The 137120-nt window shown below is 41.0% G+C and overlaps 3 protein-coding genes and 1 pseudogene across 5 annotated transcripts; 2 read left to right on the top strand and 2 right to left on the bottom strand.

Moving 5' to 3' along the window:
• The first annotated feature begins 28270 nt into the window (after positions 1 to 28270).
• MYLK3 (myosin light chain kinase 3) lies at positions 28271 to 86216 on the top strand. Of its 3 annotated transcripts, XM_052655223.1 has the most exons (14): positions 28435 to 28458; positions 39276 to 40085; positions 45903 to 45993; positions 46716 to 47064; positions 54672 to 55117; positions 56548 to 56653; positions 57231 to 57324; positions 57971 to 58080; positions 59021 to 59162; positions 69497 to 69567; positions 79706 to 79834; positions 81117 to 81269; positions 82158 to 82290; positions 83431 to 86216. In XM_052655223.1, exons 2-14 carry the CDS (start codon positions 39609 to 39611, stop codon positions 83488 to 83490), a joined length of 2361 nt encoding a protein of 786 aa, XP_052511183.1. In that variant the 5' UTR covers positions 28435 to 28458; positions 39276 to 39608; the 3' UTR covers positions 83491 to 86216. The 3 variants fall into 3 exon arrangements, with proteins under 3 accessions (XP_052511184.1, XP_052511185.1, XP_052511183.1); XM_052655224.1 differs by lacking the exon at positions 39276 to 40085 and having other exon boundaries at positions 28271 to 28458; XM_052655225.1 differs by lacking the exon at positions 39276 to 40085 and having other exon boundaries at positions 28329 to 28462.
• Positions 86217 to 87105: 889 nt separating this feature from the next.
• Positions 87106 to 94911, bottom strand: LOC128064160 (histone-lysine N-methyltransferase SETMAR-like; annotated as a pseudogene).
• A 3426-nt stretch (positions 94912 to 98337) lies between these two features.
• On the bottom strand, positions 98338 to 107291 carry ORC6 (origin recognition complex subunit 6). The gene is made up of 7 exons (XM_052656464.1): positions 107195 to 107291; positions 105858 to 105987; positions 103815 to 103978; positions 103508 to 103597; positions 102186 to 102298; positions 101082 to 101150; positions 98338 to 98789 (listed from the first exon to the last, which is right to left on the bottom strand). Exons 1-7 carry the CDS (start codon positions 107257 to 107259, stop codon positions 98662 to 98664), a joined length of 759 nt encoding a protein of 252 aa, XP_052512424.1. The 5' UTR covers positions 107260 to 107291; the 3' UTR covers positions 98338 to 98661.
• A 472-nt stretch (positions 107292 to 107763) lies between these two features.
• On the top strand, positions 107764 to 136768 carry VPS35 (VPS35 retromer complex component). Its single transcript, XM_052655675.1, has 17 exons — positions 107764 to 107812; positions 116516 to 116614; positions 117922 to 118018; positions 118708 to 118831; positions 119457 to 119639; positions 121468 to 121681; positions 122656 to 122739; positions 123186 to 123295; positions 126190 to 126286; positions 126392 to 126540; positions 128130 to 128337; positions 128749 to 128904; positions 130864 to 130986; positions 132647 to 132826; positions 133541 to 133780; positions 134251 to 134394; positions 135827 to 136768. Exons 1-17 carry the CDS (start codon positions 107810 to 107812, stop codon positions 136004 to 136006), a joined length of 2391 nt encoding a protein of 796 aa, XP_052511635.1. The 5' UTR covers positions 107764 to 107809; the 3' UTR covers positions 136007 to 136768.
• The last annotated feature ends 352 nt before the right edge of the window (positions 136769 to 137120 follow it).

Here is a 137120-nt window from a genome sequence, read left to right as displayed (position 1 = left end):
TTTAAGAAAAAAAGATATTTAGGTATATTATCTTCTGATTGGAGAGTTTAATCCATTTATTTTTAAAGTAATTATTGAAAAATAAGAACTACATTGACTTTTCTTAATTGACATTTAAAAAATTGTTTTCTGGTTGCTTAATTAATTAATTGTTAAGATTAATTGTTCCTTGTTTTTTATCCTGCCCTCTTTTTTCATATTTTGATGTCTTTTGTATTAGTATATTTTGACTTCTTCATCATGTTCCTTTGTATAATTTCTATAGGTTTTTCTCCTTGTGGTTACCATGAGGTTTACATAAAATATCTTAAAATTATAACATCCTATTTTAAACTGATTACTTAACTTCAATATAATTTCTAAACTTTGCACTTTTTCTTCTCCTCCCCTTCACATTCTTGTTTATTGCTGTTAATTTACACATTCTATTGTGTAACTAATAACAATACCTAATTATTGTAGTTATGGTTCTTTTTAATATATTCAGTTTTTTAACCTCTAAACTTAAATTTTAAGTGAACTATGAACCATCATAACCAAATTACAGAACCTAAATTTGTACATTTACCATTCATTTTATGCTACCTTTGAATGATATTATTTAGTGTCCCTACTTCCACTCATAGAAGTCCCTTTAGCATATCTTGTAAGGCTGGTTTAGTGGTAACTCTCTCACTTGTGTTTGTCCAAGGAAGTCTTTATCCCTCCTTTATTTCTGAAGGACAGCTTCACTGGGTATAGTGTTCTTGGTTGACAGTTTTTTCTTTCAGTATTTTGAGTGTGTTGTCACATTCTCTCTTGGCTTGAAATGTTTCTGTTGAGAAATCCGCCTTTAGTCTTATGTGGGTTCCCCTGTATATACCTTTTCTCTTTTCACTTGTTGTTTTAAAAATTATTTCTTTATCTTTCACTTTTGACAGCTTTAGTTATAATATGTCTTGGTGTGGCCCTATTCAAGTTCAACCTGTCTTTTAGCCTCATGGAACTGGACATCCATGTATCTCCCTAGGTTTGAGAAATTTTCAGTCGTTTTGCTTTAAATATACTTTCTATCATTTTTCTCTTTCTCTTCTGGAATTCCCATAATGTGAATTTTTTTGTTTTCTTTTTTTTTTCCATTGTGTACCATAAGTCTGTAGACTTTCTTCACTCCATTTCATTCTTTTTCTTTCTTTGACTGGATAATTTCCAGGATCCTATCTTCCAGGTCACCAATTCTCTTTCCTGCATGGTTGAGTCTGCTTTTGAAACTCTCTAATGAACTCTTCATTTCTGTTATTGTAGTTTTCTTCTCTGGGATTTCTGTGTGATTCTTCATTTTGGTAGTTTTTGTTGCTTTGTCAAAATTTTTTATTTGTTTGTGCATTGTTTTCTTAATTTCTTTTAGGTGTTTGCCTTTTTTTTTTTTTTTTTTGGAGTTTACAGAATTTTAGGAGGATTATTCTGAATTCTTTGACAGTTTGTAGATCTCTCTTTGCATCAGTTATTTTTGGTGTTGTTTCTTCTGGTGGTGACATATTTAGTTTTTCAGGACCCTTGATTCCTTATGTTTGTGTCTGCACAGTTGAGTACTTGGATTTCTCTTACAGTCTTATCAGGTTGCTTTGGGAGAGACAGATTTTCCCCAGTCAACTCAGTTTAGGTTTCTGGGCATGTCTGCTGATAGTGTCCTTGGGCAAGTGGAGCCTATTATTATGATGTGTTTCTGAGAGGTAACTGTTTGAGTTCTGAGGTTGGGAATGGGAGGATGTGCCACTGGGTAAGAACAGTTGGGTAAAAGTGTTGGCTTGATTCCCTACCCTAAAGCTAGCCTATGGGAGGGGCGCTATAGTTGCCTGGATTCTCTGATCAGGCTTACTAGACGGTCAGGACTGGGTACTATATTCAGTGGTAGAGAGGACTATGAATTAGCTTCTCTGCCCTGGCAGGATAGGAGGATGGGACTCAGGCCTGTGTGGCTTGTTTGGGAACCTGAATCAGGTGAGAGGCCGCACTGAATTCTCTGGTCAGATGAGGCCACTGGTTTTGCTCTGCAGATGGAGAAATCTATAGGCTGTGCCTCTGTTCAAGTGTTACTGTAAGCAGGGCTATTGGATAGGCTATGAAGCTTCCCATCTGTTCAGATTCCCAGATCAGGCATGTTTGGACTGTATTCAGCTGTGAGCGGGGCTACGAATGTTTCTCTATCTAGGCACAGTGGCAGAAACAGCTCTGGTAAAGCTGGTAAAGCTCTTTATTGTCTTAACTCAAACTGACCTGCTCTGCCTGCCCTTCTATTGGCTTGAGCACCACTGGGCCACACAGCTTGCAGGTGTTTTTGCCAGTCCTTCTAATCACATGGGGCCAGGAGGGTAAGAGGTCTTTAATGTGGGATTTTATATAAATGTGAGTTGTATTAATGCATCACATTCCATAGTATGTGTAAAATATTCTTATGTAGCAAATACACAGTCACATAGAATCTCATTTTCTATAGGTATTTGAATGATATTTTGCATATCTCTTACCATATCATGTCATGAACTACTAGTGTCCTTTTTACTACTGAAGATAGAGTCACTGGTGCCATCAATAAGATTAGAGAACGAATTCCAGAAAATCCAGAATCAATTTCAAAAACTCATCCTTAAGATTCTGTTTCTCTAGAATCACTTCTGGTATCAAAATCTAGATCAGTCTAGGTTCAACTAGAGAAGCAGAAGCAGAAGTATATGTATATTAAGAGATTTATTGGAAATAATGGACTTACATGATTGAGGGGGCTGGCTAGACAAGTCTGAAATCCACAGGACAGGCAATCATGAAGGGTAGGTTGGAACTCTAAGGCATGGGGTAAAACTGCTGTCCATAAGTGGAATTTATTTGCGGAAGCAGGGTATATAGCATAGTACCGTGAAGGTGTTCAAAACTAACACTAGAAATTATTACATGAAAGAAGTTAGAGGAGCAAAAACAGGCTTTTAGAGTCATGGAATTGATCTTTTTACCAGTCTGCTTTCATTATATCTGGTCTTGATATATTCCTTTTTAAGCAGAGAAAATAACATCTAATGTATAAATATCCCAACCCCTGTCCTTATTGGGTTGCTCGAGGAAAGCTTGGTTTGTCACTGGGATTATCTTCTATGAGGTCTTTGGCACTGTACCTTGCTGAGTTCTTTGACAACTCAGTAATGTTTAGAATGGTGGAACTTGATAAAATGAGGGACTCAATTCTTGACTACAGATTTCAGGCACTGATATTAAAGCCCCAGGGATATAGGAGGTAGTTGAGGATTGACCTTTTTTCTTCCTTTCTCATCTCTCTAAGACAACAGTATGATGATTGGGACAGACTTGAATCCTAATGGGAAAAATCTGTCTTATCCTTAGAGAGATGATAATGTCCTTGCTTATATCTTCACTTTCATTGAGCCTTCCATCCTAGTGATAATCCAGTTTGGGCATTTTCAGTTTCAGTTCAGTTGTGTCTGACTCTTTGCGACCCCATGAACTGCAGCATTCCAGGCCTCCCTGTCCATCACCAACTTATGTTTAGGCATTATCTCTCAATTGACTGTACTCTTTATGTAATCCACATGTTTCTGGTGATGGTGGTGGTTTAGTTGCTAAGTTGTGTCTGACTCTTGCAATCCCATGGGCTATAACCCACCAGGCTCCTCTGTCCATGGGATTTCCCTGGCAAAAATACTGGAAGTGGGTCACCATTTCCTTCTCCAGGGGATCTTCCTGACCCAGAGATTGAAACTGCATCTCCTGCATTGCAGGTGGATTCTTTACTGCTGAGCCACCAGGGAAGCCCCTGCACTTTTCAAAGTCTTCTCTAAATCTTCAACTAGGGATATAATCTCTTGGTTTGTCCCTAACTCAACTCTCCACATTTTTTGTAGTTGACAGTTCAGTTCAGTTCAGTCGCTCAGTCGTGTCCGACTCTTTGCGGCCCCATGAATCGCAGCATGCCAGGCCTCCTTATCCATCACCAACTCCCAGAGTTCACTGAAACTTACGTCCATCGAGTCAGTGATGCCATCCAGCCATCTTATCCTCTATCGTCCCCTTCTCCTCCTGCCCCCAATCCCTCCCAGCATCAGAGTCTTTTCCAAGGAGTCAACTCTTCGCATGAGGTGGCCAAAGTATTGGAGTTTCAGCTTTAGCATCAGTCCCTCCAAAGAAATCCCAAAGCTGATCTCCTTTAGAAAGGACTAGTTGGATCTCCTTGCAGTCCAAGGGACTCTCAAGAGTCTTCTCCAACACCACACTTCAAAAGCATCAATTCTTTGGCACTCAGCTTTCTTCACAGTCCAACTCTCACATCCATACATGACCGCTGGAAAAACCATAGCCTTGACTAGACGGACCTTTGTTGGCAAAGTAATGTCTGCTTTTCAGTATGCTATCTAGGTTGGTCATAACTTTTCTTCCAAGGAGTAAGCGTCTTTTCATTTCATGGCTGCAATCACCATCTGCAGTGATTTTGGAGCCCAGAAAAATAAAGTCTGACACTGTTTCCACTGTTTCCCCATCTATTTCCCATGAAGTGATGGGACCAGATACCAAGATCTTCGTTTTCTGAATGTTGACAGTGAGTGTTCAGCTGATAGACCCTTCACTTGGCTGAAATATGCCCTCCATATATAACTTGGTCTGTAAATTTTCTAGACATCACTACTGCAAGGAACTGCCTAGGCAACTAACTTGCCCAAGGTCATTCTTACTGGTCATGTGAACTTGAACAAGTTACTTAGCCTTTCCAAACTTCTGAGGTGGACATAAAAACTGTACCTAATTCATAAAAAAGATCTTCACTACCCAGATAATCACAAAGGTGTGATACTCGCACTCACCTAGAGCCAGACATCCTGGAATGTGAAGTCAAGTGGGCCTTAGGAAGCATCACTACGAACAAAGCTAGTGGAGGTGATGGAATTCCAGTTGAGCTATTTCAAATCCTAAAAGATGATGCTATGAAAGTGCTGCACTCAATATGCCAGCAAATTTGGAAAACTCAGCAGTAGCCACAGGACTGGAAAAGGTCAGCTTTCATTCCAATCCCAAAGAAAGGTAATGCCAAAGAATGTTCAAACTACCGCACAATTGCACTCATCTCACACACTAGTAAAGTAATGCTCAAAATTCTCCAAGCCAGGCTTCAGCAATACATGAACCGTGAAATTCCAGATGTTCAAGCTGGTTTTAGAAAAGGCAGAGGAACCAGAGATCAAATTGCCAACATCTGCTGGATCATGGAAAAAGCAAGAGAGTTCCAGAAAAACATCTATTTCTGCTTTATTGACTATGCCAACGCCTTTGACTGTGTGGATCACAAGAAACTGTGGAAAATTCTGAAAGAGATGGGAACACCAGCCCACTTGATCTGCCTCTTGAGAAACCTGTATGCAGGTCTGGAAGCAACAGTTAGAACTGGACATGGAACAACAGACTGGTTCCAAATAGGAAAAGGAGTATGTCAAGGCTATATATTGTCACCCTGCTTATTTAACTTATATGCGGAGTACATCATGAGAAATGCTGGGCTGGAATAAGCACAAGCTGGAATGAAGATTGCCGGGAGAAATATCAATAATCTCACATATGCAGATGACACCACCCTTATGACAGAAAGTAAAGAAGAACTAAAGAGCCTCTTGATAAAAGTGAAAGAGGAGAGTGAAAAAGTCAGCTTAAAGCTCAACATTCAGGAAACTAAGATCATGGCATCCGGTCCCATCACTTCATGGGAAGTAGAAGGGGAAACAGTGGAAACAGTGGCTGACTTTATTTTTCTGGGCTCCAAAATCACTGCAGATAGTGATTGCAGTCATGAAATTAAAAGACGCTTACTCCTTGGAAGGAAAGTTATAACCAACCTAGACAGAATATTAAAAAGCAGAGATATTACTTCGCCAACAAAGGACTGTCTAGTCAAGGCTATGGTTTTTCCTTTGGTCATGTATGGATGTGAGAGTTGGACTGTGAAGAAAGATGAGCGCTGAAGAATTGATGCTTTTGAACTGTGGTGTTGGAGAAGACTCTCGAGAGTCCCTTGGACTGCAAGGAGATCCAACCAGTCCATCTTAAAGGAAATCAGTCCCGGGTGTTCATTGGAGGGACTGATGTTGAAGCTCAAACTCGAATACTTTGGCCACCTGATGCAGAGAGCTGACTCATTTGAAAAGACCCTGATGCTGAGAAAGATTGAGGGCCAAGGGGCAAGGGGACAACAGAGGATGAGATGGTTGGATGACATCACTGACACAATGGACATGGGTTTGGGTGGACTCTGGGAGTTGGTGATGGACAGGGAGGCCTGGCATGCTGCGGTTCATGGGGTCGCAAAGAGTCGGACACGACTGAGAGACTAAACTGAACTGAACATACAATTGTTAGAGGATTAAATGAGTTTATGTAAAGCGCTTGGTGCCTAACTGGTTTTAGGTGCTTAGAGGTAGTGTGATTATGCTGTTGCTAGTGCTCTTGACTGTTTCAGCTTTAAAACTTGCACTTGCTTATTTCTTCATTGACACTAAGCCTTTGACGACTAAGCCCTTTCTCTGTGTCATCATCTTTCTTTCTCAGGAGCCCTAATCCTTTGGCTGACTGAGTGTTAGGCTGAAGAATGGAAAGTTCCTATGATTTTATTGTGCCATGCCTTCGTTTTTGGGGGTGGGGGCCTGAAGGGATTAAGTGCCAAACTGTTTATGACCAAAAAGCCAATAAAAGTGTCTTCACAAATGAAATATTGAACTTCTTAAATCTAAGATATCAACTGTGAGGCACAGCCTTATTTTATGTAATGCTAAAGAAATAGACCAATTAACCTTTAGAATTTTTTATCTTATACTTGATTAAAAGTTATTTTGATGCAGGTCTTTGAGAGGACACAAGAGGCTGCCTGGTCCCTGGAAAGACCCCTCCACCAGGAGGACCCATGCAACTCATGGACCTTTCCAGACCTAGGTGCAGCCTCTGAGGGAAACTGGTCCTGTGGCATGGGCCCATGTTCAAGGGCTGGGAAAGTGTGCCATGACAGATGACCTGCTGCTCAGGGAGTCTTAATTAAGTGACACAGGAGCTACACTGTGTGGGTAGAAGCCATCAACAGGACCTAGAGAGCAACTGGCTGGCCTGAGATTCGAGAGTTGGAAATCCCAGGGATCTCAGTCAATACCATGGCTCCATGGCAGAGAACGTGGATTCTGTGGCTGCCATCTGCCACTCCAGTGCCACTGATGACAAATGGTACGTGAGTTACTCACAGGTATCCAACTATGACCCAGACAGCAAGGCTCTCATCATCCAAAGGGGAAGCATCTACAACACACCACTTCAATGTGGGATGGAAATTCTCCCACACATTACTGAGAGACGTGAAGTCGTCTTTCTGACAATTATCTATGGGCCCTCCAGTGTGCTGATCAGGAGTAAGCCTGGTAACCTAAGTGGTGAACTGACTGCTGAGATTGGTTCCAGTGGAGATGGAGTGTAGCTCCTATTCCAGATCAGAATCCAAGTGGATCCACAGTGGCTCCTTTCTGAACTCCTCAGAGAAAAAATTACCCTCCTGAATCTGACCTGGGACCAGATGGGCAGATACAGATATCAGGAAGTCCAGCTCCAGGTGCCCCGGCAAAGTTTTCGCCATATCAGGATCCTTGCTGGTATTTCCCATCATGGTGATAGTACTAGGTAGTATCCTCTTCTGTGCTTTCCTCATCCATACCCTGATCAGACATTACTGTGAAAGTCACTCAGTCATGTCCAGCTGTTTGCGGCCCCATAGACTATGCAGTCCATGGAATTCTCCAGGCCAGAATACTGGAGTTGGGTAGCCGTTCCCTTCTCCAGGGGATCTTCCCAACCCAGGGATCAAACCCAGGTCTCCTACATTGCAGGTGGATTCTTTACCAGCTGAGCTACCAGGGAAGCCCACCAGGGTAAATCCACCAGGGCAAATCAGCCTATATGACTATCCACCTCAAACGTGGAGGACGAGACCAGATCGGTAAGGAGGATTCCAACTCCTCCTCCACTTCCTTAATTTGACAGTGTGCAATCATTAGATATGCCCCATCTCAACATTGCCAGGGACAGAGAAATGGAACAATCCATACATGCCCAACAACTGGGAACTGCTTATATGGGATGCAGTATGTGTTGAGTGAATCTGTCTTTGTTAGATACCATGCTGGGGAAACCTGCTTACGGATGCAGAGAACGTTCACAACTTGATGCCAAGTTAGAAATGCATAATGCAAACCGGCATCTGATAGGATCATGCTGTGAAAAGTATAGATTAGTTAAATGATATAGACATAATATTATAGGGTAAATGTATGTATTTTCCAGTTTTATGTGTCCACACACACACACACATATATATAAATATATTTTTTTGCATATATATACACCTGTGCAAAAATTGTGGAAAATGTTAACTATCAACAGCGCTATCTCAGTTTTCTTTGCAATTTGTTGTATATACTGAAGTAGTTTTTTCTTCACAAACTATATGTTGCTCTTATAAAAAAAGTAAAGTTAAAACAGCATGAAGTTTAAAAAAAAAGTTATTTTGATAGAGATTAGTTGGTCACCAAGGACTGGGGGTGGGGACATTGCGAACATACTATTTAAGGGTACCAAATACAAATAGTAGATAAATAAGTTCTGGAAATCTGATGCACAACATAGGAATTATAGTCAACAATACTGTATTACAAACTTTAAAATTGCTAAGAGACTAAATCTTACCTATTCTCACTACAAAGAAGAAATTATAAATATGTGCCATTGTTAGCTAGCACTACTGTAGTTATTATATGGCAATATATAAATGAGTCAAACCAACACATTGTACAACTTAAACTGTATAGTATTATATGTCAATTATATCTCCATTTAAAAAGGAAAAATATGTCTTAACTTCTTTTTTAAGTTATTTTTGACTTATTTAGACAGAATCAATGACTATGAATGTCTATGGCTGAATTCACTCATGTGGACTGATCACCACATCACTAACTGCTGCCTGGATGATGGTCAAACACTACTGATTGTGAGATGCACATGAATTTCAGAGATACTAAAATGTGAAAAGTGAAAAAGTACATCTGAAAGTTAGTGAAAGCTATTCTGTTTCCCTTCAGCCAGTCCTCTAGAATGTAGAAACTTTATTTTCTTGGTATTCTATTGAAGTGGTGGTGGTGGTGGTGGTTTAATCACTAAGTCGTGTCCAACTCTTGAGATCCCATGGACTGAAGCCCACCAGGCTCCCCGTCCATGGGATTCTCCAGGCAAGAATACTGGAGTGGGTTGCCATTTCCTTCTCCAGGTCTATTGAAGACTTCAGGTATTTAAATCTTCCTAGTTTTAAGAGAAAATACCTTGGCTGAGACAAGTGTTGTTGACTCTCATCTCAATCATAGAGGTTCCATGAACATACATATTAAGGATTTGATCTTTTTTCATTTTATTAAATGGAAAGCAAACTCTAAGTTATATCCTTCCTCAAGAGATGTTTGCTGCTTGATAAAAGTGAAAAAGTGAAGTTGCTCAGTTGTGTCTGACTCTTTGCAACCCCGTGGACTGTAGCCTACCTCGCTCCTCCGTCCATGGGATTTTCCAGGCAAGAGTACTGGAGTGGCATGCCTGGGCCTGGGTCTCCCGCATTGTAAGCAGACACTTTACCATCTGAGCCACCAGAGAAGTCCTTGTTGCTTGATACTTAGTCACAATTTCTTGACACTTTAGTTTGATCTCAGGGTTATATAAAGAAGAACATTTTGTAGTCAGATAGATTTATATTCTGCCACTTACTAGCCATGTGACTAGGTGTATTACATTACCTTCCTAGGCCTCAGTTGCCTTATCTGTAACCTCATCATAGATTAAATAGGAAACATATATAAAGTGTAAAATATTTGCCTACAATTGCTGTACAGTAAACTGCTGTTTTGATGAAAATGGTGTTCTATGGAGAGCTGAGAATATGTTCTGTGGAAAGCTGGATGTCAAGCTTGGCAGTAGTGTTGCCGGAGTCTTGCTTGGGGTCAATCTGGCCTGGAAGCGTTGTTTTCTCATAGATCATTCCACAAGAAATGTTTAGGTAACTTCACTTTTAGACAACGACAGTTAATGCTAATAAATTCCATATTGTTCAATGGCAACATTAATCTTGGAGCAAAAGGAAATGTTCAGAATGCAGAAAGAATTGTTTTGATCATTTGAGAGGGATTTTGAAATAGGAATTCATTACTAAAGGTTGCATGCTCAGTCGCTCAGATGTGTCCAACTCTTTGTGACCCTGTTGACTGTAGCCTGCCAAGCTCCTCTGTCCATGGAATTCTCCAAGCAAGAATACTGGAGTGGGTTGCCATTTTCTCCTCCAGGGAATCTTCCCAACCCAGGGATAGAATCCATGTCTCGTGTGTCTCCTGCATTGGGAGGTAGATTCTTTACCACTAAACCACCTGGGAAGCCTAAAGGTTAGGAATAGATAAAATTATTCAGTCACCCATGAAATATGTATTGGGTACATTCTCAGTGTTGGGTGCTCTGCTAGGTCCTGGGAACACAGTGCCTATATGTTCTAGTGAAGAATGTAGACAAGGGCCTGCCCTTACATTGAGGGGGAAAAGTAGGGATATGTAAAAAAAAAGTAAACAGTTTTTAAGACAAGATAATTACATAATGCTACTTTAAGGTTTGATGGTAAGGGAAGGCTTCTCTGACATTTCAACTGAGACCTGAATGACAAGGAGTGATTTCTTTTTTATCCTTTGGGGTCACTGAACTTACCTATGTAGATTTATAGTTTTCATCAAATTTGTTCATTTTTTTGACCATTACATCTTTCCCTCTCCTTTAGAGACTCTGCTTATACATATATTAAGCCACTTGAAGTCTTATATCTCACTGTTGCTCTCCTCTTTTCTTTTTTAAAAGTGATTTTTGGGTGTTTTTTTTTTTAATTTTTGGTATTTCTTTTTACATAGTTTCCATTGCTTTGTCTTCAAGTTCACTAATCTTTTCTTCTGCAACATTTAACCTGCCTTTAATCCCATCCAGTGTATTTATGATCTTAGATGTTGAAGTTTTAATCTCTAGAATTTCATTTTGAGACTTTTTAAAATCTTCCGTGTCTCTACTTAATACATTCTACTTTTTCTCTAGCTGTCTGAACGTGGAGCAATCACCGGGTTCACTGGTTTTGTTCCCATCTCTCATGCATCACTGTCCTTTACTACCTGATGGCTAACATCTTGAGAACTGTTGTTTCATATATTTTTTGTCCAGATTTTTAGTTGTTTCAGACAGTAAATCCAGTCTTTACCCCATCTTGGCTGAAAGTAGAAGTATCCTGCCTTTATTTTTCAGCTCATAATTATTCTCAGGCTTAAATATAGACAAAAAGGCTTCTTATTGGTTTTAACCAGTTGCTATCAGTAGAAAACACATTCGAGTCTGATAGTACGTGTTTTCCCGATATGTGATAAAGCACATGCCATCTCTTTGGTCTCTGAACTAATCTTTGTTCAGGATCTATTAAAAATATAACCATCAAAAAACTCTAATATTTCTTTTTTTAATTAAAACAATCCTGTTGTTTTAAACCAGTAAGAGAAATCTGCTGCAGAGACTTTTGGTATTTATTATACTATTATAGTATCACATTCCTGGACTGAGCTGCTTGTCAGACGTAGTTATAAAACATTTTTATGGCATTATACATGGGCCAAGGGCTTTAGAAGCCTTATTTTACTTTTTTATGTGGGTTAAGATGAGTTTTTTTTTTAAAGTTGTGGTTGAAGTCTACATAACAAAGTTGACCATTAAAAAATTATTTATTTTAAATGAAACAAGAATGAATATTTTTAATGATAAAAGGTACAGTTCACAAAGAGATCATAAATCGTTAGACACCTTAAAAACAAGAAACAAAGATACATAAAGCAAAAATCAGAAGAAATATAAGAAAAAATATAATCATAATGAGACATATTAACATTTGTCTAAGAATATTTTATCAGGTGCAGAAAAAAGAATAGCATCTTGAATGATGTCATTAATAATTTAAATATCAGTTCAGTCGCTCAGTTGTGTCCGACTCTTTGTGACCCCTGAATCACACCACTCCAGGCCTCCCTGTCTATCACCAACTCCCGGAGTTCACTCAAACTCATGTCCATCGAATTGGTGATGCCCTCCAGCCATCTCATCCTCTGTCGTCCCCTTCTCCTCCTGCCCCCAATCCCTCCCAGCATCAGAGTCTTTTCCAATGAGTCAACTCTTCACATGAGGTAGCCAAAGTACTGGAGTTTCAGCTTCAGCATCAGTCCTTCCAATGAACACCCAGGACTGATCTTTAGGATGAACTGGTTGGATCTCCTTGCAGTCCAAAGGACTCTCAAGAGTCTTCTCCAACACCACAGTTCAAAAGCATCAATTCTTTGATGCTCAGCTTTCTTCATAGTCCAACTCTCACATCCATACATAACCACTGGAAAAACCATAGCCTTGACTAGACGGACCTTAGTTGACAAAGTAATATCTCTGCTTTTCAGTATGCTATCCAGGTTGCTCATAACTTTCCTTCCAAGGAGTAAGCGTCTTTTAATTTCATGGCTGCAGTCACCATCTGCAGTGATTTTGGAGCCCAAAAATATAAAGACACTCTTTCCACTGTTTCCCCATCTATCTGCCATGAAGTGATGGGACCGGATGCCATGATCTTCGTTTTCTGAATGTTGAGCTTTAAGCCAACTTTTCACTCTCCTCTTTCACTTTCATCAAGAGGCTTTTTAGTTCTTCTTCACTTTCTGCCATAAAGTTGGTGTCATCTGCATATGTGAGGTTATTGATATTTCTCCTGGAAATCTTGATTCCAGCTTGTGCTTATTCCAGCCCAGCATTTCTCATGATGTACTCTGCATATAAGTTAAATAAGCAGGGTGACAATATACAGCCTTGACGTACACCATTTCCTATTTGGAACCAGTCTGTTGGTTCATGTCCAGTTCTAACTGTTGCTTCCAGACCTGCATACAGATTTCTCAAGAGGCAGGTTAGGTGGTCTGGTATTCCTATCGCTTTCAGAATTTTCCACAGTTTATTGTGATCCACACAGTCAAAGGCTTTGGCATAGTCAATAAAGCAGAAATAGATGTTTTTCTGGAACTCTCTTGCTTTTTTGATGATCCACTGGAAGTTGGCAATTTGATCTCTGGTTCCTCTGCCTTTTCTAAAACCAGCTTGAACATCTGGAAGTTCACGGTTCATTTATATTATATAAATATAATAGATTTATATTTAATTAATTTATATTAATATATCCTACACAAATATATTTAAAATTTTGTATCTCATGTGTTGTTATTAGATATCCATAGGACATTTAGAAAATCTGACAAAAAGAGAAACATTACTAAATTTCAAAAAGTAGAATTCTTTTCTATGTGTGTGATTTAGTTATACATAGACACGTATGTTATTTTTGAAATTATTTTCCATTGCAGGTTATTACAGGATATTGAATATAGTTCCCTGTGCTATATAGTAAAACCTTGTTGCTTGCTGCATATCTATTTTTATAACTAGAAACCTAGCAGTCTATTCATACTGAGTCAAACAAGTGGAATATAATTGTGATAAATTTTTTAGTTAGGTAAAAATTCATAAGTTTTCTAAAATATACATATTATGCCTATTTATGTATATATAAAAGTTTTTCTACTACTAGATAAAGATTTGAAAAAGAGTATCAAAAAAAGAGATGGAGAAATAGGAAAATATAAGCTAAATGAAATGGAAGCACTGAATATAAAATAGAAAAATTGAAACAAATTAGATAAAAGATCTTCATATAGTCCAGTGTTTAAACATGGCTGCTGATTAAAAACATACTTGGAATTCTGGCAAAGAAAAGAAATATCTGGGTATTTGTATTTTTTCAAAAAACTCCAAGATAATTCTGTTATGTATCTGGATTTGAAAAAGTGATAACAGGTTTTTCTATTAAGTGCTAGTTTTGGTGATATAGAATTCTATAATTTTTCTGTTGACGAGTCGTGATACAATGCTCAGTCAGTTCAGTCACTCAGTCGTGTCTGACTCTTTGTGACCCCATGGACTGCAGCACACCGCCTGGTTACTAACCAGGCGTTAGTAACTGTCCGTTACTAACTCACGCAGCTTGCTCGAACTCATGTCCATCAAGTCAGTGATGCCATCCAACCATCTCATACTCTGTCATCCCCTTCTCCTCCTGCCTTCAGTCTTTCCTAGCATTAGGATCTTTTCCAGTGGGTCAGTTCTTCGCATCAGGTGGCCAAAGTATTGGAGCTTCAGCTTCAGCATCAGTCCTTCCAATGAATATTCAGGGTTGATTTCCTTTAGGATTGACTGGTTTGATCTCCTTGCAGTCCAAGAGATTTTCAAGAGTCTTCTCCAACACCACAGTTTGAAAACATCAGTTCTTTGGAGCTCAGCTTTCTTTAAGGTCCAACACTCACATTCATACATGACTACTGGAAAAACCGTAGCTTTGACTTGATGGACCTTTGTCAATAAAGTAATGTCTCTCCTTTTTCATATGCTGTCTAGGTTTGTTATAGCTTTTCTTCCAAGGAGCAAGCGTCTTTTAATTTCATGGCTGCCGTCACCATCTGCAGTGATTTTGGAGTCCAGGAAAATAAAGTCTCTCACTGTTTCCATTGTTTCCCCATCTATTTGCCATGAAGTGATGGGACTGGATGCCATGATCTTCATTTTTTTAATGCTGAGTTTTAAGCTGGCTTTTTACTCTCCTCTTTCACTTGCATCAAGAGGCTCTTTAGTTCCTCTTCACTTTCTGCCATAAGGGTGGTGTCATCTGCATACCTGCATATCTGAGGTTATTGATATTTCTCCTGGCAATGTTGAATCCAGCCCGGGATTTTGCATGATGTATTCTGCATATAAGTTAAATAAGCAAGGTGACAATATGCAGCCTTGATGTATTCCTTTCCCAATATGGAATCAGTCCGTTGTTCTATGTCTGGTTCTAACTGTTGCTTCTTGACCTGCATACAGATTTCTCAGGTGGCAGATCAGGTGATCTGGTATTCCCATCTCTTTTAGAATTTTCCACAGTTTGTTGTGATCCACACAGTCAAAGGCTTTGGCAGAGTCAATGAAGGAGAAGTAGATATTTTTCTGGAACTGTCTTACTTTTTCTGTGATCCAACAGATGTTGGCAATTTGATTTCTGGTTCCTCTGCCTTTTCTAAATCCACTTTGTACATCTGGAAGCTCGTGGTTCATGTACTGTTGAAACCTAGCTTGAAGAATTTTGAGCATTACTTTGCTGGCATGTGAGATGAGTGCAAGTGTGGGGTAGTTGGAACATTCTTTGGCATTGCCTTTCTTTGGGATTGGAATGAAAGCTGACCTTTTCCAGTCCTGTGGCCACTGCTGGGTTTTCCAAATTTGCTTGCATATTGAGTGCAGCAATTTAACAGCATCGTCTTTTAGGATTTGAAACAGCTCAACTGGAATTCCATCACCTCCACTAGTTTGTCTGTTGTGATGTTTCCTTTTTTTTTTTTTTTTGTGATGTTTCCTAAGGCTCACTTGACTTTGCACTCCAGGATGTCTGGCTCTAGGTGAATCATGGGTTATGTGGGCTTTTCAGATATTTGTATAGTTCTTCTGTGTGTTCTTGCCACATCCTCTTAATATCTTCTGCTTCTATTAAATCCATACCATTTCTGTCCTTTATTGTGCCCATCTTTGCTTGAAATGTCCCCTTGTTGTCTCTAATTTTCTTGAAGAGATCTCTAGTCTTTCCCATTCTATTTTTTTTTTTTTTTCCTCTGTTTCTTTGCATTGATCACTCTATCTCTCCATGCTATTCTTTGGAACTCTGCATTCAGATGGGCATAGCTTTCCTTTTCTCCTTTGCCTTTTGCTTCTCTTTTTTTCTCAGCTATTTGTAAGGCCTCCTCAGACAGCCATTTTGCCCTTTTCATTTTTTCTTGGGGATGGTCTTGATCACTGCCTCCTGTACAATGTTACAAACATCCATCCATAGTTCTTCAGGCACTCTGTCTATCAGATCTAATCCCTTGAATCTATTTGTCACTTTACTGTATAATTGTAAGGGATTTGATTTAGGTCATACTTGAATGGTCTAGTGGTTTTCCCTACTTTCTTCAATTTAAGTCTGAATTTGGCAATAAGGATCTGAGCCACGGTCAGCTCTTGGTCTTGTTCTTGCTGACTGTATAGAGCTTCTCCATCTTTGGTTGCAAAGAGTATAATCAATCTGATTTCGGAGTTGACCATCTGGTGATGTCCATGTATAGAGTCATCTCTTCTGTTGTTGGAAGAGGGTGTTTTCTATGACCAGTGTGTTTTCTTGGCAAAACTCTATTAGCCTTTGCCCTCCTTCATTTTGTACTCCAAGGCCAAACTTGCCTGTTACTCCAGGTATCTCTTGACTTCCTACTTTTGCATTCCAGCCCCCTATGATGAAAAGAACATCTTTTTTTGTGTTAGTTCTAGGAGGTCTTGTAGGTCTTCATAGAACTGTTCAACTTCTTTGGCATTAGTGGTTGGGCATAGACGTGGGTTACTGTGATATTGAATGATTTGCCTTGGAAATGAACAGAGACCATCTGTCACTTTTGAGATTGCACCCAAGTACTGCATTTCAGACTCTTGTTGACTATGAGAGCTACTCCCTTTCTTCTAAGGGCTTCTTGCCCACAGTAGTAGATATAATGGTCATCTGAATTAAATTAGCCTATTCCAGTCCATTTAGTTTACTGATTCCTAAAATGTCAGTGTTCACTCTTGCCATCTCCTGTTTGACCACTTCCAATTTACTTTGATTCATGGACCTAACATTCTAGGTTCTTACACAATATTGTCCGAAAGCATCAGACTTTCCTTCCATCACCAGTCATATCCACAACTGGGAGTTGTTTTCACTTTGACTTAGCCTCTTCATTCTTGCTGGAGCTCTTTCTCCACTGGTCTCCAGTGGCATATTGGGACCTACCAACCTGGGAAGTTCATCTTTCAGTGTTACATCTTTTTGCCTTTTCATACTGTTCATGGGGTGCTCAAGGCAAGAATACTGAAGTAGTTTGCCATTCCTTTCTCCAGTGGATCACGTTTTGTCAGAGCTCTTCACCATGACCTGTCCGTCTTAGGTGACCCTACACAGCATGGATCATAGTTTCATTGAGTTAGACAAGGCTGTGATCCAAGTGATTAAGTGAGTATTAGAAGTGACTTAGCAGTAGCAGCAGTTACATAATCACAGTAGTAAAAGATGTTTATCAGTTTTCGCAGTCAATAGCCAGACAAAAAATGGGTAGCCTTTCCCTTCTCCAGGGGATCTTTCCAACCCAGGGATCGAACCCAGGTCTCCCACATTACAGGCATATTCTTTACCAGGTGAGCCACAAGGGAAGCCCCACATAATACTGTAATGAAAGATGTTTATCAGTTTTCACAATCAATAGCCAGACAAAAAAGATAATTACAATTTTAAACCATAATGGGAACATGATTAACTTAGCAATATAAAATAATTACATATAATTTGGGGGGTCAAGCAGAGTTTTGTGGCAAGAGGAACTGTATCCATGCACATATTTTCATCTGCTCAGCTAGTCTGTGTCTTTTGGTTGGTGCATTTAATCCATTTACATTGAAGGTAATTATTGATATGCATGATCCTATTACCATTTTCTTAATTGTTTTGGGTTTATTTTCTGTAGGTAGGTCTTTTCCTTCTCTTATTTTCTGCCTAGAGAATTTCCTTTAACATTTCTTGTGAAGCTGGTTTTGTGGTGATGAATTATCTTAACTTTTGCTTGTCTGGAAAGCTTTTAATTTCTCCATCAAATCTGAAGGAAAGCCTTGCTGGGCAGAGTATTCTTGGTTGTAGGTTCTTCCCTTTTATCACCATCATCCCATTCCCTTCTGTCTTGTAGAGTTTCTGTTGAGAAATCAGCTGATAGCCTGATGGGAGTTGCCTTGTATGTTAATTGTCATTTTTCCTTGTTGCTTTTAATATTTTATCTTTGTCTTTAATTTTTGTCAGTTTGATTACTATGTGTCTCAGTGTGTTCCTCCTTGGGTTCATCCTGCCTGGGACTCTCTGTGCTTCCTGGACTTGGTTGATTATTTCCTTTCCCATGTTAGGGAAGTTTTCAGCTAATAGCTCTTCAAATATTTTTCAAGTCCTTTCTCTCTCTTCTCCTTCTGGAACCCCTATAATGCAAATATTCATGTTTTAACACTTCCCTGGTGACTCAGAAGGCAAAGAATTTGCCTGCAATGCAGGAGACCTGGGTTCGATCCCTGGGCAGGAAGACCCCCCTGGAGAAGGAAATGGCGGCCCTCTCCAGTATTCTTGCCCCTGGAGAATTCCATGGACAGAGGGACCTGGCAGGATACAGTCAATGGTTTTGCAAAGAGTCCTACATGACCATGCAACTGACACTTCACTTTCAGAGGTCTCTCTATTGTTGTTTAGACATAACTACATGACTGTTGCTCAGCTGTGTCTGACTCTTTGCAACCCCATGGATTGCAGCATGCCTGGCTTCCCTGTCCTTGGCCATCTCCCAGAGTTTGCTCAAACTTATTTTTTGATAAGTTTAATATTTGAAGAGATATTAGCTGAAAACTTCCCTTAAGTTGTTGATGCCATCCAACCATCTTCTCCTCTGTCATCCCCTCCTCCTCCTGCCTTCAGTCTTTCTCAGCATCAAGGTCTTTTCCAATGAGTAGGCTCTTCACATCAGGTCTCCTAGACTGTCTTCATTTCTTTTCTTTTTTTTCTATATTGTTTTGCAGCAGTGATTTCCACTATTCTGTTCTCCAGGTCATTTATCTGTGCTTCTGCCTCAGTTATTCTGCTATGGATTCCTTCTGGTATGTTATTCATCTCTGTTTATTTATTCTTTAGTTCTTGTAGGTCTTTGGTAAACATTTCTTTCATCTTCTCAATCTTTGCCTCCATTCTTTTTCCAAGATCCTGTATCATACTCACTGTCATTATTCTGAATTTCTTTTCTAGAAAGTTGCCTATTTCCACTTCATTTAGTTGGTTTTTTTGGGATTTTATCTGTCCCTTCATCTAGGACTTACTTCCCTGGTGGCTCTGATGGTAAAGCATCTGCCGACAGTGCTGGAGACTCAGGTTCAACCCCTGGGTCAGGAAGATCTCCTGGAGAAGGAAATGGCAACCCACTCCAGTATTCTTGCCTGGAAAATCCCATGGATGGAGGAGCCTGGTAGGCTACAGTCCATGGCGTCACAAAGAGTCAGACACGACTGAGTGACTTCACTTTCCTTTCCTTTTGGGCTTCCTTGGTAGCTCAGATGGTAAAGCATCTGCCTACAGTGCAGGAGACCTGGGTTCAATCCCTGGGTCAGGAAGATCCCCTGGAGAAGGAAATGGCAACCCACTCCAGTATTCATGCAGTATTCATGCCTGGAAAATCCCATGGACTGAGAAGCCTGGTGGGCTATAGTCCATGGGGTCGCAAAGAGTCGGACATGACTGAGTGGCTACACTTCACTTCATTTCACTTCACTTCATCTGGGACTTAACTTTCTGCTTTTTCATATTGATAAACTTTCTGTAATGTAGTTTTGTTTTATTTGTTGTGTGATTGTGGTTCTTGCTGCTTCTGTCTGTCCTCTGATGGAGGAGGCTAAGAGGCTTATTAAGCTTCCTGATGGGAAGGACTGGTGGTGGGAAAAACTGGATGTTGCTCTGGTGGGCTCTGCTTCACTTGCTCAGTAAAGCTTTAATCCAATTAAAGGGAGGGGTTACCCTCCCTTTCTGGTAGTTTTTTGACCTGAGACAACCCAACCCTGGGGTCTTTGGGCTCTATGGTTGGGTTAATGGGGAACTCCAAGAGGTTTTATGCCAAAGGGGACCTTCCCAGACAGCTGCTGCCAGTCCCCCCATCCCTGTGGTGAGCCCCTGCTGACCCATGCCTCCACAAGAGACCCTCCAACACTAGCAGGTAGTTTTGGTTCAGTTTCCTGTGGAGTCACTGCTCCTTTCCTCTGAGTCTTGGTGCGTGCAGGTTTTGTTTGTGCCGTCCAAGACTGGAATCTGTTTCCCCTAGTCCTGTGAAGTCTTGTAATCAAATCCTGCTGGCCTTCCTAGTCAGATTCCCTGGGGGTTCCCAGTCCCTTTGTCAGATCCCAGGCTGGGGAGCCTGATGTGGGGTTCTGAACCTTCACAACAGTGGGAGAACTTCCTTTTTATTATTGTTCTCCAGTTTATGGGTCACCCTACTGGCGGGTATGGGTTTGATTTTATCATGATTGTGCCCCTCCTACTGTCTTGCTGTGGCTTCTACTTTGTCTTTGGATGCACGGTACCTTGTTTGGATGGGTTCCAGCGTCCTCCTGTGGATGGTTGTGATTTTGGTGCAGTCACAGGAGGAGATGAGCACACAGTCTTCTATCCTACCATCTTGAACTGGAATTTACAAAATTTACCCTTTTAAGTGTATCATTCAGTGACATAAAATACGTTCACAATGATGTAGAAAAATCACCACTATTTCTGAACTTTTTCATCACCCCAAAGAAATTCTGTACCCATCAAAATAACTCCCCATTCTCTCCACCCGCCTCCTGGTAATCTTTATTCTGCTTTCTCTCTTAGTGAGTTTGCCTCATCTGGTACCTCATGTAAGTGGACTCATATTAATATATTCGTCCTTTGTGTGCTCAGCTGCTCAGTCATGTCCAGTTCTGCAGCTTCATGAACTATAGCCTGTCAAGCTCCTCTGTCCACAGAAGCTTCCAGGCAAGGATGCTGGAGTGGTTCTTATATCCTTCTTCAGGGGATCTTCCCGACCCAGGAATCTAACCCACATCTCTTGTGTCTCCTGCATTGGCAGGTGGGTTATTTACCACTGTGCTGCATGGGAAGCCCCTCATTTGGCCTTTAGTATCTAGCTTGCTTCACTTAGAATAATATTTAATTCATCCATACTGTAGGGTGTATTAGAATTTTATTCCTTCTTAAAAGGCTGAATGATATTCCGTTGTATGTATATAACACATTTTGTTTATTCATTTGTTGATAGACACTTTATTTATTTCTACCTTTTGGCTATGAACTGAGTATATATGTTCATATATTTATGTATTCTGTGAACATGAGTATATAAATATCTACTTTCAGTTCTTTTGGGTGTGTTCCTAGGACTGGAATTGCTGAATCACATGGTAATTTTATGTTTAATTTTGAGAAATCATCAAACTGTTTTATATCGTGGCTGCACCATTTTACATGCCTACCAACAATGCACAAAGGTGCCAGTTTCTCCACATCCTCACCAATACTTATTTTTCTTTTTTTCCTTCTTTCTTCCTTCCATTTTAAAAAATAGAACCCGTTCTATTGGGGGCAAAGTTGTATCTCATTGTGGTTTTGATTTTCATTTCCCTAATGACTAGTGATACTGAACATTTTTTCATGTGCTTACTGTCTGTTGTATATTTATTCAAATCCTTTGTGCATCTGTTTATTTTGTTTATTTTTTAAATTTTATTATTTATTTATTTGGCTGCACTAGATCTTAATTGCAGCACAGGGGTTTTTTTTTGTTTCAGCTTGTGGGATCTTTATTTGTGGCATATGGGATCTAGTTCCCAGAGTAGGGTTCGAATCTGGACCCCTTGCATTGGGAGCACAGAGTCCTAGCTACTGGACCACAAGGGAAATCCTCCTTTGCCCATGTTTGAATTGGTTTGTTGGTTTAGGGGCAGAGCTATATGCCCAAATCTATCTGTTCTTCGAAGATCTTCTGGGAGTTCTGATGTTCATTTGGCATTTTATGTCTAACATATCTAGAAAATGCTCCACAGGAAATTTGTTCATGTTTCTCTGACAGTGGTGTCACATATGGGGCAGATCTTCCTTTGTAATGGATGAAGCAGACAACGATTCCAAGTTGCTTCCCATGTACCTGGGCTGTTTTCAGCGTTCTCCTCTTGTTTCTGTATGGCATACTTCCAGAAAAGAATTATTGACCAGACTGATCTGAACTGATCTGTGTGTGTTGCTCCCAAGGCTTCAGTGTTAAACTTCACTTTTCTTTGAGTTTGAAATTTTTATTTCAGTGAACAAAAGCGTCTTCACTCTTTGACTTGCAAATGAGAAATTCATTTCTGATTGAAAATGAATTTCATTTTCTAACTGAAATTCATTTTCTAATTTGAAATTCATTCAAATTCAATTTCAAATGTCAGTATTGAGAGAATCTGCTTCTGCTCCAGCAATGGCAGCTCTGACACAAGTTTGTCACATGCTCTTTTAACTTAAAAGCTATAATACAACCCAAGAGCTAAATAAATTTGGTGCTAGAGATATTGATAAATGCAACTAACTCCTGACCTTTATCAGGAAGCTCAAGGTTAAAACTTTTATGTGTTGTTTTGAGGCTGTAGAACTGTAAAGCACATTTAAAAGTGTCAAACATGTTTGTAACAAAAGAATCAATTGAACACATCTGAGTACATTTCTTTATGTCTTTTATGGCAGTGCTAACATGTGGGTTCAATTAAAAGGAACAATAGCAGAAACAATAGAGAAGAACTACCATATATGGAGTACTCACTACATCCCAGGCACCGTGCCAGATGTTTCCCATGTATGATTGTGTTTAAAGATTACAGATCAGGAAAATGAAGCTCTAAGATTCAAGAAAAGTGCTCAGGTCACATACTTGATAAATGGCAGAGATTGGATATAAAATCAGGTGAGTGTGACTCTATAACAGAAATACAACAGCTGGATGGAGGAAAAACAAAGAAATACATTTCAAATAGTTTAATGTTAATGTGACTGGCTGAAGACAAAAGGGATGTCATCTAGAAAATAGGAGATTTAAGTAGATAGACTTTTTCTTTAAACTGTGTTGGAAATGTTTCATAAAAATGTGGAAAGCCAGGTGCTCATCTTAAACTTCTTGACTGATGCTAGTATCTTCTCTAAGTGTGTTGCAGTTTTTCTTTTCATTTTCAAATTTTGGATTAAAATACTTTGTTTATGTTTTGATTGGCTTTTGTATTGTCTATTATTCTCTCCTCATTGGACTTACTACTTCTTTCTGAACAAAATGCTACTTCAAATGTCTCCTTTCCTGATTCTTACCATGCCCCCATCTTTCAACTCAAAGCCTTTCCCTAAACCTGTCTTTAATGAGTTCAGTTTCCTCATTTGAAAGTCTCCAGTTAATATATGTTTGTCTGTATTATAGTTTTTGGTTCTTGACATCCATACTTTGGAGATTTTTGTCTTATCGTTCCTCATTTGTGACCTTTTTGTTTTCCTTTTGTTTGTTTTTGGCTTTTTTCTGCCATGCCTTTTAAAATTTGTGGCCCTTTTCTTTTAGGTCAAAGCCTAAAGAAAGAAGTTTCTAGAATCTCTCTTACTAGACCAACTTTCTAGAATGAAAAAACTAGTTTTTTCAAATTGATCATAAATCTACTCTTGGATCAATCAGTCATGACCAGTTGGGTAGGGACCAGAATCCCACCGTACAAACATGGCTGCTGGGAGTCTACTGATACAGACTCTGTTAGGGGCATTCCTAGAAAAGACAGAATGTTTACTAGCCAGGCGCTCATCCAAGAGGTGCCTTCTATACTCTGTAGACCAGGGCACAGGAAAACTTTATGATGTCCTTGTAAACAAGATGGAGAAACATAAACTGAATCCTGGGGAATTGGGTGCAATTGTAAGTATTTGAACAACCAAATGCAGAGAAGGTGCACTGATGTTACCCTGCAGGCAGGTCATTAGTGATGAGCTGGAAGGCTCTGCTCAGCCTGCCCTGATTTTGGCATTACTCTCAGGGATTCAGATGAGCTCTCACTGGAATGCGAGTGCCCACATGATCAGAGGCTGTGGCCCTGGATTCCTTGGTGCTATCAGGCCACATTAAGAAAGTGATAGTCATTTGTCATTTTCTGACCACCCTTGACTCCCCTTCCTGAGTATATTATCCTCCAGTCTTAAAGCGACTGCCATTAGAGCTCCCCTGGGAGTAAGTAATGCCAAGATAGGGACATGGCTGAAGTTCACTAGTCTCCCACACCACTACTCCCAGCCTTTTCTCTATTCTGTTTTCCTGGGACACCATTTACTGAACATTGGGCTTTTGGATTTCATCTGTTCTTTCACATTTCTCTCTTTTCATCCTATGCTGTAGGAGATTTCCTCCCTTTTATATTACAATTTGTGAACATTTTATTTCTGTTATCACATTTTAAATCTCTAATTGCTTCTCTAATTATTCTTTTTAAAATCTTATGCTTTTGTAAAATCTTTCTTAACTCTCTTGAGTCAACTTTTATTCTATTCCCTGATAATTTTGTTTCCACCAGAATTTGTTTTTCACATTTATATATCTTGATCTTTCACTCTCTAGCTGCTGGATCTGCCATTATCTTGGTGATCTTTGCTTACCTGCTCATATTTAAGAAAGAAGGTCCATGAAAGTGGGGTGACATCTCTCCACTGATAATTCTGAATGGGTGCTCTGGACATGAGGTGGGAGAGTTGAGTGGAAGTTCATTTTTAGGCTGAGCTCGCCTGATGGTCAGAATGAGAACTTTACTGTGAGACATAAAGTTGATGACCAAAATCCTCAGCTCTCCAGTGTGGAGAACTGTCTAATTTGTTTAGAGAAGAGCTGTCTGGGGCTTGTTTACTTTTGCCTGAAGGTAAAGGCCAGTTGCCTGTACTTACTACATGTGAGGGAGGGGCTGGAGGGTGGAAGTGGGTGGTGGAGAAAAGCAAGTGGGTACAGGTGATCCACCTTCAGAGCTTGCCGGGTTCCCTGGGCTGACTGGCAGTCATTCTCTGCAACTCTCATAGCTTGTTCTGGGCTGGCTGTCTAAGGCATCTTTTACCTGTAAGCCTCTTCCATCAACTTTCCGGCTTCCAGATATATGCCAACTGTCTCATCTCCAAATGATACCTCCTTACTCTGTTCTCCTTTAGATATGAGTTTATTCCTTTGTGTACTTTTGTTCCTGTTGTATAAAGAGTCAAGGCAGAGAGAGCATGTCTGATCCATTAATAAAAAACAACAATACACATTTACTGTTTGTTATCCTGCAAGTAATATTTCTAGCAAAAGAACTGTAATGTAATGGTCCATTAAAATAAACAAATAATTTTTTATAAGTTAAAAAAATATACTTAAAAAAACATACTTCTTATAGAAATGCAATTACAGAAACATGTGGATTATAAAGAGAATTTGGCTTTTCCCTTTTTTTTTTCCCCCAACACAGTTCTGCTCTTTCCCCAGGAAGTAGCTGCTGTTAATTACTGGCTATGTATCCTTGACTATTCCTAATGTATTTGTATACCTATATGTTTCTGGTTATCAGGCTGTTTGTCCTTTTTATTTAGATAGGATCAAGTTTCATACGTTGTTTTGTGAATTTTAACTCAGCCATATGTCTTGGCTAGCTTTCCATGGTAGTAGATGTGCTGCCGCTGCTGCTGCTAAGTCGCTTCAGTCGTGTCCGACTCTGTGCGACCCCATAGACGGCAGCCCACCAGCCTCCCCCGTCCCTGGGATTCTCCAGGCAAGAACACTGGAGTGGGTTGCCATTTCCTTCTCCAATGAGTGAAAGTGAAGTCGCTCAGTTGTGTCCGACTCTTCACGACCCCATGGACTACAGCCTGCTAGGCTCCTCCGCCCATGGGATTTTCCAGACAAGAGTACTTGGAGTGGGGTGCCATTGCCTTCTCTGAGTAGATGTACAGCTATCATTATTTCCTCCACTGGTTGCCATTTAAGGAGCCTGTAGTTTTGTTCTTTTTTTTCCAAAAAGGCAAAATCTGTTACTTTCCTATTTCTTTGACCCTTAGCATGCTTTCCACTCAAACTGAGAAATCCTTGTCATAACTATAAAGAATCCCAGTGAATTAAACTGAAAAAAAGTGACTGGATGAAATATAGTGAATTGAACTGATCATAATAAGTGATAATATTTAGAGGTATAGTACTAAAACTTCTTTATTAAAATTCATATTATCCTACCTCAGGTAGTGAATGGAACAAAATCAAATCACAGTTATTTTGCTCATAGTTAAGAAGGCAAATCAGCTTGAATGTCATCTCTCAAACATACTAATAACAAATGTCCAGGCTTAAAACATCCTTATTTTTTTCCTACTGTTCTTTTCCTACTATTCCCTGACTGTTTTTCTGGTTTATTCACCATGTTTTAAGTTCTTGATTTATTCCTTATTCTTTCTGTTATAGGTCTTGAAACTGGAATCAGTTTAACCTCAAAAAAAAATCAGTGTTAATTTTCAGATGAATCCTCTTTGTAACAGTGTATAAGCATATCTGTGACAAAAATACACGCTTTCCTTGACTCTGTGGCAGAATGATACCCCTATACACCCCCACTTCCTCCACTCCCCACTTTCACATTTCTTCATCTGTAGAAATTTGTGCTCACTGGCCTCCTCTTGTAAGGTTGGATCACAACTCCAGCTTACTCTCTGCTTTTAACAAATTCATTGAGCACTAAGCTATGTTGCATTTCATTTTCATTATCTCATTTAATCCTCAAAATAGTCCCACACATTAGATTTAGAGAGGTTAAGTTACTTGTTTAAAGTCAGACAGTAAGTGGTAGAGCTAAGCTTCAAACCTGGGTCTGCCTAACACCAAAGCTTGAGCTCTGGCCTCTATGCTGCACATTCACCACTCAGCCAGTGAACCCTCATGACTGCGTGAGAACAGAAACCTCGCTGGGAGGGTAGACGACGGCCCCCCAAAAGATACTCACATCCTCATCTCTGGAACCTGTGAATGTTCCTTTTTATGGTGAACAAGGACTTTGCACATGTGATTAAGAACCTCAAGATGGGAAGATTATCTTGGATTATCCAGGTGAGACCTAAATACAGTCACATATATCATCGTGCAAGGGAGGCATGGGGTCTGACACATGCGCAGAAGGACTGGGAAGGCAGTGTGATCGTGGGAGCAGAGTGCAGTGAGCGACCAGAAGCCAAGTAATGCCAGCTGCTACCAGAAGCTAGGAAGGGGAGGAATGATTTTCTCCTGGAGCCTCTGGAGAAAGCATAGCCCTGCTGACACCTTGGTTTGGCCCAGTGATATTAGTTTCAGACTTCTGGCCTCCAGAACTGCGAGAGAATAAGTTTCTGTTGTTTTAAGCCATTAAGTTCGTGGTAACTTTTTATGGCAATCACAGGTGACTTTGTGACCTCTCTGGGCCAGTTTCCTTAAGTAAATGAGAATATTAATGGTAATACTTAGAATTTTAAAAATGTACAGTGCTAGCTTTTACCTTGCACAAAGTGAATGCTTGACAGAACTATTACCACTTTTAGGATCTGATAGGAAGACATTTGTGGTGCTTTGGGAGTACACAAGAAAGAGGGGCAGTTAACCCAGCCTCTGGTTCATAAACGCACCCGACCATCCAGTAAGGTTAATGAAGAAGTTAAAATTGATTTAATTGATTTTTAAGCCAAATGACAGAGTTCACACCACAAAAAAATCTCCACCCCTAATTTCTAAGAGTGACTGCAATCATCAGAGAAACTCTTTTCAGGTGATAACTCTTATTACCTGGTGGATGCCCCAGTGACTTTCTTATTTTTCTAGAGGTGATTCTGAATGGTCATTCCAGGACACGTTAATTAATGGACCATAAAAATAAACACTGCAACTGGAGACTGGAAGTGTAAATTCGCTTGCCTATCAGGAATGTAATCTGTGACCACGACACTTTGTCCATAGAAATGAACAGAGGGAGGGCTGGACTGGACTGGGGACCTGGTTCCCAGGCATGTAAGGATTATTTCTCTCTGAGGGCTGGACAGGAGCCAGGCCAGAGAGTTTGCCTTTGAGCTGTTCCCATGTGTTCATCCAGCTCCCAGAGAGACGTCATTGCCTTCATTATGGGTTGCTCTGGGCCAGTGATGGAGGAGTTAGCAGGGTGGCCTGGAGTGGCTCTCTGCAGGCTGGTGCCAGCTGACACATGCCACTTAGGTTTCCAAGGAGCCAAGCTGTCCCCACTCACGCACGGCTGATGCACTTGTGGCTAAATGTGGTGCCGCCAGGGCCCCAGGCCAGATTCAGGGCAGGAAATAGAATGCCACCTCCATCACCAGGGAAACAATGGTCTGCGTGCATGATTTAAACCTGGGCCAACAAGAAAGCTCAAAGGCACGGTCAGCAGAGGAAGGGAGACCATAGAGTGGCTTGCATGGATTTTGTCTTGGGCTATGACTGTTGACAAGCCACTTAACTGCCCGCATGTTTAGGTTTATCTGCATGTAAGATGGAGGGAACAATACGCATCTCACAGGGGACTTATGAAAACAACATTTCTGATAGACCACTCGGGATCCATGGAAGGAAGGTGGTATGTAAGTGCAGATGGTAAACTTATTGTGTGTGTGTGTGTTTTCAGCAGGTGCCTTAAGGGCATGTAGACCCTCCAGAAAACACATTTAGAGTCTGACCAAAAGCAAACAATAGTAAAAACTAACAGTCTTAAGTGCATGGATTTGTCTTTGGTTTTGTGCAGCTATCGGGGAATTACATGTGTAATTCAGACTTCAAAACTATTTTATTTTCAAACATTGCTGTGATTAGTTGTACTTAAGGCTCAGATCATTTGAGAATGCTGTAGTTGATTGTTTGCAGATGTTTGCCAACTTTGCTCTAAAAAAATTCCCAAATTAATTCTACTGTATAGTTTAATGAGTTGCATGTGTAGTCTGGAATGTTTGTTTCCAAGTCAGAAGGGGGCAAAAATCTATTTAAAAACCAAAGTGCAAAGAGGAATTCTTTCTCTATCCTGGGGGTTTACTGTTTCTGAGGAGTCCTGAGTCTGTTACATATACATTTGTTGTGTTCATTTAAGGTTAAGCAATTGAAGTCTGACCTCCCTATAAGGTTATTAAATGTTGTTTTCTGTCAGCTGGGTTCCTGGGGGAGTCTGTTCTTGGTCAATTAACCTCTCTCATGCATATTATTGTCTAGAATAATTCCTGTGGGTCCAGATGAATCATGACTATTACAGAAAAAAATAACACAAATAATACACTTAAAAGTTAGAATAATTATATAAATGAAATATAGAAAAGAAAGACCATCTGCAATTCTCTGATGCAGAATTAGCCATATTGGCATATATGTATATTTTAAACAAAAATGGGATTCTAATGTCTGTACTTGGCTGTTTTGCAACCTGCTTTAGGGGTGAAACCTTCACCTATTGGATTTGGGAGGAACACCATAGATCCTCAGAGTGTCTGGCCCTGTACGGTGAGGAGGGGTCCTGCTTTGGTTGCAGGCATGGCGGTGGGTGGGAGTGGAATGAGGGCCTCAGAGCATCAGTCAGCATTTATGAAAGGAGTTTCAAAGACTTGTTCTCTCAGATGTCACTCCACTTCCTTAGCGCTAATGTGTTTTGGCAACAGCATACATCCCAGAACTGGTAAACACTTGCTGCTTTTAGTTTCTGTGTGGATGACAATTCTGTGCCCTCCCGATCCATTTACATTCCATCAGATCCACTGGCTCCACCTTCCTCCCTTTTTTCCATACTAACAGAACTTGGTAAGGCATACAGCACAATACACAAATCTTAATAGCCTTCCGGACATGTATGCACATATACATGAACCAGGGTAACCACCACCCAGGGTATAAAACATCTCCAACATCCCAGAAGTGGCTCAGTGTCCCCTCTGAGTCAGCCCCTCCTACCTCTAGGTAATCATTCTGTTCAGTCTTAGACACTGATTGTACCATGTTATTTCCCACCTAAAAGCATTCCACAGGATTATTGCCCCTTTATCTTGCTCCTTTGGGTCTAAATGTCTCTGCTTGACTTTCAGGTTCACTTTCTTAAAGAGTCCTGCCTGCTGGATCATTTGGGCCTCCATTGACACCTCCTGGCCCAAGACTAGTATCTGCACTGTCACTCTGGAGCTCTGTTCACTCCATGCCCTCACCTTTCCCTGGCCTGCCTGAATCTCACCCATCCTTCAAGGCTCAGCTCAAGTCCTGTTTCCACCAGGAAGTCCTTTCACTTTGCTAAAATTTGTTTCCAATTTCTTTACCTCCCACTTACACTCTGAATTCGTTGACATCAAGTAAGCAAGTTTCTGCAGAGACTTGAGCCCATGGAAGGCAGGCCACTCTGCCGTTCCTACTTACTATTCCCAGTGACCCTCCATAGTCAGCAGCACACAGTTTTCCAAACCCTCCCTCCTTCTCTCACCCATTCGCTTGCATCATGGGGCTGCCTCAGGTCTGCTGATCCCCAACCCCAAACCCTGCTCCCGGTCTAAAGCCTCCTTTTTCCTTCCGCTTCTTGGTGCTTTGCTACCCAGCTCACCAAATTCTCTCCTTCAGACCTCAGATTCCACCCATTCTCTAGATTTGACAGGAGAAGTCCTGAGACCAAGCTCTCCTCAGAGGGTAGGGATAGACTGAGGACTGAGAATTTGAGCAGATGATGGTGGGCTTCTTTTTTATCAGATACGGGAAGCCAGGAAACACTGGTACATCACATGATTTTGCCCTATCCCACCCACATCCTTCACACCCAGCAGTTAGTGGCTGTCCCATCTTCTCTGTTGTTCCAGTGTGTTACCCTTGCTCCCACCCGACTTTCTGAGTTTCCCATGGCACAAGCAGAGATCTGAGCTCACAGGTATCAGCACAATAAAGGATTTAAATAAGATATTGCTGTTAAAATGCTTAGCAGCGCAATGTCTGCGATGGTCAGGCTCGGGGCTAAAATAAAAAGCCTGCAACTCTTTCTCTGATTCCTGTCAAGCCAGGTGTGTTAGGGGTAGGGGTGTGTGTGTGTGTGTGGGTGTGTATGGCCAGAAACCCTACCTGCTATAGGGAACACAGGCCCTGGGGCCATGGCCAGCTCCGCACTGATTCTCCCTGGGACCCTCAGTCTCTTCTTGAGGAAAATAAGAATCATAATCCATGCAACTTAGATGAGTGTAAGTGTGAGCACATGTCAAAGCACTTAGCAGGTGGGGACACCTTACCAGTATGAGCCAACAGGCAGTACAATATGTTGGCATGAAACTTATTGACCCAGTTCCAACTTGCAAATAAAATTGGGTTTCTAAATTGGCAGTTGGAAAATGCAGCCCCCTAGAGAAAATCGGGTTCTAGACAAGATGTTTCAGTTAGACTCCTCTGGCTGTAAGCAGACTCAGGAGTTTGGCTGCCTGCATTGATGTACTGGGTCTTACACACACTTACAATAAAAGTCTGTCTAGTCAAAGATATGGTTTTTCCAATAGTCGTGAATGGATGTGACAGTTGAACTATAAAGAAAGCTGAGCACCAAAGAATTGATGCTTTTGAAGTGTGGTGTTGGAGAAGACTCTTGAGAGTCCCTTGGACTGCAAGGAGATCCAACCAGTCCATCCTAGAGGAAATCAGTCTTGAATATTCTTTGGAAGGACTGATGCTGAAGCTGAAACGCCAATAGTTTGGCCACGTGATGCGAAGAACTGACTTACTGGAAAAGACCCTGATTTTGAGAAAGATTGAAGGCAGGAGGAGAAGGGACAACAGAGGATGAGATGGTTGGATGGCATCACCGACTCGATGGACATGAGTTTGAGTAAGCTCCAGGAGTTGGTGATGGACTTGGCAGTCTGGCACGCTACAGTCCATAGGGTCCCAAAGAGTGGGACACGACTGAGCAACTGAACTGAACTGAACTGAACACAGACTTTGGAAAGTGACTTTGCATCCCAAGCCTCAGTTTACTCACCTGTGAAATGGGGATATAGTTTCTTTCTCTTAGAATTGTTGTGGGGGCAAAAGTAATTTATGTGACAGTATAGCACAGTGCCTGACACATAGAAATGCTTGATAAATAATAGTCCTTTTATTATTTCCTAAGAAGTGTTGCTCTGGACATGTTGAATGAATGAATAGCTGCTAGTGTGGATTTGATTTATGAGGGACCTTTTTTTTCTTCTCTGATATTTTCAGGCTTATTCCATTTGACCATGCTTGGCTGGGAACAATTTTGACTAGGCATGTGAGAAAGGAATTGAGAAAATGAAAAGCTTCAACCAGGGGTAGAAATGCTGACTGTAGAAGACAGTGAGATTCTGGGAGCAAACCCACCAGCCACCTGAGAGCTAGCAAGGAGGGTCCCTGAGGCCCAGGCCTGTCGTTAAGCTGCTATTTCCCTCTCTGCTTCTTCAGAGCGCCCAACTTGCCTCTGGTTTTATTCCTAAGTGCAATTCCTGGATTCCTCCTGGCAGGACTTTTGGTATCTTTCTGGGTAGCCAGATGAGATAAGCAGTAGATGATTTTCTACAAAAGAGTAAGTAACTATTATAATATCTAGGGGCCCCTACCCTGTGCCCACTCCCCCCACCCCCCACCCCATCTCCTCAGCCAACTGTCAGGGATGAGCCTGTGGGCAGAGGCCAATTTCATGACACACACACCCTGCTCAAATCCAGAAAGCAGGGTGGAGATTTCCATGGTCACTCTGAGGGCAATTGTTTGGTCCGGTCTTTGACTTACTCAGTGGCCTTTGAAAAGTCCCTTCTCCTCTCCAGATCTCAGACTCTCCATGTACAAAATGACGGGATTGACCCTTACAGTCTCTGAAGTTGCTCCTGTCTCTGAAAGTGGCAGAGTGGTGTGAGTTATCAACCTGGGTTGGAATTCTGGCTCCACTGTTTTCTTTAGATTGATCCCCCTCTGTAAAATGGGGTGATAAATAGTAATCTACCCTATAGGGTTATGCATGCCTTCTCAGTCCCTCAGTCACTTCTGACTCTTTGCCACCCTGCGGACTGTAGCCCACCAGGCTCCTCTGTCCATTGGATTTTCCAGACAATAATGGAGTGGGTTTCCTCCTCCAGGAACTCTTCCAAATCAGAGATTAGACCCAAGTCTCCCGAGTCTCCTGCATTGGCAGGTGGATTCTTTACCACTGAACCACCTGGGAAACCCACACTATAGGTTTGTAGCAAAGTCTAAATTAAGACATTTGCAGTTAAAGTACTTAGTACAGAATCTGCCTATGGTCAAGTTCAAGAAAGCAAACTAAATATCAAAACTCTGCACCCCATACTCTGATTGCTGTCAGTCAGGCCAGGTGGACTGGGCCCTGGAGTGATATGTGTGCATATATGTATGTCTGTCTGTGGACGCATGCCAGGGCATGTGGAGGGTTTGGCCTCCCCCAGAGCACTCTGGGAAGATCTGTCCAAGGAGCCTCCCTGAGGGTAGCAGCTGAGTTGGAGCAGGCATCTCATTCAGCAGAAGCCCCCGCTCATGGCCTTCTCTTCACTGCAGCATGTCCCAGTCTTTGAGGCTCCAGATACCTTCATTGCTTTTTGAGTAGTTTTACTTGAAGAGGCAATAACTGATCCCTCCCAGCCTGGATGCAAGCAGCCCCCATGAAGAAAGCAACCTGTTCTATCGCTGTCCAGGGCTTGGCTCTGTCCTGAAGGGCTGCCTGAAGGCAAGGAGTCTTAGCTCTTCTCTGGCCCCTGCACCTAGGTTCTGGATTTTGAACTCAGGTCAGCTCTGTCTGCAGACTCAATCCCTTCTTTTTTCTGTTGTTGGACCACACAGTGTTTGTTTCACACTGGACACTCAGCTAAGTGATGCAGGAAGTAGGCCCCCGGGGAAGGCAGATACCGCCCAGCAAAGCAGATAACCAAGTGAAGCCTCTGGGGCCCGGGGCAGGCTCAGAGATAAGCGGAAATGCCAGGCTTATCGCTGCAGCCCGAGTTCTAGAGAAGCCATCCTGGCCAGCCCACCTCGTTCCCTGGGCTCCAGGCAGTCGGGCATCTCCAAGCAGAGTAAACACTGGGCTGGCACGGCCGCAGCAGCAGGACAGGACTCTGTGCCTCACTCCGGCACTTCGCAGTCCCAGCGCCAGAGGCCAGCAGCGGGCGTCGAATTACACCCAGATATTTGCGGTAAGCAGGCCGGTCTGCTTTGAAGTAGGAACCCAAGTAACAATTATTAGGTTCACAGGACAAAGGGAGCCTCTGTGACAATTGTTGCCCAGATCTGAGTCCTCTTGGACCAAGAAACTCCGTCAGCAGAAACTTTTGGTTGATGAGTACAGCCTGGGGGTGGTCAGCGCAGGCCTTTCCTGATGTAGTGGGCAGATAAGGCCAAGGGGCAGCTAACCCCGAAGTTGTCCACGTTGAACCCCGCGAGACTTTCTGAGGTTCTGTTTCATCTCTGGTTTCCTTTCGGGAGTAAGTGCAGCTTTGTGGAGGACATGTTTGCACTTTCTGTTTGCACATCACGAGCGGTGCATGCGGGGTGGTGGCCTGGGGGAGGTCAGGTGGCTGGGGGAGCTGATTTAGGTTTGGGAAGACACACCCTTGTCCCCTGCCCCTACCCCACAATGAGGTGACTGAGTAGACTGCTGTGCTCGTGGGCTGTCCGTCTGGGGTGGGATGGGCGTGGTGAGGGGTGGTGAGTCCCAGTCTCTACTGTTTTCATGTACTTACTGTGTGCCAAGTGCTGTGCTGAGTGTTTTGCTTATCTGAATACTCAAATAGCTCTGAGGCTATTGCACTATTATGAGCCCCTTTTACAAATGAGGAACACTGTGTTCACAGAGGTTAAGTTCCAGCTGGCCCTTACAGGCACTTAGGTGTACTTGCCTACCTAAGTAGGTAAGCACACCTTTCCTCAAGATATGTGGCCTCCATCTCTCAGAAATGTGTCATATTTGATTTTGTTAGGACCAGACCCTTCACTGCCTTGTGCCGCCACACTTGTTATGAGTCCACAAACATGCAAATTCTACCGCACATTGGGCTCCCCCAGATGTTGTACCTGTGAGCTCCGCAAAACCTACTTCCCATCCTGCTTCCCAGCAGCAAACACAATGAAGTCTTTGAACAGTTCTTTCTGGTGTTTGCCTCCAATTCTCTCCTCATCAATTTTGTTCATTATATATGGATTTCCTTTTAAGAGAAATAAAGATTTAGCTCTCTCCATTTTCCCTTTACAATTCTTATTATATATCACTGCTTTAACTTAATACAATATTTACTTTATTATGGCATAATATAATATATATATAGTGTAACATTATAATGTGTGTGCTTTGCTTAGCCACTGTCTGACTCTTTGTGATCCCATGGACTGTAGCCCGCCAGGCTCCTCTGTCCATGGGGATTCTCCAGGCAAGAATACTGCAGTGGGTTGTCATGCTCTCTCCAGGGGATCTTCCCAAGCAAGGAGCTGAACCCAGGTCTCCCACATTGCAGGCAGATTCTTTACTATCTGAGCCACCAGGGAAACCCAAAAATACTGGAGAGAATTGCCATTCTCTTCTATAGGGGATCTTCCCGAGCCAGGAATCCAACAGGGGTCTCCTGCATTGCAGGAAGATTCTTTACCAGCTGAGCTACCAGGGAAGTCCAAAAGTCTGATGCTCTACCAACTGAGCTATCCAGGCTCCTATATAAATATTATTCATTGAAAATTCAATCATGTACTTAAAAAAATTTTTTTTAAATTTTTTAGTTGGAAGATATTGCTTTACAATGCTGTGTTGATTTCTGCTGTACAACAATGCAAATCAGTTATTATATATATAACCCTTCCCTCTTCAGCCTCCCTCCCCTGCTGCCATCCCACCCCTCTAGGTCATCACAGAGCTCCACGCCAGTCTCCCTGTAATCGTGTATTTTGATTTCATTCTTTCCTGGACTCTGATTTTCTTGGAGACTCTGATTCCTTCTGTTCCCCTTTTGCCCCGTGGCTGGCATCATACTGATGGCTAACATCTGAGCACTCACTGTGTTCCAGGCGCCTCACAAGCATTCTCAAGTGACCCTCCTGACAACTCCATGAAGCCTGTGCACTGTGATTATGTTACACTCCAGGAAGTAGACTGAGAGAGGTTAAATAAACTGGCCCATGACTCTGCCTAATAACGGGCAGAGGCAGGAGTTAAATCCTGGTCATCTGACCCTAGGCCCCATACTCGTAACCATTTACATGTCTTTAACTCTATTATATTTCAAAATGTCTGTAGTATTTCTTTAATAAATTCCTTTCCTCTTTCTTTCCTTTCTCCACCTGAACTCCAGTTAATTAGATGTAGGACCAACTTAATCCACTGTCTCTCTTTCTTTTTTCTCCTAGTATACACGTCTTCTGCTTTCAGTTCTGTTTTCTGGAATAGTATCTTATTCCAGATAAGATAATATCTTCCTATCCCTGTATTGGATTTTTAAATGTTAACATTCGTATTTGTAATTCCCAAGACCTCTCTTTTATTCCATGCTTGTTTTTCCACGGTACCCTCTTCTTTTTTAATGGATAGAAGAGTCTTTCACACTTTTCTGTGGTTACTAATGAGAGCCTTTTTTGAAACTTTCTTGTTTCTTTTTTCCCTGTTTCTGCCACAATATATTTCTGTTCATTTGTTTTGGGCTCCCCTTTTTATCTTGGGAGCTTTCTCTGAATACCTGGTGATCCCTTGACTCTGTTGAGGATCAGATGATCCTCAGAGCAGAGCACTGTTGTATTGTGGACCATTGCATCTCTTCAGAAACAGATCTGTGATCTGTAGGGAAGGGGAGGCAGGAGAAGAGTCACGGCTTTGAATGGACTCCTCAGCCTTGAGTTTCTGCTCCCCTCTTCCTCCAACTGGGATCTCAGGGTCCACAAGCCTCTCTAAGGTTCTTCAGGAAAAGCTGGCTATCACCATGAAGACATTGGAAGACTCTTGGGGTTCCGTGCATGCTGACCACAGCCTCCTGCAAAGAGAGGTCTCCCTGTGCCTTGCTGGAAGTGGATTGGCTGCCAGTCGTCACCCAGGAGAGATGAGGTGTCACTGCACTTGCTACTCTGAGACCATCCAGCTTGGTTGCCTCTTCTCTGGCCTGCGTTCTCTTGGCTTGGTGGGTGGAATGCCTCTCCTGTCCTCTGGGCAGGCACCATTGTCCCAAAAGAATTGCCTATGGCTCTTGCTGTGCCCTTTAACTCAGGGAGCTAGAGAGAAGCCATGCACCAGCCCTCAGAAAACCGATGTGCTCATAAACTCATTTCTTCTGGAGGCTGAGAAGTGAAAGGGCTTCACAGTTGGTCCTGTTCATCAAGGAGGCCTAAGGACTTGTCCTGTCGGCATATTCTGAGCTTTCTCCCAGAGGGTCCTAGAGTATACTTCTGGGAATTGTGAGGGCTTCTTGCCCTCTGCTCATTTGTTTGTTCTGGGAAACCCCAGCTGCAGCCTCCTCCTTCCACTTTCTCCCAGGGATCAGCCCAGCCCCCTGCTCCTATTGGAGCCTGCTTAGTTCATTCCTTCCATATAGTTGCCTTGAATACCTACATCCCAGGCATGTTGGTGTGCTGGGGATCATGGCAAGCCAAAGGGGTGCTGTTCTGGGCTCAAGGGCCTTCAAAGTAGTTCTGGAAGAGTGGATGACACAGCAAACATTCACCATAAACCCGCTGACTTGCAATTACTTGTCGCTTAAGGGAGACCAGGGGCAAATCCTTTTGCAATGCAATAATTAGCTTTTGATATAAATAGATGTCTGGGACACTTACTTGTGACCATTGTGTTCATCTAGACTTTCAAAATATCTTTCCAGACTTTGTTAACCTAGGACTTGCCTGGAAGCAGGCTGCTCTGAGATCTCTAGAGCAGCGGTCATAGTGAAGCAGCCTGTGCCAAGCATTGGTAGGAACGGTCTCCCAGAGACGGCATCAGTCTCTTTAGACTATGGGGGCTTTCTTTCACAAAGATTATCAGGACCTGCTGAAGGACATTGTGCTGAGTGTTAGACTTCCAGAGCTTTCTCTAGGCAGACATTTCCCAAGGTTGGGTCCAGGGAACCACAGTTCCACAGGGAAGTGTTCAGAAGGAAGTACGGGGAAGGAGTGAGTCCCTGGTAGGATGCTGATTTCTTTCTGTGGCAGATGACTGCTGCTGAGGTACAGAGTGAGGCCCCAGCACTGTGCCCAGTGTGTCCCAAATTTCTTTTTCCAAGGACAGTTTATCTGTGTGTTTTAAATCACAGTAAATGTAACAGACCAGTGCTCTTTGGAGCATGTTCTGGGCCATTCCACCAATGACACCTGGTCTGTGCTCCCAGAAACGGGTCTGGATTTCTATATGGGCTGCTAAGGGCAGTTGTCCTGACAGAGGAGGGTGGCAAGGGGTTTGTGGTCAGGCTGCACACTGCGTTTACCACTCACTTGCACCTTCAGACAGCTAAATGATCCCAAGGTGCTTTTAGATGTCAGAGTTCCAGGTCGAATTTATTCTCGTAATTGCTTTCATTCAGAAGGAGGGGGTTTAAGGGGATGCTAACACTCACCTCCCTGCTGCCGGCCTTCACCAGAGATATGCTGTCCTCAGGAGGTTGTATGCCCAGGGCCACCTTGGACAGAGTCCCTCTCTGGCCCTGCTTTCTCTCTATGAGGACCTGGAGGCAAGTGGTGCCCGTGGACTGCTCCATGGCAGCCTCAGGCACTGTGGTGCCCCCTTGCACCCCACCTTAGTGTTAGCTTGAGCGTGTCCTTTTGTCTGCTGTATTATTGATATTTCTGTCAAAGTTTCATTTGAACCAAGGGTTTCTGATGCTAAAACATTTGGAAACCACAGGCAACATGGGTCCCCTTGCTCTCTAAGGCCCTACTGTGTCTGTTTCAGTCTTTCAGTTTATAGACTGGATGCCTGATGCCTGTGCAGTCATCTTTGCAGGAGAAAGGGGTGGCTGGCAAATGGTCCCCAGAGGGCTCTGCAAGGAACATGGCCTGCAGGATGACGCTTGGGGAGTAACCTTGGCCCTCGCTAGCCCCTCACTTCTATTTTTAGTTTCAAGTGATTCGTGACTGGGGGCCCCATGTGGGGAGGGACATGCACACCCACCTCTACAGCAGCCTAAACACCTTTGTGGTATCAGCAAAGTAGGGGCAACAAAATTTTGTTTTTAATTTGCAAAAGAATCAAATTTTTTCATCATGGCAAAGATCAGAACTCTGTTGAATGGCCTCACATTTCTTCCTGTTTTGGTCTTGCTTCTTATTGTGAATTGGGTGTGTATGTGGTTTGGGTGGGAGCAATGTACTCCTCAGTGCTTTGGATCTCTTAGGTCCTTACTCTGCTCTGGTGTTCCTTATAGAGTCCAGCTTTGGGGACATTACCTAAAGGATTTCTTTTCTTCTAACCTTTAGTTTCAGCTACATGAATGCCTGCCTGTCCTGGGCAGATTCTTAAAATATTTGCCCATCAGCAGCCTCTCAGAGAGGAATGTTAAATGCTGCCATGATGTCAAAGGGGCCCCGAGGAGAAGGGCCTGGGCCAAGCCTAGCCTGTCACTCATGGCCACGGCAGAGTGGGAGATAAGCAAAGGCAACGGCTCGTAGGAAGCCTGGTCCTCTGGGCTCCCTGAACAACCCAGGCAGTCCCTAGCTAAAGAACAATGAACTTCCAGACAGCACTGCCCAAGTGAAAGCCAGAGGTCTGTGGCTCTTCCGAATCTTCACCCTTGGAGAGTCTTCATCAGGATGTCAGGAGCCCCTAAGGAGAGTTTGGGGCCCCAGGGGCTGCCGGGGCTGGGCAAGGCCTGCTTAACCACCATGGACAAAAAGCTCAACATGCTGAATGAGAAGGTTGACAAACTGTTACATTTCCAAGAAGACGTGACGGAGAAACTGCAGTGTGTGTACCGAGGCATGGGCCACCTGGAGCAAGGCCTGCACCGGCTAGAGGCCTCCCGCGGTCTGGGCCCGGCTGGGGCCGACCGCTCCCCACCGTCTGATGCTCAGGCTGGGTGGCCGGAGGTCCTGGAGCTGGTGCGGGCCGGGAGGCAGGATGCCGCCCAGCAGGGCGCCAGGCTTGAAGCCCTCTTCCGGATGGTGATGGCTGTGGACAAGGCCATTGCCTTGGTGGGGGCCGTGCTCCAGAACTCGAAGGTGGTGGATTTCATCATGCAAGGGAGTGTCCCCTGGAGGAAGGGAAGCCTGGCCGACGTCCCTGAGGAGGTTGGTTCCTGCTTCTGTACCCCGGTGCCTTTCTGGCTGGAAGGGAGGCTCAGGGGCCTGGTGGGTTGCCCAGATAGGAAGCTAGTCTTCGGAGAGCAGGAGGACTGTTTTCTCCTCTAGTGTCTCCTGCATGACTTGTTGATGGGAAAAAGGAGAGGTGGAAGCTTAAAGGCCATAGGTGGATTTCCAGACAGAGCAGGACAGTTGGGTTTCTCCCTTGTGCCCTGGCGAAGACTGTGGGGCCCTGGGCAGTGCAGGGCACCTAGAAGTGGGGGACAAATGAGCCACTAGGGAGAGGAGGGCAGTTACACTTCTCTGACATCCCAGGGACTTCTCTCCTTACACCTGGGGTGGGCGAGAGGTGGGGAGCACTCAGTTTACCCTGACAGAGCCCCTCCTTTGGAAACCCAGACCCCCCCTTCCTGTCCCCAACCTTGTGCTGTGTCCCTGAGTGGGCGGAGTATGCAGCTGCCTGTGGGGAGGTGAGTGTTGACAGTGACCCACGGCGGACACAGGCCGGAGCCAGAGCCTGGGGGTGGAGTGCGGCATTTCTGGGAGTGGCTGTTCCCAAGGGTTGCATAATCAGATCCACTGGCTAAAGGACGCTTGGCTGGGGTGCGGGGTGTTTGTGTGTGCATGTGTGTGAGGTGTGTAGAGGCAAAACTCTGTTTGGGAACAGCTAAGGGTCAGCCACCTAGCAACTTGCAGATGTTGGCCTGGAGCTACCCTTTCAGATCTTTGCAGCTTCCCCCTCACGGAATCTGAGCTTGACTCTATCAGTGACTGAGGCTTTCCGGAGCAAGGCTGCAGGACTTTGCCTTCCTCCCTGCCCCCAGCCAGGCCAGAAGTCGCTTTGCAGACCCCTTTCCCTCTTGCCCTGCAGCTTCTCCACAGTGGGCCCCTCCCACGCAGCTCTCTGCTTTCTGCACCTCCCCTGAGAGTCGAGCCTGTAGGGAAAATATGACCTTCTGCTCTTGACTCTGATAACCAACCTCAGCTTTAAAAAAGAAAAGAAATATAATTTATGCACATGGCAAAAATCATTCTCCCTCCTACTCATCCCCCAGTCCCCAGGACAACCCTCCTCTCCCAATAATCATAGGAGCCTATTTCCTGTGAAACCTTCCTGACAGAGATTGTTAATCTATAAGCACATTGGTATACACACCACCCTCTTTGTTTTGTTTTAACTAAAATATTATTCACATTGTACTGGGCTTGATTATTTTTAAAGTTTTGGGGGCATTATTTTGGGCATTGTTTCATATTTATAACTAGAAAGTGTTCTTGTTCTTGTTTTTTAAGTTGCAGAGAGTTCTATTTTTGAGAATGTGTCTTAATTTATTAATCAGTCCCATATCATTATGTACATTATTTCTCATTTTTAGCTTTTATAAATAATGATGCAGTGACTATCCATGGAATTGTGAGTTTATCTATATGACACACTCCTAGAAGTGACAATGGGTAAATTTATACAATAAATAATGCCAAACCAACCTTCAAAGAAGTTATTCTAATTAAGTAACATATGGGAATGCTTGTTGCATTCCTATTTTTGCTAACAAAGCATATTATCCAGTTTTTCATTCATTGTCTGGCGAATGAAAACATCTTATTATGCATGTGTTTCTTTAAAAGAAATTTTTTTAATATAAAAAATGTCAAATGAATAAAAATAGATTAGTATAATGAACCTTGTCAGCCCACACATAGAGGCTCTTTCCCACCCACTTCCCTCTTTCCAGATTATTTTAAGGAATATCTGAGACATTGGATCATTTCTTCCGTAAGCAACTCAGCTAATATATCTAAAACCTAAGGGGTCTTTTAAAAAACATTATCATGATACCCTTCATATCTAAAGGTAAACAGTAATTTGATGTTACCAACCAGTGTTCAAATGTCCCTGATCAGCTAATGTTTTATTTGTTTACTTTTAAATTTTGTTTATTTGAGTTAAAATCCAAATAAGGCAGTCGGTTATATCTTTTTAAAGCAAACTCTTTTTTTTTTAAATTCATACATTTTCCCTCTTTTCCATTTCTTTTTTTGCCTTTTTCTTGATTTTTAAGAACTCTTCATATATAAGTGAAGTTAGCTGTCACACGTGTTGCAGATATTTAGGCATTTCTGGATAAGGCAAAGTCACTGAACTTTCTATTTTCTTGCCACTGTTCTTGCCTGCGATTGATCTGGAACATGATTGATCTCTCTTCTGGTCTTTGTATTTAACACATGTCAGTAGCTATCTACAGGGCTAGATCTAGTCTCCCAGTTAGGCTGTCAGCTCCTTACCTTACCCCCGTGAGAGACCTCTGCTTCCTTCTGTGTGTTGGCAGGGCTTTCTCACAGAGGGTGTCAGAAAAGGGGCCATTAAATAGCTAAGACTGAGCCCCAGCTTTTACACGCACTGTGGATGCTGAAAACAGTGCATTGTGGAGACTTTCTGGAGATCCTCTTCTATTTCCTAGGAGAGTATGGGCATTGCAATTTGTGGAATTGAATTCAGTCGTAGTTCTGGCTGCCAGGACTTCATGAAGCTTCTCCTCAGGCCTGGATTGCCCAGTGACACTTCATGTGGTTGTAGCAATGGATCAGATTATTACTGGAAGCTGTATACTCTCTCATGGAGGGAGTCAGGCTCAGCCAGGGTGCACAGAAGCACAGTCAAACTGCTCAGAATGCGTCAGTCCTCAAGGTGCCCAGATGTTTGGGGTTTATCCTCCTTCTTCTGAATACATCAAAACAAGGCTGGGACCAAAAGATTGAGCCTTGAAGTCAAAATCCAGCTCTGCCTGCGTGTGTGTGTGTGTGTGTGTGTGTGTGTGTGTGTGTGTGTGTGCGCGCATGCACCTCCCTCTACCAAACACAGGGGGAGGGAGAAGATAGTCTGAAGCCCACAAGGTCTGCCAAAGGACAATCTGTTTGAATCAGTCTGTTTGAATCTTTCTCCACTGGTAGGTGAAGCAGGAGGCAGCCATGATAATGCTTCCAGTTCCCCAACTACTGGGGTGGCAGGACAGTCTGTAGGAAGAGACCCAGGGAGAGATCTCCATAGAGCAGGGGATCCAGGTCACGAGGATACTGGTGATAATCATGATGACAACAGCCAACCTTATTAAATGTTCCCATGTGTTATGTTGTTACCATTAAGAGGGCAAAACTTGCTGTCCTGGAATCACAAAGATATAAACAAGGCCGAGAGAAGTGGTCACAGGGTAGGAAAATCAGTGGAACCAACCTGGAAGCAAGTGGTATTCCCACCCCAAGTACAAAGGCCCCTCCACACCCCCTACCTTTTGTTTGTAAAAAAGCTGAAGTCTTCCAGGCCTCGCTGAGTCACAAAAGAGCAGGCTCAAGCAGCTAATGATTAGAACACTAGAGTCACAGACCCAGGTCTGATGCACATTCCTGAGTTGTTTCACAGATACTATAACTGCCACCAGAGGGAAAAGGCCAGCTGCATATTGACCAGACTGCAGCCATGCCGTAAACTGCTCCATCCTGAGCAGTACTGAATTTATGGCTAGAGCAATTTCAAGAACTGGCCTCAAGAGAATGGGATTATCACTGTTGCTCATAATAATCTATAACTTTGTGAGTATTTGAATAATTGTAGCTTGCTCTGACCATATATGTAAGCAGGCAATTAAAATTGTCAGCAAAGAGATGGTACAGATCCATGTCAACATCTTCACTCTGAAAATACAGTGTCCTATGTCAGTATGAAGAATTTACAGAAGTCAGACAGACCCCTAATCCCATAGAAATGGAATATGGCACCCTGTGTCAGCATGGAAGAGTTACAGGAGATGGATTTTTCCCCATAATTCCATAGAAATGGAACGATGTTTTGACAAGTAGGGATTTGTAAGCAACATTTGGCAAGAAAGAGCTCTCTGTAGGAGCACCCTTTTATCTTGTCACCAAACTTAAACCAGGCACCTCCATGCTCTACTCATCTCTGGCCCAAACACACCTTTCAGATCTTTTAATCACACAATCCCTTGCCTAACATGTTGGTTCTTTCAGTAGATCAAAGAACTAGAAATGAAGAGTAAGTAATTAACAGATGACCAGATCTCTTCCTTAGTTTCTTCTTTAGTAATCTCACAATGTAACTAACTGTGTGAACAAACCGTGAACAAGATAGCCTCCACAAGCCTGCATACAGCGGGGGATGAGGATGATTCTGACTCCTTATCTCAGTGATTAACTGAGGTTACTTTTTTCTTCCCTTTTAAAAACTTTCATGGCTGAGCAGATTCTTTGAAGGTGGTTTTTGGGGGAACAGAGTCTACCATCTCCCCAGATTGATGGCATTCTGATTAAAAGCAACTTTCTACCAACACTTGCCTCTCTCAAGTATTGATTTTTGAGCAACAGGCAGCTGAACCTGAGTCAGTAACAAACCTAACCTTCACCCTTAGTGTCAGGGAGACATGCAAGAGAGGTGAGGACTGTGGTGCCCCAGTTAGAGGGAATTGCTCCAGGTGATTTTTGCCATTTGGGCTTAGAGTTGACAGGTCATCAGATTTTTTTTTTTTTTTTTTCAAGAGAAGCTGGGAACCTAGAATTTTTTCTAATCATTTTTATTAAGATATAATTTCCATACAATAAACTGTATATATACAACTGAATATGTACATCTTAAGTACACAGTTTAACAAATGTATATACACTAATAAGCACCACCACAATCAAAATGTAGAACAATTCTCTAAGCCTAAAAGGCAGCTTAGAATTTTGATGTAAAATGCTGTGCAAGCCAAATAAAACTCTAGTTCTTTTTGGACTCTGGGCTCCCAGTTGAGGCCCCTCTGGCCAAGGTAGGAGAAAGGGCTTTCAGTCTCTGGGCTTAGACCAGACCTGGGTCTGTGACAAGTGCCAGGGGGAATCTTAGCGGCCATACTCTAGATGGGGTTTAAACCCAACCAGTCTGGCTCAAGCGTCCTGTTCTATAAAGTCAAAGACTCAGAAGTACCAGGGGGACCCAACAAGGGTCAGGGCACCTAGAAATATTTGCACTCAGAAATACTGAGTGCTCTGGATGATTTCAGGAGCACAGCACATGCACTGGTCTGGTGTGGACCATTCAGTTAAGGAAGAACTGCTGAGAGCCTCTGTGGGTAGGCTCTGAGCATCCTACACAATCCACTCATCTGTTCAGACAGGATAAAATCACCAGAGCTAATCACCTTGTGTTGGGAGAACTCCTCAAGAAATTCTACAAATGAACTCCCTCAATCCTCCCACTGCTCTGTGATTAGATATTATTCTCCCCATTTCACAGACTAGAAAAGTGAGAGGCAGAGAAGTTAAGGATCTTATCAAATGGTTAAACCGGGTTTAAATCCATCAGGTTTAGCTCAAGGGTCCTGTACTGTATAGACAGAACCATAGAATCCACCTACCTGGCTCCCAGGCAGGTATTCATTAACAGTGACACTCCCATTACTGGATTCAGTATCCAACCCAAGCCAACACTGGAATAGTCATAACTGACTAATCTAAATTGACTCAAATCTATTTTCCAGGCCTGATCTAGTATTTTGAGGTCTGGTCTATTTAGATCGGGGACTAGGTCTGCCCCTTACCTGCAATACAGTAACCCATTTGAAAGGACTTGGTGACCTTGGGAAAACCTCAGTGTCCTTATCTCTAAAGTAACAATAGTAATTCGTACCCACTAGTATTACTGTGAGACTACATGAAATAACATAAGTGTTTCTATTTCAAGCCCAAGGTAGGTACTCAACAAAATGTTTGTGGCCTCAGTGATGACAGTGATAGGTTTTATGGTCATTCTTTTAGAACAAAGAGCGAGTGGAAGAGAAAGAAGCAAAACCAAAGCACACGCTGAGCACCAGAGGTGTACAAGCTGAGCTCAGGGGCCCTTGGGAAGGTGAGTAGGGCCCCATCTGCTTTATCCCACATGCACACCCAACAGTTTCAGGGTTAAAAATACCACCACCATAACAAATGTGATTACGGAAAAACTGCTGAAATGTCTTCTTCCTCTTTTCTTGAAGTTTTTTTTTTTTTTTCATGTTTATCCCACTCTGTATTGCTATGCTTATTTCCCTTGGATTTAAATTTTTATGCATTTTTTAAGGTTTAATTTTCTTTTATACTTTTTGCATAATGTTTACATGCCTCCAAAGCTGAATTGATAAAACAAGCTATACTAAGTCTAGCTTCTATGCATGTTCCCTGCATCTCATTTTCTCCCCCACATTTGTAACCATTTAAAAAAAAAAACTGTTTTATCTTTCCTTTAAGGTCAAATCTCTTCAGACCACATTGTGAGTGGTTATACACATGTATGTGTGTGCTCACACTCACACACAGCCTCCCTTTAGACAAACAGAAACACATCACACACTTCTGCACTTTGTTTTCTCCATCTGTATAACCTGAGATCGCTCCATAGCCGCATATGGAGATAGTCGTTTCTCCTTTTTTATGCCTGAGTGGCCCTGGTTTAGTCAAACAGCTCCATCTTGATGGTCACTCGGGTTATTTCCAGTCAGCCTAGAGTTACAAACATGGTGCACTGAATGGCCTGCTACATATTCTTTGGAAAGTTTCCTCCAAATGAGAGTTATCCTGCTTATTTTCCTATAGAGTGCCAGAAGGCGGACCTGCCAGAAGGGACAGGATCTGACCTTCCTACCCAGGCAGAGGCCCCACCAGAGCAGAGAGACGGAATTTCTGGCCCAACTCAGGTGCGCCCAGAGGTGGAAGTCCAAGCTCCTAGAGCATCCAGCGAGAACCCCGGGATTGGCCTGGAACTGTCTGTGGTGTCTGAAAGGGTCAGTGAGGCTCCCACTGGGCAGGAGGCTGCATCGAGTGCAGGACGAGGAACATCACCCAGTAGGCCTGACCCTCGGCCCTCGGCGGAGGGCATGAGGCTGACTCCAGCACCGCCAGCTCAGGCCAAGGCAGCTCACTGTGGTGGAGAAACACCTCCAAGGTAAGGCATGTGCCTCCAAGCTGGGAAAGGAAGGGGGAATTAACTGCAGCCCCTAGGCTAGAGCGTGGCCAAGGGGACAGCTGCTCCTGTAGAGTGTCCACCGTGCGCAATGCTGGCTAGCCTCATAAGGGGAAGATAAGAGGAGGCCAAGGCCCTGCTTTCAGGAGCTTAGAGCACTGGTTCTTACCTGGTACCCATAAGAGTTACTGGAAGGAATTTTTAAGATACCAATGAACAAAGATTCTGATTTATTCAGTCTGGAACAAGGTTCAAACATTGTCTGTTTGTTTTTAAAGTTTCCCAGGTGAGTCCCACGTGGAACAAGACTGAGAATCACCAGTTCTGACAGCCACAGTAATAGCAATAATGACATCTAAAAGATGGGGTTCACAGAACACATCCCAAGTGAAGTCATTGGCTGAGCATTTCACAGATATCATCTCATTTTACTCTCAAAACATCCCCAGGAGGTATCCTCAATTTATTGATGAGGAATCAGGGTCAGGTTGCCCAGGGTCACACAGCTAGGGGTTCAGAGTTGGAATCTGAATCCAGGTGTTTATTTATTATTGAAGTATAGTTGATTTACTATACCATATTAGTTTCAGGTATACAGAATATGGGACTTCCCCAGTGGCTCAGTGATAAAGAACCCTCCTGCAATGCAGGAGCCGCAGGAGATGCGGGTTCGATCCCTGTGTCAGGAAGATTCCCTAGAAGAGGGCATGGCAACTTACTCCATTAATCTTACCTGGAGAATCCCATGGACAGAGGAGCCTAGCGGGCTATAGTCCATAGGGTTGCAAAGAGTCAGACACGACCGAGCGACTGAGCATACACTCATGCGTACAGCATAGTGATCAGATTTCTTAGAGTTTACACCCCATTAAAAGTTACTATAAGCTAATGGCTATAATTCCCTCTGTTATACAGTATATCCTTGTTGTTTTTCTAGTTCATACACAGTAGTTTGTACCTCTTAATCCCCTTCTCCCTCCTCACTGGTAACCGACCAGTAGCTTGTTCTCTGAGTCTGTTTCTGTTTTGCTCTATATCTTTTTTTTTTTTTTTTGCTATATATCTTAATTTGCATTATTTTTTTTAGATTCCATATATGTTATATCATACAATAATTCTTTCTCTGTTTGATTTCCTTTACTAAGCATAATATCCTCTAGTTGATATACATTGCTACAAAAGGCAGAATTTCGTTCTTTCTTATGGCAGAGTAGTATTCCATTGTACATATCTACCACATCGTCTTTATCCATTCATCTGTTGATGGACACTTGGGTGCTTCCATATCTTGGTTATTGTGAACAGTGCTGCTATGAACATTGGGGGCATATGTATCTTTTCAAATGGATGGTTTTGTTTTTTTCTGGATGTATATCCAAGATTGGAACTGCTGTGTTATGTGGTAGTTCTATTTTTAGTTTTTTGAAGAACCTCAATACTGTTTTTCATAATCACCACCCCAATTTACATCTCACCAACAATGTATAAGTGTTCCTTTTTCCTCCATATCCTTGTCAACCTCTGTTATTTGTAGTTTTTTTGGTGATAGATGATCTGACTGTGTGATGTGATAGCTTGTTGTTTTGATTTGTATTTCTCTAATAATTAGCATTGTTAAGCATCTTTTCATGTTCTTTTGGGTAATCTGTATGTCTCATTTGGAGAATTGTCTATTGAGGCCCTCTGCCCATTTTTTTCATTGGGTTGTTTGTTTTTTTATATTGAGTCTATATAAACAAATAGGCTGTTTGTATATTTTGGATATTAACCCCTTGTTGGTCATATCATCTGCAAATATTTTCTCCCATTTGGTAAGCTGTCTTCATTTTTTCAGTGGTTTCCTTTGCTGTACAAAAGCTTTTAATTAGGCCCCATTTGTTTGTTTGTTTTCTTTGCTTTTATTTCTTTTGACTTAAGATACAGATTTTTTTTAAGTTACTATAATTTACATCAGACTATTCTGACTAACCATTCTTTTCCAGAGTTTTATGTGTGGAGTCTTATATTTAGATCTTTAATACACTTTGAATTCATTTCTGTATACAGTGTGAAAAAGTAGTGCAGTTTGATTCTTTTGCATGTAGCAGTCCAGTTTTCCCAACAGTGTTTATTCAAGAGGCTGTCTTTTCCCCACTGTATATTCTTCCCTCCTTTGTCATAGATTAACTGACCATGGGTGTATGGGTTTATTTCTGGACTCTATTCCGTGCCATTGATCTATGATTCTGTTTTTGTGCCAGTACTATGCTGTTTTGATTATTGTAGCTTTGTAATAGAGCCTGAAGACTGGGAGGGTTATTCCTCCAGCTTTTTTCTTTTTAAGCAAGATTGTTTTGGTAACTTAAGGTCTTCTGTGGCTCCATATGAATTTTAGGATTATTTGTTCTCATTCTGCAAAAAATGTCATGGGTATTTTAATAGAGACCATTAATTCTGTAGATTGCTTTGGGTGGTATGCCTATTTTAACAATATTAATTCTTCCAATCCCAAAATGGGATATCCTTCCATTCCTTTATATCATCTTCAATTTCCTTCATCAGTGTTTTATAGTTTTCAGAATAAATGTGTTTTATCTCCTTGGTTAAGTTTCTTCCTAGGTATTTTTAAAATGTGATTTTAAAAGAGATTGATTTTTTACTTTCTCTTTCTGATAGTTCACCATTAGCATATAGAAAATCAGATTTCTGTATACTAATCTTGTATCTTGCAACTGTATTGAATTCATTTATTGGTTTTTATGGATTTTGGGTGGAAACTTTAGAGTTTTGCATTTAAAGTATCATGTCATTTGCAAAAAGTGACAGTTTTTTTGTTGAATAGTGACATTCTTTTCTTTCATTTTGGATGCCTCCTATTTCCTTTTCTTGTCTGATAGCTGTGTTTAGGAGTTCCAATACTATGTTAAATACAAGTGGAAAGAATGAGATCCTTGTCTTGTTCCTGTATTTAGAGGAAAGGCTTTTAGCTTTTCACCATTGAGTGTGATATTAGCTATGAGACTGTCATAGTGGCCTTTATTATGTTGAGATGTGTTCTCGCTATACCCACTCTGATGATAATTTTTATCATGAATATATGAATGGATGTTGAATTTTGTCAATTACATTTTAGGCATCTATTGAAATGATCATGTGATTTTTATCCTTCCCTTGAAAAGGCAACCCACTCCAGTACTCTTGCCTAGAAAATCCCATGGTGTCCATGGGGTCGCAAAGAGTTGGACACGACTGAGCAACTTTACTTTACTTTACTACTTACTTTGTCATAATGATGTATCACATTGATTGATTTGCAAATATTGAACCATCCTTGGGTCCTTTGAATAAATTCCACTTGATCATGGTGTACGATCCTTTTTACATATTGTTGAATTTAGCTTGCTAGTATTTTGTTGAGGATGTTTACATCTATATTCATCAAAGATACTACCCTATAACTTGCTTTTACGGAGTATCTTTTTCTGGTTTTGATGTCATTGTAATGGTGGCCTCATAGAATACATTTGGGAGTGTTCTATCCTCTTCAAGTTATTGGACTAATTTGAGAAGGATAAGGCCTAGCTCTTCTTTATAGAATACAAAAGAGAATTACCCTGTGAAGCTGTCCAACCCTGGATTTTGTTTGCTGGGGTTTTTTTAAATTACAAATTTAATTTCACTGCTAGGGATCAGTTTGTTCAGATTTGCTGTTTGCCCTTGATTCAGTCTTGGCAGGCTGTATGTTTCTAGAAATTTGTTGATTTGTTCTGAGTTATCAAATTTGTTCATATATTCTCTTCTGATTTTTTGTAGTTCTATGCTATTTGTTATTTCTCCTCTTTCATTTCTTTTGTTTGTTTTTAATTAAAGTATAGTTGATTTACAATGTGTTATTTTCTGCTCTACAGCAAAATAAGTCAAGTATATATATGTATATATGTATTTTTTTAAAATGTTCTTTTCCATTGTAGTTTATCATAGGATAGCAAATAAAGTTCTCTGTGCAGTACAGTAGAAACTTGTCCTCTTGTATTTCTTATTTTGTTTATTTGAACCTCTCTCCTTTCTTCTTGATGAGAGTGGTTAAAGGTTTATCAATTTTGTTTGTCTTTTCAAAAAGCCAGGCCTTTTTTTCATTGATCTTTTCTATTGTGTTTTGATCTCTATTTTACTTATTTCCTCTCTAATTTTTATTTTGTCTTTCCTACTGCTGACTTTGGGCTTTATTTATTCTTCTTTTGTAATTCCTTTAGGTGGTAGATTCGGTTGCTTGAGATTTTTCTTGTTTATTGAGGAAGGTCTGTATCACTATCATGTTCCTTCTTAGAACTGCTTTGACTGAACTCCATAGGTTTTGGGGGCTTCCCAGGTGGTGCTAGTGGTAAGGAACTTGCTTGCCAAGGCAGAAGATGTAAGAGACACAGTTCAATCCCTGGCTCAGGAAGATCCCTTGGAGGAGGGCATGTCAACCCACTCCAGTATTCTTGCCTGGAGAATCCCATGGACAGAGGAGTCTGGCAGGCTACAGTCCATAGGGTCACACAGAGTCGGACATGACTGTAGCAACTTAGCATGCATGTATGCATAGGTTTTGAAGCATTGTGTTTCCATTTACATTGTCTCAAGGTATTTTCTGATTTCTTCTTTGATTTCATCATTGACCCATTGGTCTTCTAGTAGCATGCTGTTTAGTCTCCACTTGTTTGTTCTATTCTCATTTTTCTTTCTGCAGTTGGTTTCTAATTTCATATCACTGTGGCTGGAAAAGATACTTAACATAAGAATACACATTCTTTTCAAGTGCATATGGAATGTTCTTCAGGCTAGATCACATGCTAGACCATAACGCAAGTCTCAAAAAATTTAAGAGGATGGACATAGGTTTCTGGACTCCAATATCTGTGCCCCTAATCACTGCACCATCCTGTTTCTTGTCAGCATTTGTTAAGTCCTAAACACTATGGTAGGGAAAGAATAATGGGTCTTCAGAGGTGGGAGGTTGATATAGGCTGAATCAAGCCAAGGGAGTTTCAGAAGGATTATGCTTGGAGTCCTGGAGATGAGGTTGTATCCTAACCCTCAGGACTCAGCCTCAGGACCTGCCATCAGCTAACATGGTACAGGAGAATAATGAGTTAGAACCTGATGATTGTCAGGTCTCTGTGTTATCCAGCAGTGTTCTCCAAGGGCAGTGCACTAAAGGGCACTCTGCTTCCTGGGCTTCTCTCTAAACAGCCTGGTACCCTTCTACACCTGTCCTCCGTTGTTCTGACCTGTAACCAAGCCCCTCGAGGCCTGCTGTAGGGAGGGGAGCTGGTGTCTGTGTATGCTGTGGTGACTGGCAGGGAAGCCCAGATGCTTTGTCTGCCTTTGTTTTGCAAGGAAATGTGAGTCCCCAGGAGACCTAACCATCTGGAGGGAGGGCTTCCTGGCAGGCATCCCTGGATCCTTGCCAGGGCTCTAAATGTAGAATCTAGAGTGGGGATGAACTTTCCATGAACTTGGTAGGGGCCCTAAAAAGATTCTGGGTGACAGAGAAAGGTTTCTATGTAAGTTTCAACCTTGAGGTGAATTTCAGACACACCAAATTGGGCTTAGGAACTGGGGAGATCACTACCTACCCTCCCTCATCTGCCACATGAGTATATCTTGAGGAAAATGTTGGCTCTAATTGGCAGCGGCCACCTGACTGCCTGTATATTCTTCCAGACACTGGCTTCCTGCAGTTTCCCATGTTCCTTGATCAAGGCAATGCCTAAGCTGGGCTTGGATGCCACCTTTCCCATCCTTTCCTGTCATCACCAACCTGTAATTGCTCCTGAGGGACGTCAGGGGCATTTTGCTACATCCTATCCAAGCTTTAGCTGTGAACAGTCTGCAGAACCAGGTGCATTCAGGCGCAGGCAAAGGAAGGACCCAGGCCTTCAGCTGCTAGGGGAAGCCCTAATTTAAAAAAAAATTTTTTTGGTTAAAAAACATGTAACATAATGTTCATTGTTGTAACCAATTTTTAATGTATAGTTCAGTGGTGTTAAGTATATTCATGTTGTTATGACACAGATCTCCAGAGCTTTTTCATTTTGTAAATCTGAAACTGTTACCATAACTACCATTCTACTTTCTGTCTCTATGAATTTGACTACTCTGAGTCCTTCCTATGGGCTTCCTAGGTAGCTCAGTGGTATAGAATCTGCCTGCCAGTGTAGGAGATGTGGGTTCAATCTCTGGGTTGGGAAGATCCCCTGAAGAATGGAATGGCAACCCAATCCAGTATTCTTGCCTGGAAAATCCCATGGACAGAGAAGCCTGGCAGGCTACAGTCCATGGGATTGCAAAGAGTCAGATACGACTAAGTGACTGAGCGCAGCAGCACGGGTCCTTCATATAACTCATTCATTCAAATATATAGAATACGCCTTTCTGTCACTGGCTTATTTCACTTAGCATAAGGATGAACACTATTCCATTATGTGTATATGCAACATTTTATTTATTCTTTCATCTGTCAACGGACACTTCGGTTTCTTCCACATTTGACTGCCATGAACAAGGCTCTACAAATATCCCTTTGAGGTACTGCTTTTAATTTTTTTGAGTTTATTTCCAGAAGTGGGATTGCTGGATCATCTGGTAATATATTTTCACATTTCTGAGGAACTGCCATACTGATTTACACAGTGGCTGCACCATTTTAGCCTTCACTGTTAGAACCTCTGTGTTTTCTTTTCTTAGTTGACTCTCAGTACATCCATGAGGTGTTATCATCCTTGTTTGACAGAAGTGGTTGCTGAGGCTAGACTTGCCCAGACCCAGCCCTGCCTAGTAACCTGTTAGCAGAGCAGCAGGGTCTGAAGCTCCCAGGGTCAAGGTCCTTTCCTGTGAATCTTGGGGCGTAGAGGACTTTCCCGACCTCCAGCTGGGGTCCCAAACCACAGTACTGCTTGGTCTGGGGAACAGGTATGGATGAGATGGGCCCAATGGCACTGGGGACTTGTAGGGAGGCAGAGAATTTCCTCACGTGTGTAAGCATGCAGGCCCAGCACAGCCAGGACTGTTTCTTCAGAAGAAACAGAAAGTCCAGAGTCTTATGAACAATTCCCTGATTTTACTAACATATGTCTAACCTGAGGCTTCTAGTGTGATGTTTGCCTTGGTTCACCCTTCTCTTCACTTAAGAGAAGGGAAACTGAGGCCCAGAGAAGGGAGGGAATAGCCCAGGTCTCCTGCCTCCAGGCCACAACACTTGTGGGGCAGAATCATGTTTTCAAGGGGCCGCAGAGATGTCTGGTGCCCATCCTCCCACTCCTCTCACCCGCCATCCACCACAGGTTCCTCAAGTCTCCCGCAGATGCTGACCCAGTGGAATCCTGGTGGCACCGCGTGTCACTGAAACTAGCCTCTCCCCAGTGTTGTGTCTGGGCAGAGATGGGTAGGGGTTGGTTGCTAGTTTCAACCACAAGCTAACTCTTACTATTGTAACAACTCAAAGGACACTTTTAACAGATGAGAAAACTGAGACTAAGAGACCACAGTTAGTGAATGGCAGCAGCAGGCAGTTGAACCCAGGTATGCTCTGATTTGAGTTCTCGCCACATTTCTCTCTGTCCCAGGATCTCCATCCATGTGCAGGAGACAGATACCCCTGGGGAACTGCTTGTGACACGAGGGGGCAGCCTCAGAACCTCACCCCCTGCTGAGACTCCAGCAGCTGTGCCTCCAGGTGAGCAGGACCCACCTGGGCCCAGGTGCTGCCCCCAGGTCCCTGGAACTGAGTCAGGAAAACCTATCCTCAGAGGAGCCAGTGTGAGAAAGCGGAGCTGTGACGGGGGAGCAAAGGCCAAAGAGAAGCAAGGACCTGGGTCTGAGCTGACCATGGCGCCAAGCAGGGCCAGGAGGGACAAGGGAGTTGATTCCGGGGCCCCAGGCCCACAGCAGGACACAAACCCAGAAGCAGGGAACCCTGACCCTGGGAAGGACTGCATGGCTGGGGGTGCAGGCAGTGCTGAAGCTGGAAGCAGGACACCCCCAGGAGCTGAGGCGGGCAGCCTGGTTCTAGGTAAGTGAGGCCGTTGCTATGTGCCCCAAGGTGAGTGAATTTGAAAGACCTACTCTCGGGGGGTGGGGGGGAAGGCCTCCCTGAAGCTTCCAGGTAGAGATAATGTGGGGATAATGTCTGGGATACCAGGACTCAGAACAGCCTGCCAGCACATCCCAGAGCTGGAGACCAAGGCATAGAGATGCCGCAAGTAAGCTCAGGTTGGCTGTAGCCATGGGAGAGGAGGGAACGTGGGGGACTCACCTGGGTGGATTTCTCAAAGCCACCTGCCTGCCCAATAGAACTGGCATCATTCTGGATTGAGATAGGGAAGGCTTCTTCCTCCACTACCTGGTGCATATAACCTACTATTAGCCATTTGCACTCAGTGTACTGACTCTCCTCCAGGATCAGGAAGGGGCTGCTGATCTGCTTTCTGTCCCAGTGGTGGTGGTAGGTGTCCTTGTGTTCCTGTGACCCAAAGGACCTTGAGTCTTTCAGCCCTTAGGGCCACACCCTCATGGGAACCCTCATCCCAAGTGGCTGCAGGAAGGCCACCCTTTGCCAATTCCCTGTCCCAGAATTTCTAGAGGCCTTGAGGAAGGGCTGAGTGTTGTGCAGGTCATCCTGGTGCCTCTTGGCTCTTCCAAGCTCTGAAGTTGCTCTGATGGCTCTGGTTGCTTCCTTTCCCCTTGTATGACCTGGTTCAGATGTGGACACGGCCTCCCTTAATTCCTGAAACATAGCTGAGAGCAATCTGTGACTTTAGTCTATTCTGAGACTTGAGATGGTGATCAAGCCAATGTTAGCTGAGGACTGTCTGTGAGCCAAGCCTCAAACGTTTGTGGCAGTGTTTACACTCACAGGTCTGTGGAGTGAGGACACATCAGACACAAGAGAGGCTGAGAAGCACCTGTAAGGCCACAGGGTCTGTGCTGACAGAGCCAGGATCTGACCACTGGGCTCCTGAACCTTGTGTGTAAACCTTGAGAACAGAAGGCAGTTACTTTTCAGTGAAGGAGACTTCAGACTGGAATTCTAAAAGTAGAGTCTCTGCCACACAACCATTTCCAGGGGCCCAGAAAACCAAAGAGCCCTACAAAAGTTACCCCCTTGTAGCATAGGGCTCAGGCTCATCTTGGCAGACACACTCAAAAATGCTCTCAAAGCACATTCAACCTTCTACTTTGGGGAGCAGAGAGTTGCTTGTGAGACAAACTAAGAGAAAATAGCAGTATTTTCCCCTGCTTTGGGTCCAGGGTTGCAGAAATCATGCAGCTGTCCCGGGAACACTCTGAATGCTTCCTTGATAAACCCCCAGCAAACCGGCAGAAGCCTTTTTGAACCAAGAGGGGCCAGGTCTGGGGGTCGGGGTGGTGGTGGGGGGTGGGGGGGAGCTGAGGGGTAGGGGCTGCATGAAGAAGACTCACGGGCTGCTGTCTCCTGAACAGACGACAGTCCAGCCCCGCCAGCCCCTTTCGAGCACCGGGTAGTGAGTGTCAGGGAGACCTCGACCTCAGCGGGCTACACAGTGTGCCAGCATGAAGTCCTGGGAGGGTAAGCGGGCCTTCTGCCTTGATGGGGGTGGGGAGGGCAACTGGACAACCGGGCACTGCTGCTGGTTCTCAGGAACTGATTGAGGGAGCCACAGCCAAGAGCAGGATGTCCCGAAAGACGAGAGTGTGAGCCGAGAGCTCATAAATAGTGGGTGAGGAGACAGCTGCAGAGAGCAGGAGGGCCCATGTGGTGTGAGTGAGACAAAGTGGAGGGTACAGGTGGACCCACAGTGCGGGCCTGGGGCCCATGTACCGCAGGTGAAATGAGAGCCGACATGGGGTGGGTTAAGAGGGATGACCTCTAGGGTGCAGGACGGCCTGGGTGGTGTGGCTGTGGAGCACTCTCCTTGGGTGCAGGATGGCCCATACCTGGGGTGAAGAAGCTCTTCTCGAGGTTCAGGTAGTAGTGTGGGGCGGTGACTGTGATACCTCTGGTGGGCAGGGCAATCGCTGTAGCGTATGTGGAGTTGAGGTAGGACCAGGCAGTCCAGGGTCCCAGATACGGCTGGCCTCCACTCACACGCAGGGTATGCCTCTGGGGCTCTGAGCCTGCTGTGTCATCGTGTCTCTCTCTGCAGGGGCCGGTTTGGCCAGGTTCACAGATGCACGGAGAAGGCCACAGGCCTCTCGCTGGCGGCCAAGATCATCAAAGTGAAGAGCGCCAAGGACCGGGTGAGGTGTCTGTCCCAGGCCAACGGGTGCCCCGGGCCAAGCTCAGGACTCCTTCACTTCTTTCAAGGCCCCTCTGGGTCCTGCACTGCCTCAGGCCCCTCCAAGCTGAGCAGGAAACCTGGCCACCTTTCCTGCCTTTTTTCCTTGGCTCCCACACTCTAGTCAGCAGTCACCTTGCACCCTGGGGAACAGGGTCCTCCCAGATCTCCAGGGTTCTTTCTGGGGTCTCAGGGTTCCTATGTGAGAAATGGGTGGGTCCCTTCTGTTGCTTCCCTGGTGGCTCAGAGGTTAAAGTGTCTACCTCCAATGCGGGAGGCCCAAGTTTGATCCCTGGGTCGGGAAGGAAATGGTAACCCACTCCAGTATTCTTGCCTGGAGAATCCCATGGACGGAGAAGCCTGGTAGGCTACAGTCCATGGGGTCGCAAAAAATCGGACACGACTGAGCACCTTCACCTTCACCTTCTGTTGTAAGAAGCTGGTGTGGGTGGTGAGCTGAGGAAATCTGGTGATGCTGCAGGAAATGAGGATGCAGGGTGTGTGTGTGTGTGTGTGTGTGTGTGTGTGTGTGTGTGACTTGGGAGATGCAACTGGCTGCTCTTCCTAACCCATTTCTTGGAAACTCCTCTCCCTGTTGGCTTCACAAGGAGGATGTCAAGAATGAGATTAACATCATGAACCAGCTCAGCCATGTGAACCTGATCCAGCTCTACGACGCCTTTGAGAGCAAGAACAGCTTTACCCTCGTCATGGAGTAGTGAGTGGGAGGCAGGGCCAGGGCTCAGGGTGGGGCTAGGAGCCAAGGTTGCAGCAAAACTCTCCCTTTCCGCTCTCTGTGACACCCAGGGAATGTCATCACTTCCTCTACATGAGCCCCAACATAAAACACAGAGGACAAGGCCATTTGTCAGAAACCAGTGACCAGTGAGCCTGGTTTGACCTGCAGATAGTATTTTGGCCTACCTACACAATTTTTAGTAATTTTGATTTAGTGCTTACAGTTGGAAATTGGAAAATTTCACATTAAAACCTAGGTGCCTGATTTTTCTTGCAAATATAGAAGATCTAATAATGCTGGCTCTGCATTCTCAGTTGGAAGTGGTATGATGGAGCTTGTAGTAACTGACCTTTGTAGACAGGGCAACCAATTTCCCATTTGCTACAGTCCCACCACTTTCACCTACCCACAGTGCTGAGGCCAAGGGCTCAGGGGACATTTATTAGTGTGCTTCTGTTGCTGTTTTCCTTCTGGTGCAACTGAGGAGGGTGAAACATTTGTCATGTCATATCTCTATAAAAAATGGAAAAACAAACGTTAGACTAAAGGCTGTGTATTCCAAGAAAACTTTTGTCTCACATCTGGTCTGATTTGCCCACTTAGATTCCTGCCATGTAGGTGCTAATTGGACCCTGTAGGCCAATGAGTTTATAACCTTGGTCTGGAGTATTGACAGTGAGTGTCCAGAGTGAGCCTGGGTGATCAGTACTGCGGACAAGCCCCAGTCGCCCATTTGGCCTATCACTTCGTTTTTATCAGCCACACTCTGAGCTGGGAATAGACCAGAGCAGAGGTTCACCCGCCTGCCCCCCATAAAACCCCAGGTGGGAGTGGTGCCCTCGTCTCACCTGGTGATGAGTAGACCAGTCCTCTGAGAGCCTTGCTCAGTCAGTGTCTGCCTCTCCTTTTGCCCTGGCAGTGTGGATGGGGGTGAGCTCTTTGACCGGATCACAGAAGAGAAGTACCACCTGACTGAACTGGATGTGGTCTTGTTTACCAAGCAGATCTGCGAGGGTGTCCATTACCTCCATCAGCATTACGTCCTGCACTTGGACCTCAAGGTCAGGCTCCACCCTGGGCATGTGGCGGGTGGGTGCCCCTGTTCCTGAACCTCTGCGGCTCTCTCATCTTTGAGAGCTCTGTCGTCACACAGGCCTGGCTTCCTTTCCTGGCTCTGCCGTGGCCTAGTTCTAGAGTCTAGGGCAGGCCAAGTCTCACAGCCTCAGTTTCTCCGTCTGTGAGATGTGGAAAATAGCTTCCTCATTAAGTGCTCTTTAAAGATCAAATGAAACTTTTTTTTTCCCTATCAAAAAACTCAAAAATTAGTTTTAAAAAAATTAAAATAGAAACACACGCATGTAGTAACAAATATAGACAATATAGAAATACGTAAAAATGCACAGTGAAAGTTTTTCTCACCCAGCCTCTGTGCTGAGAGGTCTTCTGTATTAGCACGTTGGCATGAAAACCCTCACAAAGGGGAGCTTACTGTATATTCCATATTCAAACTTGCCTTTTTAAGTACAGCGTGGACATCTTGTCTGATTCTTTTTAAGGGCCATCATATAGTCCATTGAATGAGTGCATTGCAGCTTCTTTTGTCTACTTGATGAAAAGTAAGCATGTGGTGGCCATTCTTTTCTTTCTTTCTGATACATAGTTTATTTCTCAGTTGTCTGTTCTGTTCCATTGATCTGTTCGTTTGTTTTTATGCTGATACCACACTATTTTGATTAGTATAGCTTTGTAACAGTTTGAAATCAGGAAGTGTTCAGTTCAGTTCAGTTCAGTTGCTCAGTCATGTCCGACTCCTTGCGACCCCATGAATTGCAGCACGCCAGGCCTCCCTGTCCATCACCAACTCCCAGAGTTCACCCAGACTCACGTCCATCAAGTCAGTGATGCCATCCAGCCATCTCATCCTCCGTCGTCCCCTTCTCCTCCTGCCCCCAATCCCTTCCAGCTTCAGAGACCTTTCCAGTGAGTCAGCTCTTCGCATGAGGTGGCCAAAGTACTGGAGTTTCAGCTTTAGCATCATTCTTTCCAAAGAAATCCCAGGGTTGATCTCCTTCAGAATGGACTGGTTGGATCTCCTTGCAGTCCAAGGGACTCTCAAGAGTCTTTTCTCCAACACCACAGTTCAAAAGCATCAATTCTTCAGCGCTCAGCCCTCTTCACAGTCCAACTCTCACATCCATACATGACCACAGGAAAAACCATAGCCTTGACTAGACGAACCTTTGTGGACAAAGTAATGTCTCTGCTTTTGAATATGCTATCTAGGTTGGTCATAACGTTTCTTCCAAGGAGTAAGTGTCTTTTAATTTCATGGCTGCAATCACTATCTGCCATGATTTTGGAGCCCAAAAAAATAAAGTCTGACACTGTTTACACTGTTTCCCCATCTATTTCCCATGAAAGTGATGGGACCAGATGCCATGACCTTTGTTTTCTGAATGTTGAGCTTTAAGCCAGCTTTTTCACTCTCCTCTTTCACTTTCATCAAGAGACTTTTTAGTTCCTCTTCCCTTTCTGCCATAAGGGTGGTGTCATCTGCATATCTGAGGTTATTGATATTTCTCCTGGCAATCTTGATTCCAGCTTGAGCTTCTTCCAGTCCAGCGTTTCTCATTCTGTACTCTGCAGAGAAGTTAAATAAGCAGGGTGACAATATACAGCCTTGACGTAGTCCTTTTCCTATTTGGAACCAGTCTGTTGTTCCATGTCCAGTTCTAACTGTTGCTTCCTGACCTGCAGATAGGTTTCTCAAGAGGCAGGTCAGGTGGTCTGGTATTCCCATCTCTTTCAGAATTTTCCACAGTTTAAGACGTTTACTCCTTGGAAGAAAAGTTATGACCAACCTAGATAGCATATTCAAAAGCAGAGACATTACTTTGCCGACTAAGGTCCGTCTAGTCAAGGCTATGGTTTTTCCTGCGGTCATGTATGGATGTGAGAGTTGGACTGTGAAGAAGGCTGAGTGCACAAGAATTGATGCTTTTGAACTGTGGTGTTGGAGAAGACTCTCGAGAGTCCCTTGGACTGCAAGGAGATCCAACCAGTCCATTCTGAAGGAGATCAACCCTGGGATTTCTTTGGAAAGAATGATGCTAAAGCTGAAACTCCAGTACTTTGGCCACCTCATGAAAAGAGTTGACTCATTGGAAAAAACTCGGATGCTGGAAGGGATTGGGGGCAGGAGGAGAAGGGGATGACCAAGGATGAGATGGCTGGATGGCATCACGGACTCGATGGACGTGAGTCTGGGTGAACTCCGGGAGTTGGTGATGAACAGGGAGGCCTGGCGTGCTGCGATTCATGGGGTCGCAAAGAATCGGACACGACTGAGCGACTGAACTGAACTGAACTGAACTGATTGTGATCCACACAGTCAAAGGCTTTGGCATAGTCAATAAAGCAGAAATAGATGTTTTTCTGGAACTCTCTTGCTTTTTCCATGATCCAGTGGATGTTGGCAATTTGATCTCTGGTTCCTCTACCTTTTCTAAAACCAGCTTGAACATCTGGAAGTTCATGGTTCACGTATTGCTGAAGCCTGGCTTGGGGAATTTTGAGCATTAGTTTACTAGCATGTGAGATGAGTGCAATTTGTAGTGCCTCCAATTTTGTTTTTCTTCCCCAAGATTGCTTTGGCTATTTAGAGTCTTTTGTAGTTCCATACAGATTTTAGATTGTTCACTGTATTTCTGTGAAAATTGCCACTGGAATTTTGATAGAGACTGCCTTAAATTTGTAGATTGCTTTGGGTAGTAAGGACATTTAATAGTAAGGACATTTTAATATTAATCCTTCCAACGAAGAGTGAGGATATCTTTCCATTTATTTGTCTTCTTTAATTTCTTTCATCAACGTCTTACAGTTTTTAGTTTATAGATCTTTCACTAACTTGTTAAATTTATTCCTAAGTATTTTTTTGATCAACTGTAAGACTGTTTTCTTAATTTCTCTTTCCTAATAGTTTCTTTTTATTGTATAGATACGCAACTGATTTTTTGTATATTGCTTTTGTATTCTGAAAATATGCTGAATTTGTTTTTAAGTTCTAACAGTATTTTGGTGAAGACTTAATATCGTGTCATCTGCAAGTAGTGACAGTTTTACTTCTTTCTGAGTTGGATGCTTTTTATTTCTTTTTATCACCTAATTACTCTGTCTATGCTTCCAATATTGTGTTGAATAAAGGTAGTGAGAGTCAGCATCCTTGTCTTGTTCCTGATCTTAGAGGAAAAGCTTCCAGCTTTTTACCATTGAGAATATTATTTATGGACTTGTCATATATGATCTTTATTACATTAAGGTATATTCCCTCTGTACCTAGTTTGTTGACAGTTTTTATCATGAAATGGATATTGAATTTTATTAGGTGTTTTTACTGTATCTATTGAGATGATAGTATGATTTTTATTTTTCATTTTGTTAATGTGTTGTATCACACTGATTGGTTTGCATACATTAAACCATCTTTGCATCCCTAGAATAAATAACATTTGATTGTGGTGTATAATCTTTTTATGTATTGCTGAACTTGATTTGCTAATATTTTGTTGAGGATGTATACATCTATTCTTACCAGGTATATCGGCCTGTAATTTTCTTTTTTTGTAATATCCTTGTCTGGTTTTGGTATCAGGGTAATGCTGGACTTATAAAATGAGTTTGGAAGTATTCCCTCCTCTTCTATTTTTTGGTAGAGTTTGAGAAGGATTGATACCAATTTTTTAATGATTGGTAAAATTCACCAGTGAAGCCATTTGGTTCTTGACTTTTGTTTTTTGGGATATTTCTGATTACTAGTAATTAGTCTGTTCAGATTTCCTATTTCTTCATGATTTGGTCTTATGTAGTTGTTACAATTCTAGGGATTAATTCATTTCTTCTAGGTTGTCCAGTTTGTTGGCAATAAATTCCTCTCTCTCTCTCTCTTTTTTGGTGAGTCTGAAAAGTGAAAAATGAAAGTGTTAGTTGCTCAGTCGTGTCTGACTCTTTGCGATCCCATGGACTGTAAGCCACCTGGCTACTCTGTCCATGGACAAGAATACTCTCTCCAGGCAAGAATGCTGGAGTGGGTAGCCATTCCCTTCTCCAGGGCATCTCCCCAACCCAGGGATCAAACCCGGGTCTCCTGCATTCGGATTCTTTACCATCTGAGTCACCTTATCTGTAAAGTTTGTTTCCAGTTTTATCAAGATATAAGTGACAGGTAACATTGTTTTTGTTTAAAGTATAAACATAATTGTTGATAAATGTATACACTGCAAAATGATTCCACAGTAAGTTTAGTTAATTATATCACCTCACATAGTTACAGTTTCTTTTCTTGTGATAAGAACTTTCAAGATCTCCTCACTTAACAACTTTCATATATATAATACTGCGTTGTTAACTATAGTCAGCATGCTGTACATTATATCCTCAGGACTTTTATTTTATAGCTGGAAGTTTGTACCTTTTGACCACCTTCACCAGTTTCCCCAAACCCTCCCCCTCCCCACCTCTAGCAACCACTAATTTGTTCCCTAAACAAACCACTCATTCGTTCATATGAGTTCTGGGTGATTTTTTTTAGTAGATTCTACTTATAACTGAGATCATACAGTAAGTGTTTTTCTATGTCTGATTTATTTCACTCTGCATAATGTTGTCAAATTCCATGTTGTTGCAAATGGCAGAATTTCTTTCTTTTTATGGCTGAATAATATTCTGACACATTAAAAAATTATTCATCTGTTGATGGACACTTAACTATTGTAAATAATACTGCAATGAATGTGGGGTGCAAGTATCTCTTCAAGATAGTGTTAGTTTCCTTTGGATATATACCCAGAAGTGGAATTGCTAGATTGCATGGTAGTCCTATTATTAATTTTTTGAGGAAACACCACACTGTTTTGCACAGTGGCTGCACCAGTTTACATTCCCAGCAACAGTACACAAAGGTTGCCTTTTCTCTACATCCTCACTGACACTTGTTATCTCTTGTTTTTTGGATGACATTCATTTTAACAGGAATAAAGTGATATCATTGTAGTTTTGATTTGCATGGTGGCCATTTCTGTGGTTTTTCACTCCACTGGGCAACAGGAGAATTTTTCTCTACAACCTCTGTCAGGAATCTTAGTGGCTCTCTACAGAAGATGGGAAGTGTGTTGGTTGGACCTACATGTATGCACACTGCTCCTTCTGACCATCTTTCTTTATTGACATCAGATAGTAACATTGTGGTACTATGAAAAATGGTAGAGATGGTGAGGAATCAGCCTCAAACTTCCCTGCTCACTGGAGCTAATTCCAGAGGCTCTGGGCCAGCTTTCTGTGGCATGAGCAGTTAAGAGAAGCTAGGATTCTGTTCTGTGATTCAGGATCAACGAACAGCCTTTGGGACAATACCTGTGACACCGCAGCAGGAGACAATCATTGCCAAGGTCTGTTTCCAGCCAGGAGCAGAGCTTGCGTTAGTTCAGCCTCTTCCTGACCAGGAGATCTTACATAAGTTCCCTGATCTTGTTGACTGGTCTTGCATAAGCTCATCAATTGAAAAGTGGGGATTAACAATATCTATGTCCTAGGAATGTTGTTTGAATGAAAATATGAAATATTTTAATATTTCACTTGAAACATAACTAGTGTGACTGAGGAACTGAAGTTTAAATTTTATTAGTTTTTAATTAAATAAAAAACTGATATGATTAAATTATTAAAAACCATAAAGTATATTTAGAACAACTTCAACATGTTAATTTGCTTTTCAAAAACTATCAATTTCATGCAATCTAAATACAAATAAAGGGTTTCCCAGGTGGCTCAGTGGTAAAGAATCTGCCAATTCATGAGATCTAAATACATCTAAAGTACTTCTGATGAAACTTTAGTGTCTGAATGGAGATGCGCTATAAATGTAAAATACACACTGGACTTCAAAGTCAATATAATAAAAATAATTGAAAATATCTCATAAATATTTTTATTTTGGTAACCTATTAAAATGATAATATTTTGATATATTTCACTAAAATTATTATTAAAATTGAGTTTTAGAAAATACTTTGAGATGAATGAAAATGAGAACACAACATGCTAAAACTTATGGGGTACATCTAAACTGGAAATGAAATTTGTAGCTGCAAACTCTTACATGTTAAAAAGAAGATCTAATAATCTAATATTCCACCTTAAGAAACTAGAAAAGCAAGTTAAACTCAAAACAAGTAGAAAGAGGGAAATAAGAAAGATTAGAGAAGTAATTGAAACAAAACAGAGAAACAGTAGAGAAAATCAGTGAAAAGAAGTTGGTTCTTTGAAAAGATGAATAAGTTGACAAATCCTTAGCTATCTTGAACTAGAGAGAAAGAGAGAAGACTCAATTACTAAAACGAATGGAATGAAAGAGGGGACATCACTACCAGCCTTACCAAAATTTAAAAAAGATTATAAGAGAATATTATGAAAATTTATATGCCAGTAGATTAGATAATCTAGATAAAATGGAGATTCCTTAAAAGGCACAAACATCAGAAAACTGGCTCAAAAAGGAACCAAAAATCTGAATAGACTTATAACAAGTAAAACAATATAAGTTTTACTTATAACAAGCACAACTAGTATAAAAACTACCCATAAAAAATCCTAGGCCCATATGGCTATCAAATGTCTAAAGAGTTAACACCAATCTTTCACAAAGTGTTCTAAAATTAGAAGAGAAAGAAACATTTTCTCACTCATTTTAGAAGACCAAACTTATCCTCATCCCAAAACCAGGCAGACCTCACTTCCTGTGATGAAACTACAGTACACTATCCCTTATGAATATAGATGTAAATATTCTCAATAAAATATTACTAAACTGAGTATAGCAACATATAAAAAGGATTATACACATCACAAACTGGGATTTGTTCCAATAAAGCAAAGTTGGTTTAACATAAGAAAATCAATCAATGTAATATGTCATATTAAAAGAATAAAGGATGATATCACTTGATCATTTTAGTAGCTGCAGAAAAAGCACTTGACAAAATTGAACACCTTTTCATGAGGAAAACACTAAGCAAATTAGATATAGAACTTCCTTAGCTTGATAAAGCCCACCTATGAAAAACCCCCAGGTAATAATAAACTTAATGGTAAAAGGTTGAATGCTTTACTTTTAAGATCAGAAACTAGACAAGGATATATATTCTTGCCATTTCTGTTAAACATTGTACTTGTGGTTCTAACCAGGGCAATTAGGCAAGAAAATAAATAAAAGGTATCCAGATTGGAGAGGAAAAAGTAAAATTCTATTCACAGATGACCTGATTTTGTATATAGCAAATCCTAAGGAGGGTAGAGAAAAACTATTAGAATTAATAATACGTTCAGCAATGTTGCAGGATCTAAGATGTAAAAATCAATTGTATTTCCATACATTAGCAATCAACATTCTATAAATAAAATTAAGAAAACTATTTCATTTATAGTAACATCGGAAAGAATAAAGTACTTAGAAATGAATTTAACCAAAGATGTATAAACTTTATATTCTGAAAACTATGAGACATTGTTGAAAGAGATTAACAATGACACAAGTAAATGGAAAGACATCCCATGTTAATAGGTCAGAAAACTTAATGTTACTAAGATGACAGTACTCTCCAAAATGATCTATATGCAGTCTTGTCAGACTCACAGCTAGCTTCTTTGCAGAAATTAATAATCTAATCCTAAAATTCAGATGGAAATTCTTGGGACCCAGGAGAGCAAAAACAATATTGAAAAAGAGGAACCAAAAAAAGAAAAACAGAAGAAGATAAAGTTGGAGGACTTGCATTTCCCGACTTCAAAATATACTACTAAGCTACGTAAATAAAAAATCTGTTATGATGTAAGGATGGGCAGATATATCAGTGGGATACAACTGAGAGTCTAGAGTTAAACCATTTTATTTGTGGTCAATGGATTTTTGAGAACAGTGCCATGACAGTTCAGTGGGGAAAGAGTAGTCTTTGCAACAAATGATGCTGGGACACCATGCTTGATAACCACATAAAAGTTGAAGCCCCACTGCATTCTATAAATAAAAGTTAACTCAAATGGTCATAGACCTAAATGTCAGAGCTAAAACTATAAAATTGTTAGAAGATAGTGTAGGAGTAAATTATATCTGACTCAAAAAGCACAAGATAGAAAAGTTGATAAATTTAGATTTCATCAAAATTTAAAAATCTGTATGCTTCAAAGGACACCATCATGAAAATGAAATGACAGCCCACAGAATGGGAGAAAATATTTTCAAATCATTTATCTGATAAAGGACTTGTACCTAGGGTGTATAAAGAACACTTACAACTCAATGAGAAAGATAAATTTGAATAGACATTTGTCTAATGAGTATTTTTAAATGGCCAATAAGCATATGAAAAGATTTTTAACATCATTAGTCAAGAGAGAAATGTAAATCAAAACTACAATGAGATACTAAAAAATAAAAATGGCAGACAAGTATTGGCTAGGATTTAGAGAAACTGGAACTCTCAGACATTGCTGGTGGCATTGTAAAGTTATGTATCCACTTTAGAAAACAATTTGGTAGTTTCTATAATGTTAAACATGGAGTTATCATATGACGAGCAATTTCACTTCTAGGTATAGTCTTAAGAATTGAAAACACAAGTCAACACAAAAACTTGTACACAAATGTCCTTAGCAGCGTTATGCATAAATAGCCAAAAAGTAGAAACAACACCAATGTTTACTATCTGATGAACAGGTAAACAAAATGTGGTAGGTATGTTGTCCTTATAATGATTATTATTCAGCCATGAAAAGGAATCAAGTATCGATATATGGATGAACCCTAAAGATATTATGCTGAGTGAAAGAAGTCAGATGCAAAAGGTCACATATGTATTTATGATTCTATTTATACGAAATTTCCAGAGCAGGCAAAGCTACAGAGGTAGAAAATACGTTATTGGTTGTCAGGAGTTTTAAGTAAGGAGGATGGAGAATGACTGCTGATGAGTATGTTTTTTTTCCTGAAGTGATGAAAATGTTCTAAAACTAGGGTGGTCAACTATCTACTGAAAAACTGCTGAATTGTATACTTTAAAATGGTAAATTTATGATCACATCTTTATTGCTTATATTTCAATAATGCTTTTATGAAAATTAAGTTCGCCTATTTCTTTTTACTTTTTTAATGTGGCTATTAGAATTTTTTGAATTATATATATAGCTCACATTATATTTCTATTGGACAGTGTTATTCTAAATCTTATAAAGAAGGCCTGGAGATTTTTAATCATCATTTTTCTGAACCTATCTGAGGAGTTTCACAACCCCACTGTAACATAAGTAGCGATAAAATCTACTGGGAGAAATCGTACCTGATATATTTGCTTCACAAGCTGTAAAGTCTTTAATGCATTATTATATCATTTGATCTTTACACCTTCCCAGGAGGAAGGCAGGAAGAGGTTATTATTCTCATTTTACAGATGGAGACACTGAAATTTCTAGAATGGGAAAGTGCTCATCTAGGGCTACAGACCCTGGTAATGGACCCTGGACTGCAGGCCCTGACCTCAGGTCTCCAGGTCCTTTGTTCTATAAGCCTTCCATCTGCCCTCAACCCCTCCCCACCTTCAAATCTCTCTGCCACAAGCAGCAAGAATTATTCCAGTGTTCCTCAGGGCCTCCAAGCTGATATGAAAGACACAAGAGAAGCATGTCAAGTCCATTACCTCCATTCCATGGGTCACAGCTGTCACCGCAAAACGGCAGGATGACATTTGGCAGCTCTGATCTCCTTGACCAGACTACTGCAGATTTGGTCCCACACTTGAGATTCTGATTTAATTGGTCGGGACTGGGGCCTGGGTGTTAAGACTTTCGAGGGCTCCCCTGATGATACTAATATGCAGCCAAGGTTTGGAACCACCACTCCAAACCAGTGGTCTCAAACAAGCAGCTCATGGGCCAAATCTACATCCCAGATATGTTGCGTTTGACTCCCACATATGATAAATGTGTGTTTAAATTGGATTCAGTTGTCAACATTTAAAAGCATGGAGTTTTTACTTAAACTTGAATTCCTGGGATCCCTTGAGGACTGAGGAACTCTAGCAACTGGACCTGCATTTCTGTGTGGTGGCCAGTGGCTGGAGCTGAGCAGTGGCTGCCCTTTTATACATGGTAGGAGTCCTCCGGATTCTCATAGTTCACAGCACTCTTTATTGTCTCACACTAGCCCGCATCATTTATTTTCACTATCTATCCATCCCTGCAGGGCTTTCCCTTGGAGGCTTGGAAACTGAGGCCTATTGACAAATAAGTGGGGGAGCTCAGACCTTCCTAGTTGTTGATTAAGCTAAGCAAACTTCTTTTTCTTTCCCAGCCTGAGAACATACTGTGTGTCAATCAGACAGGACACCAAATTAAGATCATTGACTTTGGGCTGGCCAGAAGGTAAGGGAGTTGTATTTTGGTACTTCAACAGAACTGCTTGGGAACTCTTGATAGCTCTCTTGGATATGGTTACCCACAACTCAGCCAGTTTTTGAATTTTGGAGACTAATATGAGAAAGCTCTCTTATAAGGTTGGTGGCCTTCACAAAAACTATGTAGACAGGCCTTGTTACTACCCTCTTTACTACCACAGGGGGCAGCTTTATCCTGCAGGCTCCATTTCTCCTTAAAAGGCTGTAGAGTTCTAGGTTCATCCATCTCACTAGAATTGACTCAAATTTGTTACTTTTTTGACTGAGTAATGTTCCCCTGGTGGCTCAGATGATAAAGCGTCTGCCTACAATGTGGAAGACCAGGGTTCGATCCCTGGGTTGGGAAGATCCCCTGGAGAAGGAAATGGCAACCCACTCCAGTATTCTTGCCTGGAAAATTCCATGGACTGAGGAGCCTGGTAGGCTACAGTTCATGGGGTTGCAAAGAGTCGGACACGACTGAGCAACTTCACTTCACTTCAATGTTCCGTTACTTAGCAACTGAACAACAACAAAATATTCCATTGTGTATATGTACCACAACTTCCTTATCCGTTCATCTGTCGATGGACATCTAGGTCACTTCCATGTCCTGGCCAGTGTAAATGGTGCTGCAATGAACACTGGGGTACATGAATCTTTTTGAATTGTGGTTTTCTCAGGGTATATGCCCAGTAGTGGGATTGCTGGGTCATATGGTGGTTTTATTCCCAGTTTTTTTAAAGGAATTTCTGTATTGTTCTCCATTGTGGCTGATCAATTTACATTCCCATCAGCAGTGCAAGAGGGTTCCCTTTCCTTCACATCCTCTCCAGCATGTATTGTTTTTCAATGATGGCCATTCTGACCAGTGTGAGAGCCTGTTCTACAAAGTGAAATAGATCAGAAAGAGAAAAATGAATATTGTATATTAACACAAATATATGGAATATAGAAAAATGGTAGTGATGATTTGCAGGGCAGTAATAGAGACACAGACATGAGGAAGAGACCTGTGGGCACAACAGGAAAAGGAGAAGGTGGGACAATTTAAGAATAGCATGAAACACATATATCACCACATACAGAATAGATAGCTAGTAGGAAGTTGCTAAAGAACACAGGGAGCTCAACCCAGTGCTCTGGGACAACCCAGAGGGCTAGGATGGTGTGGTAGGAGGGAGATTCAAGAGGCAGGGGACATATGTGTATACTTATGGCTGATTTACGTTGTTATATGGCAGAAACCAATACAACACTGTAAGGTAATTATCCTCCAACTAAAAATAAAATTTAAGAAAAGAATTAACTATACTTCAAACCACTTGTGTGAGCAGAGGGGAGTGGTAGTTAAAGGTCGCTGAATGGTGCTGCTGGGCAGCTCATTTCTATTCACTCCCCAGGTCTCCTGGGGCCAGGATGTGTGATACATTCATTAGCAACTCTGCCTTCCAGAAAATGGCGAGGTTAGACAGGAAAGTGTGTGACTGTGCAGGATGGTGCCATGGATAAGAGGTTCTGGGCGCTCAGGACTAGGCTCACTCTTGGTAAAATGGTGATATAATACAGTGACTGTTGATATGGGCAGCTATGAAGTTTAAATGAGATACTACATCAACAGTGCAGAACCAGTGAGGGTGGTTAGGTTCTCAAGTTTTAGTGCATATAGTGAACATTACATATAACTAAAAAAAAAGAAAAAAACTTTAAGCCCCTTAGAATGCAAGCCTAGTGAGGTATAGATAGCGTTACTGTTGGATCCTGTCCTGTGTTGTGTGTGATAAACACCATGCCTCTGCAGGGCTCTTGTCCGTGGCGTGCATACCCAGTGGGGTGGCTGTAGCAGAGCCTTGGCATTGGCAAGGACACCCACAGTCTATAGTGCTTCCCTGGTGGTTCAGATGGTGAAACATCTGCCTGCACAACAAAATTTTGTAAAGCAATTATCCTTCAATTTAAAAATAAGTAAAAGAGAAAAGTTCAACACCCCTGCACCCTGCCACAAAAAAATAATAATAATAATCTGCCTACAATGCAGGAAACCTGGGTTCAATCCCTGGGTCAGGAAGATCCCTTGGAGAAAAGAATGGCAATCCACTCCAGCATTCTTGCCTGGAGAATCCCATGGACAGAGGAGCGTAGTGGGCTATAGTCCATTGGGGTTGCAAAGAGTCAGACATGACTGAGCGACTAACAGTTAACACTTTCCACAGTCTATAAAGATGGAAATAAATGTATGCTCATCCTCCATGTTTCCTCCAGAATTCTGTTTCCACCAGGAAATGACATGTCTCTGAAAATCACATACTTTCTAGGTAGGTCTTCACACCACAGCTGAACAATCAAATCTTGAAATTTTCTCTAATGATCATTTTCCACCAAGAAGTTGTTTTGTCACTTTATGAGCCTTGCAGCATCTTCCACTCTCTCCACAAGGGGAGAAAGGACTCTCATCTCCACGGAGGCAGAGCTGCTTGCCTGAGTTCAGCCTCTGGTGTCCAGCACCTGCCTCCAGTGGTGGTCTTCCTCGGCCACTGCTCCACTGGTTGAAGTGGCCGATGTTATCTCTTTGTAGGTGTGAAAGGTACATTTTCAGTGCTCCACATGATGGATGGGAGGCCAAGTGTGGGGTTGTAGAGTAACAGAAGAGGGAAGTTCTTATCATCCCCATCCTCATTACACAGTGTATTGTATTTCATTAACAGTACCAAGCCCCCCAACCCAAAAGCTTAAAAATCACACTTAACCCATAATGTAAGAAAAAGAATCGCTTAGTATTTCTCCGAGTAATGTTGTATAACATTGGGATGCATCCTGTACAGGTGCATATCTTATGCAGCAGGGCATGCTTCTCAACCTAGTTTTCATGTCTCTGCCTGCTCCACAAAGAGCCTTTTTAACCATTTCTTTCCTAATCCCCAGGTTCCATCTTCATGATGCCACAGGTGTACTGTGTATCTGTTTATGTACTGTGGCCCTTTGGAGAGCCACAGGCCATTGTAATAGCTAAGACTATTTTTGCCCCACCCCCACCAGAACTGGTGTTCCCTGGTGGCTCAGACGGCATAATCTGCTTGCAATGCGGGAGACCCAGGTTCAATCCTTGGGTCAGGATGGTTCCCTGGAGAAGGGCATGGCAACCCACTCTTGCCTGGAGAAATGACAAGGGACCCTGACAGGCTGTAGTCCATGGAATCGCACAGAGTCAGACACAACTAAGCGACTAACAATTTCAGTTTGACTTTTCCATAAGAACCACTGTTCCTAACTGCAGGGCAGTATGTTCTTCACTGAGACTGCACTCGCTAGTATGTATGCAGGACCTTCTCAAATGTCAGATGACCAATTGCCAAATGAGGATTTACAGTGACACACTGTGAATTCAGAGCAAGAAGTAACTACCTGAGGTCCCTGGAGTCTGAGAAGGGTTTTCTGAGCAGCCAGAAGAGAGCAATGGACGAAGTTTTGTTACCTGCAGGCGATAGTGCTGGTAAACGTTTAACAACCCGCTGCAGCTGGAGCGGGAGAGGGGATGGGATTGATCTGTAACCTTTGCTGACTTTGGCTGATTTCAAGCTACCAATATGACACCACTGAGTACAGAGCTGAGAGGAGATGTGCACAGCTGGCCTTCATGCACCTGTGACAACTGGCTCCAGCATGACTCTGCGTGGAGGCGAGGCAAGAGGGCTAGTGTGACTCGGGGGCTGAGAATAGGATGTGCTCTGTGTGCGAGCAGGCTGACCTGGGGAAGGCAGGAGCTGCAGGTGGGCCAGTGGATGCTGAGGGCACTTGCGGAGCACTGGAGAAGTGTAGGTGTCAGAAAACATGGTGCTCAGGAGATGGCCCTCGGTGGAGCTGGGCCCACAGGTTCATGGGTTCTGGCTGTGAGATGAAAGGAAACATCAAAAACATCCTCAGTAGTCTGGCAAACTGGTCACTCAGCCAAAGGATTGTTTGGCAAATTGGCCTGCTTACTGGGTGGTGTGATTTTAAGAGGAGGGACCTCTGGGAGGGACTATGTGTGTTGAGAGAGTATGCCTTATGCTCCAGAAGTTTAAATGTTTGTGAAGAGGGAGGAAATGACAAAGTTTCCCCCTAACAAGAATTGTAGAAAGTACAGTTGTATTTCTGGGTGGAGCTATGAGAAGGCTCTGAGATTGTGAGTGGAGGTATGGCCCTCAGTAGGGAGGGGCCATACAAATCTTCAGAGGCTCTGACATCCAGCAAGAGGGACCAGTTTTATAGCAGGCTGGGTGCTAAGAGTTATCAGTGGGTCTAAGTAAGGACAGACATATCAAAGGGTCGAGGATGGAGACAAATGGGAAATAGCTTGTTAAAGCTTGGTCTCCAGAATTTTGGGTGCAGAGATGTGCCTCCTGACTCCCAGTCTAGGGCTCAGATTGGGATCTAAGCACATTTAATCAGATCCTTTGGCAAGGCAAGGAGGTGCTTGTCCCAAACCTTATGGACTGTGACTGCATATGTGACCTTATGATTACAGAGGGCCTTCTCTGGGAATTTGGAAAGAGAATCTTAGATACTTTGACCCAACTTTGGGGTGGATGGATTGGTTAACTATTGCCACAGTACTGTTGTATAACGAGTCACACTCATGTACACTCCTTGCTGTATAACAAGTCACAGTAACTTAAAACAATTGTTTATTTCCCTCTGCACATTTTTGAGTCAGCTGGGGAATTGGTATGATGGACCCAACTTACACTAGCTCATGATAAGGAATCTTGTAAGCCAGTTGTTAAACATGACCATTATTAAAAATTAAATTGTATAAATGTACAATTAAAGAAATTATATTGAAACAAAGATATCACAATCTTACGTTATTTATTTTCATCTTTGGTTGTTCTGGGTCTTCGTGGCTGAATGCGGCCTTCATCTAGTTGCAGAGAGTGGGGGATACTGTCTAGCTGTGGTGCTCGGGCTTCTCATTGTGTTGGCTTGTTTTGCTGCAGGGCACAAGCTCTAGGGTTCAGAAGCTTCAGGAACTGCAGCACGTGGGCTCAGCAGTTGCAGCTTGTGGGGCCGAGAGCATGGCCTAAGTAGTTGTGGCATATGGGCTTAGTTGCTGTTTGGCACGTGGGATCTTCCCAGACCAGGGATCAAACCTCTGTCCCCTGCATGGGTAGGCAGATTCTTATCCACTGTACCATCAGGGAAGTCCAAGATATTACATATTATAAAACTTAATAATTCCTAAGTATTTTACTACATTTCACTATTATTGATGCTCATGAGGTTATTTATGCCTATTGTTATTGTGGAAAGACTATAAAATAGTGTGCTATGGCCTATCTCTTCTCAACTCTTAATTCAGTGACATCCTGATAGTACTTTAAAATCAGGCATGGTGAAATCAATATTTACACCATTAGCAGATGCTAAAAATCAGGATTTTTTTAAAAAATCAGATGGCTGGTTGTTAAACTTTTACCCACACACCGCTGGTAGGGAGTTTCTGATCTAGGCTGAGTTGAACTGGGCTTGGATGCAGGTCAGTGAGGACAGGTCTTTTCCAGGTGTTTCTCAGTCACTTCCCATGGTGATGGCCAAGGAGCAGGAGGGCACATTCCTACAGCCTAGCTTGGAATTGGCCCACTATCACTTCCACCCACATACCTCTAGCCAAAGCAACTCACATGGCCAAACTCAGTGTCAATGGGATGGGATAAAATATGCCATCTCTAGTGGAAGGAACTACAAAGTCACATGATACAAGATGTGGATGTGGGGCAGATGAAGCAGTAGAAATAAGAATGTATCCTAGGAAAGTGGTGTCCAGGGGCTGAGAGCCTGGACCTTCTGTCCTCAAGAGGAAGGCTGTTCCTCTCAGTTTGGCTGCTTGGCTCTGAGGCTCCAGGTAGGTGCCAGTGTAGGGGAGGAACAGGCTGCTGGAGGAAAGCTTTCACTTTCTTCCCCTCCCTGGCTTCCTGCCACAACTCAGCCACCAAGGTGATCTTTGTTGCACTTTCACTGGATGGGTGTGGGCTGTGTTGGCTCAAGGTTTGCATTTGCCTGGCTCTTGGCAAATTTGAAAGAGAGGAGACTGTATTTTGAAAACTCATATCCCTGTTGGGCCACATCAGCAGAATATTTATTTTATTCTTCTCTCTCAGTTTCCCCATCTGTAAAATGGGGACAGTAGACTTACTTCATGGTGCTGTTATGGGGATGAAAGTTTATATAACTAAAACTTTTAGCATGGTATCTGCAAATAGAAAGTATTCGTTGATTTTTTAAAATAAATATTTAAGTTTTAGAGTTTTAGGTGCATATCAAAACTGGGGAAGGAACAGGGATTTTCCATTTATCCCCTTTCCCACATATGCAAAGCCTCCCGCATCATCAGCAATGATAAGCCTATTTTGACACATCATAATCACCCAAAGTCCATAGTTTAAATTAAGGTGCACTCTTGACATTGTACATTCTGTGGTTTTGGATTAGTGATGTACTCACGAAGAGTATTGGAGAAGGAAATGGCAACCCACTCTTGCCTGGAGAATCCCATGGATGGGGTAGTGGTGGGGGGTGGTGACTGGCAGGCTACAGTCCATGGGGTCACAAGAGTCAGACACAACCTAGCAACTAAACCACCACCACCATGAAGAGTACATCATGTGAAATGACAGGATGGATGAATCACAAGCTGGAATCAAGATTGCCAGGAGAAATATCAACAACCTCAGATAGGCAGATGATACCGCTCTAATGGCTGAAAGTGAAAAGGAGCTAAAGAGCTTCTTGATGAGGGTGAAAGACTGGGAGAGTGAAAAAATCTGGCTTAAAACTCATCAAAAAACTAAGATCAAGGCATCTGGTCTCATCACTTCATGGCAAATAGACAGGAAAAAAGTGGAAACAGTGACAGATTTTATTTTGGGTAGCTCCAAAATCATTGCAGATGGTGACTGCAGCCATTAAATTAACAGACACTTGCTCCTTGGAAGGAAAGCTATGACAAACCTTGACAGTGTATTTAAAAACAGAGACATCACTCTGCCAATAAAGGTCCATATAGTCAAAGGTATGGTTTTTCCAGTAGTCATGTATGGATGTGAGAGTTGGACCATAAAGAAGTCTGAGTGCCTAAGAATTGATGCTTTCAAATTGTGATGGTGGAGAAGACTCCTGAGTCCCTTGAACAGCAAGGAGATCAAACAAGTCAATTCTAAAGGAAATCAACCCTGAATATTCATCGCAAGGACTGATGCTGAAGCTGAAGCTACAGTACTTTGGCCACATGATGGCAAAAGCTGACTCATTAGAAAAGACCCTGATGCTGGGAAAGACTGAGGGCAGGAGGAGAAGAGGGTAACAGAGGATGAAATAGTTGGGTGGCATCATCAACATAATTGACATGAATCTGAACAAACCCTGGGAGATAGTGAGGGATAGAGAAGCCTGGGGTGCTGCAGTCTATGGGGTCACAAAGAGACTGACACAACTTAGCAACTGAACAGCAACAACAAATGGGTTTGGACAAATAATGTATGATGGCATATATTCATCAACAGAATATCTTCACTGCCCTTAAAATCGTCTGTGCTTCACCTGTTTATCGTTCCTCCTCCCTAACCCTGGCAATCGTGATCTTTTTATTGTCTCCATAGTTTTGCCCTTACCAGAATGTCATATATTTGGAATCATACAGTATGTAACCTTTTCAGACTGGCTTCTTTCATTTGGCAATATGCTTTTAAGGTTCTTCCATGTCTTTTCAGGGCTTCCCAGGTGGCTTTAGTGGTAAAGAACTCACCTGCCAATGCAGGAGACATGGGTTCAGTCTCTGGGTTGGGAAGATCCCTGTAGAAGGGCATGGCAATCCACTCCAGTATTCTTGCCTGGAGAATTCCATAGACAGAGGAGCCTGTTGGGCTACATTCCATAGGGTCACAAAGAGTCAGACATAACTAAAGCGACCTAGCATGCTTACATGTCTTTTCATGGCTTGATGGGTTTTTGTTTCTTTTCTACTTTTTTTTCTGTGTTGAATACTATTCCATTGTCTGGATGTACCACACTTTATATTATCCACTCACCAACTGAAGGACACTTTTGTTGCTGCCCATTAAATTTTAGCTAGGGATTTTCTTCTCTTTCAAGAATGATTCTAAAAATCAACTTTTGCCATTCAGCAAAAATCAAAATTCTCCATGCAGCAATCAGTTATCTTCCTAGTCTCCCTTAAACTTCATGTCCAGAGTACTTTTTCTAATCTTTTTTTGTAATTTTATAAAACACATGTAACATAAAATTTACAATGTTAGCAATTACTAAGAATAGTTACAGTTGTTGTTCACTCAGATGTATCTGAGTCTTCGTGGCCCCATGGACTGCAGCACCCCAGGCTTCCCTCACTTTCTCCCAGAGTTTGCTCAAACTTATGTCAATTATGTCAATGATGAAATCCAACCATCTCATCCACTCTTGCCCCCTTCTCCTCCTGCCCTCAATCTTTACCAGCATCAGGACCTTTTCCAGTGAATTAGCTCTTTGCATCAGGTGGCCAAAGTATTGGAGTTTCAGTTTCAGCATCAGTCCTTGCCATGAATATTCAGAGTTGATTTCCTTTAGAACTGACTGGTTTGATCTCCTTGTTGTCCAAGGGACTCTCAAGAGTCACCTCCAACACCACAGTTCAAAAACATCAATTCTTTGGTGCTCAGCCTTCTTTATGGTCCAGCTCTCACATCCATACATGACTACTGGAAAAACCATAGCTTGACTATACAGAACTTTGTCAACAAAGTGATGTCTTCTGCTTCTTAATATGCTGTCTAGGTTTGTCATAGCTTTTCTTCCAAGGAGCAAGCATCTTTAACTATGTTCATATTGTTGTGCAACTGATTTCCAGAGCTCTTTTTACCTTGCAAAACTGAGACTCTGTGCCCATTAAACAAATTTTCCTCCTGCCTCCAGCACCTGGAAACCGTCATCCTACTTTCTGTCTCTGAATTGACTACTCTGGGAACCTCATATAAGTGGAATCATACCGTACTTGTCTTTTTGTGACTGACTTATTTCACTTACTGTAATGTCTTTGAGGTTCATCCAAATTACAGCATGTGTTAGAATTTTCTTTCCCTTTAAGGCTGAATGATATTCTATTGTATGTATATACCAAATTTTGTTTATCCATTAATGTGTTGAGGGATACTTGGGTTGCTTTCACCTTTTGGCTAGTTTTGAATACTGCTGCCACGAATGTGGGTGTATAAATATGACTTCAAGACGCTGCTTTTAATTTTTTTGGATATATACCCAGAAGCAGGATTCCTGGATCATATGGTAATTCTTAAAAAAGATTTTAACAAACTGCCACGCTGTTTTCCATAGTAACTGCATCATTTTACATTTCCACTATTAAGGGTTCTAATTTCATCACATCCTAGCCAACACTTGGTATGTTCTGTTTTTTTCTGATGGTGTGGGTACTATTTCATTGTGGTTTTGATTTGTATTTCCCTGTGGTTTTGATTTGGTGATCAGTGATGCTGAGCATTTTCCCTCTTTCTATAATGCATACCATCTTCCCTTTAATCATGTTGCACAACAGAACACTGCTCCCCACACAGCTTCTACCCAGTTTTTGCTCACTCAGGTGAGTGAGTGAGTGGGTGAAAGTCACTCAGTCATGTCTGACTCTACGGCCCCATGGACTTGTAGTCCATGGAATTCTCCAGGCTAGAATCCTGGAGTGGGTATCCTTTCCCTTCTCCAGGGGATCTTCCCAACCCAAGGATCAAACCCAGGTCTCCTGCATTGCAGGTGGATTCTTTACCAGCTGAGCCACAGGGGAAGCCCTCGTTCATGTGACTGTAGGCCAATTAAGATATATTGATTTTCCTTCCCTTTCAGATTGTAAATACCTGGAGGAGGAAGACTGTGGTTTTCTTATTTTCCCCAGTGACTTAGGAAATTCTGCATTTAGGGCCTGAGGGTGTGACGACTTCCCAGTGAACCACACATGGTGGGATGTGAGGTCTAGAAAACATGGCTGACTCAAGGGTTGAGGAGTATTTCACTCCCAACAAGAACTAGCCTGGAATCCCCAGCTTCCCTTGGGGCTCACTCCCATTGCGCTCTGCACCCCTCCTCTCCAGATACAAGCCTCGGGAGAAGCTGAAGGTGAACTTTGGCACTCCTGAGTTCCTGGCCCCAGAAGTCGTCAATTATGAGTTTGTCTCGTTCCCGACGGACATGTGGAGTGTGGGCGTCATCACCTACATGCTGTGAGTGCCCGGGGGCCTGGTTTCCCGCTGGGGATGGAGGTCATTTGTCTTAGTTTGGGTATCCTTAGAAGCAGAAAAAATCTGAGTGCCAGGAGTTTACTGGGGAGGTGTCCCCAAGAGAAACACCGAGGAGTGGGGAAGTGAAATGGGGAAGGAAGGCAACTAGCAAGCTGTGTGTGGTGGAGTCAGTTACCACTGTGGGTAACTGGAGTTTAATCCTGTGGGGAACATGGGACCCACTGTAGGACCCACTCAGAGCTAGTTCAGCTGAGGGGGGAGGGAGTTGGAGTATTTACACACTGGCTCTAATCAGTTGCTGCTAGTGGGTTGGTCCCAGATTTATTAATTCCCTGAAACCTCTGGGTTGATAAATCAGCTTCCACTAGACAGAGAGCCCTCTGGTGAAGAAATAGAGGTCCTGCAGTACAAGTGGGGCTGGAGTGCACTGAAGTGGTAAGGAGAGGGGCGGACTGAACAGGTCTCAGCTCATGTGTCTTCTAACCTTGTCCCTCTGCTCCCTGGGCTGAGGAAGTGGAGGTAGGATGGGCTGAGAGGAGAGCCAACCACAGACTTCACATTCTCCTCTCTCTCCAGTTCTCTCAGCTATTTCCTCAGGGGCACGGCAAAATCAAGCTTTGCTCCCAGTCTTATTATTACGGTTTAACTGTTTCCTGTACTTTGCGCATATGCTGCACCAGGTGGGGGAATATTGAGGATAAGGCCAGCCAGCGAGGTTGTCCTGTCTCTTTGCCCTCCTCTAGATGAGCTTAGTAAAGCCAGTTTTCCTTTGGCCTCTGAGGCCTGGGTAGTCTCAGAGACATGCCAAGCTATTTTAAAATTCAGTCAAATGTACACGACAAATGGGGATATTGGGTTGGGCCCCAATTTACTCAGGGTAAGAGGGAATGTTGGAGAAGAAAATGGCAACCCATTCCAGTATTCTTGCCTGGGAAATCCCATGGATAGAGGAGCCCGGTGGGCTACAGTCCACGGAGTCACAAAGAACTGGACACAACTGAGCGACTAAACAACAAGAGGGAATGTAGTGAGCATGATAAAGGACTTTTTCCAACACCCTTCCTGCCATCAATTTCGCAGTCCTTCCACCTCCTCTATGGAGTGCTGTGGATTTCTCCTATGGAGAGGCAACGGGGGGTGCTTTTCTTTCGAACCTTCTGGGTTCTGGTTAGTTTTGCTTGACCTTGTAAGTCTTCTCTGTCTCGTCAATGCGTGTTGGCAGGTGCGGATTCCACATACTGACGGTCCTTTCTTTCCTCTGTAGACTCAGTGGTTTGTCCCCATTTCTAGGAGAAACAGACGCAGAGACCATGAATTTCATTGTCAACTGTAACTGGGATTTTGATGCTGATACCTTTGAAGGGCTGTCAGAGGAGGCCAAGGACTTTGTCTCTCGGTTGCTGGTCAAAGAGAAAAGGTACCCTTTATTGCTTATCGCCCGTGATCCATTCTGATGGTGACCATCCATCTGGATGCTGTGGAAATCAGGCTGCTGAAGTGAATGGTCCTTTTGTCCTGTAGACCAGTTCCGTCCAGGATTTCTTAGTCTGCTACTTCCTTGGGAAAAAAAGGTAGCAGGGAAAGGGACAAAGGAAATCAATTAAGAAACAAGTGACTAGGATCATAAAATCTAGACAGAGTTTTAGAAAGGACCACATTTACAAATTAGGCCTATTTCCACGTTATCACTTTTGATGGGCTAATGTTGAAAAAAAGTTGAGATATGCAGTTGTTATTCCCCAGAATAAAAGACATAAAACCTAATTTCTTGGAGATGAAGACCTACTTACTTTTCAGTAGGTTTATCAAGGTCATGGGTTGGACCACTGAGTTTTCCAATACTCAGACATACAGGAATAACTACAAGTGGTAAGGCCCAAGATCTGGGCTCTGACTGTGATAAGTTGTGTGTGATGAAAAATATTTCTAATTCAGAAGAACAAGTTGACATTATTCTCTATGAAGTTCTTTTAGAGCAATTCTTTTAGTTCTTGAGAGCAATTCCAGGCTCACCTGGCCCCCCTTCTGTCCTGCCTCAATTCCCCAGCTCTACTCTGGGAGGTGGTAATTAATCACTGGAAAATAGATCTTCCATAGAGGGCTGAGAACATTTTGCTGATGACATTCTTGCACTTTTAAGGATGGGAATTTTAGGTAGGAGGGTGTCCTTTTTTAGTATGTGGCATGAATCTGCCCAAATGATTAATCTCTTCCACTGACTCAGCTTCCTACCAATTGAACAGATTTTGGACAGCCAGAAAAGGCAACCCCAGCTAAAAGTTTCACCTGCTGTTTGATTTCACAGCTGCAGAATGAGTGCCACACAGTGCCTGAAACATGAGTGGCTGAATAATTTGCCTGCTAAAGCTTCAAAATCGAAAGTTCATCTCAAATCCCAACTATTGCTGCAGAAATACATGGCTCAGAGGAAATGGAAGGTATCTGTTTTTCTTTTAGTAAAAGCAGCATTTGTCGTCTTTAAATGTCCTGTGAAAGAAGTGTAATAAGTTTTTTACTTACATTTTGATTCTAAATAGATTATTTAGGGAGAAAAAAGCTTCATGTCAAAACCTATTACCTTGATTTAAAAAATGCCTCAGACCAAAAATGACTGGCATAAAAGTAGCATTTAATTCATACTTATGTGAACACTTGAAGTGACAGCATGAAGTTTGAACATATGTTCTCAATGACCATTGCAGTGAAGTGATCAGAACTAACTGCCTGTAGTTTGAGGCTGATTCCTCCACATTTCAGAAAGAGGGCCTAGGAAAGCCCAGAAGTGAAAGTGTTAGCCACTCAGTTTTGTCTGACAGTTTGTGACCTCATGGACTGTAGTCCACCAGGGTCCTCTGTCCATAGAATCCTCCAGGCAAGAATACTGGAGTGGGTAGCCATTCCCTTCTCCAGGATCTTCCCAACCCAGGTATTGAACTTGAGTCTCCTGCATTGCAGGCAGATTCTCTACCATTTGAGCCACCAGGGAAGCCCTATTAGGCTTTAAAAGCTTTATAATTTTGTTTACAACAGAACTCTTTGGAACCATGAATGTAAAACATATCTTAAAAACAATTGTCCCCCAGAGAAGTGACTTTCCAATATTTTGATGTTGGCTTAGATCCTCAATAAAGCCAGCATACAAGTATATGTATACTTACACATGCGTGAAACAAAAATACTGTAACTTTTGCTCCACAGAGTATGATGAGCTCTGATATTTTCTACTCTATATTTGGTTTCATTAAAAATTTTCTAATCATGCTCCATGAATTTGATTTCATGACTCACTGGTGGGTTGTGAATTACAATTTAAAAAATATCATTCTAGAGTGCTCCATTTTTCACATGAAAAGGGCAGGAGAACATATTTTCTCACTTTAAACTTGTTCCAGATATGCCCCTGGAAGTCATGTGACTGTTTTACTATAGTTTTGCTGGAATCTTCTTTTCCCCTTTTGTTATCAATTTTAAACAAACTCAAGTGGCTAAATTTAAGCAAGTCATTTTATTGTTTCTTCTTTAAATAATTGGTCTAAAAATATGCTTCCCTCCTCTTTTTTTTCTTTCCCTCGCTTAAGAAACACTTCTACGTGGTGACTGCTGCCAACAGGTTAAGGAAATTTCCAACTTGTCCCTAATCCTCAACTCTGCTGCTCCCATGGGCCTAGAAATTACTGGGACTGGTGGTGACATTATGACTGAAGATTCTTAATAATCTGGCTTTCTACTTATTTTGTTTCAAAAAGGTTATGACTGTTGCCTTCCTTGTGGATGAAAAGTGGCTATAAGAAAGTGACCTAAGAATTTTTTCTGGTTTGTAAGATCACTGAGTGGAAATGATGTGGTTACTTGTCAAGTGTACCTACTTTGGGTGATAAGTATAGGCATGCTTTAAGTAGTAGGTAGGAAAACTCCTACTTTGCGTATGTCAACTTTAAAGTCAGCTTACTTTGATTAAAGAACCCAGTGGACTATCACACAGGGCATGTCAGTGTTACCTCCTCCAGTGCAAAGAATTCCTAGCATTTTGATTTGCTCAAAAGTGAGCTGACATTTTGTACTACATTTGTTGCTCTAGTGTGAAGCAATGTAGATTTAGGGCAGAGATCCTCAAACTTGTTTTAGCTTGTACTCCCTTTTGAGAATCAAAACATGCAGACCTCTGCCCTCTCCTAATTCTGCCCTGTCCTGACACTGGCAGTCTCCATACTGACCTGTCTTTCTCAGTTATGAATCTATGGTCTAGTAAGTCTGGGAACTGATATGTAATATGTGAAAAGAGAATGCAGTGGTGTTCAGCTTTCTGAGAGAAATACAGAAACGATGGATTGTGAGAAATCAAATGAAAACTGCTCTCCTCCTGCTTTATGGGGATAGAACGGTCACTTCACTAACTTCATGAAATGAGTAACAAGGAATGCTTTATTATTCAAAAGTAAATATTCCTTTTAATTTCCTCACTGCTAACTTGATTTTCATGGTATTCCCCATTACTGTCTTGGGTCAGCAGTTTTTACTTTTAGTTTTTAATTAGCCATGCAACAGTTTCACATTTTTTGTCCCATAATACTTTTTTTTTTTTTTAAGTACAGGACATGGGTGTGGGGAGAGGGGCAGAAGATGAAGAGATTAATCCTCCTGATGCATTTCTTTGGTTATAATGTTCCTCTGGAACACTAATGCCTGTTGGGAAGCTAAGATTTTCAGTACCGGCACACCTCGGCCTGCTGCAAGCTGACTGGCTAGTGGGTGAATATCGGAAGAGATGGCTGCTGGATCTCTCTTTCATGGGCCAGTAACAGTGGCTTTTAAGGTGTTTTGAAAGCAGCCTCAGAAAGAGCTAGAGGATATCTATAGTTCTATCTATAGTATGGTTCTTCCCCTCCACAGGACTTCACATTGGCGGGGAATGCTATGAATCTTCTCCCCAGAAAAATGGAGTCTCCCCAGTTAGTTATTCTAATCTAGAACACCACTACCTAACAGAAATATATGAGTCAAATACATAATTTTAAAATGTCTGATAGCTTCTCTTTTTAAAAAATCTGGTAAAATTAATTTCAATAATTTATTTAGCATAATATATCAAACATTTCAATATCTAATCATTATAAAAAATTATTCATAAGCTATTTTATATTCTTTTTTATACTAAGTCTCTAAAATCTGGTGTGTATTTTACACTTAAAATATACATCAGTTCAGATTCTAGGTTTTTATCAGACATAATTTGTATTTAGATTTCATAAAATTTACTGTGGAAAAATATATTCACATGCTCAAGTTATTCAAAGCATCTTAAATATTTTCTAGTATTTTTACATTTAATAAAAGTTAGGAATTAGGAATTCAGTTTTACAGTTGCATTAACCACATTCTAAGTGCATTTAGCCACATATGGTTTGTGGCTTCTATATGACAGGACAGATCCAGGGAAAATCTAACAGTTATCAAATTTCAATTTTCCCTCATATGCTGTAATTCTCTACCTAAAGAAACAACTTTTCTCCAAAGTCCCTTTGAGGGATTTGTTTAGGCCAGACCCACACAAGTGAGAGTTACTGCAGAAGTTAGCCTCTCTTATTTGAAATGTGAAGCTTTAATTTTCTGGATATATTATTTAAAATTTTTTGGATATTTTTAGTTGTTGGTATGTACTTAACTCAAAAATTTTTTAGACTGACGCTTTGCTAGTATTAACTGTTTCTAATGGGACTTTTTAATCTGAATGAACAGTCATTAAAAACTTCTGAGAGACCCAATATAAAATAAAATTTTTTAAAAAGAAAGAAAACTGCTCGGCAGAGGAAATCTGAAAGGTAGTCATGACCCACATTTTATCTATCAGATTTAGTGGGGGTGTGGGCAAAACAGAATTTTTCACTCTTGATGAATATGTATCCAATCCAAATAAAAGTGATGCCCACACTTTCACCCAGCAATTCCGTTTCTAGAAATTTATCCCTCAGCCATATTTGAACCAGTGGGCAGAGGTGTATGCAAGATGACATTTACTGTAGCAAAATGGCCCAATGAACACAACCTACATGTGATTATCAGTATAAATTTAAATTTTGCCACATACGTATAGGAGGTTGCCTTGTAGCTGTTAAAGATAGATCTTGATGTACTGATTTTTGTTATGAAAAAATTATGGAACGTATATATGGTATTATCCTATTTGTGAAGTTATGTTTATATATGTGTTAAAATTTTCTAGGTTATGCAAGAAACTTAACAGTGGAACGTGGAAATTGGGTGTTGGGGAGAGAGGGAATTTTACTTGTCACGTTATTTCTGAATTATTTGAATTTTTTAACAATAAGCATGTATTGCTTTTATAATTAAAAATTAGCCACCTCTTGTCAAGTGTGGACCCTGTCTTGACCCTGATTTGAGCAAATAAACAATAAAGATATTTCAGAGACATTTAGGGAAATTTAATTCTCAATTGTATATTTGATGACAGAATTTCTATTTGTATTAATATTGTGAAGTATGATAACAGTAATGTGTTTATAATGTGGATTAAATGACTTCAGGAAAAAGGGAGATATAGTGAAGCAAGTGTGGCAAAATCTTAACTGTTGGGTTTGAGTAGTCAGTATGGGCTATCAGTGTATTTTCCTCTAGTAAAGGGACATACATTTGTTGTATACATTTGAAAACTTTCATGATAAAGCATTTTTTAATCAGTTAAATAAGCCAAGAGGAGCTGTTAAAGAAATGAGCTTCCAAAAATCTTTACAACAGCACTGGAATATATGAACCCACTAAGTAGAAAGCTTCTGTTGCTGGGGAATGAATGTGTTGAAAAACTGTAAAGGATTCCAGCTCTAGGAGAGCATTTGGACAAGACTGCTGCTGCTGCTGCTGCTGCTAAGTCGCTTCAGTCGTGTCCGACTCTGTGCGACCCCATAGACAGCAGCCCACCAGACTCCCCCATCCCTGGGATTCTCCAAGCAAGGACACTGGAGTGGGTTGCCATTTCCTTCTCCAGTGCATGAAAGTGAAAAGTGAAAGTGAAGTCATGTCCGACTCTTAGCGACCCCATGGATTGCAACCCACCAGGCTCCTCCGTCCATGGGATTTTCCAGGCAAGAGTACTGGAGTGGGGTGCCATTGCCGTCTCCTTAGACAAGACTATGTTAATACAATTCCCCTACCCCACAACTATTAGGTTGGTGCAAATGTAATTGCTATCTCAGATTGTAAATTTTAAATCATTTTAACTAGACTCAAACATATCTTTATTAATCAAAATAGGAACCATTACAAGCAACACATTTTTGCCAACAAGAAATGTTTGTTTATTACTGTAGCATAGAAGTGCATGTTTCGGGATTTGACAAACTCTTGGAAAGCATTTTCTGCCTCCTGATGGTTGTGGAAGTGTTTTCCCTGCAAAAAATTGTTGAGATGCTTGAAGTAGTGGTAGTTAGTTGGCGAGAGGCCAGGTAAATATGGCAGATGAGGCAGAACTTCATAGACCAATTCATTCAATTTTTTTTTAGTTAATTTATTTTTTATTGAAGGATAATTGCTTTACAGAATTTTGTTGTTTTCTGCCAGACCTCAACATGAATCAGCCATAGGTATACAAATATTCCCTCCCTTTTGAACCTCCCTCCCATCTCCCTGCCCATCCTACCCCTCTAGGGTGGTACAGAGCCCCTGTTTGAGTTTCCTGAGCCATACAGCAAATTCCCGTTGGCTATGTATTTTACATATGGTAATGTAAGTTTCCATGTCTTTTCATATATCTCACCCTCTCCTCCCCTCTCCCCATATCCATAAATCTATTTTCTATGTCTCGCCACTGTTGCCCTGTAAATAAATTCTTCAGTACCATTTTTCTGCTGCTGCTGCTAAGTCGCTTCAGTCGTGTCCAACTCTGTGTGACCCCATAGACGGCAGCCCACCAGGCTCCCCCGTCCCTGGTATTCTCCAGACAAGAACACTGGAGTGGGTTGCCATTTCCTTCTCCAATGCGTGAAAGTGAAAAGTCAAAGTGAAGTCACTCAGTCCTGTCCAACTCTTAGCGACCCCATGGACTGCAGCCTACCAGGCTCCTCCGCCCATGGGATTTTCCAGGCAAGAGTACTGAAGTGGGGTGTCATTGCCTTAAATATGAGTTAGAATATGATATTTCTCTTTCTCTTTCTGACTTACTTCACTCTGTATAATAGGTTCTAGGTTCACCCACCTCATCAGAACTGACTCATGCGTTCCTTTTTATGGCTGAGTAATATTCCACTGTGTATATGTACCACAACTTGTTTACCCATTCATCTGTCAATGGACATCTAGGTTGCTTCCATGTTCTAGCTATTGTAAATAGTGCTGCAATGAACAATGGGGTACATGTGTCTTTTTCAATCTTGGTTTCCTCAGGGTATATGCCTAGGAGTGGGATTGCTGGGTTATATGGTGATTTTATTCCTAGTTTTTTTAAGGAATCTCCATACCATCTTCCATAGTGGCTGTATCAATTTACATTCCCACCAACAGTGAAAGAGTGCTCCCTATTCTCCACACCCTCTCCAGCATTTATGTTTGTAGACATTCTGATGATGGCCATTCTACCTGTGTGAGGTGATATCTCATTGTGGTTTTGATTTGCATTCTCTAATAATGAGCGATGTTGAGCATCTTTTCATGCGTTTGTTAGCCATCTGTATGTCCTTTTTGGAGAAATGTCTGTTTAGGTCTTTTTACCACTTTCTGATTGGTTGTTTGTTTTTCTGGTATTGAGTTGTATGAGCTGCTTCTATATTTTGGAAATTAATTCTTTATCAGTTGTTTCATTTGCTATTATTTTCTCCCATTCTGAGGGCTGTCGTTGCACCTTGCTTAGAATTTCCTTTGCTGTGCAAAAGCTTTTGAGTTTAATCAGGTCCCGCTTGTTTACCTTTGTTTTTATTTCCATTCCTCTAGGAGGTGGGTCATAGAGGATCTGGCCTTGATTTATGTCATCGAGTGTTCTGTCTGTTTTCCTCTAAGAGTCTTATAGTTTCTGATCTTACATTTATATCTTTAATCCATTTTGAGTTTATCTTTGTGTATGGTGTTAGGAAGTGTTCTAATTTCATTCTTTTACATGTAGCTGTCCGGTTTTCCCAGCACCATTTACGAAGACGCTGTCTTTGCTTTATTGTATATTCTTGCCTCCTTCATCAAAAATAAGGTACCCATACATGGATGGGATTATTCCTGGGCTTTCTATCTTGTTCTATTGGTCTATATTTCTGTTTTTGTGCCAGTACCATACTGTACTGATGACTGTAGCTTTGTAGTATAATCTGAAGTCAGGAAGGTGGATTCCTCCAGCTCCATTCTTCTTTCCCAAGACTACTTTGGCTATTTGGGGTCTTTTGTGTTTCCATATGAATTGTGAAATTTTTTGTTCTAGTTCTGTGAAAAATGCAATTGGTAATTTGACAGGGATAGCATTGAATCTGTAGATTGCATTTGGTAATATAGTTATTTTCACAATATTGATTCTTCCTACCCAAGAATGTGGAATATCTCTCCGTTTATGTCATCTTTGATTTCTTTCATTAGTGTCTTATAATTTTCTATGTACATTTCTTTTTGTCTCCTTAGGTAAGTTTTTTCCTAGACATTTAATTCTTTTTGTTACAATGATTAATGGGATTGATTCCTTAATTTCTCTGATTTTTCATTGTCAGTATATAGAAATGCAAGTGATTTCTGTGTATTGATTTTGTATCCTGCAACTTTGCTAAATTCACTGATTCGCTCTAGTAATTTTCTGATACTATCTTTAGGGTTTTCTCTGTACAGTATCATGTCATCTGCAAACAGTGAGAGCTTTACTTCTTTCCCGACCTGGATTCCTTTTGTTTCTTTTTCTTCTCTGATTGCTGTAGCTAGGACTTCCAGAACTATAGTGGTGGAAGTGGCTAAATAATAGTGGTGAACGTGGACATCCTTGTCTTGTTCCTGATCTTAGGGGGAATGCTTTCAGTTTTTCACCACTGAGAATAAAGTTTGCTGTAGGTTTATCATATATGGCCTTTACTATGTTGAAGTAGGTTCCTTCTATGCCCTTTTTTTCTGAAGAGTTTTAATCATAAATGGGTGCTGGGAGTTTTGTCAAAGGCTTTTTCTGCATCTATTATCATATGATTTTTGTCTTTCAATTTAACATGTATCACATTGATTGATTTATATATATTGAAGAATCCTTGCATCCTTGGAATAAACCCAACTTGATCATGGTGTATGAGCTTTTTGTGTTGCTGAATTCTGTTTGCTAAAATTTCATTGAGGATTTTTGCATCTATGTTCATAAGTGATATTGGCCTGTAGTTTTCTTTTTTGTGTTGTCTTTGTCTGGTTTTGGTATCAGGGTGATGATGGCCTCATAGAATGAATTTGGAAGTGTCCTTCCTCTGCAATTTTTTGAAAGAGTTTTAGAAGGATAGGCATTAGCTCTTCTCTAAATGTTTGATAGAATTCTCCTGTGAAGTTATCTGGTCCTGGGCTTTTGTTTTTTGGGAGATTTTTTTTATCACAGCTTCAGTTTCAGTGCTTGTAATTGAGTTGTCCATAATTTCTATTTCTTCCTGGTTCAGTCTTGAAAGATTGAACTTTTCTAAGAATCTGTCCATTTCTTCCAGGTTATCTATTTCATTGCCATATAGTTGTTCATAATAGTCTCTTATAATCCTTTGTATTTCTGCATTGTCTATTGTAACCTCTTCTTCATTTCTAATTTTGTTGATTTGACTCTTCTCTCTTTTTTTCTTGATGGGTCTGGCTAACAGTTTGTCAGTTTTGTTTATTTTCTCAAAGAACCAGCTTTTAGTTTTATTAATCTTTACTATTGTGTCTTTCATTTCTTTTTCATTTATTTCTGCTTGGATCTTTATGATTTCTTTCCCTCTACTAATTTTGGGGCTTTTTTGTTCTTTTTCCAGTTGTTTTAGGGGTGAAGTTAGGTTGTCTATTCAATGTTTTTCTTGTTTCTTGAGGTAGAATGGTATTGCTGTAAACTTCCCTCTTAGAACTGCTTTTGCTGCATCCCACAGGCTTTGAGTTGCTGTGTTTTCATTGTCATTTGTTTCTAGAATTTTTTTAATTTCTCTTTTGATTTCTTCAGTAACCTGTTGGTTATTTAGAAACGTGTTGTTTAATCTCCATGTGTTTGTGTTTCATGCAGTTTTTTGCTTGTAATTGATATCTAGTCTCATAGCATTGTGGTTGGGGAAGATGCCTGATACAATTTCAAATTTCTTAAATTTACTGAGGTTTGATTTGTGACCCAAGATGTGGTCTCTCCTGGAGAATGTTCCATGTGCACTTGAGAAGAATGTGTACTCTTCTGCATTTGGATGGAATGTCCTGAAGATGTCAATGAGATCCAGCTCATCTAATGTATCATTTAAGACTTGTGTTTCCTTATTAATTTTCTGTTTTGATGATCTGTCCATTGGTGTGCGTAGGGTGTTAAAGTCTTCTACTCTTCCTGTGTTACTGTCAGTTTCTCCTTTTATGTCTGTTAGTGTTTGTCTTATGTATTGAGGTGCTCCTATGGTGGGTGCACATCGATATTTACAATTGTTATGGCTTCCTGTTGGATTGATCCCTTGATCATTATGTAGTGTCCTTCCTTATCTCTTGTAATCTTCTTTAAGGTGTATTTTGTCTGATATGAAGATTGCTCCTCCAGCTTTCTTTTGCTTCCCATTTGCATGGAATATATTTTCTATCCTCTCATTTTCAGTCTATATGTGTCTTTAGGTCTGAAGTGGGTTTCTTGTGGACAGCACATATAAATGGGTCTTGTTTCTGTATCTATTCAGCCAGCTTGCATCTTTTGGTTGAAGCATTTAATCTATTTACATTTAAAGTAATTATTGATATATATGTTCATGTTGCCATTTTCTTAATTGTTTGGGGTGCTTCTATAGATGTTTTTTCTTCACTTGTATTTCTTGACTATATAAGTCCCTTTAACATTTGTTGTTAAGTTGGTTTGGTTTGAATTCTCTTAACTTTTGCTTGTCTGAAAAGCTTTTTATTTCTGCATCGATTTTAAATGAGATCCTTGCCAGGTACAGTAATCTTGGTTGTAGATTTTTCCCTTTAAGTATTTTAAATATATCCTGCCATTCCCTCCTGGCCTGCAGAGTTTCTGCTAAAAGATCAGCTGTGAAGCATATAGAGTTTCCCTTGTATGTTACTCTTTGCTTCTTTCTTGCTGCTTTTAATATTCTTTCTTTGTGTTTGGTCTTTGTTTGATCAGTAAGTGTCTTGGTGTGTTTCTCCATGGGTTTATCCTATATGGGACTCTTTGTGCCTCTTGGACTTGATTATTTTCTTTTCCATGTTGGGGAAATTTTTAACTATAATCTCTTCAAAAATTTTCTCATACCTTTTCTTTTTCTCTTCTTCTTCTGCTGCTAAGTCACTTCAGTCATGTCCGATTCTGTGCGACCCCATAGACATCAGCCCACCAGACTCCCCCCGCCCCTGGGATTCTCCAGGCAAGAACACTGGAGTGGGTTGCTATTTCCTTCTCCAATGCATGAAAGTGAAAGTGAAGTCACTCTCTTAGCGACCCCATGGACCACAGCCTACCAGGCTCCTCCATCCATGGGATTTCTGGGACCCCTATAATGCAAATGTTGGTGTATTTGATATTGTCCCAGAGGTCTCTGAGGCTATCCTTGTTTTTTTTCATTCTTTTTACTTTATTCTGCCCTGCAGAAGTTATCTTCTTCTTTATCTTCCATTTTATCTTCCAGCTCACTGATTCGTTCTTCTGCTTCAGATATTCTGCTATTGATCCCTTCTAGAGTATTTTTAATTTCAGTAATTGTGTTGCTTGTCTCTGTATGTTTATTCTTTAATTTTTCCAGGTCTTTGTTCATTGATTCTTGCATTTTCTCCATTTTTGTTTTCAAGGTTTTTCATCATCTTTACTATTTACTATTATTATTCTGAATTCTGTTTCAGGTAGTTTGCCTATTTCCTCTTCATTTATTTGGACTTCTGTGTTTATAGTTTGTTCCTTTATTTGTGTAGTATTTCTCTGCCTTTCTTCCTTTTTTTTTAACTTACTGTGTTTGAGGTCTCCTTTTCCAAGGCTTCAAGGAAAGTTGAATTCTTTCCTTGAAGAAGGTTGAATTCTTTCTTCCTTTTGGTTTCTGCCCTCCTAAGGTTGGTCCAGTAGTTTGTGGAAGCCTGGCAGGCCACAGTCTACAGCGTCGCAGAGAGTTGGACACGACCGAAGCGACCCTGCGCACATAGACAGAAGATTTTTTTGCCTTTGGCAGCTCTGCCCCAGTGAGAGTTGAGCATGAAGGTGGTGCAGTTGCTTGGCTTGCGGGAACCCTGGTGGCGCCAAGTGTGCAGGCACGTGGACTGCCTCCAGCATAGGAGTTATGGCCCTATCAATCAGAGTCTTTTCTTAAGCCTCTTGTAGCTGGTGATCAGAAGGCCTCTTTGCCAGTCTTTTTCCATAGCTCTATCCATTCAGGCACTTAGAAGGCTCCCTTGCCTGGGGTCTTTCTCTGTTGTTCGGCACATCAGGCACATAGAGGGGTCCCCCTGGCTGGGGTCCTACTCTGTAGTTCAGAGTGTCAGGCATTTGATGGGCCAGCCTTGCTATTGTTCAGCTACCAATGCTGGAATGTGGGGAGAGAGAGGCTATGCTGATGGCTCCACCCCCTACGTATGGCTCAGCAGTATCACCTTGCTTCCATAGCTGCCTGGCTTTCCTCCACCGGCATTTCCCACCATGATCTCCTCCCTCACATCCCTTCAGTCCGTCTCTCCAGTCAACAGTAGCCCTAGCTCTGGGATTGTGCCACAATCCATAAACTCCAGCTCCCAGCCACTGCGCCTTCCAGGGGACTAGCGTTGCTGTCTGGGGTATGTGTGGCTGTGGCAAGGACTATGATTCTCATTCCATTTAGGTGGCCACAGATCAACTGTTTCACTCTCAGCCTTAAATGTTTCTCTTCTGACTCAGACAATTGCCCCGATGTGGGGATTGGACCCCTGCTTTAGTTCCCCCACCTGCTGAGGGCAGGTCCAATCCTACTAACACTTCCATTTTTCCCCCTAGTCCCTTCATCCTACTGAGTTTTGCGTGGTTCTATATATTCTTTTCCGCTGGTCAGGTACTCCTGTCCACTCTCAGCTGGTGGTCTGCATGCACTTCTGTGTCTGAATGTGTATTCCTGATGTATCCGTGGAGAGAGATGTACTTCATGTCCACCTACTCCTCTGCCATCTTGTTCTCAGTCTTGTTCAATTTTTGAAGTGTTGGTTGTGTGATGTGCGGTGGGGTACTGTTGTGGAGAAGAATTGGGTCCTTTCTGTTGACCAATGTCAGCTGCAAGCATTGCAGTTTTTGGTGCATCTCATCGACCTGCTCAGATGTAATGGTTTTGCTGGGATTCAAAAAGCTGTAGTGGATCAGACTGGCAGCAGACCACCAATCAGTGACCAGGAGCATTTTTTGGTGCAAGTTTGGCTTTGGAAAGTGCTTTGGAGCTCCTTCTTGGTCCAACCACTGAGCTGATCGTCACTGGATGTCATATAAAATCCACTTTTTGTGGCATGCCACAATCCAGTTGAGAAATGGTTCATTGTTGTTGTACAGAATAAGAGAAAACAACAGTTCAAAATGATGATTTTTTTTTATTTGTGGTTAGCTCATGAGGCACCCACTTATTGAGCTTTTTCACCTTTCCAATTTGCTTTAGATGCTAAATGACCATAGAATGGTCGATGTTGAATTCTTCAGCAACTTCCTGTGTAGTTGTAAGCAGATCAGCTTCAATGATGGCTGTCAATTGGTGACTGTCAACTTCCAATGGCCAGCCACTATGCTCTTCATATTCAAGGCTCTCGTCTCCTTTGCAAAATTTCTTGAACCACCACTGCACTATATGTTCCTTAGCAGTTCCCGGGCCAAATGCATTGTTGATGTTGCGAGTTATCTCCACTGCTTTAAAACCCATTTTGAACTCGGGTAAGAAAATTGCTCAAATTTGCTTTTTGTCTAACATCATTTCCATAATTGAAAATAAACATAAAATAAACAGCAAGTAGTGTCATTAGCAAAAAAAAAAAAAAAAAACCATAAAGCAAGAAATGTGCATTAAAATAATGTGTAACATAACCACATTTATTTAAGAATGTATTCCAATATCAAACAGCAAAATTTCAACAATGAAAAAAACCGCAATTACTTTTGCACCAACCTAATAGCTGAAAGGTGATTCATTTTGATGTATGGCAGAAACCAACACAAAATTGTAAAGCAATTATCCTCCAATTAAAAATAAATTTAAAAAAAGAAAACAAAACAAATAACCAAAACTTATTCTTGGTTTGATTATCTTATTCTACCAGATAATCAAAATAATTACCATTGTTTGCTTTTAAGGCATAAGAAAGGTCACAGATAGTACTAAGATTTATTCTCATGAAATTAACAGTGAAAAGGCAACCTTAGGAACGGAAGAAAATATTTGCAATCATTTTTTAAATAGAGGCTTAATATTTACACTATATAAAGAACAACTCAACAGCAACAAAAATCTGTAGAAAAAATAGGCAAGGATTTCAACAGACATTTTCCTAAGTGGCCAATAAGCTCATGAAAATGTGCTCACTAGTCATCAGGGGAATGCAAATCAAAACCACAGTGAGATACCACCTCATACCAATTTAGGATGGCTACTGACCAAAAAAGAAAAAAAAGCAGAAAATAAGTGTTGGCAAGGATGTGGAGAAATTGGAACTCCTGCGCACTGTTGGTGGGAATGTAATATGATGCAGTTGCCATGGAAAACAGTATGGTGGTTCCTCAAAAAATTTTAAATAGAATTAGATGACCTAGCATTCTGGGTAAATGCCCAAAAGAATAGAAAGCAGGGTCTCCAAGAAACACTATATATATATATACACACACATCTATAGCAGCACTATTCACAACAGCCAAGAGGTGAAAGCAACCTACGTGTTCATTGACAGATAAATGGATAAACACAATGGAAAATTACCCAGCCTCAAAAAGGAAAGAAATTCTGACATATGCCACAATACGGATGAACCTCAAGGACAGTACGCTAAGTGAAAAAAACACACCAAAAAAACTGTATGATTCCACTTAGATGAAGATGCTAGCTGGATTAGTCAAATTCAGAGGTAGAATGGTGGTTGTCTGAGGCTGAGGGAGGGAGGAATGGGAGTTGTTAATGGGTTTCGGGAGTAGAGTCAGCTTTCTGGGGTGAAGAGTTCTGGAGATCACATAATGTGAATGTACTAAACACTACTGTTTTTTTGTTTAGTCACTAAATTGCATCTGACTCTTGTGTGACCCCATGGACTGCAGCCCAACATGCTCCTCTGTCCATGGGATTTCCCAGGCAAGAATACTGGAAGGGGTTGCCATTTCCTTCTCCAGGGGATCTTCCCCACCTGAGGATCGAACCTGATCACCTGCATTGGCAGGCAGATCCTTTACCACTGAGCCACCGGGGAAGCACTGCAGCATTGCTGACTATATTGACTTACCTGTTAAGATAGGAAACGACATATGTATTTTGCCACAATTTATTTTTTTTAAATGAGTGTGCCTTAATTTTGATGCAAAGTTAGAATCTAAATCTTGGCACCAAAACCAGATTACATACCTTCTTAAAATAAATGAGGAAAAAACTCACCCATTTTAGATCAAAGTAATAACAGAAGTACTATTTAGCGAATGCCTTCTAAGTATCACACACTTTACAAACATTACCTTCAATTCTCACAAGGTAGATAATATATCTACTTTTTAAACAAGGAAACTGAAGCTCAGTAAGGTTGTGAAATTTCCTTAGGCTATTAGTGGCAAAGTCAGAATTTAAACATAACTGCATGTGGTTCGAAAGCTCACATTCATTCCCACCTACCACAGGGCTGTGGGATGTTATACCTGTTTTGGGATCATTTGATCATGGCCTTTAACCCCAACAGCTTGCTAAGTGTTTAGAATTAAAAGGGGCTGGGGAAAAAAAATCACTCTTTTAGCTACTTCTCTTCTATGTAGCAGGTATTATACCTTATTTATAGGAAATAGAAAGCAACAACTATTATTACTGATACCATCCTAAATAGGTTTAAACAATTTAAATGCAATCACTTTATTGCATTCTTCATGGAAATATTTACTTAGATCATGTGTTCTTAATTTTAGTTAAAATCATGTCTGGCATGATGCCTTAGAACTGCTGGCAACTTATCTTCCCAGTCCTTTTCCATAGTTGTAAAATGAGTAGTATTTAGTAAGGTTATATTTTTCAGTATGTAGATAGCAAAGAAAATAAATCTTGGTCTCTCTTTTTTGAAGTATAATTGATTTACAACATATATATATATATGTTTCAGGTGTACAATATAGTGACTTGATATTTCTATACATTATGAAATGACCACCAGTCAGTTACCATTTGTCATCACACAGTGATTACATTATTGACCATACTCCTTATGCTGTACATTGCATCCCCATGACTTATTTATAACACATAGTTTGTACCTCTTAATCTCCCTTATCTATTTCACTCATTCTCTCAACCCTCCTTCCCCTCTGGCAACCACCGATTTTTGTTCTCTGTATCCAAGTCTGTTTCTGTTTGTTTTTAGATTCCACACGTTGAGATCATATGGCATTTTTCTTTCTCTGACTTACTTCACTTAGTTTAACACTCTCTAGGTCCATCCATGTTGTCACACCTTGGTTTGTTTCTTAATTTTTTAATATGATGCTAATATATAATTATGTGAGACCTCTATAAGTGTTTCTTTCTATATTTTAATACTTACTAAATACTTTTACCAGGAGCTGCACTAAATGCTTTACAAGTATTGGCTCAGATACTCCTCCAATTATACTATGAGGTAGACATCTCTTTTATTCCTACTTATAGATGAAGGATGGGTGTTAGTCACTTAGCCATGACCAGCTCTTTGTGACCCCATGGACTATAGCCCGCCAGGCTCCTCTGTCTGTGGGATTCTCCAGGCAAGAATACTGGAGTGGATTACCATTTTCTTTTCCAGGGGATCTTCCTGACCCAGGGATTGAACCTGCATTGCAGGCAGATTCTTTACTATCTGGGCTATAGGGATAACCAGATGAAGGATAAAGAAGCTAATTAACTTGTTCAAGGCTTCACAGGTGGTAAGAGCTGAGCAGGGTTTTAAACCCAGAAAGCCTGATTCAAGAGTTTGTGCTCTGGGGAGCAGTATGGTTCAGTTCAGCAACCTGGCTGAGTCTTTTTTCCCGTTAGAGAAGACAGCTTTTGGCATCACAAGAATTCTCCCAGACTGATAACACGTACACTTTGAATGCATATAAAAATAATATTTATTAACTTAAGATTGTACCATATATGGATTTATTCAAACCAAGAGATTTACACAAAAACTTAAGTAAAATCTTTAGACTCCATTCAGCCTGAATTTCATATTATGGATAGGGCAGACGACTGTCTTTTGCTTTAAACAAAACAAAAATGCAAAATGGCTTCAATTACATTTTGCAGAGTGCAGACCTGTGGGGAGCCAAGGCTGAGTCAACCAGGCACTGTGGTTGATCTAATGAATTTGCTGCCCATTATCAGAGCCATCCTGCTGAGCCCCAAGGCTGGCTTCTTTGCTGTTAAGAATAGGATCTTTGTTTTAAAAGTCTACACAAATTTCCAAAGTCCTCACATTTTCCTTGAGGTGGCAGGTGCACTGCTGGTTTGCAGTACAAGTTAGTCTGGAAGCTGAAATCACTGTGTTGCAGCCTTCTGTGCTCTGGCAGCATTTTCCAAAATGTTGCTTTTCCATTCTTCATAATCTTGTGTCAGATCTTCACCTTTTTGCGGTTTATGTAGGGTCTCTACTACATTCTCTATTTCTATGAGAGAAAAAGTTTTTTTTAATGTTTCAAACTCCTTCTGTTATAAATGAGTAAGAAAGAAACGAGCTTATTTACTTTAAAATGTCTATCTTAATTAAGGTAACAGGGAATAAGATACTAAAATGAAAAATGGAAACAGAAGTTAACACATCAGTTTTTCACTCTCCCTTATACTCCAAGCACTTCAAGACTTCTTGATGATAGTTAACATTTATCAAGCCTTGAACCAAGCACTTTAATTGTATTATCTCATTCAGTCTTCACCACAATTCTATGAAATAGGTGCTAACATTAATCATATTTTATAGATTAGGAAATTGAGGTTCACAGAGCCAGTAGGTGATAAAGCAGGATTTGAACCTAAACAGTTTGTCTTCAGATGTATTATTTTTCTTCTATTTTTTTTAATTTAAATATTAAGAAAAAACTTTTTACAGTGTTGTGTTGATTTCTGCCATACAACAATGCAAATCAGTCATAATTATACATACATTCCCTCCCTTCCCTAGCCTCCCTCCCCTCCCCCTATCCCATCCCTCCAGGTCATCACAGAACACCAGACTGAGCTTCCTGGGCTACACAGCAACTTCTTTCCAGCTATCCATCTTACACCTGATAGTGTACATATGTTGATGTTACTTTCTCCACTCGTCCTACTCTCTCCCTCCCTGACTATGTCCTCTACATCTGTGTCTCCAATCCTTCCCTGCAAGGCTCATCAATCATATTTCTAGATTCCATATATATGCTTTAAAATGACATCACCAACTCGATGGACTTGAGTTTGAGTAAGCGCCAGGAGTTGGTGATGGACAGGGAAGCTTGGTGTGCTGCAGTCCATGGGGTTGCAAAGGTCAGACATGACTGAGTGACTGACCTGATATTCTATTTGTTTTTCTCTGACTTAGTTCACTCTGTATAACAGGCTATAGGTTCATCCACCTCACAAGTGACTCAAATGTGTACTTTTTCATGGCTGAGTAATATTCCATTGCATTTATATGTGTGTGTATATATATACACACACACCGCATCTTTATTCATCTGTCGATGGACATCTAAGTTGCTTCCATGTCCTAGCTATTGTAAACAATGCTCCTATCAACACTGGGGTACATGTGCCTCGTTCAGTTATGGTTTTCTCAGAGGAGTATATGCCCAATAGTGGGGCTGCTGGGTCATATGGTAGATTTATTCATGGCTTTTTAAGGAATCACCATACTATTCTCCATAATGGCTGTATCAGTTTACAGCCCCACCAACAGTGTAGAAGGATTCCCTTTTCTCCACACCCACGCTACCATTTATTATCTGTAGATTTTTTGATGATGGCCATTCTGACTAGCAGGAGGTGATACCTCATTGAAGTTTTGATTCCCTGGTGGCTCAGATGGTAAAGAATCTGCCTACAATGTGGGAGACCCGGCTTCATCCCTGGGTTGGGAAGATCCCCTGGAGGAGGAAATGGCCGCTCACTTCAGTACTCTTACCTGGAGAATCCCATGGACAGAGGAGACTGGTGGGCTACAGTCCAGGGGGTCAAACAGAGTTGGACACAACTGAGCAACTAACACTTTCTTTCTTCTAATAATTAGTGATATTGAGCATCTTTTCATGTGTTTATTGGCCCATCAGATATATTCTTAATTACACAGTACTTGTGTAAACTACTGCTTGAGAAACTGGTATTATCAATGATTAACTGACAAGATTTAGCTAAAATCTGACTCTGTTTTTAAATGAAGTATAGTTGATTTACAGTGTTGTGATAGTTTCTGGTGTACAACGAAGTGATTCAGTTACACACACACACACACACACACACACACACACACATATATACACTTTTCCATTACGGCTTATCACAGGACACTGAACATAGTTCCCTACTATACCTGCTATACATTAGGACCTTGTTGTTTATCCATCCTTTATATATAGTTTGCATCTGATAGTCACAAACTCCCAATCCAACCCTCTCCTGCACCCCTTTCCCCTTGGCAACCACAAGTCTGTTCTCTGTGTCTGTAAGTCTGTCTGTTTCATAAATAAATTCGTTTGTGTCATATTTTAGACTCCATCTATAAAGGACATATCATTGGTATTTGTCTGACTTATTTTGTTTAGTATGATAATTTCTAGGTCCATCCATCTTGCTACAAATGTAGAATCTGACTCTTGTTAAGGCAAGCTGCTACAGCAGCAAAGGGCTATTCACTGCATTAAATCCATCGCACACTAATCCTGTTGTACAAATTTCGATTTTCGTCTAGTATTAACACGCCTCACCCTTTGCTGAACGTTCAATCACTGTCTTCTTTTTCTTCTGTGGTGGAGTAGCTGAATCTCCAGGTTCTCCTTTAGGGGGGGAAAAATATATATATATATATATATATATCATCTGAGTTCATTTTTCTCCAATTTTTAATTTCAGTTTTGGGGTATATTTTGGCTCAGAAATAAAAATTAGATATCGCAAATGGCCAAATACTAGGATAAGGAGAAGGGGAATTATCTTGCTATCTTTTCTTTGGCTTTTCTTGTCCGATTTCAAAAGGGAGAATCTACTCTCTGGGCATGAATTTACAGAATTACTGCATTTATTGTTTTTAGTTATTAAGCTAAATAAACAGCTATTAAGCTATTTATTTGAAAACAAACAGTAATTTTGCTACTGAAAATAAACAGTAATTTTCTTACTAAAACTTGATCTCATCTATAGTAAATAGAAAGGAGCTAGTCTGCAAGTTTGACCCTTACTCCTTGGGAGAAAAGTTATGACCAACCTAGATAGCATATTGAAAAGCAGAGACATTACTTTGCCAACAAAGGTCCGTCTAGTCAAGGCTATGGTTTTTCCAGTGGTCATGTATGGATGTGAGAGTTGGACTATGAAGAAAGCTGAGTGACGAATTGATGCTTTTGAACTGTGGTGTTGGAGAAGACTCCTGAGAGTCCCTTGGACTGCAAGGAGATCCAACCAGTCCATTCTGAAGGAGATCAGCCCTGGGTGTTCTTTGGAAGGAATGATGCTAAAGCTGAAACTCCTGTACTTTGGCCACCTCATGCGAAGAGTTGACTCATTGGAAAAGACTCTGATGCTGGGAGGGATTGGGGGCAGGAGGAAAAGGGGATGACAGAGGATAAGATGGCTGGATGGCATCACTGACTCAATGGACGTGTTTGACTGAACTCTGGGAGTTGGTAATGGACAGGGAGGCCTGGCATGCTGCGATTCATGGGGTCGCAAAGAGTTGGACACAACTGAGCGACTGAACTGAACTGATAGTAAATAGAAAGGAGCTAGTTTGCAGGTTTGAAAATATTTAACTTTTACCAGCAGGTTTACATTTTCAAGTGACACATTCCTGAAACATGGAATAAATTACTCACTGTCAATCTGCTGCCCAATCTTTTCTAACTGTTTACAGAGTCGATCAAATATGGCCTTTTTTACTGCAGATGTGGCTGCCATTTTATTTCTGTCCACCTTTAGCTTTAGAATCCTACAAAAGAATTTGATAAATTGCTGTTCTTAAGATCAGTACTGTTATCTTTTTTGGCCAACCAGTTATCAACTTATTTCCTTTCCACTCAGGCTTTATGAAGAGCTCCCATCTGTTTAATTTTCCCTTTACTTCACACATATATCATTAGCTAAAAACCATGTAAACTTACCTTTTAAAGCTATTTATTTAGTTATTCATTGTACTGCGAGAATTAAAATATACACGTTATCTGTTATGTACCAAACAGGACATATGAAAGACATCTACTGTAGCGCTTCATGCCTTATAGAACTCTTTCTAGTAAATCTCAGATATTAACTAATCTGCTGAGTGGCAATTACAGCATGTTAAAATATTTAATTCACTTTAACACAAGATGCTTATATTTATGCTACTACAGGAATATAAACCACTCTCACCTCCAAAAACTTCCTCCCTAATAACAATTCACAACAACCACTAATGAAAAATACGAAGTGAGCTTCTTATTTCAGATAACAGACCTATTTGAATCTTTTTTTGCTCAGTGAAACTTGGTTTCAAAAGTAAATCTGTCCATATTGTTTTCTATAATAGCCATGTTCCTTCCATATAGTTGTATTGAATTAAAGGGCATTTTCTATTAAGGCCAATTAATCACTAATAGTAGCTAATGGAGCCAAACACATCAAAATTAGTGGTTAGGTAGTAAAAAACCTATTGTCTAACAGCCAACTAATTTTGTTTTCTGAGGAGTTTTCTAGCAAGATAAAACAAGACAACTTTAGATGAAGACAGCAATTACCAATATTTCCAGGGTAACATTTCAGTCAGTATACATATAGATAACCCCAAAGATTCAAATTAAGAATTTATTATTGAACTGTTTTATAAATTACTTGAAAAAGAGTTGTAATCAACAATTCAAAAATGCGACTGGAAAATCACAACTAAATGCTATTTTAATGACAGATTTCATGATTTAAAAAAGGCAGACTCTGAAATCAGATTACCCAGCTTATATATTGGCAAGTAGCCTTCAGGCAACACTAATTCCTAGCTGTCAGATCTGTTGTGGGATAAACTGAGACTCAGGTCACTTGGCCACTATTGTTATTTAGGAAAAAATGCTTTCAGTTGAAATCAACTAAATTAGAAGTATTCTTTGGGAATGAGAAATTTATTTATAAATTATAGACTTTACTGAACGGTAAAAGGAACACTTACTTGCAAGCTGAAAGCAGGGCAGCAGTGGTGAAAAGCGGCCTGGATAAGTCAAGATCCACCTGCTGTGTTTGTGGAAGACTGGACTCATAGCTGAGTAAAAGCAGTGTTCACAGAGTTATTTGTTAGAAAATATTGTTTCAAAGGGACTGAAAATGCAAATACAAACTCATAAATGTGTCACTTTAAATGTAAAAGAAATACATTCTGTCACTTCAGCATGTTAATTATTTTTTAAACTGAAAATTACCAGGACATTGGATACTTTAATTTACGTATCAGTACTGAGTTTTAATTATATGCCTCATACCTTTGCAGTATCTTTGAAGCCAAGTTCACTGCTTCTGTGCAGCTAAACTGTACTGCTAAGTCTCTTATTCCAATATTTGAGTTCAGGCCCAATAAACACTCAAACGATTTAAGACAACTCTGATACATCTTCTTGTTCAAGCCAGAAAGTTTAATTAAGTAAGCCTTTGAAAGGAAAAAGAAATGAATCATAAAAATCATAAGTGCTCTATATTAGTACCTTTAACACTTGTTTAATAAGTCAACTTTTCAAAATTAATTATTTCTGTGGCAAGTCACTCTACCTAAAGGTTTAGCTTCATTTACTCAAAATCAGTAACCATGTCAGACAAGTTAACTACTGCTTGCAATAGCTCATACCTACAGAAAGGCAGTCATGTCACATATGTGTGCAGATAATTTAAAATACAACATAACACTACCAATGCCGAGCTGTGAACTAAAAAATGCGTGAGTGTGTGTGTGCACATGCGTGCATGTGTGCACGCTCAGTTGTGTCTGACTCTTTGAGGTCCCATGGACTGTAGCCAGGCCCATGGACTGCCAGGTTCCTCTGCCCATGTAATTTTCCAGGCAAGAATACTGGACTAGGGTACCATTTTCTACTCCAGGGAATCTTTCCAACCCAGGGAGAGAACATGTGTCTCTTGTGTGTCCTGCACTGGCAGGTGGATTCTTTACCACTAGTGCCACGTGAGAAGTCCATGAATTAAAAAACAGAGAAGATACATATACGGTTACTTATTTTAACAAAGGTGCCAATTTGTAATCCATTGGAAAAACGAAGGAGGGAAGTAGTGGGAGTGGCGTGAGGAGGGTGAGTGTGTGCAAAAGGGACAGGAGACAGAGACTGGGAGAGAAACAAGAGGGACAACGACTGAGGGACACCAACTCTGCCTGGGGAAGAAAAGCTTAATAAAGGATGTGACAGCAAAGTGAGGTCATTTTAAGACAAACAGGAGCTTGCTAGAAGAGCATCCCAGGTTTAAAAAAAAAAAAGGCAGTGCATTTACAAAGTCAGTCATTAAGGTGCATGGCCTGTTAAGTGAATACTGTAGCTTGAGGTTAGCAGGGATCAAGAGAGGCTGGAGAGTTTGATGGTAATGGGGAGCCAACCCATTGGAAGTCAATGGTGTTTACAATGCCACCATTTTATCAGTGTAGCATATACGTGTGATAGGCACTGTGTTAAGAGTGCTACATATAGTACATTGTTTCTTCCTTACAATTATCCAGTGAAATCAGTTCAGTTCAGTCGCTCAGTCGTGCCCGACTCTTTGCGACCCCATGAATCACAGCACGCCAGGCCTCCCTGTCCATCACCAACTCCCAGAGTTCACTCAGATTCACGTCCATCGAGTCAGTGATGCATCCAGCCATCTCATCCTCTGTCGTCCCCTTCTCCTCCTGCCCTCAATCCCTCCCAGCATCAAAGTCTTTTCCAATGAGTCAGCTCTTCGCATGAGGTGGCCAAAGTACTGGAGTTTCAGCTTTAGCATCATTCCTTCCAAAGAAATCCCAGGGCTGATCTCCTTTAGAATGGACTGGTTGGATCTCCTTGCAGTCCAAGGGACTCTCAAGAGTCTTCTCCAAATGGATACCTCTTACCCCACTTGATAGATGAGGAAACAAGAGACTCACAGAACTAGTAACTGGTGGTGCTGAGATCTGGTCTCAACATGTGAGTCTTGCCATAGCTTGGCTCTCAATCACTGTGACATTGGAAGAAAAATAATACAATGGTTTTAAAGTATGTGATTTAGGAGGATGATGCTAGTGGCAGTTTGATAGATGCCTTTGTATAAGGAAAGAAGTGCTCAGGGAAAGTACGCAGTAAAGAGTAAAGAGATCATTGCAAAAAAGCTTTTTTCTCCAACTTGACACAATGGTTCTAAACTTTGTCTAGAGTAACATATTCTACATATTCTAGATGAAAATTCTAAAACAGAGTTGTAACAGGGGCTAGTACAACCAGAGATGAAAACATATGATTAAACTCCAGTGTCACACCAGAGTATTCAGACATTCAGTGGGACCTACTTACCCTGTCCAAGGGGCACTTCATGCAGGAAGCTGCAAGGTCCAGGCACATGACTGCATTGCTGGTTTCCGTGGTTCGTGCAGACAGGCCAGCACACTTCACATGGGACAGTCGCAAGTACTCCTCCGCTTTCCTGAGCAACACATTCACTAAAACTCTTTCAGAAGTTTGCCCAATACTTTGGTAAGCAATAAATTCAGCCTGGTGGACTTCATTCTGACCCTAACTCTCATGCACGTTTTTTGGGGCTGGGAATGAAACTCACATCCTTTGAGAGAAGACAGGGTTCTACAAGACAGAACAAACCCCCTGACTCCGAACATCACTGTGCTCCAATCCTTTCAGGAAGAATTAAGTTCTTGAAATCCTTCAAAAAAGGCCAACCCTTCTTTCAGCCTTCCATTACTGGAACAAGCATGAACTATGGCAGACAGAGGCAGGCAGGTGAAACCAGGGTTCCTCCTTCCTTTAAATCAGTAGTTCTCAAACTTAATTTCTATGACAGTCACCTTGGAGCGTGTGAAAACAAGCCCCAAATTTCTGATCGGTAGGCCTAGAATGGGGCCCAAGAATGTGCATTTCTACCAAGTGACAAGGAAATATTGATGCTGCTGGTCCAGGGACTACACTTTCAGAACCACTGTTCTAAATGATTAAGAGTGCAGAAGGCCATACTTCCTGTCTTTTAAGAAGTGCTCCTTCCCTTCCCTCAACTAATCCACAGCCCAGGCACCGGCCTAGCCCTGCCCTCCAGAGTTAAGTCCTGCACTCCACAGTTTAAAGTATTTAGAAATACTTTATTTCTAACCCTGGATCTTGCAAAGGCCCTTCCCATCTCCGGGCTTTTGTACAGTTTGCTGTGCCAGCTTGCGCCCTCTTCCCACATCTTCCCGTGGCTGGCAGCTTCTATCAATCGAGTCTCAGGGCAAACAGCAACCCCTCCGAGGCTTTCTGGAAAGTTTTTTTGTTTGTTTGTTTAAATTAAAAGCAGGCACAGGCCGCGGCTCCGCACACCAATCCTATTTCGTTTACTACATGTCGTGGCCACCAGACACTGCCCTCCTTGGGTTCTGTATCCCGTCTGCCTCTGCCGTAAACGCACTCTCAGTAAGTTTCAGGGAAACGACCCAAGTTCTCCGCCTCTCTCCCTTTCCCACCACCGTTCATCTCACAATGCTAGCTGGTCCCAGGGGCCGCTCGCCCCTCCGGCCAGCTCACAGAGCCTACTGCCGGTAGGATTTTCTTGATGTAGAGCCTAAATCCTGCCTTTGCGCGGGAAAAGCATGGGGCCCCATTTGAGGAGGGCGCAGGGCTACTGGGGCGTGCGCAGCCGGACTCACCTCAGCACCTCTAGCTCGGCGATGCCCAGGCGCGGGGCTAAACGCCTGATCAGACCAGACTCCATGGCGCGGACTAGGACGACACCCACAGCTGAGACCAGACGAAACCCGCGCACAGATGCTGCGCTAGCCAATTAAGGCTGGGCCGCCCCCCCTCGCGGCACCTGGATTGGTTAGGACTAGAAGTTCCGACTGCCCCGCAAACCAATCCTGGCCATCCTTCTGCGCGTGCGCGCTGCGAGTACACACGTCAAGGCAAAAAGTGAATGTGCTGGGGTGGCTCCACTCACTCCATTCCTCCCTTCTAGAGAGACTCTAATATTGCTTTTCTCTCCGGCTGCCCCTTCCTGCCACCGAGAGCTTCCCCGGTACTCCGCACTGCCCCGCCCTCTCACACATCGTGGAGAGATTGGCTGGCGCCTAGGTCCGTCAGTCCACCGTGAAGTGACAGGGACCAATAAATACGCGGGAGTTGGGGGACCAATCGAGAAGCCGTCTGCTGGGTCCGAAGGCGGAGCTAGAGGGGGCGGGGCTTGGAGGGGCCGCAGAGTCACCTGACCGCGGGAGGCTCCGCGCGGGGTGGGTGCTTCAAGCTGCAGGCTTAGGGGAGTCGCCATGGTGAGTGCTGAGGGGCGGCGGGCCCCGGGCTGACCCTTTTCCTAGCCACTGCTCGCTCCCACCGTTTGGAACCATGCAGGCGGAGTCGGGGCCCAGCAGCCGGGTCGGGGCTAATACCAGCCAGGCTTGGCCTACGGGTTGGGGGACAGGCCGGGGAAGGCCGCAGGCGGGCCGATCCGTGATCGGGGGCGCGGCGGCGCCTGGCCATGGCCGTTGCTCTTTGAGGGGGTGTATTCGCTCCCTAGCTCTGAGAGTCAGTAAGGGCCTGCGAGCCCTCTGAGTGGAGTTCGCCACTGCCCCGCCTTGAGGGGATCTCTAGTGCTGGGTCTGGGCGTCTGGCTAGAACGGGGGCGTACGGAGGGCCTGAGGCTCAGAGGTTGCGTTGGGACCCGCCCAAAGGCTGCTCCCTTGCTGACGGTTCCACCTTTGTGCCTGGTAGTGCTTTCGTGTCCCTTTCTTGTGCAGGAAATACCTTCTGGAGCGTCCTTAATAGTGCCCGGGCCTTTTTTAGCCTCATAGGCCTCTTAGATTGCAGTGTGTGTCAGAGAATTCTAGGGACTGGCTTAGGTGAATTTCCTGGAAGGACTCATGCTGTCTGATATCCATTAATTTTGAGAGACAAAAAAGAGACTGCTTGTTTCCTTTAATATTTGTTCATTGGGCGCCCTGGCTCTTTTACTGACGTCCCCATTGATAAAATCCAGGTCTTTTACTTACTGGAAGGAGGCATTCTCCTTAGCGCCTCTCCATGCTGGCAGCAAATCGTGGTGTAGCTGTTGGCTGGTGAACTTGAACTTCCTCAAAATGTGAATCCTTGTGTCTAGTTTCCACAAAGGCAAGTTGTCACTTGCATTTTATTAGCGTTTGACATAGCCTGTACTGTATAAATAATATTTTTGCATGTTGGTGTACAGTATGTCAGTTTTAGTTATCTCACTATTCAGTTTGTGTAGACAGGCTTCTGAAAACCTGTAAGCCTGGAAACAGGCTTCACTTTACATGCACTAATGCCAAAGAGCAAAATGTTTGACATATATTGCTTTCATATAATATGATGCTGTACGAGGTGATTCTGCTTATTTCTCTGAATTCTTATTTGGGAATTGATATCAGAATGGTGCAAAAATTAAACTAGCATTTGTCTGTTTCTCAGCATTTATGAATTGACATTTATAGTGTTTGTAATAAAAAAGCACCTACTTGAGGATCTTCTATATATCCCGGTTCTGTGCTTGAGGAACCAGTTTGGAACAGTGAAGGAGACACCCTGTACTGTCCTCACGAATTTTACTGGAAAGAAAACTTGAGTAGTAGTCTTGTCACAACCGCTGTCTCTGTGACTTGGGCAAATCACTCATTCTTCTTTGAGTCTCCTTTTTGCATCTGAAAACAAATGTTCCCCTTTTGGCCCTTCCCAATTCTAAAATCTGGGGTTCAGTTCAATTTATCATGCATCTTGTGTGTCTTTTATGTCATGCACTGTGCTGGACACTGAAAACATAGCCCATGCTTTCAAAGAACTGAAGAGTCTAGCAGAAGACATGCTTATGGAACTTAATGTACAGTCTGAGTACTGAGGACAGTCCGTCAGTTCAGTGCTGTGGGACCATGAAAGGAGAGAAGGTTCTGGGGAGTATGGGAAAGATTACAGGAAGTAACATGTGAACTGAGATTCTGAGGACAGTGAGTAGGAATTTTCTAGGTGGAGAAGAATGTGTATTGCTAGTAGATAAAGCTGGGGGAAGTAAATGGTCATGGTGTGTGCCATCATAGGATTCCTGGGGAAATTTATTGGTAAATGAAATTGGAGGTGCCGGTATTAAAATATATGTTTGGATGTTCCATCCCTTCATCGTGCTTAGTTCTCCCTACTTCAGTTGCTATTTTGTGTCTTACCGTCATTTTAAAAAGTGTTTTCATTAACATAATGAAATTCTGTATCTTTGTGAGATGTGTTGTTTTCGTTTTGTAGTTGATTAACATTGCATTGTTTGATTACATCTATCTTGAAAACATCTATATGAGTGGAGAGATCGACAAGTCTCTAGGATGGTTATAGATAATTGCTGGTATCTATGGGGAATATAATAATGATGGGAACACTTAGGTGGATTGCTTATTACTAAGTGCTAAGCAATTTTCAAGCTTTATCGGTGTCATTTCACTTTATTACTCATAACAATGATACAAGTATTTCTATTATCCTTGTTTGCTGCAGAGGAAATGAAAGCACATTGTTTGAATGGGAACTAGTTTTATAAGTGATATGTTCATAGTGACCTTTGTTTTCTCTGCACCTTTTAACTGTAGAGTTGTGAGGGCTATTTGGCTTGAATGTGTGGGCTAAAAGGGGCCTAATCACAAATGTTAATTTGATCTTGACTAGTGTTTCCATTTTTCTCTGATATATATAACTGCTATGTACAGAGTCATTTGTAAATGACTTTTATGAGTGAGGGGTCATTGGTTACCTAATTTGTGTGTAGTGAAATCATGTTCATCTTAAACTGACTTGCTCAGTCCCATACTTGGCAGGAAGGGCATCTAGATGTTCCTTTAGAATAGCCAGCTGCATTGTCTTACAAGTAATATGTAAAAGTACATTTCTTTATTATAGCTTTATCTCTTTATTTTCTACATTTTGTATATATGCTTTTCTATTAATTTTAAACCCAGTTGGTACAAAATAGAAAAATTTTGCCAATTGGCCTACAGATTACTGAATCTAGTCAATTCTATACAAATATTTTTGAATTGTTTGTAATCTGTTTATAGGGCTTCCCAGATGGCTCAGTGATAAAGAATCCACCTGCCAATGCAGGAGACACAATGCAGAACCTGTGTTTGGGTTCGCTCCCTGGGTTGGGAAGATCCCCTGGAGAAGGAAATGGCAACCCACTCCAGTACTCTTGCCTGGAGAATCCCATGGACAGAGGAGCCAGAGGGACTACAGTCCATGGGATGGCAAAGAACTGGACGTGATTTAGAGACTGAGCATGAACCCAGCCTTTTTATAACCACGCTTTCATTTGCCATATAATTATACACAGTAGCCAAAATGTAGTGCTATACCCAAATATTCATCAGCAAAATGAATGGACAAACAAAATGGTATATACACACAATGGAATATTATTTAACCTCAAAAAGAAGGAAATTTTGGATCTCCCTGGTGATCTAGTGGTTAAGAATGTGGTTAAGAATTTGCCTGCCAATGCAGGGGACACAGGTTTGATTCCTGCTCTGGGAAGATTGCCACATCTTCCACATGTCCCTGGGCGGCTAAGCCGAGAGCCCTAGAACCTGTAGTCTTCAATAAGAGAGAAGCACCACAAGTAGATTTTAGCCCCCATTTGCCAATTCTTATATGAGGTCCTAGAGAAGTCAAGCACTCAGACAAAGAAAGTGGTAGTTGCCTAGGGCGGGAGTGGGGGGCTGGGAAGTTACTGTTTATTGCTCACAGACTTTCCTTTTGGAAAGGTGAAAAAGCTCTGGAGATGGATGGTGGCAGTGGCTGTACAACAGTGTGAACGTACTTAATGCTGCCGAACTGCACTCTTAAAAATGGCAAATTTTTACCACAATAAAAATGTGTATATTTTACCACAATAAAAATTTTATAACATACACATTTCTAATGTGTATGTTTTATCACAATAAAAATTTCTGCTTATCTCAAAGCTGGCTTTCTGAACCTAGTGAAATCCGTTGATTGTAGTAATTGTTAAATCTATTGCATCCAGATATAAGGAGCCAAAAAACCCAAACTGTTGCTTGGTCTCAGAGAACTAGCCCATGATGAATAGTGAATTTCATTAAGTCAGAATCCTTAAATGCACATGCTCCCTGTCAGCATTTTACACCATTAGTTTTGTTGTGTGAGTTAGTGTTCAGTATAAAAGATATTGAACTTTTTCTTTGATATTTATTTATGCTTATGAAGAAGTATGCCCTAGGGAAACTCGGTTTCAAAACATTTTTACCACCCAAAAAGGAAACCCTGTACTCATTAAGCAGTTACTCATCCACTCTCCCTCCTGGTAACCACCAGTCTGCTTTCTGTTTCTATGGATGATTTTCCTATTCTGGATGCAAATATACCTCATTTTATTGTGCTTTGCTTTACTGGATTTTTTTCCCCCCAAAATTGAAAATTTGTGGCAATCCTGCATCTAGCAAGTCTTTTTGGTGCCATTTTTCTAACAGCATTTGCTCACTTTGTGTTTTTGTGTCACATTTTGGTAATTCTCACAGTATTTCATACTTTTTCATTATCATGTTTGTTATGGTGATCAGCTGTGATTGTTTTGACGTGACACAATCTGTACTTACGTAAGTCTGCAAACTAATTGATACGTGTGTGTATTCTCACTGCCCCCTGACCAGCACTTCTCCATTACTCTCCCTTTTCTTGAGCCTCCCAGTTCCCCGAGGTACAAGAGTATCTTGAAATTAAGCCAATTAATTGCCCTACAATAGTCTCTTAAGTCGGAGAAGGTGATGGCCCCCCACTCCAGTACTCTTGCCTGGAAAATCCCATGGACGGAGGAGCCTGGTAGGCTGCAGTCCATGGGGTCTCGAAGAGTCGAACATGACTGAGCGACTTCACTTTCACTTTTCACTTTCATGCATTGGAGAAGGAAATGGCAACCCACTCCAGTGTTCTTGCCTGGAGAATCCCAGGGACGGGGGAGCCTGGTGGGCTGCCGTCTATGGGGTCGCACAGTCGGACATGACTGAAGCGACTTAGCAGCAGAAGCAGCAGTCTCTTAAGTGTTCAAATGAAAGGAAGAGTTGAAAGCGTTCAAGTGAAATCAAAAGCTAGAAGTGATTAAGCTCAGTGAGAAAGACATGTCAAAAGCTTAGCCTCTTGTACCAAACAGTTAGCCAAGTTGTAAATGTAAAGGAAAAGTTACTGAAGGGAATTAAAAGTGCTACTCCAGTGAACACATGAATGAAAGGAAGGTGAAACTGCCTTACGGTTGATAAGGAGAAAGTTTTAGTGGTCTGGGTAGATGATCAAACCAGCCATCACATTTTCTTTAGCCAAAGCCTAATTCAGAGCAAGGCCCTCTGCAGTTCCGTGAAGGCCGAGAGAGTTAAGAAAGCTGCATAAGAAAAGTTTGAAGTTAGCAGAAGTTGGTTAAGGTATATGTAAAGAAGCCATCTTCATACCATAAGAATGCAAGGTGAAGCTGCAAATGCTGATGTAAATGCTGTAACAAGTTACCTAGCAGATCTGGATAAGATAATTAATAATGGTGGACACACTAAGCAAGGATTTTCCTTGTAGATGAAACAGCCTTCTATTGGAAGACAATACCATGTAGGACTTTCACAGCCGGAGAGAAGTCAATGTCTGGCTTCAGGAACAGGCTGACTTGTTAGGGGCTAGTGCAGCTGATGACTTTAAGTTGAAGCCAGTATTCATTTACTATTCCTAAAATCCTAGGGTCCTTATGAAGTATGGGCCTGAGCCCATAAATGGAAAAGCAAAGCCTGGATGATAGCACATCTGTTTACAACATCGTTTACTGAATGTTTTAAGCTCACTGTTGAGACCTGTTGCTCAGAAAAGAAAGGATTGCTTTCAAAATATTAATAATCGTTGATTACGTACCTAACACCCAAGAATTCTGATGGAGACATACAGTGAGATGAATATTGTTTTCCTGCTAGCTAACACAACGTCCATTCTGTAGCCCACAGATCAGGAGTTATTTTGAATTTCAAGTCTTATTATTTAAGAAATACATCTCAGGGATTTCTCTGGTGGTCCAGTGGCTAAGACTCAGCATTCACAGTGAGGGGGCCCAGTTCCATCCCTGGTCAGGGAACTAAATCTCACATGCCACAGCTAAAAGTTCACATTGCCACAGCTAAAGATCCTGCATGCTGCAACAAAGATTGAAGATCCCACATGCCACAACTAAAACCCAGTGCAGCCAAATAAAAAGACTTCAGAAGGCTGTAGCTGCGCAGATAATAATTCCTTTGATGGATCTAGGCAAATTGAAAACCTTCTGGAAAGGATTCACCATTCTGAAAGCTATTAAAAACGTTTGTGGTTCAAGGGAAGAGGTCAAAAAAATCAACATACACAGGAGTTTGGAAGAAGTGGATTCCAATCCTCATGGATGACCTTGGTTGGTTGAAGACTTCAGTGGAGGAAGTAACTGAAGATGTGGTGGAAATAACAAGAGAACTAGAATCAGAAGTGGAGCCTAAAGATGTGACTGCCTAAAGATATGAATTGCCAAATCTCCTGATCTAACTTCAACAGATGAAGAGTTGCTTTGTATGAATGAGTAAAGTGGTTTCTTGAAATGAACTCCACCCCAGTGAAGATGTTGTGAAGACTGTTGAAAATGGCAGCACAGGATTCAGAATATTACGTAAACTTAGTGAATGCAGCAGGGCAGTTTGAGGGGCTTCCTAGGTGGCACAGTGGTAAAGAATCCACCTGCCAGTGTAGGAGATGCAAGAGAGGCGGGTTTGATCCCTGGGTTGGAAAGATCCCCTGGAGGAGGAAATGGCAACCCACTCCAATATTCTTGCCTGGAGAATCCCATGGACAGAGGAGCCCGACAGGCTACAGTCCAACGAGTTGGACATGACTGAGCTACTGAGCACACAGGGTTTGAGAGAACTGACTCCAATTTGGGAAGCTCTCTTTGGAAGGAATGATGCTAAAGCTGAAACTCCAGTACTTTGGCCATCTCATGCGAAGAGTTGACTCATTGGAAAAGACTCTGATGCTGGGAGGGATTGGGGGCAGGAGGAGAAGGGGACGACCGAGGATGAGATGGCTGGATGGCATCACTGACTCGATGGACGTGGGTTTGGGTGAACTCGGAATTGGTGATGGACAGGGAGGCCTGGCATGCTGCAATTCATGGGGTCGCAAAGAGTCAGACGCGACTGAACTGAACTGAACCATGGGTAAAATGGTATCAGACTGTCACATGCTACAGAGAAATCATTCGTGAAAGAGCAAGCCAGTCCATGAGGCAGACTTTATTATTGTCTTATTTTAAGAAATTGCCACAGGCCTCCATGACCTTCAGTAGCCATCAACATCAAAGTGAGACCCTGCACCAGCACAAATTTGCTGAAGGCTCAGATGATGGTTAGCAGTTTTTAGCAATAAATTATTTTTAAATTAAGGCATATATATTATTTACTTAGACATAATGCTGTTGCAGACTTAATAGACTACAGTACAGTGTAAACATATGAAACTGAAATTTTTATGTGACTCAGTTTATTGCAATATTGCTTTTCTGCTGTGGTCTGGACCTGAACGTGCAGCATCTCTGAGCTATGCCTTAATTTCATATCAGTGCAGTCACACAATGTGTGGTCTTCCATGTCTGATTTCTTTTTACTTAAATAACCTTTTTGTAGTTCACATAGCATCTATTAATACTTCACTCCTTATGATTGAGTAATATTCCTTATATGTATATAACATAATTTGTTTATCCATTCATCTGTTGATTCTTTAGTTGCTTTTTATTAAAAACATAATCTGAAACCAGCTTACTTATTCAGACAGTGAACATTTATGAAGCATCCATTATATGTCTGGCGATGTGTTGGGTTCCAAGGATGTAAAAATAGCCATCATTTATAGTTATAATGTGCTCCCTGCTGTAGCAGAAGTGTAAACTGTTTATTCAACATAAGGAATGGAGTGGTTAATTCTGTTCACAGGTAGATCTAATTCATTTTGCAAGCAAATTTTTCTGATGGCAAAAAGAAGACTGTACAGATGTATTTTGTCCATTATAACTGTAGCTGTCTGTATTTGAAATGGTACGGTAGATCCTTGAGGGAGTGCACTCTTCATGGTGTTCTACTACAAGTCACCGTCAACAGTTTTAGCTATTTTATGTCTAAGCTGTTTAGTCCCTCATTATATATTGCCTAAGAGGATAAGTGTTCTCGTAAACTAGTTCCTTGGTCTTCCTAAGAATAGACTAAGATGCAGATGAAAGGTAGTTTAGGAAAAAAGGAAGCTTTTAGAGATTTGGGTTAGACTACTTAACCACCACAGATTGGTTATGTTCTAGGTGGATTTAGAGTGTATTAGCAGAGCATAGGCTCCGGAGAAGGCAATGGCACCCCACTCCAGTACTCCTGCCTGGAAAATCCCATGGACAGAGGAGCCTGGTGGGCTGCAGTCCATGGGGTCGCTAGGAGTCAGACACGACTAAGCGACTTCACTTTCACTTTTCACTTTCATGCATTGGAGAAGGAAATGCCAACCCACTCCAGTGTTCTTGCCTGGAGAATCCCAGGAACGGGGGAGCCTGGTGGGCTGCCGTCTGTGGGGTCGCACAGGGTCGGACACGACTGAAGTGACTTAGCAGCAGCAGCAGAGCATAGGCAGCCATAAACCACTACCGTCTATTTCTTTGAAGACAACCTACTACAGGAATGTTGAGTCAGTTTCTGAGAAGAAATTCTCTCTATCTGTTAGTTTTCTCCTTCAGCAGTCTATGCTATTAACTTCAGTAACGGCACAGCTCTCTGTTCAGTTGTCAAAAATTGATAAATGAGTCTGAGATGTAGAACTGGAATGAACCTTATGTGAAAGCTTTGTAAATGTAAACTATGGCTGGACCTATAAAAATAACAGATTTGCTTGACGAGAGTTCTAATGACACATTAATGGGAGATTAAAAAACTTTTTTTTAGCCTACAACACAGCAGTCACCGCAGGATGAGCAGGAAAAACTCCTGGATGAAGCCATACAGGCTGTGAAGGTCCAGTCATTCCAGATGAAGAGATGCCTGGTAAGAAGGACAGTGTGAGAGGCACGGTGGTAATCTGCGTGTTCCTGGGAATGTTAGGCTGTGTTTTCTAAAGCCTGTAGCACTACTGCTCTGGTAAACCTAATAATATTCAGCCTCAGCTCCCTCAGGCGCTATGTGGAGCAATTTCAGTAGATAGCCCTGTTGAAATATTTTATTTACCTTTATATTTGTGGTTTGAAATTGTCTGTCTTCCCTACCAGAATTTAAGCTCCATGAGGATGGGAGACCTTGCCTTCTATTTACACATCACTGTATTATCTCCATACCCTATCTGACCTGAATTACTGGCCTCATCAGTTCTATACCTCAAACCTGAGGAGTACTTGACATATAATAGTTGCTTAATAAATAGTGGTTTTAAACGCTTTCAATTTGAATTGTTCAGCCTTTCCCCTCTGTCTTGAAGGCTTTTATTTCTGTCCTGAACAGATACATTTTTTTGCAAGAACTACCTTAAAAGCTATACTTAATTATCATATTCTGAAAGAGTAGATTATCTGTGTTGAAACTATAGATTTTCTGGATAAAATTTAAGAAATGGAACCAAATAGGCTGGTACTTAAAGTATAAGTTGCTGTATTGATGATGATGATGATATCTTGCCTTCGTTAAGTGTCTTAGAGTTTCTAAAGCTTAGTAATAATATGCTCTTTTAACCAGTTGTTTCTATTGTATTGTTTTTCTTGCAAACCAGTTTGTAAAAACAAAACTGGAGTGGAGAAAATGGGTGGTATGGGGCTTGCTATTGCTTGCTTTTATCTCTTTCTGTGTATGAACAGTGTTTCTGTATCTAAAGGAGTTGTCTATGTTTATGTCTTAAGTGGGGCATATGGACATTGTGAGGAGAAAAGCATACTTAAAGAGTAGTCATTCCAGACGTCTCTGAAGAGTGTTTAACCTATGACCAAGCCATTGTCAGAATAGTAACTTTCTTTCAAAAGAATCAGTATGCCAGTTTTCTTGCTTAAAGGTAAAAGATAAATTAATGGAGCTATAGTTCCATAGTTGCCAGGATTGTAAAGATTTGAGTTATTGCCAGGAAGCTTGTGGTCCTAGATAAATGAGATTTGCTAAGCTTTGCAGCCTGGTGAGGAATTATGTTATCTTACTCTTTTCAGTAAAGTGAAGGCAAGGTGAAATTAAACTTGATTTTTATGTGATTAAAATAATTTAGGTGCTCTGTACTTTCAGAACTGTGTAATAGATCCTTGATTAAAGTTTGTATAGCCAAGTTAAATGTTTATTTAAATTAAGCATTCTCACCAATGCTCTTGGTTTTTCTGTAGGACAAAAACAAGCTTATGGATGCTCTGAAACATGCTTCTAATATGCTTGGTGAACTGCGGACTTCTATGTTATCACCAAAGAGCTACTATGAACTTTGTATCTTTTGAAAGTTGAAGAACATTTTGATCATACTATTTTCTTGATAAGGCTTATTTTGCTTGTTCCCTAGGTTTTTTGGAAGTTGTATTATTTCTCATTGTCTTAATCAAATAGTACTTCTCCCTGCAAATGTGCTGAGAAGGGTATCAGAAACTCCTTTTTTGTGCTTACACTTCTTTATGTGGCTTGTTGTTGTATCTCAGTTCTCAGACTACTCACGAGGGATATTGAAAGTATTAAGCAAATGGTTTTTTAAGGCTAAGATTTTGTCAAGCTGGACTCTGAAATGTAAAGGACATCAATGATTTGCCATTTCAAAACCCTGAAGTAGTTTCACAGGCAATCTTATTTTTATTGTTTTGCTTTACCAGACATCTTTAAAACCCCTTAAAGTCAGGAAAGCCCAGAATTTAAACATGCTTTCTTACATGACTAACATTTTGGAAATTTGCCCAATATAGGAGTTCCCTGGTGGTTTAGTGGTTAGAATTCTGGGCTTTCACTGCCATGGCCCAGTTTCAATCCTTAGCTGAGGAGTTAAGATCCCACAAGCTATGGGGTATGCCCCCTGCCCCCAATAAATAAAGAAAAAACTAAGAAATTTGCCCAATTTAATGAGTCCAACAAGTTGCAGAGTCAACATTCTTAGGATGACTTAGCTTTAAATCCTTAATGATAATTAAAAGATATGGCTATTTCTGATGAACTGCACTACCTGGAAGTTTACCTGACAGATGAATTTGCTAAAGGAAGAAAAGTGGCAGATCTCTATGAACTTGTACAGTATGCCGGAAACATCATCCCAAGGCTGTAAGTTACTAAGATTCTGCCGGCTTTTATATCTGCATTCCCCACTTTGCGTTGCTGCTGCTAAGTCGCTTCAGTCGTGTCTGACTCTGTGCGACCCCGTAGATGGTAGCCCACCAGGCTCCCCCGTCCCTGGGATTCTCCAGGCAAGAACACTGGAGTGGGTTGCCATTTCCTTATTAAGATTCTGCGGGCTTTTATATCTGCGTTTCACACTTTGTGTTACATCCTTTAAAATCAGCGGGCTTAAGGTTATTTAATTTCTTAACGAATAGAGGTTAGCATTTTGATAGTGATTTTTTAAGGCTGTGAAGTATAAATAACTATTTATTATAGATTATTGAGGAACTTTGAAAATAGAAAAAAATGGACATATTCTAATTCCTTGACTACTAGAAAAGTTAATATCATGACAGTTATGAGTCCTAATGTGTTTAAAGGTGATATTATAAATAAATGGAAGGGGGTCAGTAAGCAGTTATATTTTAAATTAGATGATATTTTCTTTATTGCGTAGGAGAAAACCTCCTTCCTGTCTTGTTTATTTCATATTTGTATATATTGTGTTTGAATATAGTCAAATTCTTGAGTATTTTATTTCTAATCAAATGTTGCCTCATTCTTCTAGTTATCTGTTGATCACAGTTGGAGTTGTATATGTCAAGTCATTTCCTCAGTCCAGGAAAGATATTTTGAAAGATTTGGTAGAAATGTGCCGTGGTGTGCAACATCCCTTGAGAGGTCTATTTCTTCGAAATTATCTACTTCAGTGTACCAGAAACATCTTACCTGATGAAGGGGAGCCAACAGAGTAAGTGGTTTTCTTTCTTGATTTAGGTGTAGTATTTTTATTGTTGTTGTTGTAAAACATATAAAAAGTATAGAAAAGTATATAGAAGAAAATAAATATCAGTAATTCTCCTACCCAGAGTCAGCCACTGGTAGCATTTTGTGTATAGATTTCCTTTGAGACACAGTATATGTGATGTGATATAAAATGTACTCTTATAAAAATTATGTGTAGATTATTAGAACCTTTTTAAATTTAGCATAATTGAGAGCATTTTTCCATTCCATCAGATACTCTTTGAAAATACAACTTTTTAAATGAGTTACAGTTTGAAAATTGTATTTGTGATAAAATAACGAAGTATGTTTAACTTTTTTAATGAGCTAGCCAGTTTTCATATTGTTTCTTGAATGTCTTATCAGTTTTTGTAATTTAGGAACTTCTAGTTACCCCAGCGGAGAAGGCAATTGCACCCCACTCCAGTACTCTTGCCTGGAAAATCCCATGGATGGAGGAGCCTGGTGGGCTGCAGTCCATGGGGTCACAAAGAGTCGGACACGACTGAGTGACTTCACTTTCACTTTTCACTTTCATGCATTGGAGAAGGAAATGGCAACCCACTCCAGTGTTCTTGCCTGGAGAATCCCAGGGACAGGGGAGCCTGGTGGGCTGCCGTCTCTGGGGTCACACAGAGTTGGACACAACTGAAGCGACTTAGCAGCAGCAGCAGCAGGTACCCCAGAGTATAAGTGATTTTAATTATCTGTGCACACAAATAAGATATTAACTCCAGAACAGGACGGGGGACGGGGGGAAGCCATTCAGAGAGAGCTGTGTCTTATGCAGCCAGTATTCTAGCATCCAAGTCTGTTGTGCTTTTATCCCACAAAGGTGGCAGATGGTCTTTATCCAGTTGGGTGAACTATTCACATGACAAGTTCCCTTGATTGAGGAACTTATTTCCCTTTTTAAAAAGTTTCTTTATTCATTTATTTCTAATGTGTATATTTTAGTTGTTTTTAGTATATCTGCATCATTTCCTTTTTAAAAGAAAAGCTATAATAAAATTTTAACCATGCATATGACAAAAATTTAAGTGGTGTAGAAAAGATAAAAATTTAACAGTGTGAAGATGGTGAGGGTATTTGCTGTGTTATTATTTGATTCCGTTTTGACTATTAATTTAGTAATCAGCAAAAAGTTTTGAAAATTACTAAGTTCCCCATCTTAGGAAATGTGAAAATAAGCAAGAAATACTTGGTCTTTTACCTTACAGAGCTTACAAAGTTGACAGTTCAGTTGCAAACATAAAATAATAATAAAATGAGTTAACAGTGACACAAGTGTCAATTTTTTAAGGCTTTTTGAATTAATGGAATATAATTCCAAGAACAAGTTTAGCTGGCCCAGGAAAAGGAGTGGTTAAATTGCTTCAGTTGTATCGGACTTTTCATGACTCCATGGGCTGTAGCCTGCCAGGATTCTCTGTCCGTGAGATTCTCCAGGCAAAAATACTGGAATGGGATGCCATGCCCTCTTCTAGGGCATCCTCCCAACCCAGGGATCGAACCCACATCTCTTAGATTTTGGGTTCTTTATCACTAGTGCCACCTGGGAAGCCCCAAAAGGAGTGAGGGGGGCATTTTGTCCCTCTAAACTTGAGCTATGTCCCCTGCCTGATATTCTTTTCTCTCTTCCTCTTGGAATTGAGCACTAAGACAGTGTAGTTGAAGATGTCTTTCATGAAGCGTTTGGTGTATTAAAGAGGTAAGAAGGAAATGCACAAAGAAGAGAAATAGTAGTAAATTAAATACTGTGTATAAAGATTTTTCCAACTGTTTCTTTGCAGTGAAGAAACAACTGGTGATATCAGTGATTCCATGGATTTTGTCCTACTCAACTTTGCAGAAATGAACAAGCTCTGGGTTCGAATGCAGCATCAGGGACATAGCCGAGATAGAGAAAAAAGAGAACGAGAAAGACAAGAACTGAGAATTTTAGTGGGAACAAATTTGGTGCGCCTTAGTCAGTTGGAAGGTGTAAATGTGGAACGTTACAAACAGGTTTATATCTTTTTACTTCTCATCTTTTCTTATGAGATATATAAAGTCTGATTTTTGAAATTGAAATATTTTAAAAATAATATTGCATTGAAAACTGTTGATCAAAGAAGACTTAAATAAACTAAAAGACATATTTGAGTCTGTGTTTGTGGATTGGAAGACTCAGTATTATCGTTATCAAGATACCAATTTTCTTTACATTGAGATTTATTTTACTATAGATTTACTCTAAAGCTACAATAAAGTAATGTGATATTGGTGAAAGGGTAAATACATGTATCAGTGGAAAATAAATCAGGAATTAGCGAACCTTTTCTTTAAAGGACCAAAGAGTACTTATTTTTTGGTTTTACAAGCCATATAGTTTGCAACTGTTAAATTCTGCCAGTGTAGTGCAAAAGCAGCCGAAGATAATGTGGAAACAATATACAAAAATGGTCATTAAACTAGATTTGCTGACCCCTAGAAGAGATGATCCAGAATAGACTCACGTGTATATAATTAATTATTGTTGATAAGGGTGCAAAGGCAACCTTTTCAGCAAGTGATTCTGAAACAATTGGACATCTGTATGCAAACCAAGCCTCTGAATTGTGACCCATTCTCATAGTATGCAGAGGAACTCAAAAAAATTGATCAAAGTTATAAGTGTGAAATTTGCAACTGGAATTTTTAGAAGAAAACACAAAGGAAGTCTTTATAACTTTGGATTAGGTAAGCTTTCTTAGGACACAAAAAGTACAAATCATAAAAAACACCAATGAAATGGACTTTGACTTTCACAAAATAGAAATCCAGAATTTTTTATTTAAACATTCTTCTGTAAAATTTTACAGTTTAGTCTAGAAATGAAGTATGGATCAGGAAAACCTAAAATATGATTTTTAAGTTAGTAGTTCAAATATGTTACTGGAGGAGTGACTTAAGATTTTGAAAATAATTCTTTAATTCTTAAAATCTTTTTCTTCTTCCAGATTGTTTTGACCGGCATATTAGAGCAAGTGGTGAATTGCAGAGATGCTTTGGCTCAGGAATATCTCATGGAGTGCATTATTCAGGTAGGTGCGAACATTTCAGGTTTTTAAAGAACTCATTTTGTATTTCATTAATTTTCTTTGTTTTTTGGGAAAAAAATCTTGATCAAAGAGAGATTAAGCTTTCCTGAATAAATCCTTTTCTCCTGTTAATATAATAGCATGGTCTTTGTATTCATGGGTTTTCCTCCCAAAATGTAGGAAAGAGTAACCTCCAAGTTGTTTAGGTATCATTAGTTTTAGTTTAATTGTAGATGTACTTTGGTTAACAGAATATTTCTTTCTGGGGCTATGTTTAGAGAGGCTTGAAAGTGATGTATTTGCACTTGCTTGTATAATATTAAAATGGTTTTTTTCCCCCCACAAATATGAGCTTTAAATATTAAGTCCAGAATATAGTAGAAAATGCTTTTACTAATTGATTTTTGCTAGTTGATTTTAGTAATAATTGATTATCATTTGATTTTCAGGTTTTCCCTGATGAATTCCACCTTCAAACTTTGAATCCTTTTCTTCGGGCCTGTGCTGAGTTACACCAAAATGTAAATGTGAAAAACATAATCATTGCTTTAATTGATAGGTAAGAGTTTCCCGTAATGAAAGGCAGAATAGTGAATTTAAAACATTTTTGTGAATTCTTTTTTACATCTTTGTTAATGATTTTGATTTAGTTACATTAGTTCTGTAAGTCTGAGTATCTACTAAGTACTTGTCTGGCTTACTCATGAGAGAAGTTTAGCTCTTAATTGAACAGAAGGCATGGAGATAATATATTTTTAATCTATGCATTTAATTGGTGTTTAAAGACATTATACAGTCCCGACGTTTAAGTTTTATAAATCCCGTTATCACCAAAGAGCAAACCTCGAGTTTTACAATGATGAAAGTTATCTTTCAGAGGGAAACAATTTGATCTGGAGTCTCTATCAAGTAGACGTAAATATAGATGATTAAGAGTGTTCAAGTAATCACTCTGTTCCTGCATTTTTTTAAAGAAGAGTTTTCAGGTACTAAAAATATTAGTAAATCCCCAATATGTTTAAATAATATTTCTTTAGCCTTTGGTCTTGGTTAAATGTATAAAACTTGGCCTTTGATATAACTTTAATGAGTGCCTGCTGGGTACCAGTACATAGTATGTGTCCTGCTGTGAGCATACACTCATTGACATTATGAAACCAGAAATCCAAGTGAAGATTTATTTCTGCAAATATTTTTATTGTGTTTTAAATATCTAAGTTATTAGTTTTAAAGTCAATTTATATAGCTGAATTTTCCAAATTATCAGGTCAGTCCTTGGTTTTAAGAATTATAAGTCAATTGGGGATACTCTTAATGGAAGCTAATAACTAGGTTTTCTTATGTTAGGCGTAACACCACTTAACCATTTCTCTCAGTAGTGATTCTTCTATGCATAACAAAATGTGGGTCCAGTTGTAATCAGGATAAACAGTAATGATAATGGAACAAACATTGTTTTGAGTAGTTTCAGTTCAGTCGCTCAGTTGTGTCCGACTCTTTGCGACCCCATAAATCACAGCACGCCAGTCCTCCCTGTCCATCACCAACTCCCGGAGTTCACTCAGACTCTTGTCCATCGGGTCAGTGATGCCATCCAGCCATCTCATCCTCTGTCGTCCCCTTCTCCTCCTGCCCCCAATCCCCCTCAGCATCAGAGTCTTTTCCAATGAGTCAACTCTTCCCATCAGGTGGCCAAAGTACGGGAGTTCAGCTTTAGCATCATTCCTTCCAAAGAAATCCCAGGGCTGATCTTCTTCAGAATGGACTGGTTGGATCTCCTTGCAGTCCAAAGGACTCTCAAGAGTCTTCTCCAACACCACAGTTCAAAAGCATCAATTCTTCGGTGCTCAGCCTTCTTCACAGTCCAACTCTCACATCCACATGTGACTACTGGAAAAACCATAGCCTTGACTAGACGGACCTTAGTCGGCAAAGTAATGTCTCTGCTTTTCAATATGCTATCTAGGTTGATCATAACTTTCCTTCCAAGGAGTAAGCGTCTTTTAATTTCATGGCTGCAGTCACCATCTGCAGTGATTTTGGAGCCCAAAAAAATAAAATCTGACACTGTTTCCACTGTTTCCCCATCTATTTCCCATAAAGTGATGGGACCAGATGCCATGATCTTTGTTTTCTGAATGTTGAGCTTTAGGCCGACTTTTTCACTCTCCACTTCCACTTTCATCAAGAGGCTTTTTAGCTCCTCTTCACTTTCTGCCATAAAGGTGGTATCATCTGCATATCTGAGGTTATTGATACTTCTCCCGGCAATCTTGATTCCAGCTTGTGTTTCTTCCAGCCCAGCGTTTCTCATGATGTACTCTGCATATAAGTTAAATAAGCAGGGTGACAATATACAGCCTTGACATACTCCTTTTCCTATTTGGAACCAGTCTGTTGTTCCATGTCTGTTGCTTCCAGACCTGCATACAGATTTCTCAAGAGGCAGGTTAGGTGGTCTGGTATTCCCATCTCTTTCAGAATTTTGCACAGTTTCTTGTGATCCACACAGTCAAAGGCTTTGGCATAGTCAATAAAGCAGAAATAAATGTTTTTCTGGAACTCTCTTGCTTTTTCTATGATCCAGCGGATGTTGGCAATTTGATCTCTGGATCCTCTGCCTTTTCTAAAACCAGCTTGAACATCAGGAAGTTCACGGTTCACGTATTGCTGAAGCCTGGCTTGGAGAATTTTGAGCATTACTTTACTAGCGTGTGAGATGAGTGCAATTGTGCGGTAGTTTGAGCATTCTTTGGCATTGCCTTTCTTTGGGATTGGAATGAAAACTGACCTTTTCCAGTCCTGTGGCCACTGCTGAGTTTTCCAAATTTGCTGGCATATTGAGTGCAGCACTTTCACAGCATCATCTTCCAGGATTTGAAATAGCTCAACTGGAATTCCATCACCTCCTCTAGCTTTGTTCGTAGTGATGCTTTCTAAGGCCCACTTGACTTCACATTCCAGGATGTCTGGCTCTAGGTGAGTGATCACACCATCGTGATTATCTGAGTCGTGAAGATCTTTTTTGTACAGTTCTTCTGTGTATTCTTTGAGTAGTTTAAGATGTGGTAAATAAAAGTTAACTTGACTGCTTTTGGAATTAGTTGTGTTTTAAACTTTACAGCAGTAAAAATGCAGTGTCGTAAAATTATCTATGTACTTTTTATATTTTAGAGATTATTTTTTATAATCATAGCTGTTGAATACATTTTGTCATGTTAATACAGTTCCATCCGTGACTACTTAATTAGGCTTCAAAGAATTTGACAGAACTGACCTGTTAAAAATCTGGTGCATATGGTATAAAGTAAGAATACAGTGAGAAAGGCATCATGGGTAAAACTGTTCCATTAAAAATGAATTGAGAAAAAAGCTGAAAGGGTAAAATGTCGTCCATGATCCCACTACCCAGATCCCTATATCTTTTCAAATAAAGAGTATTTTCTTTTTTAGATTAGCTTTATTTGCTCACCGTGAAGATGGACCTGGGATCCCAACAGATATTAAACTTTTTGACATATTTTCACAGCAGGTGGCTACAGTAATACAGGTTTGTATGACTTTTTTCCTAAGTTCTAAAAACTTTCATAATTCTCAGCTAATAGTCTTTTAGTAATTGTTTAAAATAAATTCCATGGTTTTCTGAACATTCCAGTCTAGACAAGACATGCCTTCGGAGGATGTTGTATCTTTACAAGTCTCTCTCATTAATCTCGCTATGAAGTGTTATCCTGATCGTGTGGACTATGTTGATAAAGTTCTAGAAACAACAGTGGAGATATTTAATAAGCTCAACCTTGAACAGTAAGTTAAACATTTTTATAAAAACCTTTGTAAAATTTTGTTGTCCCAGATTTGTTTTTCTTCCGCAGTTATTTTTTAAAATGTTAGCGTTCATCCTGTTTTCTGAGCATCTGTTAGATTGACATGCCTGGTACTAAACAGCACAGAAAGCGGCAGCTAATTGCTTGGTTGTGTACAGTGATCAAGTAGTGACACTCGTAGACCATAGGCGTCTTTAGAGACCCGTGTCTCCATTCAGACCCCTTTGTATATAAGGGTGAGTTAGTATTGCCATAAGTAGTTTCCCACAGATAAGTAAATTATGAAAAAATTAGGGATGCATGTATGTATTTTTTGGGGGGGTTTTTTGCAATCATATGGACAGTAGCCTACTAGGTTCCTCAGTCCATGGAATTTTCCAGGCAAGAGTACTGGAGTGGGTTGCCATTTCCTTCTCCAATGTATGTGTTTAAGATGTGAGAATTATATTGGTTTAAATTCTTCTCTATTTTCAGCTTTGATTGTGATACCAGGCATCGTATGATACTCTGTTGTGTGCTTGCATCTTCCTCGGCTGTGCTGCCCTAGTCCTGTCGCATCCTCTAGGGACCGCTTGCACAGCTGTGATCTTGTTCCCCTTTCCCAGTAGTCCCTTTACTGTCCCATCCTCCCCTGCTTCTGAACATGAGTCAAGCTAGGCCCCTCCTCGCCCTGTATTATCATTTCATCTCACATAATCTTTCTGTTTTCCATCTCTCTTACAGTGGTTTAGTTGCATCTGGAAGATTTTTTTTTCTTTTACCTCTTTTTCTTTTGTCACTCTCATTTTTTGTGTGAATCAAAAAACATTCCAGATCTTAAATAAATTTTGTATCTTTATCTTCCCCACTAAGTGAATTTTAAAGTAAAATTAGAATAAAGAATTTGAAGTCCCAACCTCTAAAGGTCTTATAAATGCCTGGATATTCCTCAGTCATCCTGGAATGTTCCTAATTTTATCCTGCTTTTCCTTATTCACCAACACCTGATGCAGAAGAAATAATTTATGTATTATGTATTATGTTCTTGAATTGCTAGTTTTGTGTGGATTTTTCATCCTGAATATACAGTACTTATTGACTGCTCTAGAAACCTAACTACCACTTAAAATACTTCCCTTAGAAATACCGCATTTTAGACAGTCTTTTTTAACTCCAGGTATACAACCTGTTCTGGAGAAGGCAATGGCACCCCACTCCAGTACTCTTGCCTGGAGAATCCCAGGGACGGGGGAGCCTGGTGGGCTGCAGTCTATGGGGTGGCACAGAGTTGGACACGACTGAAGTGACTTAGCACCAGCAGCAGCAGCATACAACCTGTTCATGAATTGTAGACCAGCATAACCTATCGTATCTAGAGGACTTTAATAGATGAATAAATGTGTATGTTAAGGTAGACATCTGATAGACCTCTCTTGGAAGTCACTGGGGTATTTTGGGATGGTGTGATTCACTTCACCCATCTCCTTTAATATGTAAATGAAAATTTTCAAATTTTTATGAATCAAGTGCTGTTTCTGTATATAAGAGGTTAATTTATTCACTAAAGGACTGCTGTTTTTCTTTTGACAGTATTGCTACCAGTAGTGCAGTTTCAAAGGAGCTCACCAGACTTTTGAAGATTCCTGTTGACACTTACAACAATATTTTAACAGTCTTGAAATTAAAACATTTCCACCCACTCTTTGAGTATTTTGACTATGAGTCCAGAAAGAGCATGAGTTGTTACGTGCTTAGCAATGTTCTAGATTATAATACAGAAATTGTCTCTCAAGACCAGGTAAGAGAATACTGACATGCTATATATTAAGAAAACAGAGACAATGTAGTTATGGTTTTACACAATGAGACGGACACACGAGATGGGAGGGGAAGGTCATTTACTACTGAAAAATAGTTACAAGTAGCTTATTCATTATATAAATAAGAAGATTGGAGATGTATAAAGAAGAAAATGTAAAATAACTATAATCCCACAGGAAGAGAATAACTGCTCTTAATGAACATTTGGTCTGTCTCTTTCTAGACTTTTATCTATATGTGTACCAACATACATACACTTTCATAAAGAAAAAAGGAATTAAGTTGTTGATACTGTTTTGTAACTTTACGCAACTAAAAGCACTTTTGTCAGTGGCATCACGTGCTGATTGTTTCACCCTAGTCGGTTTCCATGTCTTCCATACTACAGGTGGATTCCATAATGAATTTGGTATCTACACTGATTCAGGATCAGCCAGATCAACCTGTAGAAGAACCTGACCCAGAGGACTTTGCCGATGAGCAGAGCCTTGTGGGCAGATTCATTCATCTTCTACGGTCTGAGGACCCTGATCAACAGTACTTGGTACAAAGTAACTCTTCTTATACCCCTTCAACAGCTTCTTGTGAAATCATATGTAGATGTGTCTCAAATAGTTTAATCCAGCTTGTGGTATTAAAAGGTTTCAAAAGAATTGAAACTGAGTAAGAGATTAACTGGACTTTTACTTTATGGTTAAATGCATAAATTGTAAACTTCTGGAGCTTATGAAGAACAAGTTGGTTGCTGTAATTTCTTCTGAAGACTTCTTAGGAATTGTAGAAAAGTCTGTCTTCCTTTAGTTGGGTATCCGTCCAGTAATCATTCCATGTTTATTTTCTTTCTGAACTGTTGCTTTTAGAATTGTTCAGTTGTTTTTCAAAATAAACTTTTAAAGTATGAGCAACAACCTTTATATTCAGTTGTGTTTATGTTTCCAAGGTTTGCAGATAGAGGTTGTGTTTGTTTGCCACATTAAAAATGTGTGAAGACTTTAAAATTGCCTTTTTCTTAACCCCCTTTTCCTGGCAAAAAACAGATGAGATTCTCCCTTTCTTTGTCATTAGTCCTTAATAAACCTTTGTGAAATGAATAAAACATGTTGCCTGAGTAGGATATTGGTGACTGATACTGGATAATTTATGAAAGGAGGCACAGATAGTGGCTTAATTATTGTTTGGGCAAAGTTGTTTAGCCATTGTTGGATACATGGGACTGTTAGTCTGTTGTAGTGAAGAACACCTTAGTTTGAGGATGAGCCCTGACTTCTTGTGTTGACTTTGTCACTTGTACTCCTTCATAACCATTGTGAAAAAGAAGCTGATTTCTGTCTGTAGTGCAATAGTCTTTGACTTGGGTTAGTGTCAAGCAGTCTGTGCACTGCGTGTGATCTGACCTAGTGACTGGCCTGCTTGTTCAAATGTTTTGACTGATTGCCTTATGTTTCTGTGTTCTGCACATACATAGCCTATGTGGGTTTTCATTTCTCATTGCAAATCAAAGTAGAAAGTGTGCTTTCCACCTGTGACCAGTTGTTTATGCCATGTAAAGAAACACCTTTAAGGTGAGGATCGTTACCTTTGACTTTCTCAAGGGGGAATGCATTCTCTTCCTATCTGTCTACCATTATCAAAGAAATTTACAAAACTTAAATATGTCACACACTGTGTCTCCACGTAGTAAAAAGTATTTCATGAATTCTTGTGGTTTTTCTGAAACAACCAGTTGTTTCCTAATGGCTCTTTAAAGTTTATTACCATTTTCATGACTTAAATGGTCTTAATATTTTCCTGAAGTAAGAGGCATGATATACCAGCATATGCATATTTTTTATATTATAATAGTAGCCAGTATTTTGAGTACATGCAATGTGTTAGTGCTGATAACACTGTACATCTGTTATTTGGTCTTCCCAACAACCCTGAGAGTGAAAATTATAGTTAAGAGAAGGTAAATGGTAATTTTCCCAGGGTCACACAAATAGTAAGTGTTAGAATCTACGTTTAAATGTGTCTATCTTCAGAGCCTGTGCTGTTTATCAACACAGCATACTTTTTACATGTGTATGTGAAAATATATTCAACTCTGTATCTGCCCCTGAGAAGCTCTGCAAGTTAGGACAAGTTATACAACCTCGCTGAACCTCAAGCTTTCCCCCATTTGTGAGATGGGCTTCCCAGGTGGCTCAGACAGTAAAGAATCTGCCTGCAATGCAGGAAACACGGATTCGATCCCTGGGTCACGAAAATCCCCTGGAGTAGGGAATGGCGATCCATCCAGTATTCTTGTCTGGAGGATTCCATGGGCAGAGGAGCTTGGCGAGCATCTGTCTCTTGGGCGATGGTGATGACTTGGCAAGAAAAGAAATGTAAGAGTATACCATAAAAACTGTATTCAAAAAACGGTAGCAATCATCATGATTAGAGCTCATTTAATTTTATAAATAATTATAGTTTCTATAATTACACAAAAGATTAATGGATTTTGTCTCTTTGTTTTGGTCAGATTTTAAACACAGCACGAAAACATTTTGGAGCTGGTGGAAATCAACGGATTCGCTTCACACTGCCACCTTTGGTATTTGCAGCTTACCAGCTGGCTTTTCGCTACAAAGAGAATTCTAAAGTGGTGGGTTTACTTTTAAGTATGTCACTAATTTTTTCCTCTGTGTGTATATTTTACTTTATTATGCTAGAAAATTTCAAACATGTACAAATAGAAAATGGTGTAATAAAATCCCAGTTTCAGTAACTCAATTCATTACTAGTCCTGTGTTAAGTATTACTTAGAGTGATGTTGATAGATTACCTGCTAGTTGAGGAATCACATTAAAAAAACACTTAGAAATGAAAGATTCAAACAGTTTAAATGATGCTGAAGTTTTTCCGGTGTCTCAAGATCACTTGTGAGACATTGATAAGTTTTTCACAGTGACTGAGAATGCTTTACTTTTTCAAGAATGATTTTATTTTCTTGGAGTCTTTATAAAGTACAAGTTCTGAAGTGAGGCAGTAGTCTCGTTCAGAGGTTGCAGTACATAACAAGTAAGATCTAATAATGGAGAAACAATAATTAATAGAGAAACAAGGTATATTCAGTAGACCTACCAGCATGACGTAGCATGCCTTTGGCCAGTTTTTATAAGGCCGGCCTGTCATGTAATTCCTTTTTTCCCAATATTTTATGGATACATGTTTGTAAATGTAACAACAAAGAAACCAACTAGCACATTACTATCTGCCACACACTGTGCCAAGGACTATAAACTTGGATTATTGCATTTATTGCTTGTAAAATTCTGTGACTGTTACCCTCTTTTAAAGATGAAAAGAATCAATTGCTTTAACATGAAATTTGTATGGTCAAACATGGATAAAATATTTAACCTCACTGGTAATTGTAATAGTGAACTTATTTAAAAATTAAACTGGTAAAGAAAAAAGAAAAATGTTCAGCAATGGCAATGGTGTGATGTGAATTCATTCTCATCTAGTAATGGTGGGAATGTGAATTACTGCAGTGTTTCTAGAAAACTCTGGCAGTATGTAACTACAGCCTTAATAAACCCAATATTTCCACTTCTAAAAATTTATACTAAGGAAAAAATTAAGGACTCAATAATCCTTTGTGTTTATAGACCATTTGTTATATTACATTTATTTCCAAAAGAAAGTAAATTATGCTGTATCCTTTTTATGGGACATTTTCTAGTGATTAAAATGATTTTAAATAATTTTAATATCATGAGGAAAATCATGATAAAATAAGTGAAAGAAAAGAAGTTGAATACAAATTACATGCAGCACTGAGCCCAGTTTAACTCTTCTCAGTAAGTACTTCAAAGCAAAAAACAAAACCATACCCAGAGGATCCCAGTTACATAATATTTGCATAGGAAAAAGAAAGGAAGACATTAACATCAGAATGCAATTAGTGATTATTGCTGGGTGGTAGATTTAGGGATGGTTTTTAAGAATTTTTTAAAAATTCTTTTATGTATTTTCCAAATTTTGTCCAATTTGGGAGTATGTTGCTTTTTCTGATAGGAAAAAAAAAATAACAAATATATAAAAATGGCAAAGCGAGTGACCTCAAATGGTTGTTTTGAGAAGGCATCCTGCTTGATTTACTTGTGGACTCCACAGAAGAGACAAGAAGATAGTAGGAAAACTGTGAACTCAGCTTTTACCACTTTTCCTATTTGTTCTATAAAAGTTTTATTTAAAATGAATATTCTTAAGTTAATCTTGAATTTAAGGTAATTTAAACTATTTTTTCTTTTTTTTAGGATGACAAATGGGAAAAGAAATGCCAGAAGATTTTTTCATTTGCTCACCAGACTATCAGTGCTTTGATCAAAGCAGAGCTGGCAGAATTACCGTTAAGACTTTTTCTTCAGGGGGCTCTAGCTGCTGGAGAAATTGGTTTTGAAAATCATGAAACAGTAGCATATGAATTTATGTCCCAGGTGATGATCTGCTCTGTTTCTAGGATGAATCTGTTTGCTCTGTTCAGTTACTTGTTATGTTAATGATGTTAAGTTATGCTATGTTATGTTTTATGTTTTATGTTAATGATTGTGGTGCACATGGATTTACTCTTAAAATTAAGCACCCCTTTCCCACCGTCTTGATAGGAAATACTGTGCTTCTTAATACTGTAGTTTTATTGACTGGTTTGGAGCAGAAAAATTGATCAGAATTACTGAACACTGCTTCCCTGGTGGCCCACACGGTAGAGTCTGCCTGCAGTGTGGGAGACCTGGGTTTGATCCCTGGAGAAGGAAATGGCAACCCATTCCAGTATTCTTGCCTGAAGAATCCCATGGACGGAGGAGCCTGGTGGGCCACAGTCCAACCACAAAGGGTTGGACACGACTGAGAAACTAATCCTTTCATACTTTCAATGAGCTTGAGGATTTTCAAGTGTGTCATGGTAAAACTTTCATGAGGAAAAAAAAAATCCCTTTGTTAATTCAGTTTGGAATCTCTGGATTAAAAGTTAAAGCAAGTTTCTTTGTTGCAGCTTGTCAGCATCTTTGTTTTGAGGCTCTCCAAGCAAGGGCACATGTATATTCTAATCTGAAATACTCACAGGATGCGGCTTTGATGGAAAGTAACTTTGGAAAATGCTCTAATACACAGTTAGTCTCTAAAGGTCATTTCTGCTTTGTGTGCACCAGGCATTTTCTCTGTACGAAGATGAAATCAGTGATTCCAAAGCACAACTGGCTGCCATCACCTTGATCATTGGTACTTTTGAGAGGATGAAGTGCTTCAGTGAAGAAAACCATGAACCCTTGAGGACTCAGTGTGCTCTTGCTGCATCCAAACTTCTGAAGAAGCCTGATCAGGGCCGAGCTGTGAGCACCTGTGCACATCTCTTCTGGTCTGGCAGAAACACAGACAGAAACGGAGAGGAGGTAAGATGGGAGGTCATTCCTGACCAGCAGTGTTACAGGAGAGAGGATCATTGATAGGGAATGGCTGCTGTGGCTGTGTGCCTTGGAGGTGAAATAGGTAGAGTGCTTAGACACCTGACAGGAAATTTCTTTGTTTTGTTAAATGAAATGAACCGTAATGTATAGAGAGTTACATCCTGTGGTGAAGCCTCCACTTTGAGGATTTTGCAACATAACAAGTTTGTACCACTTCCTTTTAAAAATATACAAGATAAATATAAAACATTTAACATATAAATATATAAAACAATATATTTGTTTTAAAATATTGCTGTGTACTTTAAAAACTGAAGAGGATTTAAATTTGTGTCCTTTTAAAATATGAAGGAGCCATATTAGTGTGTTTATTTCTTTGTGTGAAATGGGACATTGGTAATTCATTTCTCTCTTTAATATTCTTTCTTTAATACTCTTCACTGCCTTTTTTCTAGCTGCATGGAGGCAAAAGGGTAATGGAATGCCTAAAGAAAGCTCTGAAAATAGCAAATCAGTGCATGGACCCCTCTCTACAAGTGCAACTTTTTATAGAAATCCTGAACAGATATATCTATTTTTATGAAAAGGAAAATGATGCGGTAAGTGAATAGTAAATTGTTAGTGAAATAATATTTTCTTTTCCTATTCTTAGGTTTGACACATACAAAAGTTTATTATTTTGATACTTTCTTTTTTTGTTTACAAGGGTCAGAGTTTGGAGAATCCACTTAGTTGGTCTCTTTCGTTCTCTAAAGTTCTCTGTCTATATGGATGGCATCTAAGAGAAGAGCTCACTATGTGCAAGAAAATTCTTATCTCTTTTGCTTATGAATATTTTATAAAAATAGTTCAGTCGCTCAGTCATGTTCAGCTCTTTGCAATCCCATGGACTGCAGCACGCCAGGCTTTCCTGTCCATCTCCAACTCCTGGAGTTTACTCAGAACCCATGTCCATTGAGTCAGTGATGCCATCCAACCATCTCATCCTCTGTCATCCCCTTCTCCTGCCTTCAATCTTTCCCAACATCAGGGTCTTTTCTAATGAGTCAGTTCTTCGCATCAGGGGACTTTCAGGAGTCTTCTCCAACACCACAGTTCAAAAGCATCAATTCTTTGGCACTCAGCTTTCTTTATAGTCCATCACATCCATACACAACTACTGGAAAAACCATACCTTTGACTAGACAGACCTTTGTTGGCAAAGTAATGTCTATGCTTTTTAATGTGCTGTCTAGGTTGGTCATAACTTTTCTTCCAAGGAGCAAGTGTCTTTTAATTTCATGGCTGCAGTCACCATCTGCAGTGATTTTGGAGCCCCCAAAATAAAGTCTGTCACTGTTTCCCCATCTATTTGCCATGAAGTGATGGGACCAGATGCCATGATCTTCGTTTTCTGAATGTTGAGCTTTAAGCCAACTTTTTCACTCTCCTCTTTCACTTTCACCAAGAGGCTCTTTAGTTCTTCTTCCCTTCCTGCCATAAGGGTGGTGTCATCTGCATATCTGAGGTTATTGATATTTTTCCTGGCAATCTTCATTCCAGCTTGTGCTTCTTCCAGGCCAGCATTTCTCATGATGTACTCTGCATATAATTTAAATAAGCAGGGTGACAATATACACCCTTAAGTTACTCCTTTCCTGATTTGGAACCAGTCACTCTCTGTTTAAAAAATTAAAAAGAATTTACAAATGCTGAATAGTATTTATCACAAGTATAGAGTGATTCCCAAATAAAGGATTGATCAATATTTATAGGTTAAATAAAATTTTGCTTTTGTTCTTTTATTGGTTTATGAAGTTCTTTTTTTCCATTAAGTATTTTTTGTTTGTTTGTTGATGTTTTAGATAAATAGCCAATAGTTTTTCCTGAAGCCAGGGATCATGTTCTCACATCTCTTTTTTTTTTTTTTTTTTTTCATAATTAGTCTGGTAACTTCTAAGGGTAACAAAAGCTCTTCAGGGTGTTCGTATTAAATTACATTATCTTTTATGGTACATACTTGATTGTGAAATTATATGTATTCTTTTATAGGTCACTATTCAGGTTTTGAATCAGCTTATCCAGAAGATTCGAGAAGACCTCCCAAATCTTGAATCCAGTGAAGAAACAGAGCAGATTAACAAACATTTTCATAACACACTGGAGCATTTGCGCTTGAGGCGGGAATCACCAGAATCTGAAGGGCCAATTTATGAGGGTCTCATCCTTTAAAAAGGAGTCAGGCTCACCATCCTCCTTTCCATGCACATCCAGTAAGGGTTTTATTATACTAGGCTTCCCTTCCATAGATTGTGCCTTTCAGAAATGCTGAGGTAGGTTTCCCGTTTCTTACCTGTGGTGTGTTTTACCCAGCACCTCCGGACACTCACCTTCAAGACCTTAATAAAATTATTCACTTCATAAGTGTTCAGGTCTGTCTGCTCATCCTAAGTAGCATGATTGATCTGCTATTTAAAATTCCTGTGATCTGTTTAAAAGAAACGAAAAAAGCCAAAAAACCCCCACTTATCTCTGTTACTAATGAAGTGCCCCTTCTGTTTTTTCTGTTTTGTTTCACTGTTGAGTGTATAATTTCCTTCATTCCTTGGAAGTACTAACCTGAAAGTATCTTTGTTCTGAAATTAATTTAGAGGAAAGGAATACTGTATGTGAAATTCAGCTTGGGCTTCTCCCAAAATGCAAGATCAGGCCATGTGATATTTTAGGCCATATTTTCCCTAAAATTAGAGAATATTAATGCATGTTTGAGGATTTTAAAGCACCATGGTCTAAACCAGAAGCTATATTTTGCATATTTGGACTCAGCCATCCATTAAGAACTTATGTTGTGTTCTGGACATATTTATCAAAATAATTTTGTTCTAAATAGTATAAAATAGAAAATTCGTGATCTATATAATTTATGTATAACCTTCATTGTTGTAAATTTAGGGGGAAATGCATCATACAGTTATGATTTTTTTTCACCAGTGAAACAATAAAGTTGCTATTAACAATTTTGGACCTTTTTCCTTTCATACTATCTATTTTAAATTTATTTATTTTTTAACTGAAGGAGAATTGCTTTATAGAATTTTGTTGTTTTCTGTCAAACATAGACATGAATCAGCCATAGGTGTCCCCTCCTTCTTGAACCTCCCTCCCATCTCCCTCCCCCATCCCACCCCTCTAGGTTGATACAGAGCCCCTGTTTGAGTTCCCTGAGACATAAAGCAAATTCCCATTGGCTATCTATTTTGATTCATAAGAGGAACTAGTAGAGTGCGTTTGCAGTTTAATGTACATTGTTGTTAAGTTAACCAGTGAGTGGGTGCTAGGTGCGTTT

This window comes from Budorcas taxicolor, chromosome 18 (genome assembly GCF_023091745.1).
Source record: "Budorcas taxicolor isolate Tak-1 chromosome 18, Takin1.1, whole genome shotgun sequence".
In the NCBI taxonomy this organism is placed as follows: Eukaryota; Metazoa; Chordata; class Mammalia; order Artiodactyla; family Bovidae; genus Budorcas; species Budorcas taxicolor.
The sequence above is the reverse complement of the archived record's forward strand: the minus strand, read 5'-3'. Positions and strand labels throughout refer to the sequence as shown.

Excerpts from the sequence above, each read along its gene's own strand:
- VPS35 (XM_052655675.1), top strand. Across the intron at positions 122,740-123,185 it reads TCATGGAGTGCATTATTCAG|GTTTTCCCTGATGAATTCCA; the intron begins GTAGGTGCGAAC and ends TTTGATTTTCAG. Across the intron at positions 123,296-126,189 it reads ATCATTGCTTTAATTGATAG|ATTAGCTTTATTTGCTCACC; the intron begins GTAAGAGTTTCC and ends TTTCTTTTTTAG.
- MYLK3 (XM_052655223.1), top strand. The coding sequence starts at position 39,609 with ATGTCAGGAGCCCCTAAGGAGAGTTTGGGGCCCCAGGGGCTGCCGGGG. Across the intron at positions 56,654-57,230 it reads CAGCATGAAGTCCTGGGAGG|GGGCCGGTTTGGCCAGGTTC; the intron begins GTAAGCGGGCCT and ends CTCTCTCTGCAG. Across the intron at positions 81,270-82,157 it reads TTGCTGGTCAAAGAGAAAAG|CTGCAGAATGAGTGCCACAC; the intron begins GTACCCTTTATT and ends TTGATTTCACAG.
- ORC6 (XM_052656464.1), bottom strand. The coding sequence starts at position 107,259 with ATGGAGTCTGGTCTGATCAGGCGTTTAGCCCCGCGCCTGGGCATCGCC. Across the intron at positions 102,299-103,507 it reads GCCCTGCTTTCAGCTTGCAA|GATTCTAAAGCTAAAGGTGG; the intron begins GTAAGTGTTCCT and ends ATTCTTTTGTAG. Across the intron at positions 98,790-101,081 it reads GATTGAACGTTCAGCAAAGG|AAATAGAGAATGTAGTAGAG; the intron begins GTGAGGCGTGTT and ends TTTCTCTCATAG.